We start from the raw sequence: 144,179 nt of genomic DNA, 5'->3' as shown, positions 1-144,179 counted from the left end.
CTTTAGTCATTCTAGCCACATGACCCAGAAAACTGTCTGTGGACAAACAACAGTTTCCTCGTCTTGTAAGCAGAGATGAGCGTCACACCCTATTTTCGAATTTGAGTGGACTTAACTGTCCTGGAGTCCTTTAACTTTACTTTTTTAGTACAATATGTAATAACTGAAAAATGAAATATTCTCCTTACTTGTGTATTCACTCATGTATTCCATTCTATTTTTATAGTGGGGAATGTGATGTTACATTCAATGGCTAAAACATCAAGGGCTCATTAAAACATAGGAAGAACAAGGTGATTTGACTGAACATTAAACTGGATTGTATGGCCATATTTCTCCCCATAATGTATTGTATTAGGTAGTACTTTTATGGACATTAGCACATATTTCCAGGCTATCACATGGTTCCTGCAAATGTTATGGTTGCCTCAACGTGTTTGGGTGAAAAATAAATTCAATTTTATTAGTAATACTGCATTGTGTGAAGCAAAGCTGGGTTGTTATTACTATTTTACAAAAACAAGCAAACTCTCATGCTTTTAGGGATCAGTGGGGGAAGCAAACCAGGAACTGGAACTATAGCCACTTAGACTGCAAAACCATCACTGTAGGTGTTAAGCTTGTACACACATGGAACTACGTTGAGGAAAGGAGTGGAAATTAAGGGTGAGACAAGGAACAGTTTAAAAGTGCTAAAGCGTGTTCTCACTAAAGGAGAGCACGTGTTGCGGATGGGGCCTAGCAAGACACCCTGTAGTTGCCAGGCAGGATAAGATAGAGAGGCCTGGGAAGGATTGGCTGTTTGAGTTGCTGGGATAAAATTGATGTTGCCAATTTGGGGGTGGGAACAGGTTATTTAAACAAGGTTCACAGCAAGCTGCTTTCTCTTTCAATGTGGGAACCGGATCACCCGCCCGCCCTCCCTTTTGGGCTTGTGCTTTGACCTTGCTATGCCTGTCATGGGGTCGTCCGCCTTGGTGCGGGGGCCTGGTAGGAATTTTTCCATTTGGTTGATTAGTGTGTGCCATTTGGTTTTTGCCTACTGCATAGCAAATCGTCACAACTTGTAAGGTTGGCGGTTAAGCATTGGTTTAAATTGGTTGGTGGAGGGGTATGGTTTGGCTGTGCCTGCCCCTCCAATGCTGCTGCTGCTGCACGGGAATTCCGTTAAAGGAATTCAGGGGCTTACTATTCTTTCATCCAAACCCCTGGAATCGGGTGCGGGCCGCGTAAGCCCCTGGGAGCATGCGGGGAGAAGCTGAGGGTCTGTGTCGCAGCTCCAGTTATCCCTGATGTTGTTCCTCCACACTGGCTTTCGCTGGAATCCGGGAGTCAGTGCTGTCCCCCAAGGCGGGGGGGACAGATAGTCATAACCAATGCCTAAGCAACCACTCACAATTTGAATGTTTAATAAAGTTGTGGCCAAAATTATGCCAAAAACCTTAAACAAAAATTTATGAGTGATGTGTGAGTTATTGGGGTAGGGGTGTTTTGGGGGACCTCAGCACGCAAACACGCTGCATATCATTCAGTTTGGAAGTCGAAAATGTGGGAAGAAACACCAGTGAGTCTCATCTGGAAACTCTCTCTAACACTGGGGGATCAAGCATTAAGATGTTTAACTCCTAAATGAAGAAATTACATATTTGCATACTGTCTAGATATGCTCCATAGGGCTTCTCCTCCACAAACAAGGACACAGGAACATAAGAAAAGCCTTCGGGATCAGGCCAGTTGCCTTTCTTATCCATCGTCTGGTTCTCACAGTGACCAGCCTGATGCCTGTAGGAAACCCAGAAGCAGGACCCAAGCAGAAGACTACTCTACCGCCCACTGTGGTTTCCAGCAAATGGTACAAGGAAGCATTCCTGCTGCTGAGCATGGAGGCATATCCATCATGGCTAGTAGCCACTGATGGCCCTCTCCTTTAATTTGTCAAGGCTCTTAAAGCAATCCAAGTTGGAGGAAATCTCTGTCTCCTAAGGCAGAAACATCCATAATTTAGCTATGCACTGTGCTCAGAACTGCCTTCTTTTATCTGTCCTGAATTTCCTAATATTCAGCTTCATTGGATGTCCACAGGCTTTAGTTCACAAACCTTTATGGAAAGTTTGTTCTTTCCATAGGTCAGGGAAAGAATAGGCAGAATCGGATGACCTGGCTTCCTTTTTCTCCTGCTGAACTGAAAGGTCTGCTTCACCTTCCTTGACACTTTTTTAGTTGGCGCTGAGACACATCATAAGCCAGGGCTCCCTCTAGCTCAGAGTGGGCTGCTGTGCTAGATGGCTCTAGATGCAAAGGTTCACAGACACACAGATTCATAGACACTACCAAATCTCTTTGGAAATATGGAAAGCACATAACATTCCATAGCTGGACGCATAAACTGCCATTGTCCACATAGTACTCATTAATTGCATTAGCATAATGTGCCCATTATTCTTCCTTGTATTGGGCTGTGAAGTACAGACATTCTTCTTGTATCTGTATGCTGAAACTCTCACCTTCATGATCAGATATCCACCCTTTGGGGCATACAATGCAATCATAGCAGCAGAAGGGCTCCCCCTCCTTGCTTTTCTTCATATAACCGGTTGGGCACTTGGGATTACACAAAGCAACAGGCTGTGTCTATCAAGAAATGAAAGGGGGAGATGTTGATCTTCGGGAGAGTCATCTTGGAATCTCATTGTACTTTCTGGCCATTTTCTCCTTACACAGTCCTTTCTTTAGTCCTTTAGTCATATGCCCTTCCCTTCCCTCCACTTTAACTTCTGCTTATTGTCATGCGTCCAAGTTCCTGGCTTGATAACACAGTAAGCATTGTCAATTAAAAAGGAGATACAGATAGCTCCAGACAGCTGTAACATCGCCTCCAGCATCAACAATCAGGATAAACCTTCTGAAGACTGTTTCCGGTTTCTACAGAAGATAAGAAATTTTTGAACCTTGCATCTCTTGTTTTATTTCTCATCTAACAGCCCTCCCTTTAGCTGACTCTTAGAACAGATTGAATCAGCTCCAACCTCTTCCCAGTCTGACATACTACTTCCGTTCCTTTTCTTGCCCGATTGCACTTCCTGAGAGTTTTGGTTGGGTACCAGCCCGCTCTCTGTCATTCCCTTATCAACTGGCATTCCTAGGGAGTTAGCTCTCTCTGCTGCTCACCCTGCATGAAAGTTAACCCTCTGTGTTCCTGGCTGCTTTCTTCAGTTCACTGCAAACCTTCACTGGGAGCTGGCTCATTCCTGACACTTATAACACATAAACATCAATTCTCATAATTTGGTTTTTCCATATCCATACTGCATCTGTAACACCTTCATGTTGAGTGATTGTCTCAATGTCAGTTTCTCTTAGGCATGCCATCTGTGGGGGGCCGGAGAGGTCAAGGAACCTTAAAAAAAACCAATCATGGGGTGGGCCCCCTCAATATTCTGGAGCCAGGCAGGTGCCATCAGGCTCTGCTGCAGCTGCAACAGGCTCTTTGGTTCTCTGTTGGGCCCTCCTGTCACTGCAATAGTCTCTGAATGGCCTTTTAGAGGGTGTGACAGGCCATGTTGGGTGTAACTGCAGCTGTGGCAAACCCATGCTGTGCATGTGATATCACACTTGCTCCCCCACCCCCCAATGTTGAGTGAAACCTGGTGTGCCTGATTTTACTCCATTTCTCTTTCTTTTCTGTGTAAAATTTAGTTATCCAGAATTGTATATGCATTAAAAAAAAAAAATTCTCCATGAAAATTCGTGAGCCTTTTAGTTTGAATTTCTCCTCATTTAGCGGTGCTTGTATGCAATCAGGTGTCAGGAGTGCTCACCGTCCTGGACTTCCGGTTGAGCCACGGACCTGACGCAAGCGGGAATTATTCCGAGAGGGAAATTCCAGGTTTTCGGGGGGAAATGGGGGTGTTACAGGGTGCAGTAGCCCCCCAAAACGCCTCTGGAGGGAAGCCAGAGAGTCAGGATCCCAGCGGAGCCGATTGCAGACTGCCTAGCCGTCAGGTAGCTCCGTAAAAGGAGTGAAGAGAACGGCGGGCGGAGAAGCAGGCACCGGGAAGCCATTGTCTACCCCCTGAGAGCGCAGCCCCAGGCTTGCTGGGCGAGTGACCGATTCTCAATCAAGAAGAAATTCGAACTAGAATTGGATTTACAATTGGATTTTTACAAAATAAAGGTTTCGGGAAAAAAGGAGTGAAAATGGAGGTCAGTTTCATCTGAGATCAGGCGGAAACGCAGGACTGTGAGTGGAGTTTGGAGCGAGAGGTTGGTGATACAGCAAGCGGCTTGAACTTCTTCCTCTGAGAAAAGTGTGTTAAAAGTAACATATTGTTGCAAAAAGTTGCTGAGTAAAAGAGGAGGCAGAGGGTGGCTATTTTCTGTCTCTGGAAGGGTCTAAGATGTAACGATTGGTTTGACAGAAGTAAAGAGCAAAAGACGCTTCTCTGTACTTTCGGTTTAAAAAAGAACTGTGCAATAAAATAGAGCCTTTGCTTCTCTATTTTAGCTGGAATTTAACGCAAACCAGCAACAAAAAAATGAAGGAGAAAAGAGACAAAAAGCGGGCTGAATGATTTATTTGAATATAATTTGACAACATATCTTTATCTTAATTTTCAGTTTTGTTTTTTCCTATAATGGGAAGGTGACTGAGTCTGAGTGACGGATTTACATGCTAACCCCCTTCTTTTTAATTCCAAGTGTCCAAGGAGGAGAATGAACTGTTTTTCTTACAATCTGACTGTACCAGTTTGGGGGGGGGGGGAATTGACTTTTATTTGGAGGATCTCTTGTATGTACATTTGGATCTAATTTTCTCATCTCTGCATTATTAGACTTTGGGTTTCTTTTTTAGTCTCTTCTTTTTTGTGAAACTTTTGGTTTAAGGAGGAGAAGGAACGGTTTTTCTTACAATCTGACTGCACCAGTTTAACAATTTGGTGGCATTGTTGTACTGCGATATTTGGAAGATATTTTGACTTTTATTTAGAGGATCTCGTGCATGTATACTTGGATCTAATTTTCTCATCTCTGCATTATTAGACTTTGGGCTACCTCTTCATTCTCTCTTCTTTTTTGTGATACTGTTGGTCATCTCTACTTCACTTTGCAAATTAAACATCGGAATTAAAGAACTCACATAGGGATGAATGGAATATAACTGATTTGGAAAACATTAACAAATTGGTATATTATTGGACCTTCAAAGTTGGTTTTTGACAGTGGATTGGATTGGATTTAGCCTAAGTGGTGGCAAGAAGAAGGAAGAAGTTCTGTTTTGTGTTTCTTTTTTTCTTTCTTTTTGAAGATTGTCTGGCCTTACAATTATAATTGGAGAATATTAATGGAATTTGGGTTTTGACAGTTATATAAGTAGTGGGAGGATTTGTCTTTGAAATGTTTTGAACTACAAACTGAACATATAAACTGAACATACAACTTAATTGAAATACAAAGATAACCTCTAACATTTATATTGTTATTTGGGGGGGTGCATGATTATTTTTTTTGTTCCCCTCTCTCGGAATAGTGATTTTAATGTATTTGATTCTGATTGCATATTTCAAGGGAAAGTGTTAAGATTTGTGGGGGAGATTGAATACAATGTCGCATTCACAGAAAAAGGCAAGTGAAGGTGGAATGCCGGTGGATAGAAGAGGATCCAAACAGAAATCAGACTTTAGAGGAGAAATCTTGAAAATGTTTGCAGAAATCAAAAGTGATATAAAGCAAAGTGAAAAGAATTTAGAAACAAAATTAGAACAAATGGACAAAACAATGGGCCAGATGGATAAGAAAATTGATGCAACAGTTAATGAACTGAAAGGGCAATTAAAGGAGGTGAGCAAGAGGACGCAGACTTTGGAAGAGGGGATGAAAAGGACAAAATTGGAGATGAAGGAGGTGAGAAAAGAGGAAGAGAAAATTAGAACAGGCATGTCAGAAATTAACAAATCACAGGAAGAGGTTTGGGATGCGATTGCCATGGATGAACTCAGGCAGCGAGAAGTTAATTTAAGGTTCAGACTTGTACCAGAAGTGCAAGGAGAAAATATTAAAGAGAAATTAATAACAGAGATAGCACAATGGATGGAGCTGCAGACAGAAGAGCTTGCAAAAACCGTGCAAAATGCATTTCAAATGAAGGCAAGAACAGCCAGGGCAAGGAAGTTTCCAGGGGACTGTTTAATTACATTTAAAGATAAAGAGATGAGAAATTTGATACTACAGAAGAACAGAGAAAAGAGATTGAATATTGAAGGAAATTATATAATTATTTTTAAAGACATCCCAATTAGGCTGTTAAAACGGAGAGACCCATATAAACCAACGGTGCAAATTCTTAAGAAAAACAAGATAGAATTTAGATGGGAATACCCGGAAGGGATCTCCTTTTTCTACAAAAGTAAAAGGCACAGACTTACAAATCTGGAGGAAACAAGTAAATTTTTAAGAAGGTACAAAGAGCTACGAAGTGAAGATGAAGAAGCAAGAGGTGCAGAATCAGGAATGGAGGCCACAGGAGGAGCGGACTTGGATGAGATAGAAGAAGAAGAGGAAAGGAAGAAGATAGGAGGAGGAGGAGGAGGAGGAGGAGGAGGAGGAGATAGATTATAAAATTTGTAACAAAAACTTTAATATGGCTAAAATGGCGTTGAAATTATGGACTTGGAATATTAATCGGATTAACGATTAAAAAAAACAGAATAAAATTGAACAACATCTAAAAAAGAAAAATTTGGACATTATTTGTTTACAAGAAACTCATGTGGCAAGAAGACATAAAAAAGTTTTGATCAATAAAAGATTAGGAAATGAATTTATATCCTCGGACAAGGTTAAAAAGAGAGGGGTAGTACTGTATATTAGAAAAAAAAATTGAAACTCAGCAAATTTTTAAGGATGCTGAAGGCAGAGTCATTGCAGTCCAGATCAAGTGGCAAGGAGAAAAAATAATAATCGTAGGGATCTATGCACCTAATGGTAACAAGACGGACTTTTACAAAAACTTAGAAGAAAAACTATTTGAATATATGGACCAAAAGATTATAATAATGGGAGACCTGAATGGAGTGGTGTCAATGGAGATGGATAGATTGAGAACAACAGGGGCAAGTAAAGATGGAAAATTACCTGTCTTTTTTTTTCAATGACAAAGAACTGTAATTTGATTGATATTTGGAGGCTTAGACACCCGTTGGAGAAACAATTTACATTCTACTCGGAGTCAAACTAATCCATGTCAATAATAGATCAAGTATGGGTCTCGGACATCGAAATTCAACTAAGAGTGATTTCGGATCATAGTGCAATAAAATTTGAATTAAAAGGTTATGAAGAAAAAACCTTTAGATGGAGAATTAATGACTACCTTCTAGATGATCAAAAAGTTATAGATAGTGCACAAAAGCATTTGTCTGACTATTTTGTAAATAATTGCAACAAGGGGACAAAAATGAATATGGTATGGGACGCCAGCAAAGCAGTGATGAAAGGTTTCTTTATCCAGCAAAATGCTTTGAAAAATAAAAATAGAGAGAAAGAAAAGAAGGAAATTTTGAGGCAAATAATGGAGAATGAACAAAAATTGATAAAAAAACCTAACAATGTGAAGATAAGACAGAACATAAAGACTTTACAAACACAATTTGCAATGATAATAAACAGGGAAGTAGAAGGGAATATAAAAAGAATGAGACAAAGGAATTTTGAATTTGCTAATAAATCAGGAAAATGGCTGGCGTGGCAGATAAAGAAAAGAAAGGAACAGAATACAGTGAATAAAATCATCATCGAAGGTACAGAAATAGATAATCCGAAAGAGATTAGAAAAGGATTCTTGGACTTTTATAGATATTTGTACAAAAATAAAGAAAAGAATAATATGAGGAAAATAGAAAGATTTCTAAAGGAAAAAGAGGTGCAGAAAATCCCGACGGAAAAAAAGATAACCTGAACGCCCTACTTGAGATCGAAGAGATAAAAGAGGCAATAAAAGAATTGAAAAAAGGAAAGGAAAAAAGGAAAGACACGTCCTACTTGTACCAATGAAATAAGTCATGAATAATATTATGAGAAATAGAGAAATTCCGGAAACGTGGAAAGAGGTGTTTATTACATTTATCCCAAAACAAGATTCGGATTTAACGCAAGTTAAAAATTACAGGCCTATTTCCTGTAACTAAAGGTACAAGACAAGGATGTCCTCTATCACCATTATTATTCATTTTGGGGCTGGAAGTCTTATTAAAATCAGTAAGGAAAAATGAAGAAATAAAAGGGGTATCTGTAGGTAAAAATGAATATAAAGTTAAAGCTTTTGCGGACGATCTGGTTATAACGGTAGAGGAACCATTGGGAAGTGTCAAAAAAATATTAGAAGAAATAGATCAATTCGGTCAAGTTGCAGGATTTTATTTAAATAAAAAAAAAGACTAAAATTATTGCAAAAAACATGAATCAAGAATTAACAGAGGTAATGCAACAACAGACAGGGATAGAAGTGGTGAATAAAGTGAGTTATTTAGGAATTTGGTTAACCCCCAGAAATATCGATTTGTTTCAAAATAATTACTTACCAGTGTGGAATGGAATAAAAAGGGATCTGGAGGTGTGGGGAAGGTTGAAGTTATCTTTTTGGGGGAGAATATCAACGATAAAGATGAGTGTGCTACTAAAGATGTTATTTTTATTCCAATCACTCCCGATAATCAAGGGGGCATCAATATTTAAAGAATGGCAAAAGATAATTTCAAGGTATATCTGGCAGGGCAAGAAGCCAAGGATTTAAGTTTAAGTTTAAGTTACTAACAGATGCGAAAGAAAGAGGTGGCTTCGCTCTGCCAGACTTGAAATTATACTACGAAGCATCATGCCTTTGTTGGTTAAAGGAGTGGATTAAACTAGAAAATGGAGAACTGTTGGATTTAGAAGGATTTGATAATAGATTTGGTTGGCATGCATACTTATGGTATGAAAAGAAGAAAATCCATAAAGGGTTTGAAAACCACATCTTCCGAAGATCACTTATAGATGTATGGGACAGGTATAAAAACCTGCTGGAACCAAGACTTCCCCACTGGATTTCACCACTAGAAGTGATGAGTGTGAAAAAGATTAACATGAGGGGGAGATGGATAACATATGGAGAATTGATAGTAAAAGAGGGAGGGAAATGGAAAATGAAATCTTATGAAGAAGTAAAATAATTTGTTTATGATTGGTTGCATTACTATCAGGTTAATGAGATGTTTAAAAAAGATTGTAAAGAGTGTGGATATGGAGAAAAAGATTCAAAATTTCAAACAGAGGTATTGAATAATGAGTATAAAATTTTGTCAAAAATGTATAAAATGTTGCTGGAGTGGTACACAAAAGATGAAGAGGTCAAATCGGTAATGATACGTTGGGCCAGAGATTTTGGTTATAATATACAATATGATGACAGGTTAAAATTATGGAATGAAAGGTTAAAATTTACGGCATGTACTGCGTTAAAGGAAAATGTAATGAAAATGGTATACAGATGGTATATAATGCCAGTAAAACTGGCCAAAATGTATAAAACATGTAATAAGTGTTGGAAATGTAAAGAAAAAGAAGGAACATTCTACCGCATGTGATGGGAGTGTAAAAAGGTGAGGGGTTTCTGGGAAATGATATATAATGAATTGAAAAAGTTGTTGAAATAGACGTTTGTTAAGAAACCGGGTGCCTTTCTATTGGGATTGGTAGGAAATGAGATAAAAAAGAAAGACTGTAAGCTTTTCCAATACGCAGTAACAGCAGCGAAAATACCTCTGGTCCAAAAATGGAAACAGGAAGAAATACCAACGGTGGAAGAATGGAGATCGAAATTGACTGAGTATGCAGAACTGGATAAATTAACAGGGAAGATTTGATATCAGCGAGACCAAAAGTTCATCGAGGACTGGGGAAGATTTACAGATTATCTGAAAAGGATATGTGACGAAAAGATAACGCTTGTTGGTTTTCAAGAGACTCTGTGAAAAATTGAGGAATATTGTAAAAAGGAGAGTAAGATGGGGGAGGAGACTTTTAAAGGCAATACTAAGTTTAGAAATGCGTAACAATATAAATTTAAGTGTAAGATTGGCAGAGAAACTGAGGGAAGTCAAAAAGATGAATGTGTGATAAAATGTGATATGGTTGCATAAAATTGTCTTTTGAAAATGAATAATTTTATTTTTTTTAAAGGAGTGCTCACCGTCCTAACAAGTACAGATAGCACTTGGCTAAGCTGACACTTACAAAACCCAAATACCCATTGTTGATGGCTCAGTTGCAGCAACAGGGGGCCTTACCACATTCACCAGCTTCTGTAACTTTCATTTACGGGCTGCATATGCACAGCTGGAGACGACACTTGCATGGTAAATGTTTCTGCTCTTCCAGCTTCAATTCTCTCCTGGTTCTGGGAGACAGTGATACAGGAGAGGGTAGGGAAGCACCTGGCTCTTTACTTCCCTGACCTGCTTCTTCCTCCACTTCCTCCAGTCCTTCACCCTCCAGCTCTGCAATTTCCTCGAACTCGTACCTCCTGGCTTCCTCTTCTTCCCAGTCAGACTCCAGCCCCACTTCCCCTGGTGCACACTCATCAGTGTCCTGAAACTCCCCGACATCAGCGTAATATAGACATTTTTGCAAAGCAGTTTCTGTCATTCTAATGCCTTTTATAAAATATAAACATTTTGAAGCACACACCAGGCCCTCTTACTCACTGGAATAAGTCTGCATAGGGCTGCTTTTTATTTTTGCTTAAATAAGAGTATAATTTTCATACAATGGGGAGCGCTTCATGAAATCTCTCCTCCTTTTCTCCTTTCTGCTCTTGCTCCTTCAATTCTCTCCTAGTTCTGGGAAACTGTGATACAGAAGAGGGTAGGGAAGCACCTGGCTCTTTACTTTCCTGACCTGCTTCTTCTTCCACTTCCTCCAGTCCTTCACCATCCAGCTCTGCAGCTTCTTCTGCCTCTTGCCTCTTAGCTGCCCTTCCTTCCCAATCAGACTCCAGTCCCACTTTCTCCACTGCACATTCATCAGTGCCTGAAACTCCCTGACACTCCCCCCACCATTTATTATTTGTACCCCGCCCATCTGGCTGGCTTCCAACAAAGATTAAAAATACATTAAAATGCCACACATTAAAAACTTTCTAAAACAGGGCTGCATTCAGATGTCTTCTAAATGTCAGGTAGTTGTTTATCTCTTTGACATCTGATGGGAGGGCATTCAACAGGGTGGGTGCCACTACCGAGAAGGCCCTCTGCCTGGTTCCCTATAGCTTTGCTTCTCTCAGTGAGGGAACTGCCAGAAGGCCCTCGGAAATGGACCTCAGTGTCTGGGCAGAATGACTGGGGTGGAGACGCTCTTTCAGGTATACTGGGCCGAGGCATAATATAGACATTTTTGCAAAGTCCTTTCTGTCAAAAATTACAAAGCCCTATACAGCCTGTATATTTCTGTTACAAATATAAACATTCTAAAGCACACACTATGCCCTCTGACTCACTGGAATAAGTCTGCATAGGGCTGCTTTTTATTTTTGATTGAATAAGAGTAAAATTTTCATGCATGAAATCTCTCCTCAGAGGGTTGGCATGGTTGGAGAATGAGCAACGGGCAAGGACAAAATTGTGCAGAGGGTTGGGCTTTGAACAAAAGACTCACCCTCATTGAGAACTGGGACACTTCCCCAAATATCTGCATTGAAGTCCTACCTGATTAAACCAGCTGTGCCACACTATGGCATCCTCACTTATGCTCATGAGTTTGTCAGGAGGAGCTCGGGGATCCATCCTTCCAACTTTCACTCTCTTGAAAGATTGGTTTGGATATGTGACCAAATTGATAATGTCATATTTTTGAATGAGCTCCCCATTCTGGTCAAAGGAAACCTTCTCCTCAACACTGTTGTTAAATGACACAGCTTTCAAAAAATGGTAGAGCTGGAACAAAAACAGAATAGGGAGCTATTTAAGAGAATGGTTCAGCCAACCCAAAAGAAACCCCCCAAAACCTTTCAATAAAGGCCACTGTGGTGGATAATGCCCTCTTGATGGAGATAATGTTACTAAAGGTAGATTCATGTCAGACTTTTATTATTTATGGCCAAAAGCTTTTGAAAAAGTTCAAACAGGCTTAGAGGTATAAACCAATTACAATGACAAAAACAAAGACTAGAATTATTATTATTATTATTATTATTATTATTATTATTATTATTATTAAATTAATTTATACCCAGCCTTTTTCCATGAGGGGCTCAAGGAAGCTATGTAGTAGTAGTAGGGGTAGGAGTAGTAAATTTTATTTATATCCTGCCCTTCCCGGCCAGAACCGGGCTTAAGACGGCTAAAATCAGGATACATGTAACATTAAAACAAAAGAACAAACAATCAGTTGAAATACAGAGTAAAATCAGAATAAAATCAGATGGCAACCCACAAATTATAACTATATGTGCTGGAAACATTAAGTGCTCACCAGGCCCAGCTATTTGTGTTGGTCTTATATGACCCCGTGAGAAGAGTTAGAGAAGCCACTTTCATACAGGGTCTTGTAAAAAAGAGGGGGGATTGTCAGAATGTGCCCCGACTAAAGGCCTGGTGGAACAGCTCTGCGGAAAGATGTCAAGTCCTACAGGGCCATGGTCTCTTGTGACAGAGCATTCCACCAGGCTGGGACCAGGGCCAAAAAGGTAGAGGCCAGTCTAACCTCCAAAAAGGTAGAGGCCAGGACCTCCAAGGTGTTATTGTTTTGCAGACCGTAAGGTTCTCCGTGGAGCATACCAGGGGAGGCGGTCCCTTAGGTACGAGGGTCCTAGGCTGTATAGGTACCAGCTGCTTAGCAAGACTGAGGTGGGAATATGCTGCCTTTCCTGTAGCTGCAACCTGTGCCTCAATAGAGAGTTGGAGACGTCAAAGGTTACACCCAGACTCTTGACAGAAGGTATTGGCACTAATTACGCCCGTGCAAGAGATGGGAGTTGGGCCCCCAACCCCGTGTCACCTGACCCAGCCAAAGGACCTCTATCTTCGAAGGATTTAACTTCAACCAGCTCCCACGCAACCATCTAGCCACAGATTCCAAATATCTGGTCAGTGTGTCTGGGGCGAGTCAGGATGGCCGTCCATCAACAGATAAAGTTGGGTGTCATCAGCGCATTGATGACAGTCCAGCCCGAAGCTCCGAACAAGCTGGGCAAGAGGGCGCATGTATACAATAATATGTATACAATGCAAAACTATGTAAACTATGTATACAAATAAGACCATAGGATAAGAATACGAAGCGATAGGTAAAAAAGGAATAAAGTAAATATCAAATCAGGACATCATATCAGTGTACAGCTAGATTTGAAACAGTGGTAGAGCAGGGAGAGGACTATATATATATTTAAAAATAATAACAGAAAATTAATAAAAACTGAAGAAAGGAACAGAAATAAAAATAAAAATAAAGCGCCGTTAATACTTTCATAGATAGGTCACACCATATACCGTATTTTTCACCCTATAGGACACACTTTTTCCCCTCCAAAAATGAAGGGGAAATGTGTGTGCGTCCTATGGGGCGAATGCAGGCTTTCGCTGAAGCCTGGAGAGCAAGAGGGGTCGGTGCGCACCGACCCCTCTCGCTCTCCAGGCTTCAGGAAGCTTTCCGCAAGCCATGGGAGAGCTGCACGAATTCGCGCAGCTCTCCCACGGCTTGTGGAGAGCTGCCTGTTCTGGAGGCTGGGGTCGGGGGAAGCTCCGGCTTCCCCCACCCCAGCCCCGTGCCTGGGAGTGAATAATTTTTTTTTCTCTATTCCCCCCCCCAAAAATCTAGGTGCGTCCGAAAAAACGGTATATATATATAACGTGTGTGTGTGTGTGTGTGTGTGTGTGTGTGTATGTGTATGTATATATATATATATATATATATATATATATATATATATATATAATCACATACACCCTTTTATTTCATTTCTTCCATCTCTCCGTTTCTTTTTCACACAGCCCACAAATAAAAATAAAGCGCCGTTAATACTCTCATAGATAGGTCGCACAATATATATATTTCACATACACCCTTTTATTTCTTCCATCTCTCCATTTCTTTATCACACAGCCCATATACAGACATTTCTCTCTCTCTCTCCCTATCTCTCTGGCCAAATATATGTTGCTAGCAAAGACAACACTTGATCTCACAAAAAAACATTAAGAAAAATTGCCCAGCCTTGTACCTCTTAACTATAGGGAATGAAGGCAACGCAGAAGTGGACAATTGCACAGGATCGATCTAAAAAGTGTCTCCAGCTGATGAATCATTCTTCCTGCAAACTTGACCTGGAGATGTAATATTGCTGTTCTTGGACTTGGAGAACTACAGTGCCGAAGTTTTGGTGAGACTAGGGCTCCCCCTCTCCATTATAGTACGAAGCTGAGGGACACAGCTGGGTCTCCTTAATTAAAGCAGCACCTCACAATGTGGGTGAGACCAACAATTCAGATGAAGCTGTTGCTACTATAAAAGACGTATTCTCCTAATATTTCTTGCTAATGCAACATTAGAACTCTGCTTGAGTTTGAAAACACACACCATGTACATCCCTCAAACATCCCACTCTTTCTCATGTGCGCTTTCTCATCCCCCTCTCTTCATTCCTCTTTCACAAACCAATATGCCTTCACATATACAGTTAAATGTCAATGGAATTAATAATAAAAGAAGAACAACCAGTCCCTGATTCACGTTTGGATTCTCTTACGTGCCAGGGTTGATGATAGTGAAGGTTCCTTCTTTCTCTCTTCATTCCTGCATTGCTTCTGGATCTGGATGAAATCATGGCATGTAAGGCATGAGCCACAATATAGACACTATTGTAAAAGCTGTAGCTGTGGCCTGTTACACTCTTTGGGAAGACGTGCTCAGGAAGGCTCTCTAGTTTCTCCTCTCCAGTGCAGGGAGAAGAATAAGCTCTCCCAGAATAATTACCCAGTACAAAACGGGCCAGAACCGTATCCTGAGATATACAGTGAAATTGATCTATCCAGAAATCTTTAATAAAAGTATCTCCTTTAGAGTTAGAAGGGTTTCTGTTCTGAATAAAGTGTTGGAATCCTTGTAGCTCATTAGACTGAAGTGCAAATGATAAAGCACCAGAGAAATCTTGTATATCAAAGATATGTTTGAAGAGGTAGGTTTTCAATTCCATCCCAATAGTCAGAATGAAGACTTTTCCTTTTGGATTTTGCATTCGGGGCTTGATTCCTTTTCGTAGAAAATATCTCAAACAGATCATATTTGTAACCTCTCCATGGAAGACCAGGACATTGGATTTGCTGTTCATGATCTTATCAGACAAATACATTGCACTTCGGTCAAAATATCCTTTCTCAACATCATATTCCAAACTGGTGAATGAGTCAAGGAATGCAAAACAAATGCTATGATTGGAAAATTGTGGAACCATCTTCTGTATGAACCATTGTAAAGTCATTCCATCTGCAACAAACAATCCAATCCATCTCCAATGGAAATAGTCAAGTAATTTCAGAATCCCCGTGAACTGATCAAGTCTCTTTGGAAACATTTTGTAGAAGGAAGGGACTTCAGGGTTCTCCAGTATGATCGAAGCAGAATCATATATGAGCTAAACATATATTGCAGATTTGGAAACATTTTTTATTTAGTTTACATTGGTGGTGCTTTGGCGCTGTATACCAGAAGGAGCATCTCCACCCCCATTGTCCGGATACTGAAATCCAGCTCCAAGGGCCTTCTAGTGGCTCCCTCATTGTGAACCAGGGAGGGCCTCCTTGGTAGTGGCTCCGCCCTGTGTAACACTCTCCTGTCAATTATCTGACTTTTAGAATACATCTGAAGGTAGCCCTCTATAAGGAATGCTTCTATGTGAGGCATTTTACTGTGGTTTTAAAATTTGCTGGAATCTGCACAGAGTAGCTGGGCCAAACCAGTCAGATGGCCAGCATAAAAATTATTATAATTATTATTATTTATGAGGTGGGGCAGAATACATGAAGAAAAACAAGCATGGGAAGGAAAGTCTTGTGAAAACTCTAAGACCTATCCTGATTGCTGGGTGTGTCTTTCAGGAAAAGGTAGGAGCACACTGTGCCCACTCTCCTTCCTTCCAGCACTAGGAAGGATTTGCCTCTCTGTGTAGCACCAATCCCGTCTTCTGCTTGGGATTCTGGTAAAAGAACAGAAGAAGAAGAAGAAGAAGAGTTTGGATTTGATATCCCGCCTTTCACTCCCTTTACGGTGTCTCAAAGCAGCTAACATTCTCCTTTCCCTTCCTCCCCCACAACAAACACTCTGTGAGGTGAGTGGGGCTGAGAGACTTCAAAGAAGTGTGACTGGCCCAAGGTCACCCAGCAGCTGCATGTGGAGGAGCGGAGATGCGAACCCGGTTCCCCAGATTACGAGACTACCGCTCTTAACCACTACACCACACTGGCTCTCCCCACAGAATTAGCCCTCCTTTTGATCAACAGGGGGAGGAATGAGAAAGTCACCTTCCTCTTCCCCCCTCCGAGAAGTATGTTTAATAAGGGTTGAAAAAACACCCTGATAAAACATCAGTCCTATTATTTTGAATGAATGTGGTTGATAAATTGGGTCAGGACATTTGAATACTTTAATCAGCTTCCCCTTGCATAATAGAGTCTATCTTTTTGTAATTCTGTGTTTTTTTAGCCATTATGCCTATTCTATTAAAAGCTCTATCAACTACCTTCCATGTCTTCAAATTCCTGATTTGGTTTATTTTATGTCTGCTTTGTTGATCAGTCATCTATAATTGTAAATGGATTACTCATACTGTCATCACACCTTGTTTGATAACTCTGTATACATTATGCATAATGTTCCTTTTTCCATTTGAAATGAAATGTAATAAAAATATATTTTCAAAAAACCAATTTGGGATGGATCCAAAACCACTTCTGAAGTGGAAGGCAGTATTTAAATTGTGTATATTTCGTCTGTTTCCTTACACACATGCACTCTTACCTGAGGAATCTTGTAGATACCAAATACTTGTGGTATGGGAAAGTAGGAATTAGTAACATCCGCAGTGATTGTCAATAAATGTTCATGGACACCACACATAAAGTTGGGGAGAAGTCTGTCCTTTGGTGAAATAAATTGTATCGCAGCAGGAGATGTCCACCTCGATTCCAAAGTGTTATCATAAATGTTGAATCCCAGTGAAATATTGGATAAAATCTGGGGATTTTCATTAACCTCCTTTACAGCAAAAGCCAAAGCCAGAAGATGCTGATAGTTCTCTGTCACTCCACTAAAAAGAGAGTTGCATATTATACCAGAAGAAAATAACAAGTGCAGACAACTGCTGGAAATGTGTGAGTTAAAATGCGAACTTAGTACATATGTTGATTAACTGCAAGATAATAAGCTCATTTTGGTGCGAGGAGAGGATATTTAAAGCAAGAGTAATAATTTTTATTTATTTATTTAGGGGAACTTAATTTAATTCTAAGTTACATTCCGGAAATGTGGGCGATTTCAATGGGTCAAAAATAATGGCTGTACCATGCTATATTAGAAGCAAAAAAACTTGTTTTGATGAATTGGAAGAGCTGCAAAAAGATTCAGTTGAGCACATGGACTGATAATATGGACAGATTTGCTACATACGAACGAATTGTATGTCAATGCAAAATAAAAATAAGAATGGATAAATATGAAGAAATCTGGAATGAATATTTAAGTGGATAGTGGTGAGAAGTAGGGGGAGGAGTGAGAGATGGGAAAATATTGTTTAAAAGTTGTAGTCATAGGTATATTAGTGTATTCAAATCTGAATTGTCAAAATGTGTTATTGTTATTATTATTATGGTTTTTGATATATGTGTCTTTTGCGGTTGATTGTATAAAAATGATTAAATAATATATATTTCTTTTTTTAAAAAAGAGAGAGTTGCATATTGTGTCACAAGTATATTCCGCTCTTTCTAAAGCTGTTATTTTCCAAAGTGGCAATCCTATAGCAAGATCCTTGGCTGAGGTGGCTGAGTTGAAGCTGGCTGAGGGTCACTGAACTGAAGCTGGAAAAATGGTTGTTCCAGAGGAATGGGAGGGCAGGACCACAGTGGGGGTGAGTTACAATATTTCACTAACACACATTACCTGGCAAGCCAGCATACAAAAATATGTTAAAATAGAATATGTTCCCACTACCAGACCAGAGGCAGAATTGAGGCAGCTCAACCGGTTCGCTTGTACTGCACATGGAGCCACAGGGTGTGCCACAACTATGATGTATGAAGGTGAGAGGCAGAGGGCACCCATGAAATCTGAGACTCCCAAAATCCACCACTGGTCAGGTTTAGGCAAAGGAGCAGTAGCAGCATTGCTGCTGAATGTGGCTTGGATGTGGTGTATCTTTACCTCAGCTTAATTCACACAGGTTTGCTTTAATGCAGTTTATTGTGCGTATGAGTGTTCCTCATTTTTTTTAGTTATTGTTCTTCATTACTATACATTACTATATATTATGTGCTTACACACATACAAGAGTGGGGGAAAGCTACAATATCAACACCACCACCATCATTTTATGTGTATGCCTTTCTACAGTTGAAACCATGCTCAAGGCAGCTTACAACATATTCCTAGAAGATTAGGAAGGAACCTCATGTGTATTCTACCCTGCAGGCATATCTGGTTGGCCTCAAACCACCAGCATTCTGATTAAAAGCCTGAAAACACTCGCCCGTTGCACTGCCTTAGGCACAAGACATGACAATATGTATATAATCACAAACATGAGAAAAGTCATAATGAACAAATAAAACACATCGAAAAGAAAACATCGAAACTGAAATAATTTCCACAAAAATCAGAATAAGATATGATTCATAATCAGTTCTAAAAATGAAAATAAAAAGGAATAAATAACAACAATGAAACACCCTAACAAGAGATGTGAAACTAGACCCCAGCCCAAGAGTCAGTTCAGCACCTTTTGTAGCTGAAGTCAATCACTCAGTCATGGCACTGCCCTCCCAGGCCTGATGGGTAAAAGGCGTCCATGGAAGCAAGCAGATCATCCAGGACTCACATGCAAGATGGTCTCCAGGCAGTGACCTATTGAATTCCTATACTGAGTAATTACAAACATACCCAGTGAGATATATTAATGTTTGAGAGCTGGGGAGAGGGATGCTCCTTGCCTTATACATGGTCCTGAAGTTCAGCTGTTTAGATCCTTTATTTGGTGGGAACAGTAGCTTGGTTTGTGAAGCAGAATTCAATATCATAACTAAACTGGGTACTGCTTTCCATCACTCTTCCACAGCATGAGAATCCTGCTTTGGAAGACAATATGGTGATGGAGAGAGATACAAATGGAAAGAAGATGGAAATGCACATAAGTCAAGTAAACAATGCTTCAAAAGTCAGGTGACATTCCAAAGCCCCAGTACATATTAAGTGGCTATTTGTATATGGGGAGGTGGGATACAAAATTCCTATAATTAATTAACTGATTCTCCTACTGAAAAAACAAACATGTCATTGTCTGGAGGCTGAAAAGTTAAGATTCCTGTGGACTTTCCACGAGCTCTCCCTAGTCTAGTGTGTTCAAAGTTTCTGTTTTAGAATCAGGATTGCAAAGAACTAAAGTTCAATCTCTTTAATTTCTGCTGCGGAATGTAATATAGACAGAGACAAAGTAGGGAGGAAAAATGATTCCTTATACAAACATTTTAGGTACTTGTTCCCAATCAGGATGTCTGTTCAAGGTAATTGGAGACAGAGAAACGGAACTCTGATAAACGATGGCTCCATAGGTGAAATCTCCACGTTGATAAAACCTGGGATGAATCGGTCTGGAACGCCACTTTCTACACTGAACATCTTGAGCCTTGCATGCTATGTGAGGCAGCAGCAGCAGCAACAAAATTACTAGTATCACCATTTTCAATGCACATCTACCTTCAGCAGATTTTTTTATATCTAGAAAATTAATAATGTCACCATTCTGCGTACAAATTAAACTGCAGCACACATATCCCTCTCTTTCTATCTACCGCTGTATGTTTAGAATCTCTATGATAGCAACAGCCTGACTTTAATGAATAATTTGCAAATCTACCCAAGCCCAACAACCAAAAAACATGAATTGATAGAAACCAGTCTAACATAGGTTTGGTCTCTATTCCCAAGTCCTTGGTAATTGCAGGTACTCTATTTTGTATCCTCTGAGCATTTCTTGAAAAATACGTACTTGTTATATCTTAAGAGAAATAATACCTGCATGTGATTTGGATAATAAGGGCCAAAAGCAAGAGCAATAATTAAAGAGGCTTGTCTAGAGCGTGGCAGAAAATTTATCCTAGGAAGTCTGATGTCTGATAATACAATGCAATTTCTCCATTTCTGCCATTCTAGGAAAGAAAACATATTTTTGGCACAAGCACCTTTTAGTGTGTCCCCCCTAAGTTTAAAGTTAATAGGATCCAAATGTGAAATGGGACTGCTATGATCAAGCAACAACTCCCAAATATGCAGCCCATTATCAAATATCAAAGTCAATGAGTAGGCATTGGAGATATTCCTATGGACCATTGACTTGATTCATCTGCTGAGTCCTCTTAAGATTTCTTTGCATATCTCTAATTGATCTTTACTCTAAACAATTTTTTCAAAAAACCCTTTAAGAGAGGGATGATAAGAAATAGACAAACATTTGGCAAAAGGGGAAATACAAGGACATTCTATGGGAAGGAGACGACGGCAAAGGGGGAACAGCTCAACTCCTACTTGGTCTCCATCTTTTTCTGACTTAGGTTTGGAAGCAAAAACTGTTGAAATGATAAAAGGAAATGTTTTCGGTCCAATAAATGTTAAGAAGTGATATGGGAGCACATAGCCACTTAATGAAAGGTAAATTTTGAACAGATTGGACCATTTCAATTTGCCAAATGCCTTTGTGGCACCAAGTGACACCAGTGACAATTAAATACCCTTTGGTTTAGTGTGCCCACAATTGCGTTGCTGTCAGAGCTGCCCGAGGTCCCAGCTCACAAAGGACCAACGCCGCTTCGTTGTTAAGTACGAAAGTCTTTATTGAAGTTCAGTTTCACTTTCACAGCTGCAGCGTGCAGCCCTACGTCTCAAACTCTAGACCGCTGAAGCTCCGTCTGAATCTCCTCCCCCCAGACACCAGTTTAAGACTCTAGCCTTGCTCCACCTCTTCCTTTGCTCTTTCCTCCTCTGGTTCCGCCTGTCCGTCGGGGTCTCGCCCTTCCTAGACTCTTCTGACGCTGAGTCCCCTGAATCTTCCCCCTCCCTCCGGTGGGCTTTAGGACCTGGTTCCCAATCCGGGTTTCCTGCTGTCCCGCGCGCCTGTACATTTGAACTTGGCGCGCGCCCAGCCTGCAACCTTCCTCCTGACCGTTGCACTGCTGCTGTCACTGCTCCCCCCTTCGGGGAGGCTAGCTGGAACTGACCTCCCCTCCGTTACTCCACTTTCCGATGGAGGCGTGGTCAGCCCTGACTCATCTTCTCTCCCCGCTGGAGGAGACGCTGGTCCTGACACATGTGACTCTTCCCCCCCACTACGCTCTGGTGGGGAAGCTGGTCCTGATCCCCCGCTGCTGCTTTGGGAGTCCCCGCTGGCCCCTTGTTTCTGGTGCGTCCCCCCTGGGACCCCCCTTGCCCTGACCATAGGCGCCCCCTTCTGAGAATCTTCTGATTCGCTGGAGAAGCTCATGGAATCTCTCGGGTCACTGTCATACTCCCCTACGCTGCCCTCGGATTCCTCCCCTTCGCTCTCCATTTCCTCTCTCCCCTGTGCTTCTGCTCCTGAGCCCCTGACAGTTGCGCTGCCACTTTTATAGGCCCCGAGAATCACGCCGCTCACCCTAATTGGCCAAAACAGCCTGGCACGTTCCCAGGGCTGAACAGTTAAGGTTTGGGCCACACCTATCAACAACTCACCTGTACTTTTTGATTCTCTGTCCTTTTGTCCTTTTACTGTATTTATTTTTACCAATTTCAACTATAAAGTGATTTTCTTGAGTCAAAATGAGAGTACCCCTAAACATTTTAAAGAGAAAAAGCACTACCCGTCCCTGATAAAACCATTGATATTGGGAGTCTTTCTTACCTTTCAGGCTTTATTAACTTCTTCTACTTTTTCAAGGGAAATGGGTATTTAGAAATATTCAATATGATTTTATTCTAGGTTTTTATTCTAGGTTGTTCTTATAGCATTGTACTCAAATGAAGGAGACTCCCCTTAAAAGAAAATTAAGCTCATTTGCTATCATTAAACATAACATACTTAACAGTGTTGCTGAGAAGATAACATGGAGAGAAAAACCAATGAATTATGAACATTCACAATTATGTCATTTTAAGATGTTCTTTGTACAATGAAATCTAATTCTTATTTATACTTAAGTCAGAAAAGGTTTGAATGAATTATAAATAAAAATTATTATTATTATTATTATTATTATTATTATTATTATTAGCAGAAGCAGCAGAAGCAGCTTTTGAGGATTATAATCTTCTTCAGTGTTTTCATCTCCTAATTAACTGCTCCCTTTTGTTCAGCTCAGGCCTCAACAAGATAATGTAGCATTTGGGGAAGAAGATGCAAGTCAGCAACCCAGCACTGGAGGCCAAGATGGAGAAGATCTCCACAGCCACCATATATTTCCCTTTGGTGCTCAAGTAAGTTGGAACAAAGGACATCCAAACACTGCAAAACACCAACATGCTGAAAGTGATGAACTTGGCTTCATTGAAACTGTCAGGCAAATTCCGGGCAAAGAAAGCTACAATGAAGCTAGCCATGGCTAGCAAGCCCATGTAGCTCAGGACACAGTAAAACATGATTGGGGATGACTCGTTACATTGCAGTACAATCTCCTCAGTCATTGTCTGGGCATCAGTATCTGGGAATGGAGGAGAGGTGGAAAGCCACACCAGGCAGATGCCCACTTGGAGAATGGAGCAAGAAAGGACAATGGAGTTGGCCAGGGTTTTTCCCACCCACTTCTTCATCCTGGATCCAGGCTGTGTAGCCATGAAAACAAGAACCACAGTGATGGTTTTGGCCAGCACAGAAGACACAGCCATTGTGAACACAAGGCCAAAGGCAGTTTGGCGCAGAAAACATGTCAACTTGTCAGGTCTGCCGATAAATAGGAGTGCAGAAAGGAAGCAGAGTAGGAGGGAGATGAGGAGAGTGTAGGTCAGGTCCCTGTTGTTGGCCTTAACTATGGCAGTAAACTGAGACCAGTGACAATTAAATACCCTTTGGTTTAGTGTGTCCCCAATTGCATTGCACTGCCACTTTTATAGGCCCCAAGAATCACGCTGCTCACCCTAATTGGCCAAAACAGCCTTGCACATTCCCAGGGCCTAACAGTTAAGGTTTGGGCCACACCTATCAACAAACCACCCTGGTTGGGTTGATTCTCTGTACTTTTTGATTCTCTGTCCTTTTGTCCTTTTACTGTATTTATTTTTACCAATTTCAACTATAAAATGGTGATTTTTTTGAGTCAAAATGAGAGTACCCCTAAACATTTTAAAGAGAAAAGGTACTACCCGTCCCTGATAAAACCATTGATATTGGGAGTCTTTCTTACTTTTCAGGCTTTATTAACTTCTTCTGCTTTTTCAAGGGAAATGGGTATTTAGAAATATTCAATATGATTTTATTCTAGGTTTTTCTAAACTTCTGCCTTTGTTAAAAAATAATAATAATTTGGGGGGAAGAATATGAATTTGAATTAAAAGATTATTTTCCAATATTTCATAATTTTTCACACTTGCTGAGTTTATTGAAAATACTTTATTTCTCCTTAAAGTGAGTATGTTATTGTTCTTATAGCATTGTACGCAAAGCATTGTATCATTCAACATAACATACTTAACAGTGTTGCTGAGAAGATAACATGGAGAGAGAAATCAATGAATTATGAACAGTCACAATTATGTCATTTTAAGATGTTCTTTGTACAATGAAATCTAATCCTTACTTATGCTTAAGTCAGAAAAGGTTTGAACGAATTATAAATAAAAATGTATTATTATTATTATTATTATTATTATTATTATCAGAAGCAGCTTTTGAGGATTATAGTCTTATTCAGTGTTTTCCTCTCCTGGTTAACTGCTCCCTTTTGTTCAGCTCAGGCCTCAACAAGATAATGTAGCATTTGGGGAAGAAGATGCAAGTCAGCAACCCAGCACTGGAGGCCAAGATGGAGAAGATCTCCACAGCCACCATGTATTTCCCTTTGGTGCTCAAGTAAGTTGGAACAAAGGACAACCAAACACTGCAAAACACCAACATGCTGAAAGTGATGAACTTGGCTTCATTGAAACTGTCAGGCAAATTCCGGGCAAAGAAAGCTACAGTGAAGCTGGCCATGGCTAGCAAGCCCATGTAGCTCAGGACACAGTAAAACAGGATTGGGGATGACTCATTACATTGCAGTACAATCTCCTCAGTCATTGACTGGGCATCAGTATCTGGGAATGGAGGAGAGGTGGAAAGCCACACCAGGCAGATGCCCGCTTGGAGAATGGAGCAAGAAAGGACAATGGAGCTGGCCAGGCTTTTGCCCACCCACTTCTTCATCCTGGATCCAGGCTGTGTGGCCTTGAAAACAAGAACCACAGTGATGGTTTTGGCCAGCACAGAAGACACAGCCATTGTGAACACAAGGCCAAAGGCAGTTTGGCGCAGAAAACATGTCACTTTGTCAGGTCTGCCGATAAATAGGAGTGCAGAAAGGAAGCAGAGTAGGAGGGAGATGAGGAGAGTGTAGGTCAGGTCCCTGTTGTTGGCTTTAACTATGGCAATATCATGGTGCTTCAAAAATACTCTTAGCATCAAAACTGTGATAATGGAAAATGAGACAGCAGAAACTGTTAAACTGATACCCAAAGGTTCTTCATAAGATAAGTAGGTTAAAGTCTTGGGAATACATGCATTCTGGCCCTTGTTTGCATATTGATCATCTGGACATTTTGAACACACAGGCATATCTGAAATGGAAAACACACAAAAATACCAGGTTAGAATTATTTTTAACCCTTGTGTGAATAAGTAACACAAACTAGCTATAGCTGTTACTCTCAGTCAGCTACACTGCCGGTGGCACTGTGGTCTAAACCAACGAGCCACTCTTAATCTGCAGTTTTAATCTGCAGAACTGGGTGAGCTCCCATTGCTAACTCCTGCCAACCTAGCAGTTCCAAACCATGCCAGCATGAGTAAAAAATAAAATGTAAATGTGAGCGATGTGTTTGCTGCCAAGCTGGTTGGAGGATAAAATTCCAGGCACCGAGCCACTTCTGTCCGGTAGATTAATTGCTGCAAATTCCAAGCCAGCACAGGACCTCAAACAAACACGTCTGTGTTGCTTACTCAGTTGACGCTTCTGAATCTTTGTGACGATTTCTTGACCAGCATGCCCAGCGAGACAGGGCACGCCTCTTATTTCCTCTCTTCTGAATATAGCTAGTTCCAGGGACAGAATGGCCCATCCCTTATTCAGTCTCCGATTCAGAAGACAGACTGGAAAAGGGCTCTTTAGGCTCTTGGTAAGTGCTTCCATGCCCCCCCCCCTTCTCTGGCTCCGTCCGTTTCCCTGACAGTAAAGCACTCATGGTTGGTTAAGTCTAGTCAAAGGTGACTATCAGGTTGCTGTGCTCATCTCGCTTTCAGGCTGAGGGAGCCAGTGTTTGTCTACAGACAGCTTTCCAGGTCATATGGCTAGCATCACTAAACCACTTCTGGTGCAATGGAACACTGTGACAGAAGCAACAGCGCACAGAAACGCCGTTCACCTTCCAACTGCAGCAGTACCTATTTTTCTACTTGTACTGGCGTGCTTTTGACCTGCTAGGTTGGCAGAAGCAGGGAGGGAGCAATGGGAACTCACCCCATTGTGGGCATTTGAACCACCGACCTTCCAATCAGCAAGCCCAAGAGGCTCAGTGGTTTAGACAACAGCGCCACGCACGTCCCATCAGATAAATGGGTAACGCTGTAGCGGGAAGGTAAATGGTGTTTCTATGCTCTCTGGCCTCCATCACAGTGTCCCGTTGCACCAAAAGCACTTTAGTCATTCTAGCCACATGACCCAGAAAACTGTCTGTGGACAAACACCAGTTTCCTCGTCCTGTAAGCAGAGATGAGCACCGCACCCTATAGTCGAATTTGAGTGGACTTAACTGTCCCGGAGTCCTTTACATTTACTTTTTTAGTACAATATGTAATAACTGAAAAATGAAATATTCTCCTTGCTTGTGTATTCACTCATGTATTTTATTCTGTTTTTATGATGGGAAATGTGGTGTTACATTCAATGGCTAAAAAATCAAGGGCTCATTAAAACATAGGAAGAACAAGGTGATTTGACAGAACATTAAACTGGATTATATGTTCATATTTCTCCCTATAATGTATTGTATTATGTATTTCTTGTATGGACATTAGAACATTGTATTTCCAGGCTATCACATAGTTGCCACAAATGTTATGGGTGCCTCAACGCGGTAGGAGAAAACAAAATTCATATTTATTAGTAATACTGCATTGTGTGAAGCAAATGTTGATTGTTCTTATTTTACAAAAACAAACTCTCATGCTTTTAGGGATCAGTAGGGAAAACAAACAAGGAACTGGAACTATAGCCACTTCACAGAAGTTCAAAAACCTCACTGTGCTAAAGAAAAGCCTTATAGATCAGGCCAGTTGCCCTTCTTGTGCATTGTCTGGTTCTCACAGTGACCAGCCTGATGCCTGTAGGAAACCCATAAGCAGGACCCAAACAGAAGACTACTCTACCGCCCACTGTGGTTTCCAGCAAATGGTTTTAGGAAGCATTCCTGCTGCTGAGCATGGAGGCATATCCATCATGGCTTGTAGCCACTGATGGCCCTCTCCTCCTTTAATTTGTCCAATGCTCTTAAAGCAATTAAAGTTGCAGGAAATCTCTGTCTCCTATGGCAGCAAGTTCCATCATTTAGCTATGCACTGTGCATAGAACTGCCTTTTTTTAACTGTACTGAATTTGCTAATATTCAGCTTGATTAGATGTCCACAAGCTCAAGTCCACAAACTTTTATTGAACTTTTTTTTTTAATATGACAAGGAAAGAATAGGCAGAATGGCCTCATTCTGTTGCTGAACTGACAGGTCTGCTTCACTTTCCTTGACATTTTTTTCAGTTGGTGCTGAGACATATCATCAGCCAGGGCTCCCTCTAGCTCAAAGAGTGTGCTGCTGTGATAGATGGCGCTCGATGCAAAGGTTTACATTTTCATATGTTCATAGATACTACAAAATCTCATTTGAAACATGGAAGGCACATAACATTCCATAGCTGGACACATAAAATGGCATTGCCCACATAGTACTCATTAACTGCATTCGCATAATGTGCCCATTATTCTTCCTTATATTTGGCTGTGAAGTATAGATATTTTTCTTGCATCTGTATGCTGAAACTCTCACCTTCATGATCAGATATCCACCCTTTGGGGCATACAATGCAATCATAGCAGCAGAAGGACTCCCCCTCCTTGCTTTTCTTCCTATAACCAGTTGGGCACTTGGGATTACACAAAGCAACAGGCTGTGTCTATCAACAAATGAAAGGGGGAGATGTTAATTATCAGGAGAATCATCTTGGAATCATGAAGGTTCAGGAAAGAATATACTAAACAGTAGTCTAGCTTCCTAAGCAACATAAACAACATTTTTAATTGTTTACCTGAAGTCCTGAAGGCCCAGTCTAACAAGTGCAGATGGCACTTGTCTAAGCTGACACTTACAATACCATAATACCCCTTGTTGATGGCTCAATTACAGCAACAGGGAGCCTCACACCCTTCACCAGCTTGTGTAACTTCCATTTATGGACTGCATACACACAGCTGGAGACTACCGTACACTTGCATGGTAGCTGTTTCTGCTCTTCCTGCTTCAATTCTCTTGTGGTTCTGGGAGACAGTGATGCAGGAGAGGGGAGGGAAGCACCTGGCTCTTCACTTCACTGACCTGCTTCTTCCCCCATTTCCTTGAATCCTTCACCCTCCAACTCTGCAGCTTCAGCTGCCTCATGCTTCCTTGCTGCCCATCCTTCCCAATCAGACTCCAGCCCCACTTCCCCCACTGCACATTCACCAGTGTCCTGAAACTCCCTGACACCAGCATAATATTGAAATTTATGCAAAGTAATTTCTGTCAATATAAACATTTTGAAGCACACACTATGCCCTCTTATTCACTGGGATAAGTCTGCATAGGACTGCTTTTCATTTTTGCTTGAATGAAAGTAACATTTTCATGTAATGGGGAACCCTCCATGAAATCTCTCCTCAGAAGGTTGGGGTGGTTGGAGAATGAGCATAGGCAAGGACAAAATTGTGCAGAGGGTTGGGCTTTGAACAAAAGACTCACCCTCATTGAGAACTGGGACACTTTCCCAAATATCTGCATTGAGGTCCTACCTGATTAAACCAGCTGTGCCAAACTATGGCATCCTCGTTGATGCTCAGGAGTTCGTCAGGAGGAGCTTGGGGATCCATCCTTCCAACTTTCACTTTATTGAAAGAATGGTTTGGATATGTGACCAAATTAATAATGTCATACTTTTGAATGAGCTCCCCATTCTGGTCAAAGGAAACCTTCTCCTTAACACTGTTGTTAAATGACACAGCTTTCAAAAAATGGTAGAGCTGGAACAAAAACAGAAAAAGGAGCTATTTAAGAAAATGGTCCAGCCAGACCAAAAAACACACAACCGCCCCCCCCCTTGCATGAAGGCCACTGTGGTGGACAATGCCCTCTTGATGGAGATAATGTTAATAAAGCAAGATCTAGGTCAGATGTTTATTATTTATGGCCAAAAGCTTCTGAAAATAATCAAACATGCCTAAATGTATATAGTACTGTATATATATATATTATAAAGTATATAATGTACTCAAACAGGGCATCATGTCTGTGTACAGCTCGATTTGAAACCGTGGTAGAGCAGGGAGAGGGATATTTGTTTTAAAAAATGATCAGAAAATTAATAAAAACTGAAGAAACGATCAAAAATTAAAAGTGTCGTTAATACTCTCATAGATAAGTCACCTCATATCCATATTTTATATTTCCCTTTCTCCATTACTCTTTCACACACACTACGTGTACACTTTTCTCACTGTCTCTCTCTTTCTCTGCTTAATGGCTTAATGAATATTGAATATGAATATTGAGCAATCACACGAACAAAGATCTCACAAACATTAAGAAACATTATGAAAAGTTGCCCAGCCTTGTACCTCTTAACTATAGGGAATGAAGGCAACAGAGAAGCAGAAGGTTGCACAGGACCAATCTAAAAAGTGTCTCCATCAGATGAATCACTGCTGCTTCTAACTTGACCTGGAGTTGTAATATTCCTGTTCTTGGACTTGGAGGACTACAGTGCCAAAGGTTTGGACAGACCAGGGCTCCCCCTCTCCATCATAGTATAAAGCTAAGGGACATAGCTGGGTCTCCTTAATTAAAGCAGCATCTCACAATGTGGGTAAGACCAACAATTCAGATGAAGCGGATGCTACTATATAGGACTTATTCTCCTTATGTTTCTTGCTAATGCAACGTTAGAGCTCTGCCTGACTCTGAAAACACACACCATGTACATTTCTCAAACATACCACTCTTTCTCATATACTGTACCCTTTTACATTTCCCTCTCTTCATTTCTCTTTCACACACCACACTTCCACCTAACTGTCTGTCTCTGCCCAAATGATTTCCATCCAATGCACATGAACATGCTCACACCAACACACACACAAAGACCATTCAAACAACACCACAAAGAGCATTCAAAAAACCAGTCAGAAAAAGTTGCTGAATGGATGAAAACATGCTGGCCAACAGCTCCAAATATGATATGTAAAAAATAGCTGTGTGGATGGAATGGTTACCATCATTCCCCCTTCCCGAAAATATGGGAGGAAACTCTCTACACAGAGCAAAGCTTGTTCCCATCAACATCACCACATGAGAAGTGGGCAACAAAGAAACAAAGAGACTGGGTGCTTATGTCAGCAAAGAGGGAATCCTTGAAACTAAGACAGAAAACAAAAACACACACCATGTACATCTCTCAAACATACCACTCTTTCTCATGTGCCCTTTCACATATCCCTCTCTTCATTTCTCTTTCACAAACCAATTTGCATTCAGATGTACAGTTAAATGTTACTGGAATTGATAATAAAAGTAGAACAACCAGCCCCTGATTCAAGTTTGGACTCTTGTCACCTGCCATGGCTCATGATTATGAAGGCTCCATCTTTCTCTCTTCATCCCTGCTTTGCTTCTGGATCTGGATGATATCATGGCATGTAAGGCATGAGCCACAACATAGACACTATTGTAAAAGCTGTAGCTGTGGCCTGTTACACTCCTTGGGAAGACATGCTCAGGTAGGCTCTCTAGTTTCTCCTCTCCAGTGCAGGGAGATGAATAAGCTCTCCCAGAGTAATTACCCAATACAAAAGGGTCTAGAACAATATCCTGGGATATACAGCGAAATTGATCTGTCCAGAAATCTTTAATAAATGTATCTCCTTTAGCATTAGAAGGGTTTCTGTTCTGAATAAAGTGTTGGAATCCTTGAAGTTCATTAGACTGAAGTGCAAATGATAAAGCACCAGAGAAATCTTGTATATCAAAGATACGATTGAAGAGGTAGGTTTTTAACTCCATCCCGATTGTCAGAATGAAGACTTTTCCTTTTGGATTTTGCATTTTGGGCTTGATTCTTTGTTGTAGAAGACATCTCAAACAGATCATATTTGTAACCTCTCCATGGAAGACCAGGACATTGGATTTGCTGTTCATGATCTTATCAGACAAAAACATAGCACTTCTGTCATAATTTCCTTTCTCAATATCATATTCAAAACTGGTGAATGAGTCAAGGAATGCAAAACAAATGCTATAATTGGAAAATTCTGGAACCATCTTCTGTATGAACCATTGTAAAGTCATTCCATCTGTAGCAAATAATCCAATCCACCTCCATTGGAAAAAGTCAAGTAATTTGAGAATCCCCTTGAACTGATCAAGTCTCTTTGGGACCATTTTGTAGAAAGAAAGGAGGTCAGTGTTCTCCAGTATGACTGAAGCAGAATCATATATGAGCTAAACATATTTTGAGGGTGTGGAAATATTTTAGTTTAGTTTACATTGGTGGTGCTTCTATGTTTGGGGGCGGGGTGGAACTGCAAACACATTTGTACAGTGCTGTATTTCTTAATAAAACATCATGTATATATCTCAATCATTGTTCGTACTTTGTACTTTTTTTTGAAGATTTTCAAGGTCTCACTAAATTTTACATCAAACATAATTTTAAATCTTACATGTTATCCAGAAAATCTCAAATCACACCACTGTCTTATTAATTGAAATCACATTAGAAGCAACCTTGCAAATTAAGTTGGATTGAGATAATTATGATTCTGATGAAAAACATTGTGAATATAAAAATATATTTTTAAAAACTAATTTGTGATGGATCCAAAACCACTTCTAAAATAGAAAGCAGTATTTAAATTGTATATATTTCTTCTGTTTCCATACACACATAAACTCTTACCTGAGGAATCTTGTAGATAGCAAAAATTTGTGGTATGGGAAAGTAAGAAAAAGTAACATCCTCAGTAATAGTCAATAAATTTTCATGGATACCACACATAAAGTTGGGGAGAAGTCTGTCCTTTGGTGAAATAAATTGCATTGCAGCAGGAGAGGTCCACCTAGCTTGCAAAGTGTTATCATATATATTGAATCCCAGTGAAATATTGGGTAAAATCTGGGGATTTTCATTAACCTCCTTTACCGCAAAAGCCAAAGCCAAAAGATGCTGATAGTTCTCTGTCACTCCACTACAAAGAGAGTTGCATATTGTGTCACAAGTATATTCTGCTCTTTTTGAAGCTGTTATTTTCTAAAATAGCAATCCTTTTGCAAGATCCCCTTGGATGAGCATCTTAGAATACAGCAGATCTGTGAGTCAGAGGGCTGCTTCCTGTCTCAGCTGGCTCATCCTAGCTGAGCCTTGGCTGAGGTGGCTGAGTTGAAGCTGGCTGAGCTGAGGGTCGCTGAGCTGAAGCTGAAAAAATTGTCATTCTAGAGGTATGAGGGCAGAATCAAAGTGGGGGCTAGTTAGGATAGTCCACTAAGAGACATTACCTGGGAAGCCTAGAGGCAGATTTGGGGCATCTCAACAGGTTCAGTTGTACTGCACATGGAGCCGGAGTGTGTGCTGCAACAATGAAGTATAATGGAAGGTGAGAGGTTGAGGGTGCCCATGAAATCTGAGACCCCAAAATCCACCACAGACCAGGCTTAGTCCAAGAAGCAGCAGCAGCTCTGCTGCTGAACGTGGCTTGGATGTGGTGTATCTTTACCTCAGCTTAATTCACACTGCCCTGCTCTCATCCAGTTTATTGTGCACATGAGTGGTCCCCCCCCAAAAAAAATTAGTTATTGTGCTTCATTACTATATATTATGTTCTTACACAAGAGTAAGGCAAAGCTACCATATCAATATCACCACCATCATTTTATGTGTATGCCTTTCTCTAGTTAAAACCATGCTCAAGGCAGCTTACAGTACAGAATCCTACAGAAACCTCATGTGTAATCTACACCACAGGCATCTCTGGGTGGGCTCAAAGCAGCAGCATTCTGGTTAAGTCATGATGAACAAATAAAATACATCAAAAAGTACAAGGCCAAACTGAAATAATTTCCAAATAAATCAGACAAAAATCTGATTCATAAGCAGATCGAAAGGTGAAAATTCAAAATAAATAAATAAGATGAATAAATAAAAGAAACAGCCCAACAAAAAATGCTAAACAAGACCCCAGCCCAAGAGTATGTTCAGCAGCTTTTGTAGCTGAGGTCAGTCAGTCACTCAGTCAGGGCACTGCCCTCCCAGGCCTGATGGGTACAAGGCCTGTATGGAAGGGAGCAGATCATCCAGGACTTACAAGCAAGATTGTCTCCGGGCAAGGACATATTTAATTCCTATATTGAATAACTACAAACATACCCAATGAGATATAGTAATGTTTTGGGAGCTGATGAGAGGAATGCTCCTCACTCTATACATGGTGCTAAAACTCAGCTGTTTAGACCCTTTATTTGGTGGGAATAGTAGCTTGGTTTGTGAAGCAGAATTCAATATCATGACTTAACTGGGTACTGCTGTCCATCACTCTTCCACAGCATGAGAATCCTGCTTTGGAAGACAACATGGTGATGGAGAGAGATAAAAATGAAAAGAGGATGGAAATGCTATAAAAGTCAGGTGACATTTCCAAAGCCCCAGTACATATTCAGTGGTTATTTGTATGTGGGGAGGTGGAAAATAAAATGCCTTTAATTTATTAATTGATTTTCCTATTGCACAAAGTAACATGTCATTGTCTGGAGGCTGAAAACTTAAGATTCCTGTGGACCTTCCACCACCTCTCCCTAGTCTGTTCAAAGTTTCTCTTTTAGAATCAGGGTTGCAAAGAACCAAAGCTCAGTCTCTTTATTTTCTGCTGCAGAATGTAACATAACAGAGACAAGTAGGAAGGAGAAATGATTCCTTATACAAACACTTTAGGTACTTGTTCCCAATCAGGATGTCTGTTCAAGGTAATTGGAGACAGAGAAACGGCACTCTGAAAAATGATGGCTCCATAGGTGAAATCTCCACGTTGATAAAACCTGGGATGAATCAGTCTGGAACGCCACTTTCTACACTGAACATCTTGAGCCTTGCATGCTATGTGAGGCAGCAGTAGCAGCAACACAATTATGAATATCAGCATTATCAATGCAAATCTAAATTCAGTTGATCTATTTATATCTCCAAAATTACTAATGTCACCATTCTGTGTGCAAATCTAACTTCAGCACAGGCTTAGAATCTCTGTGATTGCAAGAGCCTGATTCTAATGACTAATTTGCAGATCTGCCCACAGCCAAAAAGAACAACAAAAAAATGAGTTGGCAGAAATCAGTCTAACATAGACTTGTTGTTCTCTACTCCCTAGTCCTGGTGTTGAATAAGTGGCATATTTATGGCATCCTTCACAATGCACGTGATTTATTTTTTTATTGGCCACTGGAATTCCTAGGAGAATTTTCCCATTACAGTCCTCTGGCTAATTGCAGGTACTCTATTGTGTATCCTCTGAGCAATTCTTGAAGAACACGTACTTGTTATATCTTAAGAGAAATAATACCTGCATGTGATTTGGATAATTAAGGCCAATTTGCAAATCTACCCAAGCCCAACAACCAAAAAACATGAATTGATAGAAACCAGTCTAACATAGGTTTGGTCTCTATTCCCTAGTCCTTGGTAATTGCAGGTACTCTATTTTGTATCCTCTGAGCATTTCTTGAAAACTATGTACTTGTTATATCTTAAGAGAAATAATACCTGCATGTGATTTGGATAATAAGGGCCAAAAGCAAGAGCAACAATTAAAGAGGCTTGTCTAGAGCCTGGCAGAATATGGGTTTCATTCATCCTAGGAATTGTCATGTCTGATAATATAATGTAATTTCCCCACTTCTGCCATTCTAGGAAAGAAAACATATTTTTGGCACAAGCACCTTTCAGTATGTGTCCCCTAAGTTTAAAGTTAATAGGATCCAAATGTGAAATGGGACTGCTATGATCAAGCAAGAACTCACAAATATGCAGCCCATTATCAAATATCAAGGTCAATGAGTAGGCATTGGAAATTTATAAACCATGGTATCACCAAGACAATGTACAGCTAGATTTGAGAACTGGATTAAAAAGGGAAAGGAGGATCTTTAATCAATAGATTTAGCAGGAGAAAAAGAAGCTTGTTGAAGCTGCATGAGAACTCTGCCTGAGCCTGTCAACACACACCGCTACATTTCTCACATGCCACACATTCACACCCTTTCTCCTTCTCGTTCACCACTTCTCTCTGTGTGTGATTCACACATCACATTGACATGTCTATCTCTGTATTTTTTTTATTATTATTATTATTATTATTATTATTATTATTATTATTGCCATTAATTTATGAACCACCAACTAAACCACCATCTCATGGCAATTTACACATAATGTAATTAAATACAGTTAAAAGCAGGAAAGCAAAATATGCAAAATATGGGCCTTCATGGTAGAGACCCATTTATCCAGCTGGGGGGAAAGTGCACACGCACCACGCATTGAGTACGCAAACATATTCAAAATAGCTACTCTGTGGGTGAAAAAGTGCTTTCCACCAACTTCACATGCTACTGGGCAACAACTAGCTGGGGGGGGGGCAAGGTGATCTCCCTCACTTCCCCACTCCTGTAGACATCCTTCCAAACCAACAATTCACAATCTGCGTAATATCATGGCCTGTGACACTGTCTTGGAAAGAATTAATACAAATAAAACAATCCATGCAAGCCAGCTGTCACAAACTCATGCTTGCTGCTGACATCAGGCACCAGATAATATAGGAACCAGTCCCCAGATTAAACTGTGGACTACGGCTTATATAAAACATAATAAAACATCAGACAGTAAAACCTTCCCTAACAGGGCAGCCTTCAGGTGTCTTGTAAAAGTCAGATAGTTGCTTATTTCCTTGACATCTGACGGGAGGGCATTCCACAGGGCGGGTGCCTCTTCCGAGAAGGCCCTCTGCCTGGTTCCCTGTAACCTCACTTATCACAGTGAGGGAACCACCAGAAGGCCCTCGGAGCTGGACCTCAGTGTCCGGGATGAACAATGGGAGTAGAGATGCTCCTTCAGGAATACTGGGACGAGGCCATTTAGGTCAGCACCAACACTTTAAATTGTGCTCGGAAATGTATCGGGAGCCAATGTAGTTCTTTCAGGACCTGTGTTATATGGTCAAGTGATACAGTGGTACCTCGGGTTACATACGCTTCAGGTTACATATGCTTCAGGTTACATACGCTTCAGGTTACAGACTCCGCTAACCCAGAAATAATGCTTCAGGTTAAGAACTTTGCTTCAGGATGAGAACAGAAATTGTGCTCTGGCGGCCCGGCTGCAGCAGGAGGCCCCATTAGCTAAAGTGGTGCTTCAGGTTAAGAACAGTTTCAGGTTAAGAACGGACCTCCGGAACAAATTAAGTACTTAACCTGAGGTACCACTGTATTTCAAAATGTCAAAATTTATTAAGTAGCCATTTATTAAGTAGCCAGTCCTGCTAAAAGGTTCAATTCTTTACAGTGATCTCCTAAATATAATATAAAATTTCCCCATACTTTATTGAAATTTTGGTCTTCCTGACAATGTTATGGAATTAAAAATTAGGCCACAACTTTATTAAACTTCCGAATGTAGGAAGACCTTGGCTTAGGCCTTGGGTGTGTACCCCTCCCAGCCCCTCAGCTGGGGGAACTGGGGAACATCAGGGTAAATGGGATATGGGGTGCACTGCAAGGCGTATGTGTAGCAGGCAGCCCAGCCCATATCCCCACACAAAGGGTAGTTCACTGACAGCCTTTCGGTTTATGGCCAGTGACACCCATTATATAACCCCTTTAAGAGGGGGACCCTGGAATCGCCGCTGCAGGGGGGGGTGAGTCACCACTTCACACACACACACACACACACACACACACACACACACACCATATAGGAAATAAAAGACTAACAGATTCCGCCCAAGGCCATAATCGCCAAAGTTGTGACGAATTGCTACCAATGCAGGAAAATTTATTCCTGGTCCTTCAACAGCAACCAGTCAAAGACCATAGCAGCACCCGCTAAACAGGAAAAAAAAGTTAACCTGCAAACAAGAAAACGTTAAACAAAGGGAGGGTAGGGAGGGTGAATCTCCAGAGCCAACTGCCTGGCTATTCTCGGCTCCACCCCCTATTTATAAATGGGCTGGGCCCGCCTCCCAGCAAGAAACTTGATTACTGAGGCTGGGCATGAACCTCCAAATAATAACACTGAGAGGCAAGCCAGCCCCCTCTATACTAGTAAGTTCCCTGGGAACTGTAGCACCGTGCGCGATCCCGCAAAGGGCACCCACATTATAAAGTGTGAATGCTCGTTATTTTAATATGGGCCTGGTGTTTCAAGAGATCACAGACAATTAGCATTTTCTTTTCTTTTTTTAATAAATTTTATTTTCAAGTTTTTATATTTACAATTTCCCAAATATTCAATGCATTTCCAACATACCAAATGCAATGTGGACTTCCCCCCACCCCCATTCTGAATTCCAATTTTCTCCTTTTTTTACTTGCATTTTATCATTTAATTTTCAACATCTTTAACACCTAGCATTTTCTCACCTAAAAGACCAGCATTTATTTATTATCCATTTATTAAATTTATATATTGCTCTTCATTCAAGGATCACAGGGTGGTTTACAGTAGAAAACACAAAAATACATAACACATACACCCATACACACACAGTTTAAAAGTCCATAGATTATTTAATTAGCCAAAGGCATGGGAGAAGAAGAATTTTTTGCGTGCTCAGACTCAGAAACCTCCCCCCTAAATAAATTCACACTTGACTCAAATTTTGGTTTTGGTTTTTGGCAGAATTTGGGCCACAACTTTATTGATTACAGAAAGTGACTGGTTGCATAGACTCTGGTTCGAATAGCTCCCTGCCATGCAGGTAGCGCTGACCCAGGTTTCCAGCATAGGTCAGCCAAGGGTGAACACCTGGATAAGTGGAAAGCCAGGAACACGTATCTCCACCACCCAAATGTCCCGCTGGACTCAGGCACGGGCACAACCCCCTCTCAGGGGTTGACCAAACCATTGAGTCCCTGGATTCCTTTAATGGAATACCCTTCACATAGGGATGGCAAGAGCATTCTCCTATCCCTATCACCTGAACCAGAGCCTATCCACAACCTTACAAGTTGTGACGATTTGCTATGTGGCAGGCAAAACCAAAATGGCAACAGCCAATCAGCCAAGTGGGTTAAATTCTTGCCGTGCCCCTGTCCCAATGACAGACAACACACGATGGCATAGCAAGGTCAAGCGCAAAGCCCTAAAAGTAGGGAGAGGTGGGCGGGTGTTCCGAATGCATGCGCCGAAAGAGGAAGCTCTGGGTCACGTGCATGGGTATGTAAAGGTCCCTTGATCCATTTGGACTGCACCCCATTGGCCAGATTTCACCCAGCTTCAAGGGACCTACCAATTGGGTGTTGTGGCTGACCAATCATACCCACCCACAACACAAGGTGTTGGTTTTTCAGGTCTTACCACAATACGTGCCCTCTTTAAGACACTTAAATATACGCAATTAAGATTCCAGGTGAGCCTCCCTGAGGAGAACATTCCTCAAATGTGGAGCCAACACAGAAATGGCCCATTCTCAGGTTGCCACCCTCCAGACATCTCATGGAGGGGCACAAGAAGAAGGGCTTCAGATGATGAAAATCAGTTTACTCCAAGAGTGCCTGGATCTCATCCATGGCCAGAGTCAACAGCCTGAGAGGGTGATGGCGACATGCCATGTCTTACATCACGCATGATATCGATGGCCCTCATTGCTTGCTAGTACAGTCCTACAAACTGAAATTGAGCAATTGACTGTTTTCTTGATATGGTGTGTGAAAGAGACAAAATTTCATCTGCAACCATTCCTCATATCATGGCAACATGTCTAGTATTCAAGTAATAGGTTTGCAAACCAACTGTGATACCATGTATTTGGGATAATTAACTTTATAGGAACCTTCCATAATAGTAATTAATGGGAAATTTGAAGCCCCTTTGATTTTGTTAGGGTTAAGAAATTGTTCTACACCACTGAAACATCTCATTTTTTAAAAAAGTAATATTTATTGAAGTTTTAAGGTTATAAAAAGAAAAAAGAAAAAACACCAAATTAAACAAAAACAAGGTAACACATCACAATAAAAAAACAGAAAAATAGAAACAATTAAAAAAAAACAAATCGAACCTTCCCATAACTTATCTTTCATTTGCTTGTTTCCTTTACCTCCTCACACCTCCCTTTTTTGTATTCTAGTTCAGTTAGCTATTTCAGCAAATCCTTCCCATCTTTTCCAATTTTTATCCTGTAATTTATCTTAATATTAATGTAGCTTTACTTTCCCTCCTTTCACCAATTAACAGTCTGTTTTTTCCTAAACCTTTGTAACATTTCTGCTAAAATCACATAAATTCATTCCAACATCATTCTAACATTCATTAATTTTACAGTGTTTCTGTAAGTAGTCTTTAAATTTCTTCCAATCTTCCTCCACCGACTCTTCTCCCTGGTCACAGATTCTGCCAGTCATTTCCGCCAGTTCCATGTAGTCCATCACCTTCATCTGCCATTCTTCCCGGGTGGGTAGATCTTGTGTCTTCCAGTACTTTGCAATAAGTATTCTTGCTGCTGTTGTGGCATACATAAAGAAAGTTCTGTCCTTCTTTGGCACCAATTGGCCGACCATGCCCAGGAGAAAGGCCTCTGGTTTCTTCAGAAAGGTAAATTTAAATACCTTTTTCATTTCATTATAGATCATCTCCCAGAAAGCCTTAATCCTTGGGCATGTCCACCAAAGGTGAAAGAATGTACCTTCAGTCTCTTTGCATTTCCAACATTTATTTTCGGGCAAATGATAAATTTTTGGAAACATCTCATTTTGAGTTCAAAATGAAGAAATACATTTTTGGAAAAAAATCCCCAATGGAATTATATTGTTTGATTTACTCAAAAGCCCATCTATTAAGAGGTTTTAATATGCCCCAGGGGCTTTATTTAAAATGACAGTATTTCCAAAATGCAAACTGACTAGTCACCAAGGGACTTGTTAAAAATGTAGGAGAATTTATGATATTATTTCTTGAAAGTTGACCATTTTTACCCGCACAGTATTTGGTCCATATCATGAGGAAACTGTCTTTCTGGAGGGCAGTTTAACTGAAATGGTTTGTTTGTTTGACTACAACCATTAAATGAGATCTTTTAGGATTCCCATGTGAGCAAACTAAATTATCAGAGTCATACCCTCTGGGATGTAAATTGGTACTACCCAGCTAATGTCTATAAAACTAATTATATTCATTTATGAAAAGTGAAGTTCTAATGCTTAAAGTGCAGCAGAATTGCTATTGACAAATGTGTAAAGTTGCAGATTGACATTGTACTGGTTTGCTGAATTTTAGCTATTATGGGAAAGGGCTGCAGTTCAGTGGTAAAGTGGAAGGTCTTAGGTTTAATCACTGGCATCTTCAGGTAGGGCTGGGAAGGATTCCTACCTGAAACCTTGGAGAGTCACTGCTAGTCAGTGAGCTAAACAGACTAATGGTCTCACTCAAGGTAAGGGAGCTTCCTGTTGCTGGAGTTTGGTAAACATATTGAAGCAGTGTGCAGAAAGAACTAGTCTGGTAAGACTGCTGGTTGAAAGAATAAAGAACACTTGAGGTTTATTACTCAAAGCAAACAAAGCCATTCTATAGTAAGTATAGATTTTACATGTCACCAAGATGGAGCTAACACTAGCACATGTTAACTCATACTGTACCTGGCTTGGACTCACTAAACTTGGAGAATAAGCAAGAAGGAAATAAAAGCATGAAATGAAGTAATCCACTTTACCAGCATTAGTTCCTAGAAGAGAAGGAATCAGTGAGAAGGAAGGTTTCATTTCTGTCTATAGGCCCCCATTGGTTAAGGTAACCTATTTCAAGTGTTGTTGCTTTACTCACAACACCTATGTTCCCAACTAATATATATATATCTATATATATATAATTTAAAGAAACCTAGACAATCTTAATTCAATCCTGACAATTAATTAGGACTAACCACTCATCACCTGACAGCAACAGACCTCAGAGTAGGTCCTATGTTTAGAGGTTCTTCTGACATTAAATATGTACTACATTGTGCTACATTAAATATACACTCAAGCAAATAGAAATATTGTGCAGAGAATTAAAATATGTGAAGGACAGGAAGAAAAAGTAGATCTGGGAAGTAGGTCAGGGCACATTTTGGAAAAAGAGCTGATGTGCCTCTATAAGTGGAAACAGGATCTTCCTTTTGAAATTAGCATAAATAGTCTTGAATAACCTACTGTAGGGGTCCCTGAGAAACAAAAGCAAAATAAAACAAAATGAAGTATGAATTATTCATTTTTTACAACTTCTTTTCCAACAAATATATTTACCGAGTTTACAGAGAAGCATGTTCTTCCCTCTCAACCTCCAGAGGGCATCTTTCACTTCCTTGTTCCTCAGACTATAGATCATAGGATTCAGCATGGGTGTAACAATGGAATAGAATAGAGCAACCAGCCTGTCTATGTCCTCAATGTGACTGGATTTGGGACGCAGGTACATGGCACTGGCAGAACCGTAGAACAAGGTAACTACTATGAGATGTGATGAGCAAGTAGAGAAGGCTTTGTGCCTACTTTCAGCTGATGGCATGTTCAGTACAGTGAAAAGGATTCGAATGTAGGAAACCAGCACCAGCAGGAACGGAGATAATGTGATTAGCACACTGAATGCAAGAATTGACATCTCATTCCTTGTGGTGTCAGTGCAAGCCATCTTCAGCACTGGTGGCACATCACAGAAGAAGTGGTTAATCTTATTGGGACCACAGTAGGGCAAGGTGAATATCCAAATTACATTGCCAAGAGGCATCACAATGCCACATAGCCAGGAGGCAACTGTCATCTGAGCACAAGCTTTTTGATTCATAATCAGTGGATAATGCAGTGGGGAACAGATGGCCATGTAGCGGTCATAGGCCATGGCAGCCAACAGATAGCACTCAACTGTTCCAAGCGAGAGAAGAAAATACATCTGAGCAGCACAACCAGCAAAGGAGATGCTCTTGGACTCAGACACAAAATTGACCACCATCTTGGGGAGGGTCACTGAGGTGTAGCAGATCTCTAAGAAGGACAAGTTCCTTAAGAAGAAATACATGGGTGTGTGAAGGGCTGAGTCAACCAGGGTGAGGGTGATAATAAGGCCATTTCCCAAAAGTGTCAGAGTATACATAGCAAGGAACCCAACACAGAATAACACTTGTGTTCCAGAGCTATTGGAGAATTCAAGGAAAATGAAATCAGGTGTCAGGGTATGATTTACCAGTTTATATTCCAGAATATAAGTCATCTAAAAAAAGGAAATGGAAAAACAAAAATTACTTTGCAGACAATTCAGTTCATTTATAATTATATGGATCACCTTAACACAAAGATGGGGAACTTGCAGTGGTCTGGATGTTGTTGTACTACTGCTTCCATCATCCCTGACCACTCACTATGTTGTTCGGGGCTGATGGGAATTGGAGTTCAACATCTGGGGGGACAAAAGTTCACTCATCCTTCTCTACTGGCAATCCCTACAGTTTTCCCCTCAGTTCTTATAAACTGTTCTGGGGATATCATTGAAATATATAGGATAAAGTTTTTTAAAATACTTGTGAAAGGCATGCTTTTTGGTCATTTGATCCAGGTGATCAAGTCAAGTACTCTTCATTCCTCCTATATCAGTGTGCTTTTGTCTTGTGAAAGAAACAACCACAATGAGGTTTAGTCAGCATTTCAAAAGAAAGACTTACCTCTGAGATGAGAACAAATATCTGTGCAGGTGCCTGAAGCAAATGCTTCTACTCATGAAACACCACTATATCACACAATGCATGGCGATTCTATGGAGGTTTCCCCTGCAGACTCTGGTGGTTAAGAAGAGATTAGTTATACATACGGGCAGACTGAAAGCATGCCAATGGGGACGAAGCACTCTACAGAACAGGCCACTGGTGAATTGTTTCTTGTCTATAGAGATAACAGTAGATGTGTTGGCAGTGTTGTTTTCTGTTGTATTTTATATGGGGAAGGCCCAGGGTTCAGTGCTTTGTGTGCAGAAGCCCCCAGGTACATTCCTTGCTGTCTCAAATGGGTGGGTTTGGGAAAGATTCATGTTTGAAAACCCAGAGAGCTGGTGTCAATTATGAACTAGATGGGCCAATTGTGTGACTCATTTAAGAGAATTGTTCTATGACTATAACTGTTTCTTTATAGATGCTAAGTTCTCATAAGGGGAATCTAATTTGAGCAGTTAATGTGCATAACAACTGAAAAGCCATAAAGATGACTCATGGGACCAAACTTTGGGATGAAGGTTATATTTTTTGAAATATAACAAAAATTGATGAAGTGCCAATAAATTAACCAAATTCAGAAAGTATAGACAGGGGAGGATATAATTTAACTCTGGCAGAGAAACAGCCCTCCAGGCCCCTGTGCATGCAGCAAATGTCCTAAAGGAAATGACTCCCTGCTTGCTATGGGAGCCTTGGATTAAAAACCCAACATATACACCCAGAACCCACTGTCCACCATTCACAATAAAGTTCTGACATATTCCTAAAAGGTGTCCTGAACCCAATAATACCCTAATATAGCTACAATTTTACTTTTCACTTCCTCACCTAGGCAAAGGCAGAGCTAGCTGCTCTGGCACCCAGAGCGGCGTGCACCCGGGGGGCAGGGCTAGCCACCCATGGGGGTGAGATGAACATCTTGGGGGGGTGAGTGTCCCAGGGGGGCAGGGCGAATGTCCCAGGGGGGTGGGGCGAGTGTCCCGGAGGTGTGTGCCGCCCACCGCGAGTGTCCCGAGTGGTGGGGCGGTGATGTCAACCCCCCTCAGGGATGACACCCGGGCTGGGCCGCACCCACCGCACCCACCTTGTTCCACTTTTGCACCTGGGTAAGAGTCAGTCACACTCCTTAAGTTGTCAATCAAAATAGTCCCAGTAGTGTGGAGTAGGTGGGAAAAGGAGGGAACCTTAGGACCAATTTGTTGGGATGTGGTTAAATGTTAGGAGAGTATATATTAGATATTATCCTTCCTTTCTCACATTTGTGAGTTCATCAGAGTGCCAACCCTTTGCAGCTTAAAGAGAAGCCTAGATAAGGCTAGTTTTAGGCTTTTAGTTTAAGACACTTCCCTCCATGTCCCTGTTATTTCATTCACTCCCCAGGTGTGCTGTCTTTGCAGAATAAAACACAACTGGCAGGTTTGGGTATACTTTATTTAAAAGTAATTTCTTTGAAATAAATAAGTCTCCTTTGCTACATTGAAAAAACAGTGTTATTGTAATTGAGCAGGTTTTCAATGTCACCCACCCAGCCACTACTGGTCTACTTGCCATCATCTCTTACTTATTAATATATAGTAACCATAAACAAAAATACGAACTACAAAATGAATCAGCAAACACTGTACACTTGCACAAGTTACAATGACAAGAGTTGGAAAACTGCTACTTCTTCTTCCTCTTCTTGATTATGGTATTTTGATTTAAATGTCTGGACTATGAAATGTTGCAGTTAAAGCAAGGGGACTACTCTAAATGACATATTTGTATCTTGCCGTTCCATTCAGGACACCAAAGCTGTGTACATTATCCTCTGTCTGCCACTTCTGTCATTGTAATGGGATTCACCAGTGGTTTTTTTCTGAGGGAATGCAGGGGTACACATACCATTAAGCATTTGTGAATCTTTGTACTTTTGTCCATTTACTGTATTTATTTTCCCCGATTTGAACTATAAAATGGTGATTTTCTTGAGTAAAAATGAGAAGTACCCCTAAACATTATTTTTCCTGAAAACAAAGTACTGGGATTCACCTTATTCCTGTAACTGTAATTTATTTTAAAAAACTGTTTTTAATCGCAATTTTTATGTTGTTCTAAAGGTAAAGGTAAAGGTAAAGGTACCCCTGCCCGTAAGGGCCAGTCTTGCCAGACTCTAGGGTTGTGCGCTCATCTCACTCTATAGGCCGGGAGCCAGCGCTGTCCGCAGACATTTCCAGGTCACGTGGCCAGATTGACAAGCTGCATCTGGCGAGCCAGCGCAGCACACGGAACGCCGTTTACCTTCCCACTGGTAAGCGGGCCCTATTTATCTACTTGCACCCGGGGGTGCTTTCGAACTGCTAGGTTGGCAGGCGCTGGGACCGAACGACGGGAGCGCACCCCGCCGCGGGGATTCGAACCGCCGACCATGCGATCGGCAAGTCCTAGGCGCTGAGGTTTTACCCACAGCGCCACCCGCGTCTAACCCATCCTTAAACCTGTGAGGTAGGCTAAATTAAGTTAATATAGGTTCATAAACTGCAGTTTCTGCTAATAGTTTGCCATGGTGTTGGAGACAATGTACCAGGGCCAGGAAATCCAGTTGGCATCCCTGTAGCAGGAGAGAAGAGAAGAAGGGTCACTCTATTGGCTTTGCTGAGAGACTAAGCTACCTCTGACTTTTCCTCTTCCTCAACTGACTATCATTCCATCAGGCTGCAGAAGAGGGAGTATTTGGTAGCAGAGCTACCACATTAGCTCTGATGAGGGACCAGCATCTTTTGGCTCCACCTCTCCCTAAACTGTTTCCATTCTAGCTGGTCCTTATAAGGACTGGACAACTTTAAGAACTGATGCTTGATGAGTTTGCTTTTCCATGCCCAACTTTTTTTTTGTTTTGTGTTGTATTTTTGTAATTATAAACCTGGCGACAGGTGCTATCGAAGAAGAAGAAGAAGAAGAAGAAGAAGAAGAAGAAGAAGAAGAAGAAGACTGCTCTGGGATTGTTTTGGGCTGAACAGTGGTGTAAAAGCTTAAATAGAAAAATGGGCAGATAAAACTGTAAAAGCATATGTACAAATTTGTTAGTTATGAAAGTTTCTGAGGACTTCAGCGCTCCTTTCATGAATCAAGGCTCTAATGCCCTAGCTGGGAATTAATTGGAATGTGTCAAGATGATTTGCTATTCAAATAAGCACACTGTTGCTTCCAGTTCTTTTATTTCTTCTATATATTGCTGGAAACAATCTAAGCAGGTTACAGAAATGAATTAACTACCATTCTAACCACCATTCTGTTTAGACTGCAGGAGCTTCCAGAATTCGCTTACAACATTCACATCATGTTTGGCTTTCCACAGGTAAGTGTGGAATTATTATTTCTAAAACTGCAACTTGTTGCCTGGATATCCACAACTATTAATTGCAATATTACTGATATAATATTTGGATGTAAGGGTGCCTTTTGGTTCACACAATGTCATGGGAAGTGTAAATTGGGTGGTTTTGCATTATAATAAGAGCTCAACCAATTTTTTTCTCCACCCCTATTTGGATGCTTGCAATGATAACTTTCTATTTGCATAATAGTTTTGGCCAGGCAAATATGTTCTTGTCATTCAAAGGCTAATACTTTGTAAACTTGTGATTTGTGCAGAGCAAACAGCTGTCAGAGACTATAACAGGCACAGGAACAAGCCAAGCTCAGACAACTAGCAAACCTATTAGGTTTTTTTATACTTTACAACTTAACGCTTTGGGCAATATACCCATCAAATCAGCCTGACTCTGTCACTTGGAAGTAACAGTGAAAGAGGTCTATTTCTCATCAATTGCTGCCCAGGCCTTTTAACTGGAAATGCCAGGTGATGAACCTTAAATTAGAATTAGCACAGTGTGCTAGATACAATTCATGATATATGACAGAATGCAAAACACTTTCTCTAAAAAAAGAAAAAAGGAACACAGTAAGTTGCCTTATAGTAAGTCAGATCAGTGCTTCATCTAGCTCAATATTATTTTTTCCCAGTCCTACCTGGCGATCCCAGGGATTGAATCTGAGAGCATCTTCATGGAAAGCCAATGCTCTGCTGCTGAATGATGGACCTTACAATCAATGTTCCAATGGTTTAATGAGAGAGATGTGCAACATAACTCTGTGCCTGCTCTTTTGGTACTAAAGCCAACAGTGTTTTAGCCAGTCATGTGATATATCTACTCAGAACTAAATTCTATTTAGTTCAATGGGAGTTCTTCCCAGGTATACAGAATTTTACTTTTATGTAAAATTGTTGAGAGAGAGAGAGAGAGAGAGAGAGAGAGAATTTGTTAACTTCCATGGACTCTAGCTTTTCTTTATACAGTTGGGTTAGAGGTAGACTAAAGCGCCAGACAATATAATGCATGCAAGTGAGGGTACTTCTGATCTCTCTTGCAAAGACTGAAAATATTCTGACCCTTCTATCCATGGCTTTCAGAGAATATATTTTCTATAAACGTCCTACACTTAATAGATAGATGGAACAGCCTTATTTGCAATCAGTTTCAGTTTTACATCTGTTCAGTGTGGATGGGGGAGTTATTCAGTTCAGATCTCATACAGTTACCTATCTAATTTGTCTTTCCAAGAACAATCTCAAACAAAAATGCTGGTATCTTTTGCATTCCTCTGAAATTTGAAAAATAATTCTGAAGCAAAAAATAATAAAAATGCATATCTTAGTGATGCTGAAATATTATTCCACTTCCATCAACCAGGGTGGTGGACCGATCAGGGGATTTTTTTGTGATATCCCCCAAAAAGATCAACAACTAAAAAATATTGATTTCAAATTTCTGGCACCCAAAAATAGGGGTCGTCTTATACATGGGGGTGTCTTCTACATGGAAAAATATGGTAGTCCCTTAGGCTATGGGAAAATGACCAATACAAGGTCACCCTGTTAGCTTCATGACCTACTTCTAGTCCAACATTTTAACCCCTATAGCTGTCTCTTTCTCTTTTGTCACAAAGGTGCAAAATAACCTGTTCCAAAACTAAGGGCGGGTTGAAACATTTTCCTTTGCATGTCCTAATATCAGAAATTGACATATCACAGTTGCTTTTTAAAAATCCTTGCAGGAGGAGCATACAGAAGAAACCACAAAAAGGAACGCAAGCACTTCCACATTTGAATTTGTGCTCCTGGGAATCTCACACAGATATGATTTACAGTCTGTGCTCTTTGCTGCCTTTCTGCTAATCTACCTGTTCATAATGATGGGGAACCTGCTGGTTTTTGCTGCCACTATATCAAATCGCACTCTGCATACACCCATGTACTTCTTCCTTAGACATTTGTCTCTTTTGGATATCTGCTATGCATCTGTGACTCTTCCTCAAATGCTGGTGAACCTAATGTCAGAGAAAAAAACTATCTCATTCTTTGGCTGTGCCATGCAGCTGTTCTTCTATGTTTTACTTGGAGCTGCTGTGTGTTACCTCCTGGCTATTATGGCATATGACCGCTACCTGGCCATCTGCCACCCTTTGCATTATATGAGGCTCATGACCAGGAGGGCTTGCTTTCTGTTGGTTTCTGGATGCTGGCTCAGTGGGTTGTCCATATCGCTTATGGAGACATGGTTGGTATTTTCCCTCCCCTTCTGTGGCCCAGGTATCATCAATCACTTCTTCTGTGATATCCGCCCATTAGTAAGATTGCACTGCCCAACTACCTACATAAACGAGGTGGAGAGAATTCTAACTGTCTTCCTGGTTCTCATCACACCATTCATATTTATCCTGGTCTCCTACATTCTCATATTTCTAGCTATTTTGAAAATCACTGCAGTAGATGGTAGGCAAAAAGCTCTTGGTACGTGCTCCTCACATTTGCTCTCCGTGGTCCTCTTCTTTGGCACAGCTATGTTCACATACTTGAGGCCAAGTTCTAGTTATTCAGCTCCTACAGACAAATTTCTCTCCCTCACCTATACTGTGGCTCCAGCCATGTTCAATCCTGTTATCTACAGCCTGAGGAACAGACAAATGAAACATGCCCTGAGCAGTTTGTTAGCCAAAAGCAGACAGTTTGTAGGCATGGGAAACATTCATTTTGGTGTCTGACTAATTAGACAATCAATCTCTTTGGAAATGGCTACACACCTCTTAAGGGCCAAATCTCTAGGTTATTCTTGTGACCCAATTGTCCTTTATCCCTTCAGAAATTGGTGATGCCAGAGCAGGGGTAGGGTATCTTTTGTCCTCTGGTTGCTGTTGGCCTCAGTGGTTAGAAGAAGAAGAAGAAGAAGAAGAAGAAGAAGAAGAAGAAGAAGAGGAGGAGGAGGAGGAGGAGGAGGAGGAGGAGGAGGAGTTTGGATTTGATACCCCGCCTTTCACTCCCCTTAAGGAGTCTCAAAGCGGCTAACATTCTCCTTTCCCTTCCTCCCCCACAACAAAACTCTGTGAGGTGAGTGAGGCTGAGAGACTTCAGAGAAGTGTGACTAGCCCAAGGTCACCCAGCAGCTGCATGCAGAGGAGTGGGTAATCGAACCCGGTTCACCAGATTACAAGTCTACCGCTCTTAACCACTACACCACACTCTCTCTCATTCTCTCTTAGGAATGATGGCAACTGCAGTCCAACAACATCCAAAGGACAACAGACTCTTCATCCCTGCACTAGGTTGAGACTGCATTTCTTAGTACAGAAAGTGTTGATCTAATGTGTAAAGATCTTTCCTATTCTAATTAGTTCAAGAGGGTTCTAGAAGCTTCTCTGTGTGAAAGAAACTTCATGATATTTGGGTTATTCCCTCAGAGAAGCTGAGTACAGCTGGTTTGAACTGGTTCTCTTCTCTCTTCTGTCAAGGTCATGCTGACTGTAAAACTAAGGCCCGAAGGAGCCTGGGTTTCACTTTCTCTTTCTATCTCTTTTCCTTCTGGTGTGGTGTTCTATACTGTACATAGTACAGTGGTACTTCGGGTTACAGACGCTTCAGGTTACAGACTCTGCTAAACTGGAAGCATTACCTCGTGTTAAGAACTTTGCTTCAGGATGAGAATAGAAATCACGTGGCGGCGGTGCGGCAGCAGCAGGAGGCCCCATTAGCTAAAGTGGTACCTCAGATTAAGAACAGTTTCAGGTTAAGAACGGACCTTCAGAATGAATTATGTTCTTAACCCGAGTTACCACTGTATGCTTAGTGTGTTAAGGTTTACATTTGTAAGTTATTGTAAGTTTAAGTTAAGTCTGCTGTAATTGGATTTCTTATGGACAGGGCCAATCCTGAATGTATTGGATTTGTGACCATTATGCTTATTTGCCTTCAGTAGCAGTAAAGCTCTGCAATTGCCTCTTGTCTATTTTTGGGGAAGCCTGCAACATGTTTAAGTTGTTAGTCTGCTAACTATACATTGGAATCTACTCTGGATCAATATTGAGTAGAATTACATGACAGAAACACACAGTTGCAGTTGGAGCTGACCTACACAGAAGCAGCAGTCATGCCACAAAAGTAACAAAAGGGCCTAAATAAAAGATCAAAATTGATATTTTAGTGTGGCAGCACCAACACTTTGGAACTTCCTGCCTGTTGACATGAGACAGGCACCTTGACTGTAATCTATTTTGTGCCTGCTAAGAAACATTTTTGTTTAGACAAGCCTACCCAAACATCTAGGGTGTTGATGTATGTCTTATCTGTTCTTAGTTTACTGCTGATTTCATTTTTTGAATATTTTCAATAGTTGATATTAACTGTTTTTCCTGATCGTTTTATTCTCTTTGTTAATGACTTTGAAGTTTGTCTTTACAATCAAGCAATGTATAACTTTTATTAAATAAATAAATTAAATCATAAAAAATACATCCTGTATTAAATTGCCTATAAAGTTTTTCTCTCCTTTTAGAAACATCAGCAGCTATTAATTAGGTCTGTGCATACGGCCCGCAAAGACCCACAATCCTGAACTGAATCAGGACAATCTGGGAAAGTGAATCAAGGCTTGTCCCAGGGACTGGTGGACTTCGGATTCCAAATTTCAGCAGCCAGCTCATGGGGGCCAAGGTCCCTTCAGCCTCCCCAATAAAATATTTGGGGCCCCCAAAAATGTTGATAGGTATTGCCATTTAAATGGTGTGTGTGCCATGCCATGTGATCAATGATGTGGGGCAGGATTTATCTCCCCCCCCCATATTTTATTCAAGTTGGTATCCTTGGCAGCACCTATGTGACAACCATAGGGTACAAGCATGGGGAATGTATATAGCAGTCCAGAATGAATACTCAGTAAATAGCTGATGTTGCCTAACCTGGCCACAAATTTTGTACAAAGAAGTCAGGATGAATGCTCCATAAACAGGTCATCTAGAAGTGACCTTACAAGCAAGCTGAACCACCTAAATCCTTACTTTCTTATTTCAAAATATTTCTTATAATCTCCATGTCTGGGAGATTATATGTGTGTGTATATAATGACTACATTGGTCATTATAACTCTTTGAAAGAGCAACAGGGAGTGATTTTCATGAATGACTTAGACCAGGCTTGGTTTCACCAATGACCAGGCTTGGTTTCACCAATGATTTCACATTGGCCCAATGTGATATATAAGGCAAAGTCAGTAAGAAGTACAATGGAAGCAGGGAAGAACTTTAATTCCCTTCCTTCCACAACTGCCAGTCTGGATAGGCCAGTCAGGCCAGAGCTATCAAGCAAGCTGTCACCACACCTGCTTAGCACCCTCTGCCCCCAGATAGGGGTGATTTTCCCCAGATAGGGAGGACCCAAGGTAGGTAATGAGCAGGGAAGACCTAACCTTCCAGGCTGTACTCTGAGCCCAATGTGGCTTTCTTTTCTTCATCATTCCCCAATTAAAACACTAATAGCATGACTCCGAAATGGTTTAGACACATTAGAAGAAAATTTCCTTTGAGTTTGGTCGAAATAGACAAAGGAGCTGAAAATAAGAAAAACAAAATATCGCTATGTGATATCAGGAAAGAAACACTCCTAACAATGGGATGGGTTCACATCCAAGTGCTGTTGCTGGCTTCCATTTTGTTTGTATGAATCACTCAAAGTGATATGCAAAAATTAAAAGCAAATATTATAAGTCAATATTAAGCAAAGGGGAAAAAAGAAACACTAACAGTGCACTTCAGTACATTTCTGCTCAGAAGTAAATTCCCTTGAGATCAAAAAGGCTCACGTTCAGGTAGGTGGATAAAGGATTGAAGCAAACAAATCATGCACTAAAGTGGTGACATGCAGCAAACCAGCAAATGTGTACAGAGACCTGTGCATGTCCATACAGTCATATGTCCCTTTGAGCAAAGGACTGTCACAATGGATACCTGAATAACCTTAATAACGCATGTAGCCACTCCAACCGTCATTCATTGTGATCTGTTTTGGAGCACAGCTCCCAGGGGGAAGAATATGGGAGAATAAAACATGGCCATTGTGGCTGGTGAAGAGGCAAATACATTGTAAGCAGCCTAAGATCCCTGCCTTCTATCAGTGTGGCTGAAAAATCACTAGTGCCACTGGTGAGTCAAGAGCAGAGAGCTGGGTGTGACCTTCCAGGTATTCCGTAAGTACGAGATTATTTTCTTTTGAAGGCTTTGGCATGTTTCACTCTTATTACACTCCTCATGATTATTTCTTGGACAATGATTATTTTTCAAGTTTGATGCATTTCTTAAGGAACAATCCTACCAAAGGTTGGCACTTATAATCCTATTTTTAATAAAGAAAATGATTATTATATCAATTGCCTTTTCAGTGAAATCGTTCAATGATAATTAAAATAAAACTTCCCCATATTAAGAAGACATGGAAGCTATAGGCATAATTTATTATAAGATCACTTCTAAATCCTATTGATTTCAGTTAAGTACTTTATTCTATTCCAGCACTGAAAACAATAAGGCTTAAAACTGATGTAGCTACATCACCTATTTATCATATAAAATTTACACAAGATAACAGTAGTTAAAAACAAGTCATCAACTTATATTCCACTCATTCTTCAAAGAGTTCATGAAAGCTTAAATATAATCCATAGAAGGTATAATATGAAGGTGTAAAGGGAATTGGGGTTGCTTGTGCCTGGCTAAACCTTTCCCTGGCTGGACAGCCCTTTCTCCATGGCTGTGTCAGTCGCTGGCAGAATCCATCAGTGGGCATTTTCTGAACTTCTTCCAACATAGAAGCTCTTTGACCCCAAGTCTCCTCCTAGCCTCCCTGCGCGGAAGTCTCCTGCGCAGAGTGGGCGTGCCCAACGGAGGTCCTGGGCTCTCCCCGCTGGTCTCTGTGGAAGAGTCTTGGAGCCCTCTCTCCACAGTTCCCCCTTGCTTCCTGGTGTCACTCCTATTTCCTTCCTCAAAGGAAGTTCTCTCTCTCTCCCTGCTGGTCCCTTCTCCTGCATCGTTGGGGAGCCTTACCTCCACTCTAGGCTCCGATGGCAGTTCCCTGACAGAAGGCAATGCTAGAACCAGACCTGAGTAACTTGTTTTAGAAATATGCTATGTGACTTTGGATCATTCCCTGATCTGCTAGGAACTCTTATAACAGAGTTCCACATATACATTATATAAAAATATTTTGGAGGACCAATCATAGCCTAAAATCATGTACATTATGTTCTTTTTCCAGGATGCAGAACAGAAAAGAACACATTCTACAAAACAGTACAGCACCAGCTAAATTCATCCTCCTGGGTCTTTCTGATGATCCAAACCTGCAAAGTGCATTATTCTTCACTTTCCTGACACTTTATATCATCACTCTGGCAGGAAACCTTCTCATCATTCTTCTGACATTGGTTGACTCTGCCCTCCACACTCCCATGTATTTCTTCCTAAGAAACCTGTCTTTTCTGGAGATCTGCTACACATCAGTCAATGTCCCTAAGATGCTGGCAAACCTCCATTCTGGAAATAAATCCATCTCCTTCATCGGATGTGCTCTGCAGACCTACTTTGATTTCTTCCTTGGTGGGTCAGAATGTTTCCTTTTGGCCTCAATGGCCTATGATCGATATGTTGCCATTTGTAAGCCCTTGCACTATCACGTCCTGATGAGCCAAAAAGTTTATACTACTTTAGCTGTGGCATCTTGGCTAAGTGGGTTTCTGATGTCCTTTGGTCACACCAGCATGGTGTTTACTGTCTCCTACTGTGGCTCCAATGTGATCAATCACTTTGTCTGTGACATCCCTCCTTTGCTGAAATTGGCTTGTGGGGACACCTCAAGGGTTGAAATTGCAGTCTTTGTGGTGGCTATGATTTTTGTGACTTTTCCTTTTATCCTGATCTTGATGTCTTATGCTGGCATTATAACCACCATTGTGAAGATCTCGTCCTCAGAGGGTCGGAAGAAGACCTTCTCCACCTGCTCTTCACACCTCATTGTGGTGACCTTGTTCTATGGTTCTGCTTGTATTACATATTTGAAGCCCAATTCCACTTACTCACCAAACACTGACAAATTTCTCTCCCTTTTCTATACTGTTATTGGTCCCATTTTGAACCCTCTCATATACAGCTTGAGGAATAAAGAGGTAAAGGGTGCCTTTAAAAGAATTTGGGATAGAAGACCCTTTCGGTGATAAAAATGAACTGACATATTGTGGGAGTTCCAAAATAGGTAGGGACTTGTACCTCCTAATTTCTGAAAGCATTAGCTTGGATCCAGAATGATTTAGTAGACCTGTGGTCCCCTTAAAATTAATGGGATTAAGTTAATTATGCTTTAATATATGATCCTTGATTTAAATGGGAATTTAATTCATTTGACCTTGCCTGTATCTCCCTAACAACTCAAACAGTGGGATAATTCATAGTAAATAAATTTGTGTGAGGAAAGATTGTGCTTCCCTCCTAGTGAAATCTCCAAAAGATATCTCAGTGAGGGTTGAAGATTCCTCCTAAACAATTTGTACAGTGGTACCTCGGGTTACATACTGTCAGCGCTGCCCAAGGTCCCAGCTCACACAAGACCAACGCTGCTTCTTGCTCAAGTTTAAAAGTCTTTATTGAAGTTCAGTCTCATTTCCAGACGTGCAGCGCGCAACGCTACATCTATCCGTCAGATCGTAGAAGTCCCATCTGAATCTCCGCCCCCCTGACACCAGCTTAAGATTCTAGCTTTACTCCACCTCTTCCTCTGTTCCTTCTTTCTCTGGGTCCTTCTGCTAGTCGGAGTCTCTGCCCTCCGAGATTCTTCTGACGCTGATTCTCCCGACTCCTCCCCCCCCCCTCTTTCGGGCTTTAGGACCTGGCTCCCAATCCGGGTCTTCTGCTGTCCCGCGCTCCTCCACATTTGAACTTGGCGCGCGCGCGCAGCCTCCCACTTTCCTTCTGACCGTTACACTTGTGTCACTGCTCCCCCTTTCGGGGAGGCTAGCTGGACCTGGCCTTCCCTCCTTCTCCCCACTCCCCGATGGAGGAGAAGATGGTCCTGACTCACGTGACTCTTCCCCCCCACTGTGCTCTGGTGGGGAAACTGGCCCTACTCCTCCGCTGCTCCTTTGGGACTCCCCTCTGGTTCCTTGTTTATGGATCGTCCCTCCTGGGATTCGCCTCGCCCTTACCATAGGCGCCCTCTCCTGGGAATCTTCTGATTCGCTGGAGAAGCTCATGGAATCTCTCGGTCCACTGTCATATTCCCCTACGCTCCCCTCTGATTCCTCTCCTCCGCTCTCTATCTGCTCTCTCCCCTGCTCTTCTGCTCCTGAGCCTCTGACACATACGCTTCAGGTTACATACACTTCAGGTTGCAGACTCCGCTAACCCAGAAATAGTACCTCAGGTTAAGAACTTGGCTTCAGCATGAGAACAGAAATCGTGCTCCAGCAGTGCGGCAGCAGCAGGAGGTCCCATTAGCTAAAGTGGTGCTTCAGGTTAAGAACAGTTTCAGGTTAAGTACAGACCTCCGGAACGAATTAAGTACTTAACCCGAGGTACCACTGTATTGGGGAATGGATGGAAAACTATTGGGGGAAGTGTGAATCATCCTCGATTAAGCTTGGAACCTAATATAACTTAATATGAAAGTCATTCTCTGTCAGAAAGTTTCCTGCCCCTTCATCCTCAACCATTGGAGCCGAAGGGTAAATCACAAGCTTTGTCTGCAAAAGGTCCCATGTTCAGTCCAGGCAGGGCTGGGAAAGATTTTTTCCTGAAACTCTGGGGAACTTCTCCCAAGCTGCATTCAGAGGTGGGGTTTATTGCATGAGTTTTTCCGGTTATGATGCTAGTGCAGCCTTGTATTGGGAAGGTTTTTTAAAATGTTTAATGTTTTATTATGTTTTTATATATATTCGAAGCCACACAGAGTGGAAGGGGCAACCCTGTCAGATGGGCAGGGGATTGATAATAACAATAACAATAACAATAATAATAGGGTGTCCTTGTTTTCATTGGAGACATGTTGGAGGGTCTGAAATCAATGCTGCTACTTTGCACAGAATTATACCCAAAGTCTGATTGTAGGTAGCTGCAGTGAGTTAGGTCCTGCAGGAGGTTGCACCAGTTGGCCCTCAGGGTCCCTTCCAACTCTACGATTCTATGATACTATGATAGCAAGGCATGGGGTAACCTGTGGGCTTATTTCTATTGTTATTGTTGAACTACCATTTGTCCTCTTACTATCTGCTTAGCTCTTAATAAACTTCATCCAAATAACTGTCTGGATTATCGTGTGTATTGTTGCAAGACCCAAATGGAATTTTTCACTTATGTGTCTACAACATTTTGGAGTCATTCTACATGTGTTAAGATTGGAGTCTGCCAAAGAAGAGAAAGCTACATTGGGCTCAGAAAAGATCCAAGAAGGCTAGGTGCCCTCTGCGTCTCCCCTCCTCATTTACCTGCTTTGCATCCTCCGAAATCACCCATTTGGCTGCAGAGGATATTAAGCAGATGGGGGAGGGGCAGCTAACTTGCTAGTTCTGGTATAACTGACCTACACCCAGACTGATAGTAGTGGAAGGAAGGGAACAAAATTTCTCCCCCCCCCTTTCACTGTACCTTTTACGAACTTTGTTTTGTACACCAAATTGTGGTAACTACAACCTTTATTGGTGAAACCAAGGCTGGTCTTAATCATTCAGGAAAATCACCCCTGTAGCCCTTTCAAAAACTTATAATTGTGGTGAAGAAATGGGCGGAATGACTGGCGCAGCTGTAACTTAAACAGCAAACCACGCCCCCGCCAAGCCGCCCGGTTGGGTGGCCGCCCGGGGGGGGCGTGGTGCGCCAGCCAGGTGACAGAGGGTGATGCTGGAATCGCGTCCCGTCCACAACACCTCCCCTCCGGAAGGAGGAGAGGCCTTGCCAAGGTAGAATATGTAAATCTATCAACGATCTATCTATCTCTCTATCTATCTATCATCTATCTGTCTAATCAAAAACATCTCGCTCTTGGAAGAAAAAGTAAGGATTTTAGTGGTCCAGTTTGCTAGTAAGGTCAGTTCTTGATGACCTGTTTATTTAGCATTTATGCTGATTTCTTGTTACAAAGTTTATGGCAAGGATAGGTGTCACCCACCCTTTCCAGAAATTGTCTGCAATTTAAAGCTTCTTTTCTTTTCTTTTCTTTTTTTTAAAGAATATTTATTAAGTTTTCCAATTTTAAGACAAAACAAACAAACAAAACAAACAGAAACATTAAACAAAAGCATTAGATTCATAAACCATACTTTTAAATAACAAATTTCTCAGACCTCCTCATACTTCTCCTTCTTGTATCCCAATTAAGATTATTTGTTCAGCAAATCCTTCATTTCAAGCATTACAGCTTGTAACATTACCTTATTTTACAAACCCTTTTCCCCCCCGTCTATGTTCTTATATATCATTGCAGCTAGAAACCTCTCAATTTCAATCCAACACCATCTAACTTTCTTAAATTTTACAATATTTCTGTAAATAGTCCTTGAATTTTTTCCAATCTTCTTCAGCCGACTCTTCTCCCTGGTCTCGGATTCTGCTCGTCAATTCTGCCAGTCCCAAAAAGCTTCTTTTCTGAATGCCTCCACATCACCTCCTCCAGAGCTTCCTCGTGAAACAACACTCTTTAAAGTTGAATGGGAGTGAATGTCAAACCTCAGAAAACCCAAATTGACATTTGCCCTGATTCTGCCTGGAAGAGTGGGTTTTCATGGGGAAAGCGCTGGCATGGGGGCGGGGAACCAAGGACACAGAGACTTAAAACCTGGATTTGTGCCTGGTAAATGCTACCACTATGTGGATTTGTAACTGGCTGACTGACCGAACCCAAAGGATGCTCATCAATGGTTCCTCTTCATCCTGGAGAAGAGTGACTAGTGGGGTGCCACAGGGTTCTGTCTTGGGCCCGGTCTTATTCAACATCTTTATCAACGACTTGGATGATGGACTCAAGGGCATCCTGATCAAATTTGCAGATGACACCAAACTGGGAGGGGTGGCTAACACCCCAGAGGACAGGATCACACTTCAAAACGACCTTGACAGATTGGAGAACTGGGCCAAAAAAAACAAGATGAATTTTAACAGGGAGAAATGTAAAGTATTGCACTTGGGCAAAAAAATTGAGAGGCACAAATACAAGATGGGTGACACCTGGCTTGAGAGCAGTACATGTGAAAAGGATCTAGGAGTCTTGGTTGACCACAAACTTGACATGAGCCAACAGTGTGACGCGGCAGCTAAAAAAGCCAATGCAATTCTGGGCTGCATCAATAGGAGTATAGCATCTAGATCAAGGGAAGTAATAGTGCCACTGTATTCTGCTCTGGTCAGACCTCACCTGGAGTACTGTGTCCAGTTCTGGGCACCACAGTTCAAGAAGGACACTGAGAAACTGGAACGTGTCCAGAGGAGGGCAACAAAAATGGTCAAAGGTCTGGAAATGATGCCTTATGAGGAACGGCTAAGGGAGCTGGGCATGTTTAGCCTGGAGAAGAGGAGGATAAGGGGTGATATGATAGCCATGTTCAAATATATAAAAGGATGTCACATAGAGGAGGGAGAAAGGTTGTTTTCTGCTGCTCCAGAGAAGCGGACACCGAGCAATGGATCCAAACTGCAGGAAAGAAGATTCCACCTAAACATTAGGAAGCACTTCCTGACAGTGAGAGCTGTTCGACAGTGGAATTTGCTGCCAAGGAGTGTGGTGGAGTCTCCTTCTTTGGAGGTCTTTAAGCAGAGGCTTGACAACCATATGTCAGGAGTGCTCTGATGGTGTTTCCTGCTTGGCAGGGGGTTGGACTCGATGGCCCTTGTGGTCTCTTCCAACTCTATGATTCTATGATTCTATGATTCTATGAAATGATGGGGAACTGAGCATTAATTCTTGTTTGTTTGCAGGAGGTTATACAATGTGGTCAAGAAAGTGTTTTCCCATTACTGTATATTTGTTGGAATCAATCTGTCTCAGAGGACAATCAAACCACTGAATTGGCAGAAATGAATGGATGTTCTGGGCTGCTCAGGTGACAAGACCCCCTTCTCAACCTCACTGTTGTGGTCGAGAAAAAGCACCAATACATTTGACACCACCTTAACTGCCAGAGTTGTCCCAGAAGACAGCTTCTGGGAACAACAGGTAACAGCTGAGTGAAGGGTAGGGACCAAAGGGAAACAAACTACGCAAGAACAATCATGTGTGTACCAACATAGGTACTACCCCTCCCCACCCCATTCACCCCATGCAAGGGGTTGGACTAGATGACTCTTATGTCCCTTCCAAATCTACAATTCTATAATTCTATGTGTGCACAGCCATATGGCCCATAGAACAAAGAATGAAGGGCTTTAAAGTCATCTTAATAGAAATATCACAATGGATAACTGAATAGCTACATAAATGCATCTGCCTGATCAGTGAATAATTCATTGTGATCTGTCTTGGAGCACAGCTCCCAGAGGGAAGAATCTGGCATAATAAAATTTAGTGAAGAGGCAAATACACTGAAAGCAGCCTAAGATCACTATGTTCTATAACTGTGGCTGAGAAATCTCTAGTGCAACTAGGGCATCAGGAACAGAGAGCTGGGTGTGACCTTCCAGTGTTCAGTAAGTACCAGATTGTTTTCTTTTGAAGCCTTTGACATGTTTCACTCTGAAGGAACACACTTTGTAAATTCTTTCTCTTGAATGATACTAAATTATTTTTGGACAATGTTTATTTTTCTAGTTTGATGCCTTTTAATAATGTTATTTAGGAACAATCCTACCAAAGGTTAGCACTTGCTATGTTTAATAAAGAAGATTATATAGATGGAAATGAATATATAGATGGAAATTTCAGAGAAATATCTTTTATGATTATTAAAAAATTCTTCCCCATATGAACAAGACACAGAAGCTGTAGGTATAATTTGGAATTTTTATTATAAGATCACTGCTAAATCCTATTGATTCTAATCAAGTTAAACACCTCAGTATGTGCCTTTGAATCATTCCCTGATCAGCTAGGCAGTCCTTGAACAGAGTTCCACATATAATCTATATAAAGAGATTTTGTATAGCCAAACAATCATATCCTAAATGGTAGTAATCAGTTCTTTATGTTCTCTTTCCAGGATGCAGAACAGAAAAGAACACATTTTACAAAACAGTACAACACCAGCTAAATTCATCCTCCTGGGTCTTTCTGATGATCCAAACCTGCAAAGTGCATTATTCTCCACTTTCCTGGTACTCTATATCATCACTCTGGCAGGAAACCTTCTCATCATTCTTCTAACATTGGTTGACCCTGCCCTCCACACCCCCATGTATTTCTTCCTAAGAAACCTGTCTTTTCTGGAGATCTGCTACACATCAGTCAATGTCCCTAAGATGCTGGCAAACCTCCTTTCTGGAAATAAATCCATCTCCTTCATCGGATGTGCTCTGCAGACCTACTTTATATTCTTCCTTGGTGGGTCAGAATGTTTCCTTTTGGCCGCAATGGCCTATGATCGATATGTTGCCATTTGTAAGCCCTTACACTACCACGTCCTGATGAACCAAAAGGTTTATACTACTTTAGCTGGAGCATCTTGGTTAAGTGGGTTTCTGATGTCCTTTGGTCACACCACCATGATGTTTACTCTCTCCTATTGTGGCTCCAATGTGATTAACCACTTCTTTTGTGACATCCCTCCTTTGCTGAAATTGGCTTGTGGGGACACCTCAAAGGTTGAGATTGCAGTCTTTGTGGCGACTATGATCTTTGGGACTTTGCCTTTTATCCTGATCTTGATGTCTTATGCTGGCATCATTACAACCATTTTGAAGATCTCATCCTCTGAAGGTCGGAAGAAAACCTTTTCCACCTGCTCTTCACACCTCGTTGTGGTGACCTTGTTCTATGGTTCTGCTTGTATTACATATTTGAAGCCCAATTCCACTTACTCACCAAACACTGACAAATTTCTCTCCCTTTTCTATACTGTTATCGGTCCCATTTTGAACCCCCTCATATACAGCTTGAGGAATAAAGAGGTAAAGGGTGCCTTTAAAAGAATTTGGAATAGAAGACCCTTTCGGTGATAAAAATGAACTGACATATTGTGGGAGTTCCAAAATAGGTAGGGACTTGTACCTATTAATTTCTGAAAGCATTAGCTTGGATCCATAATTTTTTATTAGAACTGTGGTCCCCTTAAAATTAACGGGATTACGTTAATTATGCTTTAATATATGACCCTTGATTTAAATGGGAATTTAATTCATCTAACCTTGCCTGAATCTACCTAACAACTTAAGCAGTGGGATAATTTATAGTAAATAAATTTGTGTGAGGAAAGATTGTGGTTCCCTCCTAGTGAAATCTCCAAAAATCCCCCAAAAGATATCTCAGCGAGGGTTGAGGATTCCTCCTAAACAATTTTTGTTGGGGAATGGATTGAAAACTATTGGAGGAAGCGGGAATAATCCTCGATTAAGCTTGGAACCTAATATAACTTAATATGAAGGTCATTCTCTGACACAAAATTTCCTGTCCCTTCATCCAATACCATCGGAGCCCAAGGGTAAATCACATGCTTTGTTTGCAAAAGGTCCCATGTTCAGTCCAGACAGGGCTGGGAAAGTTTTTTCCCCCTGAAATTCTGGGAAACTTCTGCCAAACTGCATTCAGAGGTGGGATTCATTGCATGAGTTTTTCCGTTCTGATGCTAGTGCTTCTGTCCCAATTTCTAACATCCCTTTTGCACTTCAATAGCAGCTGCATTCCAGAATTGTGTTTTTTTAAAAACAACAACAACAACAACTTGCTTCTCCACCATGCTGCATTAGATTTTAAATGGCAGGAAAGAATTACGTATATGCAGGGATACTGCACACATTTTGTCACATGAACTCACAATGCAATAATTCCCTCTCTTTGGACTTCTCCTAGCATGCTTCTGTTCCAGAGGTGTTTCCATTTCTCTGAATCAGCCAGTACAAAGAACCCCAAACCCATATTTTTTCTGTATTAATTTCCAAAATTTGCAGAGACTAAATTAGCACTGATTGGCATCCGCCTGGCTACTGACTGCCTTGTGATTGTCTGGGCAGTGCCAGATATCATGCAAGACCTACTTGGATCAAACCTCTTGGAAGTGAACTGTTGCCATATAGCCCATTGTCTCTCAACATCCCTCATATAACTTGACCATCACAGACCCTCCATGTTTTCCTCTTTTTTTACAAGGACAGTCCTGGACATACAGAAGCTGTCTCAGTTTCTGATTTGATCCCAGAATGCCCCACTTTTCGTTAGAATGTCCCTATTTTCACAGGAGAAATATTGCGTGTATGGAGATAGGCAACCCCCGAGCCAATTAGATAAGTAACTATAGAGTCTTTAGAATATATCTGACGATATCTGTACAGGGAAGTTTTTAAACATTTTATTCAGTTTTTATATATGTTGAAAGCTACCCAGAGTGGCTGGGGCAAGCCAGTCATATGGCCAGGAGATTTATAATGATAGCAGCAGCAGCAACAAGAACAACAAGAACACTAAAGATAATAATAATAATAATAATAATAATAATAATAATAATAATAATAGAAGATGTCCCTCTTTTCATTGGATAAATATTGGGGGGGTCTGCAATCAATGCTGCTACTTTGCACCGAATGAGACCTAAAGGCTGATTGTAAGTAGCTGCAGTAAGATAGGTACTACAGGAGGTTGAACCAGTTGACCCTCAGGGTCCCTTCCAAGTCTACGATTCTATGATACTATGATAGGCAGGTATGGGATAACCTGTGGGTGGATTTTTTTATATTTTATTTTTTGTTGAAGCAACTTTCTGTCTTCCATTTGTCCTCTTACTTTCTGCTTAGCTCTTAATAAACTTCATCAAAATAACTGTGTGGATTATTGTGTGTATTGCTGCTGGACCCAAAGGGAATTTTTCACTTATGTGTCTACAACATTTCAGAGTCATGCTACATGTGTGAAGATTGGAGTCTGCCAAAGAGGAGAAAGCTACATTGGGGTCAGAGAAGATCCAGGAAGGCTAGGTGCCCTCTGTGTCTCCCCTCCTCATTACCTGCTTTGCATCCTCTGAAATCACCCATTTGGGGGCAGAGCATGTTAAGCAGGTGGAGGGGAAGCTTACTTGCTAGTTCTGGCTTAGCTGGCCTGCACCCAGACTGACAGCGGTGGAAGGAAGGGAACAAAGGTTCTCCTCACTCTTTCCACTGTACCTTTTGCCTACCTTTTTTGTATGCCAAATGGTGGTAACTACAACTTTTATTGGTGAAACCAAGCCTGGTCTCAGTCATTCAGGACAATCACCCCTGTAGCCCTTTCAAAGACTTATAATTGCCAATGTAGAATATGTAAATCTGTCTGTCTGTCTATCTATATCTATCTATCTATATCTATCTATCATTTGTCGCAGGGACACGGGTGGTGCTGTGGTCCGAACCACTGAGACTCTTGGGTTTGCCGATCTGAAGGTTGGCGTTTCGAATCCCTGTGATGGGATGAGCTCCCCTTGCTCTGTCCCAGATCCTGCCAGCCTAGCAGTTCGAAAGCATACCAGCGTGAGTAGATAAATAGGTACTGCTAGTGCAGGAAGGTAAACAGTGTTTCTGCACGCTCTGGTTTCCATCTTGGTGCCCCTTGCAGCCGAAGCAGTTTAGTCATGCTGGCCACATGACTCAGAAAGCTGTCAGTAGATAAATGCCAGCTCCCTCGGCCTGAAAGCAAGATGAGCGCCACAACCCCATAGGCGCCTTTCACTGGACTTAACCATCCAGGGGTCTGTTACCTTTTACCTACCTACCTAACTATCATTTCTATCTATCCATCTATCTGTCTGTCTGTCCGTCTTTCTATCTATCGTCAGCTTCGTCCCAGAGCTGACAGAGACTGGGAATGAGAACAGACAAAGAGAGATAAGGACACTGGAATGTGAGCTGGAATGTGAGAGGGAGGAGGGACAGCCTAGCTGCATGGCTTCAGGGAACAGAGAGCAGGCAACAAATAGCAATGGTAACCTGATCCCTGAGCATAGTGAGCAAAGAAAGGGGAGCCAGAGCAGAGATACACAAAATAGCAGTCTGAGCTCAGAAAAAGAGGGAGGGAGGCCGGGAATAGCCAGCCCAAAAACTCAAAGGTGTGAAAAGGCCAGTGAAAGGAGGGGGAAAGAGCGAAAGCGAAAGGGCTTTTCCCCGTTGTAGGAAGAGGAAGGGGTGGACTTTAGACTCGGCAACTGCAAACTTGGAGTCAGAAACGGAGTGAAGGAGTTCCGGAGTGATTTACGTGTTTGAGCAATAAACCTGAGATAATTACTACCAGTGTCTCGCTTCTGTGGGAGAGCCAAGCCATTACTTTATCTATCTATTTTCATCTATCTATCATCTATCTATCTATCTATCTATCTATCTATCTATCTATCATCTATCTATCTATCATCTATCTATCAACAAACAAATCTCTCTCTTGGGGGGAAAAGGATGTTACTGGTCCAGCTTGATATTAAGGTCAGTTCGAGATGGCCTGTTTATTAAGCATTCATATTGATTTCTTTGTACAAAGTTTGTGGCAAGCTTAGGCATCTTCCACACTTATCCTTTCTCCACACTTTCCAGACAGGGTTGAAAGTTTAAAGCTTCCTTTCAGAATGCTTCCACATTACCTTCCCCAGAGCTTCCTTGTGAAAATCCACTCTTCAGAGTTGAATTGGAGCAAGTTTCAAACCTCGGAAAAACCAAATTGACATTTGCCCTGATTCTGCTGGGAAGAGTGGGTTTTCATGGTGAAAGCTCTGGCATAGGGGAAAAAATCCCACAAGGATGCAGAGATTTAAATCTCGGACCTGTGCCCGGAAAATGATGGGGAAAAGGTTAGTATAGATAAACCCTTAGACAACATCAGGTATTTACTGAGCATTAATACTTGTTTGTTTGCAGAAGGTTATACAACTTGGTCAAGAAAGTGTTTTCCCATTATATTTGTTGGCCTCAGTCTGCCTCAGGGGATAATCAAACCACTGAATTGGCAGAATTGAAGGGCCCTCCCCTGGACACAAGCCTGAGCAGTGTGTATTGATGTTCTGGGCTGCTCAGATGACAAGACCCCTTTCTCAACTTCACAGATGTGGTCGAGAGGAAAACAGCAATACATTTGGCACCAGCTTAACTGCAGGAGTTGTCCCAAAAGACAGCTTCTGGGAGCCACAGGTAACAGCTGAGTGGAGGGTGGGGACCAAAGGGGAACAAACTACACAAGAAGAATCATGTGTGTACCAACAGAGGCACTACCTGTCCCAAACCCATATGCCCCATGCAAGGGGTTGGACTAGATGACCCTTGGGTCCCTTCCAACTCTACAATTCTATAATTCTATGTCTGCATAGCCATATGCCCCATAGAACAAAGGATGAGGGGCTTTAAATTTAATATAATAGAAATATCACAATGGATAACTGAATAGCTACATTAAAGAATCTGCATGATCAGTGAATTATTTATTGTGATCTGTCTTGGAGCACAGCTCCCAGAGGGAAGAATCTGGCATAATAAAATTTAGTGAAGAGGCAAATACACTGAAAGCAGCCTAAGATCACTACCTTCTATAACTGTGCCTGAGAAATCTCTAGTGCTGCTAGGGTGTCAGGACAGACAGCTGGGTGTGACCTTCCAGGGTTCAGTAAGTACCAGATTGTTTTCTTTTGAAGCCTTTGACACATTTCACTCTGAAGGAATACACTTTGTACATTCTTTCTCGTGAATGATACTAAATAATTTCTGACAAAGTTTATTTTTCAAGTTTGATGCCTTTTAATGATGTTACTTAGGAACAATCCTACCAAAGGTTACACTTGCTATGTTTAATAAAGAAAATGATTATTATACAGCCTGGCAGTCATTGAACAGAGTCCATATATAATCTATATAAAAAGATTTTGTATAGCCAAACAATCATATCCTAAATTTATCAGTTCTTTATGTTCTTTTTCCAGGATGAAGAACAGAAAAGAACACATTATACAAAACAGTACAGCACCAGCTAAATTCATCCTCCTGGGTCTTTCTGATGATCCAAACCTGCAAAGTGCATTATTCTCCACTTTCCTGGTACTCTATATCATCACTCTGGCAGGAAACCTTCCCATCATTATTTTGACATTGGCTGACCCTGCCCTGCACACCCCCATGTATTTCTTCCTAAGAAACCTGTCTTTTCTGGAGATCTGCTACACATCAGTCAATGTCCCTAAGATGCTGGCAAACCTCCTTTCTGGAAATAAATCCATCTCCTTCATCGGATGTGCTCTGCAGACCTACTTTATATTCTTCCTTGGTGGGTCAGAATGTTTCCTTTTGGCCGCAATGGCCTATGATCGATATGTTGCCATTTGTAAGCCCTTACACTACCACGTCCTGATGAGCCAAAAAGTTTCTATTACTTTAGCTGTGGCATTTTGGCTAAGTGGGTTTCTGATGTCCTTTGGACTCACCAGCATGGTGTTTACTGTCTCCTATTGTGGCTCCAATGTGATCAACCACTTCTTTTGTGACATCCCTCCTTTGCTGAAATTGGCTTGTGGGGACACCTCAGGGGTTGAGATTTCAGTCTTTGTGGCAACTATGATTTTTGTGACTTTTCCTTTTATCCTGATCTTAATGTCTTATGCTGGCATCATTACAACCATTTTGAAGATCTCGTCCTCTGAAGGTCGGAAGAAGACTTTCTCCACCTGCTCTTCACACCTCGTTGTGGTGACCTTGTTCTATGGTTCTGCTTGTATTACTTATTTGAAGCCCAATTCCACTTACTCACCAAACACTGGTAAATTTCTCTCCCTTTTCTATACTGTTATTGGTCCCATTTTGAACCCTCTCATATACAGCTTGAGGAATAAAGAGGTAAAACATGCCTTTAAAAGAATCTGGAGTAGAAAGCCTTTTGGGTGATAAAAATGAACTGACATAACTGTATTGTGGGTGTTCCAAAATAGGTAGGGACTTGTACCTACTAATTTCTGAAAGCATTAGCTTGGATATGGAATGATTTAGTTGAACTCTAGTCCCCTTAAAATTAACGGGATTAAGTTAATTATGCTTTAATATTTGTCCCTTAATTTAAATGGGAATTTAATTCATATAACCTTGCCTGTATCTACCTAACAACTCAAACAGTGGGGTAATTTATAGTAAATAAATTTGTGTGAGGAAAGATTCTCGTTCCCTTCTAGTGAAATCACCAGAAATCCCCCAAAAGATATCTCTGTGAGAGTTGAGGATTTCTCCTAAACAATTTGTGTTGGGGAAGGATGGAAAACTATTGGGGGATTTACGGACAATTTGAAAAATAATTGTGAAGAACAGACGACGTTTGTAGGGTTGCAAGAAGTTTTGTGAGGAGAATTATTAGAAGTATTGTAAAAATGGACAAGGGGGAGGATGATTTGTTAAGAGATGTAAAGGCAATATAAAGTTAAGAAATGCATAAGAAGTGGTTAAAATGGTGGATCATCACAGGTGCTGATGGAAGTCTAAAAAGATTGTATAAGTGATAAGTTTTGTGGTACATTTTATGATTTATATGTTAAAATTAATAAAAAATATTATTAAAAAAAGGAAAACTATTGGGGAAGTGGGAATCATCCTTGATTAAGCTTGGAACCTAATATAACAATACCTCTGTCAGAATGTTTCCTGTCCCTTCATCCATTTCCATCGCAGCCCAAGGGTAGATCGCATGCTTTGTATGCAAAAGGTCCATGTTTAGTCCAGGCAGGGCTGAGAAAGAATTTTCCTAAAACTCTGGGGAATTTATGCCAAGCTGCATTCAGATGTGGGGTTTATTGCATGTGTATTTCCGGTTATGAAGCTAGTGCTTCTGTCCCAATTTCTAACATCCCTTTTGCACTTCAATAGCTGCTGCGTTCCAGAACTGTGGGTTTTTGTTTTTTAAAAAAAATGCTATTCTACCATGCTGCACTAGATTTTAAATGGCATGAAAGAATTATATGCAGGGGTACTGCCCACATTTTGTCACATGAACTAAAATGCGATAATTTCCTCTCTTTGGACTTTCCTAGCATGCTTCTGTTCCAGAGGTGTTTTCATTTGTCTGAATCAGCTAGTACAAAGAACCCTAAACCCACCTTTTTTCTGCATTAATTTCCAAAATTTGCAGAGACTAAATTAGCACTGATTGACATTCCCCTGGCTACTGACTGCCATGTGATTGTCTGGACAGTGCCAGATATCATGCAAGACCTACTTGGATCAAACCTCTTGGAAGTGAACTGTTGCCATATAGCCCATTGTCTCTCAACATCCCTCATATTACTTGACCATCATAGACCCTCCACATTTCCCTTTTTTACAGGGATAGTCCAGGATTTACTGAAGCTGTCTCAGTTTCTGATTTGATCCCAGAATGTTCCACTTTTCCTTAGGATGTCCCTATTTTCATTGGAGAATTGTTGGAGGGATGGAGTTAGGCCATCCCCGAGCCAATTAGATTAGTAACTATAGAGCCTTTAGAAGATATCTGAATGTTGCCCTGTATAGGGAATTTTTAAAACTTTTTATTCAGTTTTTATATATGTTGGAAGCCACCCAGAGTGGCTGGGGCAACCCAGTCATATGGGCAGGTGATTTATAATGATAGCAGCAGCAGCAACAACAACAACACTAATGATAATAATTAATTAATTAATTAATTAATTAATTAATAATAGTAATAATAATAATAATAATAATAATAATAATAATAATAGAAGATGTCCCTCTTTTCATTGGAGAAATGGCAAATGGCAGAAAACCATGGCTAAAAAGGCCACCTCTATTGGTCTGTCACCCCCCCAACTGTATTACCTGGGTTATGAAGGCACCCAAAAGATGTTAAAGCAAAGATTATGGGATAATGCACACAGTGACTTGCGATCTCGATCAAACGCAGTCTGTAGTCTGCTGGCAGTAGGAGTACAATATGGATATGTCTTTAAATTAACATCTTACATTAAAAACCTGACAGTACCAAACTATCGAAGGCTTTTCACCAAAGCCAGACTAAATGTCTTTCCTTCTGCAGTGTTGGATGGCAGGTTGAGAGGAATTCCCTACCAGGACAGACTTTGCTCGTGTCCTCAAGACATCGATTCCATAAATCATATTCTGTTTCATTGTGCGAAGGCCAGGGCTGGACTGATACTACCCTTGTTGGTACCTTTCCCGGGAAAATCAGAGGCTCACTATGTCAGGTTCCTATTGGAAGACCGGACGATTGCTAGAACATTAGCAGTGGCAAAGTTTTTATCGGTGGTTGCAAGAACAAATGAACCCTATATTCTGAACAAAATGCTTGTTCAACCTGGAGGTAGGCTTTATGAATTGTGTATTGCTTTGTAATTATTTGTTGGGTCTGTGGACCGTAATAAAGATTGATGATGATGAAATATTGGAGGGTCTGCAATTAATGCTGCTACTTTGCACGGAATGAGACCCAAAGGCTGATTGTAAGTAGCTACAGTAAGATACGTCCTGCAGGATGTTGAACCAGTTGACCTTCAGGGTCCCTTCCAAGTCTAAGATTCTACAATACTATGATAGGCAGGTATGGGATAACCTGTGGGTGGATTTTTTATTCTTTTATCTTGTTGAAGCAACTTCCTGTCTTCCATTTGCCCTCTTACTTTCTGCTTAGCTCTTAATAAACTTCATCAAAATAACTGTCTGGATTATCATGTGTATTGCTGCCAAACCCAAAGGGGATTTTTCACTTATGTGTCTACAACATTTTAGAGTCATGCTACATGTGATAAGATTGGAGTCTGCCAAAGAGGAGAAAGCTACATTGGGGTCAGAGAAGATCCAGGAAGGCTAGGTGCTCTCTGTGTCTCCCCTTCTCATTACCTGCCTTGGATCCTCTGAAATCACCCATTTGGGGGCAGAGCATGTTAAGGAGGGGGAGGGGAGGAGATTACTTGCTAGTTCTGGCTTAACTGGCCTACACCCAGACTGACAGCGGTGAAAAGAAAGGGACAAAGATTCTCCCCAATCCTACCACTGTACTTTGTATGCCACATGCTGCCAACTACAGCTTTTATTGGTGAAACCAAGCCTAGTCTCAGTCATTCATGAAAATCACCTCTGTAGCCCTTTCAAAGGCCAATGTAGAATTTCTTTCTTTCTTTCTTTCTTTCTTTCTTTCTTTCTTTCTTTCCTTCCTTCCTTCCTTCCTCCCTTCCTTCCTTCCTTCCTTCCTTCCTTCCTTCTTTCTTCTCTTTCTCTAACGGTCAATCATCTATCTATCTATCATCTATCTATCATCTATCTATCTATCATCTATCTATCTATCTGTCTATCTATCATCTATCTATCATCTATCTATCATCTATATACCTATCATCAAACACATCTCTCTGTTGGGGGGGAAAGAATTTTAGTGGTCCAACTTGCTACTAAAGTCAGTCCTAATTTACCTGTTTATTGAGCATTCATACAGATTTCTTTGTACAGTTTGTGGCAAGGTTATGCATCATCCACACTTACCTTTTCTCCACACTTTCCAGACATTGTCTGCAATTTAAAGCTTCTTTTCTGAATGCATCCACACCACCACCTCCAGAGCTTTCTCGTAAAAACACACTCTCTTTAAAGTTGAATTGGAGCAAATGTCAAACCTCAGAAAACCCAAATTTACATTTGCTCTGATTCTGCCTGGAAGAGTGGGTTTTCATGGAGAAAGCTCTGGCATGCGGGGTGGGGGGTGGTGGGGAGAGACCAAGGACACAATCTCAGATTTGTGTTTGGAAAATGATGGGGAACTGAGCATTAATTCTTGTTTGTTTGCAGGAGGTTATACAATGTGATCAAGAAAGTGTTTTTGCATTACAGTATATTTCTTGGCATCAGTTTGTCTCAGAGGACAATCAAACCACTGAATTGGCAGAAATGAATGGATATTCTGGCCTGCCCAGATGACAAGACCCCCTTCTCAACCTCACTGATGTAGTCAAGATGAAACAGCAATACATTCGGCACCAGCTGAACTGCAGGAGTTGTCCCAGAAGACAGCTTCTGGGAACCACAGGTAACAGCTGAGTGGAGGGTGGGGACCAAAGGAGAAGAAACTACTCCAGAAGAATCATGTCTGTACCAACAGAGGTACTAGCCCTCCCCAAACACCCCATACACCCCATGAAGGGGGTTGGAGTTGATGACACTTACGTCACTTCCAACTCTACAATTCTATAATTCTATTTCTGCACAGCCATATGCCCCATAGGACGAAGGATGAAGGGCTTTAAAATCATTTCAAAAGAAGTATCACAGTGGATAACTGATTAGCTACATTAATGAATCTGCCTGCTCAGTGAATAATTCATTGTGATCTGTCTTGGAGCACAGCTCCCAGAGGGAAGAATCTGGCAGAATAAAACATGGTGAAGAGGCAAATACACTGAAAGCAGCCTAAGATCACTATGTTCTATAACTGTGGCTGAGAAATCTCTAGTGCAACTAGGGCGTCGGGAACAGAGAGCTGGGTGTGACCTTCCGGGGCTTCAGTAAGTACCAGATTGTTTTCTTTTGAAGCCTTTGACATATTTCACTGTGAAAGAACACACTTTGTACATTCTTTCTCATGAATCATACTAAATAATTTCTTGGACAATCTTTATTTTTCAAGTTTGATGCCTTTTAATAATCTTATTTAGGAACAATTCTACCAAAGGTTAGCACGTGCTATGTTTAATAAAGAAAATGATTATTGTACAGCCTGGCAGTCATTGAACAGAGTTCCACATATAATCTATATAAAAAGATTGTGAGGACAAAAAATCTTACTCTATCTTCATCAGTTCTTTATGTTCTCTTTCCAGGATGCAGAACATAAAAGAACACATTCTACAAAACAGTACAGCACCAGCTAAATTCATCCTCCTGGGTCTTTCTGGTGATCCAAACCTGCAAAGTGCATTATTCTCCACTTTCCTGGCACTCTATATCATCACTCTGGCAGGAAACCTTCTCATCATTCTTCTGACATTGGTTGACCCTGCCCTCCACACCCCCATGTATTTCTTCCTAAGAAACCTGTCTTTTCTTGAGATCTGCTACACATCAGTAAATGTCCCTAAGATGCTGGCAAACCTCCTTTCTGGAAATAAATCCATCTCCTTCATCGGATGTGCTCTGCAGACCTACTTTGATTTCTTCTTTGGTGGATCAGAATGTTTTCTCTTGGCCTCAATGGCCTATGATCGATATGTTGCCATTTGTAAGCCCTTGCACTACCACGTCCTGATGAGCCAAAAAGTTTATATTACTTTAGCTGTGGCATCTTGGCTAAGTGGGTTTCTGATGTCCTTTGGACACACCAGCATGGTGTTTACTGTCTCCTACTGTGGCTCCAATGTGATCAACCACTTCTTTTGTGACATCCCTCCTTTGCTGAAATTGGCTTGTGGGGACACCTCAAGGGTTGAAATTGCAGTCTTTGTGGTGGCTATGATTTTTGTGACTTTGCCTTTTATCCTGATCCTGATGTCTTATGCTGGCATTATTTCAACAATTTTGAAGATCTCGTCCTCTGAAGGTCGGAAGAAGACCTTCTCCACCTGCTCTTCACACCTCGTTGTGGTGACCTTGTTCTATGGTTCTGCTTGTATTACATATTTGAAGCCCAATTCCACTTACTCACCAAACACTGGCAAATTTCTCTCCCTTTTCTATACTATTATTGGTCCCATTTTGAACCCTCTCATATACAGCTTGAGGAATAAAGAGGTAAAACATGCCTTTAAAAGATTCTGGGATAGAAAGCCTTTTGGGTGATAAAAATGAACTGACATAACTGTATTGTGGGAGTTAAAAACAGGTAGGGACTTGTACCTACTAATTTCTGAAAGCATTAGTTTGGATCCAGAATGATTTAGTAGACCTGTAGTCCCCTTAAAATTAATGGGATTAAGTTCATTATGCTTTAATATATGCCCCTTGATCTGAATGGGAATTTAATGCATATAACCTTGCCTGTATCTACCTAACAACTCAAACAGTGGGGTAATTTATAGTAAATAAATTTGTGTGAGGAAAGATTCATATTCCCTCCTAGTGAAATATCCAGAAATCCCCGAAATGATATCTCTGCGAGAGTTGAGGATTTCTCCTAAACAATTTGTGTTGGGGAATAGATGGAAAACTATTGGGGGAAGTGGGAAACATCCTCGATTAAACTTGGAACCTAATATAACAATATCTCTGTCAGAATGTTTCCTGTCCCTTCATCCATTCCCATCGCAGCCCAAGGGTAGATCGCATGCTTTGTAGGCAAAAGGTCCCATGTTCAGTCCAGGCAGGGCTGAGAAAGAATTTTCCTAAAACTCTGGGGAATTTATGCCAAGCTACATTCAGATGTGGGGTTTATTGCATGTGTGTTTCCGGTTATGAAGCTAGTGCTTCTGTCCCAATTTCTAACATCCCTTTTGCACTTCAATAGTTGCGCATTCCAGAACTGTGGGTTTTTGTTTTTTTAACAAAATGCTATTCCATCATGCTGCACTAGATTTTACATGACAGGGATACTGCCCACATTTTGTCACATGAACTAAAATGCAATAATTCCCTCTCTTTGGACTTCTCCTAGCATGCTTCTGTTCCAGAGGTGTTTTCATTTGTCTGAATCAGCTAGTACAAAGAACCCCAAACCCACATTTTTTCTGCATTAATTTCCAAAATTTGAAGAGTCTAAATTAGCATTGATTGGCATTCCCCTGGCTACTGACTGCCCTGTGATTGTCTGGACAATGCCAGATATCATTCAAGACCTACCTGGATCAAACTCTTAAAAGTGAACTGTTGTCATATAGTCCATTGTCTCTCAACATCCCTCATACAAGTAATATGACCATCATAGACCCTCCACATTTCCCTTTTTTACAGGGATAGTCCAGGATTAACTGAAGCTGTCTCAGTTTCTGATTCAAACGCAGAATATTCCGCTTTTCCTTAGGATGTCCCTATTTTCATTGGAGAAATGTTGGAGGTATGGAGTTAGGCAACCCCCGAGCCAATTAGATAAGTAACTCTAGAGCCTTTAGAAGATATCTGAAGGTTGCCCTTTATAGAGTTTTTAAACATTTTATTCAGTTTTTATATATGTTGGAAGCCACCCAGAGTGACTGGGGCAATCCAGTCATATGGGCAGGAGATTTATAATGATAGCAGCAGCAGCAACAGCAGCAGCAGCAGCAACAGCAACAACAACACTAAAGATAGTAATAATAAATAATAATAATAATAGAAGAAGATGTCCCTCTTTTCATTGATGAAATATTGGAGGGTCTGCAATCAATGCTGCTACTTTGCACAGAATGAGACCCAAAGGCTGATTGTAAGTAGCTGCAGTAAGATAGGTACTACAGGAGGTTGAACCAGTTGACCCTCAGGGTCCGTTCCAAGTCTAAGATTCTACAATACTATGATAGGCAGGTATGGGATAACCTGTGGGTGGATTTTTTATTCTTTTATCTTGTTGAAGCAACTTCCTGTCTTCCATTTGCCCTCTTACTTTCTGCTTAGCTCTTAATAAACTTCATCCAAATAACTGTCTGGATTATCGTGTGTATTGTTGCCAGACCCAAAGGGAATTTTTCACTTGTGTGTCTACAACATTTCAGAGTCATGCTACATGTGATAAGATTGGAGTCTGCCATGGAGGAGAAAGCTACATTGGGCTCAGGGAAGATCCAGGAAGGCTAGGTGCTCTCTGTGTCTCCCCTTCTCATTACCTGCCTTGGATCCTCTGAAATCACCCATTTAGGGGCAGAGCATGTTAAACAGTTGGGGGGGGGGACTTACGTGCTAGTTCCGGCTTAACTGGCCTACACCAAGACTGACAGCGGTGGAAAGAATGGGACAAAGGTTCTCCCCACTCCTTCCACTGTACCTTTTACCACTGTACTCTGTATGCCACATGCTGCCAACTAAAATTTTTATTGGTGAAACCAAGCCTAGTCTCAGTCATTCATGAAAATCACCCCTGTAGCCCTTTCAAAGGCCAATGTAGAATTTCTTTCTTTCTTTCTTTCCTCCTTCCTTCCTTCCTTCCTTCCTTCCTTCCTTCCTTTATCTATCTATCATCAATCTATCTATTATCATCTAACATCAAACACATCTCTCTGTTGGGGGAAAAAAGAATTTTAGTGATCTAGCTGGTTACTAAAGTCAGTTCTAAATTACCTATTTATTGAGCATTCATACAGATTTCTTTGTAGTTTGTGGCAAGGTTAGGCATCATCCACACTTATCTTTTCTCCACAATTTCCAGACATTGACTGCAATTTAAAGCTTCTTTTCTGAATGCTTCCAAACCAGCACCTCCAGAGCTTTCTCATAAAAACACACACTTGAAAGTTGAATTGGAGTAAATGTCAAACCTCAGAAAACCCAAATTTACATTTGCTCTGATTCTGCTTGGAAGAGTGGGTTTTCATGGAGAAAACTCTGGCATGCGGGGGTGGGGGTAGGGAGGAGAGACCAAGGACACAATCTCGGATTTGTGTTTTGAAAATGATGGGGAACTGAGCATTAATTCTTGTTTGTTTGCAGGAGGTTATACAATGTGGTCAAGAAAGTGTTTTCCCATTACAGTATATTTGTTGGCATCAGTCTGTCTCAGAGGACAATCAAACCACTGAATTGGCAGAAATGAATGGATATTCTGGGATGCCCAGATGACCAGACCCCCTTCTCAACCTCACTGATGTAGTCGAGATGAAACAGCAATACATTTGGCACCAGCTTAACTCCAGGAGTTGTCCCAGAAGACAGCTTATGGGAGCCACAGGTAACAGCTGAGTGGAGGGTAAAGACCAAAGGGGAAGAAACTACCCCAGAAGAATCATGTCTGTACCAACAGAGGTACTAGCCCTCCCCAAACACCCCATACACCCCATGCAGGGGGTTGGAGTTGATGACACTTAGGTCACTTCCAACTCTACAATTCTATAATTCTATTTCTGCACAGCCATATGCCCCATAGGACGAAGGATGAAGGGCTTTAAAATCATTTCAAAAGAAGTATCACAGTGGATAACTGATTAGCTACATTAATGAATCTGCCTGCTCAGTGAATATTTTATTGTGATCTGTCTTGGAGCACAGCTCCCAGAGGGAAGAATCTGGCAGAATAAAACATGGTGAAGAGGCAAATACACTGAAAGCAGTGTATACCTTCTATAACTGTGGCCAAGAAATCTCTAGTGCAACTAGGGCGTCAGGAACAGAGAGCTGGGTGCGACCTTCCAGGGCTTCAGTAAGTATCAGATTGTTTTCTTTTGTAGCTATTGACATATTTCACTGTGAAAGAACACACTTTGTACATTCCTTCTCATGAATGATACTAAATTTTTTCTTGGACAATGTTTATTTTTCAAGTTTGATGCCTTTTAATAATCTTATTTAGGAACAATTCTACCAAAGGTTAGCACGTGCTATGTTTAATAAAGAAAATGATTATTATATAGTCTGGCAGTCAATGAACTTAGTCCCACATATAATCTATATAAAAAGATTGTGTATAGCCGAACAACCTTACTCTAACTTCATTAGTTCTTTATGTTCTCTTTCCAGGATGAAGAACAGAAAAGAATACATTCTACAAAACAGTACAGCACCAGCTAAATTCATCCTCCTGGGTCTTTCTGATGATCCAAACCTGCAAAGTACATTGTTCTCCGCTTTCCTGGTACTCTATATCATCACTCTGGCAGGAAACCTTCTCATCATTCTTCTGACATTGGCTGATCCTGCCCTGCACACCCCCATGTATTTCTTCCTAAGAAACCTGTCTTTTCTGGAGATCTGCTACACATCGGTGAATGTCCCTAAGATGCTGGCAAATCTCCTTTCTGGAAATAAATCCATCTCCTTCATTGGATGTGCTCTGCAGACCTACTTTGTATTCTTCCTTGGTGGGTCAGAATGTTTCCTCTTGGCCTCAATGGCCTATGATCGATATGTTGCCATTTGTAAGCCCTTACACTACCACGTCCTGATGAGCCAAAAAGTTTATATTACTTTAGCTGTGGCATCTTGGCTCAGTGGGTTTCTGATGTCCTTTGGACACACCAGCATGGTGTTTACTGTCTCCTACTGTGGCTCCAATGTGATCAACCACTTCTTTTGTGACATTCCTCCTTTGCTGAAATTGGCTTGTGGGGACACCTCAAAGGTTGAGATTGCAGTCTTTGTGGTGGCTATGATTTTTGTGACTTTGCCTTTTATCCTGATCTTGATGTCTTATGCTGGCATTATAACAGCCATTTTGAAGATCTCATCCTCTGAAGGTCGGAAGAAGACCTTCTCCACCTGCTCTTCACACCTCATTGTGGTGACCTTGTTCTATGGTTCTGCTTGTATTACATATTTGAAGCCCAATTCCACTTACTCACCAAACACTGACAAATATCTATCACTCTTCTATACTGTTATTGGTCCCATTTTGAACCCCCTCATATACAGCTTGAGGAATAAAGAGGTAAAACATTCCTTTAAAAGAATCTGGGGTAGAAGACCTTTTGGGTGATAAAAATTAACTGACGTATTGTGGGAGTTCCAAAACAGGTAGGGACTTGTACCTACTAATTTCTGAATGCATTAGCTTGGATCCAGAATGATTTAGGAGAACTGTGGTCCCCTTAAAATTAATTGGATTAAGTTAATTGTGATTTAATATATGACCCTTGATTTAAATGGCATTTTTCATCATCTAACCTTGCCTTTATATACTGGTACCTAACAGCTCAAACAGTTGGATAATTTATAGTAAATAAATTTGTGTGAGGAAAGATTGTGGTTCCCTCCTAGTGAAATCTCCAAAAATCCCCCAAAAGATATCTCTGTGAGAATTGAGTATTCCTCCTAAACAATTTGTGTTGGAGAATGGATGAAAACTATTGGGGGAAGTGGGAATCATCCTCAATTAAGCTTGGAACCTAATATAACTTAATATGAAAGTCATTCTCTGACAGAAAGTTTCCTGTCCCTTCATCCAATACCATCGGAGCCGAAGGGTAAACTGCATGCTTTATATGCAAAAGGTCCCATGTTCAGTCCAGGCAGGGCTGGGAAAGATTTTTTCCTGAAACTCTGGGGAGCTTCTGCCAAGCTGCATTCAGATGTGGGGTTTATTGCATGTGTTTTTCTGATTATGATGCTATGATATGATGCTTCTGTCCCAATTTAGAACATCCCTTTTGCACTGCAATAGCAGCTGCATTCCAGAACTGTGGTTTTTTTGTTTTATGTTTTTTTAAAAAATCCGTTCCCACCATGCTGCACTAGATTTTAAATGGCAAGAAAGAATTATATGCAGGGCTACTCTCACATTTTGTCGCATGATCTCACAATGCAATAATTAGCATGCTTCTGTTCCAGAGGTGTTTCCATTTGTCTGAATCAGCCAGTACAAAGAACCACAAACCCACCTTTTTCCTGCATTAACTTCCAAAATTTGCAGAGAGTAAAATTAGCACTGATTGACATTCCCCTGGCTACTGACTGCCTTGTGATTGTCTGGACAATGCCAGATATCATTCAAGACTTACCTGGATCAAACCTCTTGGAAGTGAACTGTTGCCATATAGCCCATTGTCTCTCAACATCCCTCATATTACTTGACCATCATGGACCCTACACACTTCCCTTTTTTAAGATTTACAGAAGCTGTCTCAGTTTCTGATTTAATCCCACAATGTCCCACTTTTTCTTAGGGTGTACCTATTTTCACTGGCGAAATATTGGGGGTATGGAGTTAGGCAACCCCCGAGCCAATTAGATAAGTAACTGTAGAGCCTTTAGAAGATATCTGAAGGTTGCCCTGTATAGGGAAGTTTTTATTCATTGTTTATATATTTTTACATTTTATTCAGGTTTTATATATGTTGGAAGCTACCCAGAGTGGCTGGGGCAACCCAGTCATATGGGCAGCGGATGTATAATGATAGCAGCAGCAGCAGCAACCACAACAAGAAAGACCAACGCTAAGAAATAATAATAGATGTCTCTCTTTCATTGGATAGATATTGGAGGGTCTGTAATGAATTCTGCAACTTTGCACAGAATGAGACCCAAAGGCTGATTGTGAATAGCTGCAGTAAGATAGGTACTACAGGAGGTTGAACCAGTTAACCCTCAGTGTCCCTTCCAACTCTACGATTCTATAATACTATAATAGGCAGGCATGGGATAACCTGTGGGTGGATTTTTTATTCTTTAATCTTGTTGAAGCAACTTCCTGTCTTCCATTTGCCCTCTTACTTTCTGCTTAGCTCTTAATAAACTTCATCAAAATAACTGTCTGGATTATCGCGTGTATTGTTGCCAGACCCAAAGGGCGTTTTTCACTTGTGTGTCTACAACATTTCAGAGTCATGCTACATGTGATAAGATTGGAGTCTGCCAAAGAGGAGAAAGCTACATTGGGGTCAGAGAAGATCCAGGAAGGCTAGGTGCTCTCTGTGTCTCTCCTTCTCATCACCTGCCTTGGATTCTCTGAAACCACCCATTTGGGGGCAGAGCATGTTAAGCAGTTGGGGGGAGGACTTACTTGCTAGTTTTGGCTTAACTGGCCTACACTCAGACTAACAGCGATGGAAAGAAAGGGACAAAGGATCTCCCCACTCCTACCACTGTATCTTTTACCACTGTACTCTGTATGCCACATGCTGCCAACTACAATTTTTATTGGTGAAACCAAGCCTAGTCTCAGTCATTCATGAAAATCACCCCTGTAGCCCTTTCGAAGGCCAGTGTAAAATATCTTTCTTCTTTCTTTCTTTCTTTCTTTCTTTCTCTCTCTCTCTCTCTCTCTCTCTCTCTCTCTCTCTCTCTCATCTTTCTATCTATCTCTCTATCTATCATCTATCTGTCTATCATCATCTATCATCAAGCACATCTCTCTCTTGGGGAAAAAATAAAGAATTTTAGTGGTCCAACTTGCTACTAAAGTCAGTTCTAAATTACGTGTTTATTGAGCATTCATACAGATTTCTTTGTACAGTTTGTGGCAAGGTAAAGCATCATCCATATTTACCTTTTCTCCACGCTTTCCAGACATTGTCTGCAATTTATAGCTTCTTTTCTGAATGCATCCACACCAACACCTCCAGAGCTTTCTCGTAAAAACACACTCTTGAAAGTTGAATTGGAGCAAATGTCAAACCTCAGAAAACCTGAATTGACATTTGCTCTGATTCTGCCTGAAAGAGTGGGTTTTCATGGAGAAAGCTCTGGCATGCGGCGGGGGGGGGGGAGGGACCAAGGAAACAATCTCGGATTTGTGACTGGAAAATGATGGGGAAGTGAGCATTAATTCTTGTTTGTTTGCAGGAGGTTATACAATATGGTCAAGAAAGTGTTTACCCATTACAGTATATTTGTTGGCATCAGTTTCTCTCAGAGGACAATCAAACCACTGAATTGGCAGAAATGAATGGATGTTCTGGGCTGCTCAGATGACAAGACCCCTTTCTCAACCTCACTGATGTGGTTGAGAGGAAAACAGCAATACATTTGGCACCAGCTTTACTGTAGGAGTTGTCCCAGAAGACAGCTTCTGACAGCCACCAGTGACAGCTGATTGGTGGGTGGGGAGCAAAGGGGAACAAACTACCCCAGAGGAATCATGTGTGTACCAACAGAGGTACTACCTCTCCCCAAACACCCCATACAGCCCATGCAGGGGTTGGACTTGATGACCCTTACATCCCTTCCAACTCTACAATTCTATAATTCTATGTCTGCACAGCCATATGCCCCATAGAACAAAGAATGAAGGGCTTTAAAGTTATTTTAAAAGAAATATCACAATGGATAACTGAATAGCTACATTAATGCATCTGCCTGATCAGTGAGTTATTCATTGTGATCTGTATTGAAGCACAGCACCCAGTGGGAAGAATCTGGCAGAATAAAACATGGTGAAGAGGCAAATACACTGAAAGCAGTGTATACCTTCTATAACTGTGGCCGAGAAATCTCTAGTGCAACTAGGGCGTCAGGAACAGAGATCTGGCTATGACCTTCCAGGGCTTCAGTAAGTACCAGATTATTTTCTTTTGAAGACTTTGATATGTTTCACTCTGAAGGAACACACTTTGTACATTCCTTTTCATGAATGATACTAAATTATTTCTTGGACAATGATTATTTTTCAGGCTTGATGCCTTGATGCCTATTAATAATGTTAGCTAGGAACAATCCTACCAATGGTTAGCACTTGTTTAATAAAGGTTAGCCATGTTTAATAAGGAAAATGATGATTATATAGATGGAAAGTTCAGCAAAATCTCTTTAATGATTATTAAAACTATACCTCCCCATATGAACAAGGCACAGAAGCTATAATTTAGGTATAATTTAGAATTTTTATTATAAGATCACCTCTAAGTCCTATTGATTCCAATCAAGTAAAACACTGCAGTATGTGCCTTTGGATCGTTCCCTGATCAGCCTGGCAGTCCTTGAACAAATAATCCCACATATAATCTATATAAAAAGATTGTGTACAGCCAAGCAATAATATCCTAAATTTATCAGTTCTGTATGTTCTTTTTCCAGGATGCAGAACAGAAAAGAACATATTATACAAAACAGTACAGCACCAGCTAAATTCATCCTCCTGGGTCTTTCTGGTGATCCAAACCTGCAAAGTGCATTATTCTCCACTTTCCTGGTACTCTATATCATCACTCTGGCAGGAAACCTTCTCATCATTCTTCTGACATTGGCTGACCCTGCCCTGCACACCCCCATGTATTTCTTCCTAAGAAACCTGTCTTTTCTGGAGATCTGCTACACATCAGTCAATGTCCCTAAGATGCTGGCAAACCTCCTTTCTGGAAATAAATCCATCTCCTTCATCGGATGTGCTGTGCAGACCTACTTTATATTCTTCCTTGGTGGGTCAGAATGTTTCCTTTTGGCCTCAATGGCCTATGATCGATATGTTGCCATTTGTAAGCCCTTACACTATCACGTCCTGATAAGCCAAAAAGTTTATACTACTTTAGCTGTGGCATCTTGGCTAAGTGGGTTTCTGATGTCCTTTGGACACACTAGCATGTTATTTACTGTCTCCTACTGTGGCTCCAATGTGATCAACCACTTCTTTTGTGACATCCCTCCTTTGCTGAAATTGGCTTGTGGGGACACTTCTAGGGTTGAAATTGGAGTCTTTGTGGGGGCTATGATTTTTGGGACTTTGCCTTTTATCCTGATCTTGATGTCTTACGCTGGCATTATAACCACTATTTTGAAGATCTCATCCTCTAAAGGTCGGAAGAAGACCTTCTCCACCTGCTCTTCACACCTGATTGTGGTGACCTTGTTCTATGGTTCTGCTTGTATTACATATTTGAAGCCCAATTCCACTTACTCACCAAACACTGGCAAATATCTCTCCCTTTTCTATACTGTTATAGGTCCCATTTTGAACCCCCTCATATACAGCTTGCGGAATAAAGAGGTAAAACGTGCCTTTAAAAGAATCTGGAATAGAAAGCCTTTTGGGTGATAAAAATGAACCAACACATTATGGGAGATCCAAAATAGGTAGGAACTTGTAACTTCTAACTTCTGAAAACATTAGCTTGGATCCAGAATGATTTAGTTGAACTGTTTTCCCTTTAAAATTAATGGGATTAGGTTAATTATGCTTTAATCTAAATCCCATTGATTTAAAAGAGAAACTAATTCATCTAACCTTGCCTGGATCTCACCTAACACACTGGCTAGGACAACCCAGTCAGAGGAATGGGTACAAATAATAATAATAATTAGAGAGTAGAAAAGTTTTTATTGAAAAAAATTGTTTGAGGGAGGATTATGTGAGGTCCTCTACTGCTGTAACCACCAGAAATCCCACAAAGATCTCTCTGACTTAGAAATCTTCCTACGCAATGTGCATTCTGGAATGGATGGAAAACAATGTAAAAGGTCCCACGTTCAGTCCAGGAAAGGCTGGAATAGATTCTTGCCTGAAACCCTGGAGATCTACTGCTAGCCTGCATTCAAAAGTGGGGTTTATTGCATGAGTTTTTGTTGTTTTGTCCCACTTTCTAGCATCCCTTCCATACAGCTATAACTGTTACATTCCAGAACTGTGTCTTTTTGATTACTATCCCACCATGTTGCACTATATTTTTAATGGCCGGGGGGGGGCAGAATACTGTCCCAAATTTTGTCATATGAAATTGCAATGCAAAGCTGTCATTATTTTCTGAGTCAATGCCAGTGTGGTGTAGTGGTTAAGAGCAGTGGACTCGTAATCTGGTGAACAAGGTTACCCAGCATGCAGCTGCTGGGTAACCTTGGGCTAGTCACACTTCTCTGAAGTCTCTCAGCCTCACTCACCTCACAGAGTGTTTGTTGTGGGGGAGGAAGGGAAAGGAGATTGTTAGCCACTTTGGGACTCCTTAGGGTAGTGATAAAGCTTGATATCAAATCCAAACTACTACTTCTCCTCCTTCTCCTTCTCCTTCTCCTTCTCCTTCTCCTTCTCCTTCTCCTTCTCCTTCTCCTCCCCCTCACCTTCTTCTTCTTCTATGGGGCTACAAGCATTCCCCCCTGGAAACAATTAACAAGGAAGTGTTCACTAACATTTCACTAGATTTCCAGAAGTGCTTCTCGTGTTGTGTGAAATATATAACGTGAAAATTAAAAAGTCAGTAAATGCTGGGAAGGTGCAATAAAGTGGCATCTGAATACAGCTCTTGTACAGCTCTAGACCACACTGAGATAGATGGACCAATATCAGAATCAGTTTCTAGACCCCTGCCCACCATCCTGCATTGTTAAGGACAGCCCCATGACCTTCCAAATAAGGTGTTTAATGTGTCACATGTGGCTACTGCAGTAAGGAAGGAACCAGAAGCATCCCTTCCAAGGACTTTCTTAAGGGAACCTCACTTAAATTCCGAGCTTAAAAAAAAAAAATCTATTGACAACAGAAAATTGACCCAATTGCCTCAACAAGTGTGCCTGTTCTGAATTTTGCAATAATATACTTAAACTCTTCCATAGAGGAAGTTGATGGTTTCACAATATAACAAGAGATGCATTGTGTATGTTTCCTGATATATATTGTTAATACTGCATTTTGTTTAATGGCCCTGGTAACACAAATTGGGGGTTGAAGAATAAATTTTGTAAATAGAAACATGTATTCATAGCATGTTGTTGTTATCAGCTTGAAGCTGATTCTGTACTTTGCATGTTCATCACTGTAGTGTCGGTCTGTATACTACAAAATACTGTGTGCAATCTATTGAGCTTGCATGGCAAATGACACTCTAGAAGGAAGAACCAGATAGTTATCTGGACCGTATGTAACTAGCTTAGCCTAGTTATTGAACATCTGCATTCTGGGTTAACTTGAAAGTGCCACGCCTTAGAGTCTTGTTCTCTCAGAGATAAGTTGGTCACCTATACCAATGCAAGGCATTATGATGCCTGTGGTTCAAATGGCATCCCCTGGTTCCACACTGTACAAATTCTTTTTGGCTCATTCAAACTGCTGATCCATCTCCATCCATTTTTTTCTCTCTCTCCCTCTCCCCCCCCTCTCTCTCTCTCCCCCCCCCCTGTTTTCACCTGCTCTGTAGTGACCTGAGAGTTGGCAAAATCATATAGTGGTAGGAGTTATATAAATAGGTCAATGTGATGTGGAATAATTTACCAAGTAGGTTAACGTTAGGTCAGCACCCTTAGGCACCTTGGAGTTCTGAGACCTGCCATAGAAACCCTCTCAGGCCAATTACAATATTTCAACCACCCACCCAAAAAAACCATGAAAATGTTTGGGTTAGGGGGGTAGTTTTGTGAAATCCCCCACCTACCAGTTTGATTTGCTGATTCATCAGTGCATTAACATGGGAGTAAGAACCATTAAACTCAGTGTGATTTACTTCTGAGAACAAATCAGAACTGCATTATTAATATCAGATTTGCCCCCTCTTAAAGAAAAACCAAAAGCAAAATACACCACAGTGGGACACCTTTTAAAGCTTTGGGTCTACTTTCAGATTTGGACTTCCTCTCAGTGTTCCCCTGGAACATTCTTATTTTAAATGTGGGGTTTTTTTCCAGTTCAGACTTTCCTAGGATTGAAAACTTCTGCATTTCAAGGGGGAAAGGTCCAGGTCAATTCTGGGATGGGGAAGATGTCATGTGAACACCTGCCCACTAACAGGGGCACAGTTCAGTGCATGTCCAGTTTTTGTTCCACCATGTACAAGTGGGTCCTGGAGGACCTGTTCCCTATCCTGAAGGCCTTTGTCCACCAGGCCTGGGAGGGCAGGGCCCTGACTGACTCCAACTACAAAAGCTGAGGCTGCTGAACAGAATCTTGGACAGGGGTTTTGTTCGGGGGTGGGGGTGCTGTTACTGATATTAATGTTTTGTATCTTTATATAAGATCTTATTACTATTTATGTGGATATTGTTCAAATTGGTTGTGTATTTTTTGATGTTTTGATTTACTGTCAATGACTACTGTTGTTACGTTGTGATTATGTATTTTTTTCATGCTGTAAGCCACCTTCAGCATAGTTTAAACTATGGAAAGGCAGCATACAAATAAATTATGTATGTTCTTTATGTATATATATTATGTATATATTTCCCTGAGTGGGAAAGAAAGCAGCTATTTTTAATGCAACAACCATTTTGCATTCTTCGGATTTCAAAAAAGCGCCTCAGAACAATGTTTTCTGGCTTGGGGGTACATTGCGGTTGCCCCAATTCACTTTCCCTTTGAAAGAATGTTACCTCAATCCCAAAATCCAGACGGGTGCATAGAGAAAGGGGAGCATGAGCACTGCTTAAAATAATGTAATATGGACCCTGCTGGGACAGACCAAATACTTCCTGCTCTCACAGTGGCCAACAGTGATGGGCAACTATGTCTATTTCAGTTTCTCTGAGTTTCTCATTTTACCTGTCTTAAGTACAGTTCACCATGTTTCCACTTCAGTTTCTGGTGTGTGTGTGTGTGTGTGTGTGTGTATTTATGAAACTTTGTCACCATTTTAGTGCATGTTTATCCTACAATACACATATTCATATGCAATTTTGCCTGATATACACAGCCCAGCAAGCAAAGTCTTAGAATATAATTCCTTTTCTGTGTATTTTTTTCACTAATATATACCTTTAAAACTTTATATATTTTATTAGATTTATACCCACTTTTCTTTCATCTGGGAAACTAAGGTAACATGCATGTAGCTCTCAACCAGTTAGCCATCCAGAAATTGACCAGACACAGACCTATTCAGGTTCAGCAATGCAATGGCAATGTGGCCCTTTATAGCACAGTTTGAGACTATGGACACCTTACCCTAATATACATTTTTTTTTGTATACACTTTTTTGGGGGAGGGAGGAAGTTGGATAAGTGCAAATTTCAAGGATTGGCTGTGTTATGGTTTGCATAATGTTATGAGCAGAGCAAATGAGGACAACTTGCATCAGACTGAAAATCCTCCCCAACCCTTTGGGTACCCCATTTCTTACATTCCTCCATTGTGAGAATTTCACATTTATTTCTATTTTCTGTTTTCTGTTCTTTAACCAATTACACAAGAGAACCTCTTCTCATATCTCAGGACAAACAAACGTACTCAGGAGCTTGTGCTGAAGGACATTGTTGAAAAGTTTTTGAAGTACACATTGTCTCTTCAGTCACTCCAGCCCACGGAGTGGGTACCTATGTTCTATGGACAGGCTCAAACAGAGGGCAAGTCTTCTTCAACAAGACATTCTTATACATGTTTAAATCATTTGATCTTTACTTTCCACCACTTCTCCTGGAATAAATGTTCATCAGCCTGTAATTTCCTGGATTCCCCCAGGATACATTTAAAAATGGTGCTACATTAGCCACTTCCTTTGGGTTTGGAGGGGTGGGTTACATAGAGGAAGGTTGCATATTGAATTGGAAGAAGGGGTGGGCCGGGTTTAAAACTGTGCCAGAGATCATGGAGAGTAAAAAAAAATGGGATAATGGAATAGATGGAATTATAGTTAGAACTGCATAATTTAAAGTCACTTTGACATCCACCCTATTTCTAACCTCCCTTTGTCTTTTACTTGACTATTCTCTTCAGCATTCCTTAAAATAAAAATTAAAAAATTATTTTACTTCGGATTCTGGATTAATCAAATATTTGCACTTTTTCACAGTTTCATACCTGAGCATTATGTATGTGACAGATCTTCAAGACTCTGCACTCAATAAGCATGAAATTTCTTCCAGTAGTGCAGGGGTCAGCACCTTTTTCAGCCGTGGGTGGGTCCACCATCCCTCATACCTTGTGGGGGGCCAGACTATATTTTTTTTTTGGGGGGGGATGAACAAATTCCTATGCCCCACAAATAACCCAGAGATGCATTTTAAATAAAAGCACACATTCTACTCATGTAAAAACACCAGACAGGCCCCACAAATAACCCAGAGATGCATTTTAAATAAAAGGACACATTCTATTCATGTAAAAACACGCTGATTCCTGGACCGTCCATGGGCCAGATTGAGAAGACGATTGGGCTGCATCCGGTCCCCAGGCCTTAGGTTGTATACCTCAGTAGTGTATACCTCACAGCAGAGAATAAGATTTGTAACAAATACAAGATCCATCCATCCTAGAGATGTGCAGAGCCTCTACCAGCATCCTTCCCATCCACCTGATTTGTTAATCTCTCTGCTTTTATGCATCAATTTCTTCAGGGCTTGCACCACATCTTTATTTCTCAGACTGTATATGAAGGGGTTGAGTGCAGGGGTAATGACTATGTAAAACACAGATGCTATTTTGACATGCTCCTTGGATGCACTGGATTTTGGTCTCAGGTATATTGAAAGGACGGATCCAAAAAAGAGTGTGACCACAGTCAAGTGTGAGGAGCAAGTGGAGATGGCCTTTCGCGTCCCCATACCAAAATGGCTACCAAGGATGGTGTAGAGTATGCGAGTATAAGACACAAGTATTAACAAAAGAGGTAATATCAAGGTGAACAAACAGGAAATAAACATGCACACCTTGGCTTGGTGTGTCCCCCCATAAGCTATACTGACTAAGGCTGGCATTTCACAGAGAAAATGGTCTATCTTGTTATGGTCTCCAAAGGATTGTTTCAAAGTGAATGCAGTGTTGATGGCAGAAAAGAAGAAACCACCCACCCAAGAAGTAGTAGCCATTGCAATACAGGTCCGCTTGGTCATCATGAGGCTATAGTGCAGTGGAAAGCAAATGGCAACATGACGGTCATATGACATGACGGTGAGAAGAAAACATTCTGTAATGCCAAATGAAAGGAAGAAATACAGTTGCACAGCACACTGGATCAGTGGGATGCTCTTTTTCTCAGCCAGAAGGTGAGATAGCATCTGGGGCACCACTGTTGAAGTGTAGCAAACCTCCAAGATGGAGAAGTTAGATAAGAAGAAATACATCGGTGTGTGGAGGCGAGAATCTGCTTTGACCAAGACGACTATGAGCAGGTTGCCAATCACAGCTGTTATGTAAATCACATTGAACACAGCAAAAAGTGCAACTTTGATTGTAGCATTGTCTGTAAGCCCCATTAAGATAAATTCCTTCGGCAAAGTGGTCTGATTGCTTTCTTTCATTATATCTAAAAGAAAGATTACCATGGTTGCAATTAGCTATGGTCCAACACAGGTTTAGAGATACCATGAGGCTGCCATCTCCTGTAGCAGCCTACTTGAGAGTAAGCCCCATTTAACTCAGTGGAACACGCTTCTGAGTAGACCTGCTCCAGTTTGCTCTATAAATGCCCATTATTTTCTGTTGGACTGTGGCCACCATCTTCATACTGACATATAATACCAACATTATAATGATTTACTGTTTCCTGAACAATTTCCACCCCCAGTTCAAAGTGCTATGCATTTAAATATTTATTATTTAAGCATTTAAAGCTCTGAATGCTTTGGGAGCTGGATACCTAAAGGACCCACCTTTATTCACAGGTATTTCTCTGTGTGCTTCAGTCTTCAGAGGACTCTCTGCTCTAAGTTTCACCTCCATATGAGATGCTGCTGTTGACCATGAGGAAGGGGGCCATCTTGTTGATGATGTCCAGGCTTTGGAATGGCCTCTTATCTTTAGATGTCAGCCAAAAATTATATTGCTGAGACATACTTTTCACAGACCCTCCAAGTGTCCCTATTTTCCAGGGACAGTCCTGGATTTACAGTAGCTGTCCCGGTTTCTGCTTTGATCCCGGAATATCCTACTTTTCCTTAGGATGTCCCTATTTGCATTGGAGAAATATTGGAGGGTATGGAGTTATCTGACCTGCAAGCCATCTGAAGGCAAAACTGTATAAGGAAGTTGTTTAATGCTTAATGTTTAATTGTGTGTTTGTATATGTTGGAAGCCACCCAGGGGCAACCCAATCAGTTGGGTGGGGTATAAATAGTTAATAATAATAATAATAATAATAATAATAATAATAATAATAATGGTATGTTGAAGGGTATGCATTCAGTAGGCCACTTTTGGACAATCTGATTTTTGCAATGTTGTTTTAGATGCAGCTTCTTTTACTTCTGTTTTTCATTGTTTTTAAAAATCGATTGTTGTTTTAAATTATTGTTAGGAGCATAGGAAGCTGTGTTACACCAGGCAGACCAAATTCCTACACCAATACATCCATCCAGTCCTGACTTTTCTGTTGTCCTGCTTTGCCCTCAACATCAACCAGATAAGATGCAGCCATGTCAGTGCACCTTGGGTTACAAAGGAATGATTAACAATGCAATCCTAAACATGTCTACTCAGAAGTTAACCTCTTTTAGTTCAGTGGGACTTGCTCTCCCATGTAAGTATCCAGGATTTAAGTGTAAACATAGCAATAAAGGGGTGCTGCTGTGGACATAGCCTGGATGTGATTGTTTAGCCAAAGCTGTACTAATCTTTATATTCCCTCTGATCAATACAAATGCAATTCATTCAAATGCAAAGGAAATACAATGCAAATGTGAGGGTGTCATTAATTACATATCACTTGAGGATTGAAAACAAGAATAGCAAATACTGAATGTATTCTCTAACCTGATTTCTCTTCCAGTCATCAGATAATTAAATGAACATCAGAAACTTTCAATTATTATTTTTAATCAGAATTTTCCAAAAGCCATAGTTCTCACTGACATTCTGAGACCCAATGATAAGTAATCTATGGCTAATTAGCCATTACTTGCCATTCTTCTCCTTAAAGCATCAAGTGTCTTAGAAATACAGCAACTGGTACCTGCAACCCATAAACATTCCTGATTCCATACATGGAAATTGGTACACTTTAGACTATGTAGTTCTCAATTTTTAGCACAGTATTTTAACTCTAATATTCATCTAGCCTCAAGTTGTGCGTTTGTTTAAAATGAATTACTATGTGTCTTATTTCTTTCCCTCTTCCCTCCACTTTCCATTGCTGTATTGAATATTAGAGAGTATAAATTACTGTTAATCCATGCTCTTAGATGCTCTTAGAAGATAGTGTCCCTGCCAAATAGCAATGTTTTTTGATGCATGTGAAACAGAGAAAGCAAATGCTTTATATAAAACAATGTCCCTCGCTTGGGATTTGTTTAACACATGAATAATACACACAGGGATAACTTGTAAGGATTTGCTGGGAGGAGATTCACATGAGACATACAACTCTGTCCTGAATTTCTTTGGAAATCACAGTACAATTATTTTGGTGTGTCCTGAGGATTTAAGGTTACTTGTGATTCAAGACGATATCTGCACATCCATCCATTTATGTATGCTGAAGTAGCAATCAATATTGGGTCTCTCCCAATTATTACCTGCATGTTAACAATTTTGCATGGAGTTCTCTTAGGTGTCCTAAGGAACACTTGTAGGTTTGGGTGTTGTCAGGGACTGGGCAGAGGAGGAATGGTGGAGACTGCCTCCCCAGCCTGACCCTTCCAGAGAAGAAGACAGTTCAGAATTACAACCACTTTGAACATTCATAGCTTCCCTCAAAAAATTCCTGGAAACTGTACTTTGTCAAGGATGCTGGAAGTTACTAGGAAACTCCCTTTCTCCCACAGAGCTGTAATCGTTGAGGGATTTATTTTTAAATCATTCTGCCATTCTGCTTCATGGAGCCTTGGAAACAATTTCCAGGCCCTCGTGAAGCACTGGAAGTCACGTCCCAAGGTCTCGTGGGACCTCGGAGGTGGCGTCTGTGGTCTTGCGGGGCCTCCAATGTGACTTTCAGGACCTTATGAACCACTGGACGTTGCATCTGACATCTTGTGGGGCCTTGGGGGTGGTGCCCAAGGCCTCAGAGGTTGAGTCCAAGACTTTGTGGGGCCTCGGACATGACTTCCGGTGCTCCCAGGCACTGATGTGGCATGCACGCCGTAACATGATGTCATTACATCACATTATGTTGTGCGCGCCGCTGAGCACCCGCAACCTAGGGCCCAAGTCGGTGCCCCTGCTCAGTACTCTTAACAAATTATAGTTGCCATAATTCTTTCAGTGAAACCATGCCTACTTAAAGTGCTTTACATGTATAGTGCTGATGGGACCTAAGAGTGCTTTAAATTTATGGTGTAAATGTGATATTAAAATACATGCATTCATATCCACAATTCAATGTGGAGCTAAATTGCAAAAAGCCACCACAATTAACTAGTTGTTTATACTGTAAATCCTAGGAGAATTACACTTAGAATTCCTCTGGTGCAACTGTAGGAGATTTAGGTTGAATCTTTATGGTGGAGCAGAACAAAAGCAGTGTTATGCTTTTAGCTGGTGTTATCTGAGTACTCTAAGGGCAGCTTAGAAAGGTAAAGTTATCCTCAAAAAAGCAAAAGTTGGGTTTATTAAAGATGGATCAGAGCCATCTTATGAACCGTGTTCTGCAAGGTAAAACTGTAACGCATTGGTGTATTTTCTTTTAAGAATTCCAGTGGAATAATATTCTTGCACATACTCAGCAGAGTTGAAGCATGGAACAACCACCATTAGGGGCTGTGAGCCTATAGTGAGAAAGGGGTATTATTTTACTCAGAGCAAGCCCTGAAATTCCTTGAAGCGGGACTTCTAAATTTCATTTTTGTTGTGGAGTTATTGGCACTGGCAACCATTTTAAGAAGACTGCTGAGGAACTAAGGTGAGTGAATAGACAATTTCCTCCTTTGTGGCCAGTAAGACAAAGCTTCCAAAAAGAGGTTTTGGTACTGAGAGTAGCAGCCTAAGATAGAATACTGTTATTGTTTGATGTTTGAGAGTTATAAGCTATATATCTCTGTATCATTCCTTTCTTTCCAGTCCCTCCAGAGACCCTGGGGGAGGAAGGGACTTGGCAAATCCACACTGTGATCAACTCTCGCCTGGAAACCAATGTCCCCACTGTTGAAGGATGTGTGGGTCCAGAATTGGCCTCCACAGTCACTTACGGACTCATCGTTAAAACCATGTTTATGGAAGACAAACTTACTCGGCTATGAGTGATTGCCAAAGAAAGAAAAAGAGCAGTGGCTTCAGGCAGTGTTACAGACAGGGATCATTCCTGGCCCTTGCTGGAGATGCTGGGAAAAAGAAATAACTGAGGAGCACATCTAAAGAAGTGAGATTTGGTCCTGGAATTTTAAAGGACATTTTAAAGTGTAAGAAAGAAGATGAGGGGGATAGGTTTAGTTATAGAGTGAAGGCATAGGCTGACCTGAAAAACATTTGCACAAGGTAGGAAATGGGAGAGTTGTCAAAGATCAATCTACTTAATTAAAATGTGTTTGTGTGTGCGTCAGAGAGAACGGGAGACAGAGAAGCATCCAGTACCCTTATGATATTTTTTAAAGTGTGCATTTAAAAACAAACTTGTGATTGTTGTTTCATTTTGACTTAGTACCCACCCCTCACTCCAAGGTCATAGGGCCAAATCACAACAGTTAAAGATTAAAAAACAGTCGCTCACTTGAGTTTTCTTTTTTAGTATGTTTTGTATGTGTACTGTGTGCATGCAATTATTTGTGTGCAGAACTGACTGAGTACAAATGGACAAAGGTGGCTGAACAGGCCTACAGACTTAAGCCCCAGTAAAATGTCACTGATGTAATTAATCTTCAATTCCTTCATTTTCTTACTATTGTTTTACATAATGCAGAGCCCCTCCTTACAGGGACAGAAATGTCAAGAAATGTTGTTGTTGTTGTTGTTGTTGTTGTTGTTGTTGTTGTTGTTGTTGTTTTTCTCTTCAGATGAGAGCACTCTGGTGATACCATAAGAATGAATGCAACTTCCACCAGCTATTTCATGTTCCTTGGATTTCCCAGCCATCTGGAGGTGCAGATTCCCATGCTTCTTCTACTTTCTGCTGTCTACGTGGTCACTGTAACTGGGAACTCTTTCATCATTGCCATCACTTGTGCAGACACAAACCTTCATTCCCCAATGTATTTTTTTCTGAGAGTGCTATCGCTCCTGGAGATTTGCTACACCACTGTCACCCTCCCCAAGATGCTGCATGACCTTGTTTCAAGAGACAAGTCCATCTCGTTCAGCGGCTGTGCTCTCCAGATGTATTTTCTTTTATTCCTAGGAACAGTAGAGTGCTTCCTCTTGGCTGTGATGTCTTACGATCGGTACCTTGCAATATGCCTCCCCTTGCACTATATGGTTTTGATGTCCAAAGGTGTTTGTGTCCGCCTAACTTTGGCTTCATGGCTGTGTGGCATTCTTCTTCCACTGGTGAATACAAGCTGGGCATTCAGCTTGCCATACTGTGGCTCTAATGAGATCAACCATTTCTTCTGTGACTTCCCACCAGTTTTGAAGCTAGCCTGTGCTGATACATCTCTGAATGAAGCAGTGATGCTAGTGAGCAGTTTGATCATCACTCTGAGACCTTTCATCTTCATACTCATATCCTATGCCTGCATCCTTGGCACCATATTAAGGGTGCCTTCAGCTACAGGTAGGCAGAAGTTGTTCTCCACCTGTTCTTCACACCTCATCATGGTGACACTTTTCTATGGCACAGCCAGCTTTATGTACTTGCAGCCCAAATCCAGTTACTCTTTAGAACGAGATAAATTCCTCTCCCTTTTTTACACTGTTATAACACCAATGCTAAACCCCATCATTTATACCTTGAGGAACACAGAGGTGAAAAAGGCAATAAAGAGAATGACAAAGAGGAAAATATTGTTCTAATTTTTATTTTTTATTTTTAGTGGCTGCTGTGTACTTATTAATCACCCTAAATTTGGGGTCTTCTTAAAGTTGTGAGCTTTGTTGTATATACTACATTGGTATATCATGCAATGAAAATCATAAATGCATAGAATTGTAGTTTTGGAAGGGAACCTGGTGGGCATCTAGTCTGACCCCTCCCGCAGTGCAGGAATCTCAACACATAGTCCTCATCCAGCCTGAAACCATACCAGACCCTAGGGAAAGGGGTGGTACACACAGCTACTTTGTATTCAGTGAGCTTAACCAGGGGTGGCAGCACCCTTGATTGTGACTGTGAGCACAAGGATACACCCAAAGAAAGCAAAGCCTTCCTAATAAAATACGGTAATGAGAAACTTCAAGGAACAAAGCTCTACTATTTGTGTTGGCTAAGAGCAATGGATACTGGATTTTATAATGATTGTATTTTTCTTGAACTTATTACCCATCCTTTACCCAAAGGTCTCAGGAGAGAGAGATATTTTTTACTATGGTCTGTCTTACACACCTAAAACATTGACTGGCTTTAAATTAACTTCAAAGTAAAAATAATTCTGCATTTTTTTTCTCCTCAACTCTGTCACTGACAGAAAACTTGATTCTGTGTATGAATATATGGAGCTGCCTTGTACTAAGTCAGGTGATTTGCCCATCTTGTCTAGTGTAGTCTAATACAGGAGTACCTAATGTGGAATCCTCTTAATGATGTTTGACTAAAATTCCCATCATCCTGGACCACTAGCATCATGAGCTGAGGTTGATGAAGCAAAATACCTAGCGGGTTGGTTACCCCTAGTCTTATCTGACTAGCAGTGGGTTTGTGAGTTTTCAGGGAGAAACCCTTTCTATCATCTGCTCCATGATCCTTCTGACTGCAGAAGTGAGGGATTGAACCAGGGACTGTTTTCATGCAACTTACTTACTTACTTAGCATATTGTTATATAACACCCACAATCTCTACAGCAGTGTGATATTCCAGGGAACTCCCTGTAATCTCACATTGTTGTAGAGATTGGGGATGACTTGTAACACAGGGTCTGTGTTTCCTTTTGGAAATGCTGCCTTGAGAAAGGCAAGGAGTGATGCCCAGTGGGTGTGTCAATAACTATTGGCTGAAGTTGTGTCAACTCATTCAACTTGCTGCTGACAGCAGCAACATTTGAAAAATGTATGAAGGCACGAAGACAACATTGGAAGAGCTGGACGTCCACAAGATGATCATGTCCTTCCACAAAAATATGTCTGGCACATCCAGTGTGATGCTTTCCCTATAAAGAGTGGTGAAACAGGGCTGTGTTCTTGTCCCAACTCTCTTTGGCATATTCTTCTCCTTGTTGTTCTCATATGCTTTCAGCTTCACTGAAGACAGTCTGTATTTCCATTCCATCCCATTTAAGGAGCGATGGGGTCTGTTCAACCTGGCATGTCTCTGCGCCAAGACCGGCAAACTCTAAAGAAGCTCTACAGAGACTCATTGACCATTTTGCCCAAACCTGCAGGAGTTTGTCCTCTCTATCAACCTGACAAAGAACAACACCCTAGGTCAGGACATCGTCACCAGTACTCCAGGCAGATGGTAGGCGATTTTGTCTACTTGGCCTCCAGAATAACCACCAACTTTTCTATTGATGCTGTGTATTGGCAAGTGTATTGGCAATACAGCAATAGCTCGCCTCTCCAAAAGGGTATGGGAGAATATGATGCTAACGTCCAATACAAAGGTGAAATACAAAGGTGAAATACAAAGGCCTGCATGTTGAGCACACTGCTTTATGGAAGTGAATCATAGGCAACTTCAACCAGCAGTGGCACCTCAATATACATGGTGTCAGGAAGATTTTGGACATCACATGGCAGGAGTGAGTCTTAAACAAAGATATGCTCTCCCCACCCAGCATTCCCAGCATGTTTGCACTTCTGTCTCAGTGACATTTGCACTATTGGTCATGTCCACAGAATGGAAGATGGCATGATCCCCAAGGACATGCTCTACAGGGAGCTTGCTTCAGATACTAGACCTGTTGGAAGACCAATTGTGCATTACAAAGATGTCTGCAAAAATGACATGAATGCTGGCAGCATTAATCCTGCCATGTGGGAATCCCTTGCAGATGGTCACAGTGCCTGGAAACAGTCAGGTCATGGATCCACAGAAATGACCAAAGGAGGAATGAAGGCTGGGAGGGGCACAGAAAGAAAAAGTGGCATGGTGCACTTGCAGCAGCAAAACCAGAAGCCTTAATTTGTTCCATCTGCAATAAAACATGTCTCCCTCATATTGGTCAATGATCTCTACAATCACAGTATGCACTGTAACTCTCCAATGGTTTAACTTTAGTCAACACTGGCTATTTAATGAGCAGTGATTCTGATTTGTTTGCAGAGAGCGTAGCTGATGTTGCATCAAAACGTCTGCTATCTCACACAATTCTCTTTTTTTTTTATAATATTTTTTTATTGAACAATTTTTATATTAACACAAACAAAACATACATAAACAAGCAACAAACAATAACAGAACAAAAAACAAGTACCATTTCATGTCCTAATTTCTTAAACCTTACTTCCTCGACTTCCTCTTGCTTCCCGTTTCTGTATTCCAAGTTCTTACAGTTATTCAGCGAATCTTCCCTTATTTTACTATAAATTTATGTTAATCATCCTTATTCTCTTTGTCTTAACCATTACTAATAGTAACCATTTATTTTAAACCCAACATCATTCTAGCTGTCATTAATTTTATAGTATTTCTTTAAGTAGTCCTTAAACTTCTTCCATTCCTCTTCCGCCGCTTCTCTTCCCTGGTTTCGGATTCTGCTCGTCATTTCTGCCAAACCCATGTAGTCCATCACCTTCATCTGCCATTCTTCCAGTGTGGGTAGATCCTGTGTCTTCCAGTACTTTGCAATAAGTATTCTAGCTGCTGTTGTAGCATACATAAAAAAAATTGTATCTGTCTTTAACACCCCCTGGCCGACAATACCCAAGAGAAAGGCCTCTGGTTTCTTGGGGAAAGTATATTTAAATACCTTTTTCAGTTCATTGTAAATCATTTCCCAGAATGCCTTAATCTTCGGGCACGTCCACCAGAGGTGAAAGAATGTACCTTCCTTTTCTTTACATTTCCAACATTTATTATCAGGCAAGTGGTAGATCTTTGCAAGCTTGACTGGGGTTATGTACCACCTATAAATCATTTTCATTATATTTTCTCTTAAGGCGTTACACGCCGTAAACTTCAACCCGGTGGTCCACAACTTTTCCCAATCAGCAAACATGATGTTATGACCAATGTCCTGAGCCCATTTAATCATACTTGATTTTACCATTTCATCTTGTGTATTCCATTTCAGCAGCAGATCATACATTTTTGACAAATTCTTAGTACTGGATTCTAACAGTTCAGTCTCTAATTTTGATTTTTCCACCTGGAAGCCTATTTTACTGTCTAATTTAAACACTTCATTTATTTGATGATAATGTAACCAATCTCTCACCTTCCCTTTTAGTTTTTCAAAACTCTGCAATCTCAATTTGTCCCCTTGCTTTTCCAAGATTTCCCAATATCTTGGCCATTTCGACTCCATATTTAGCTTTTTAACTGCCTTAGCTTCCATTGGTGATAGCCATCTTGGAGTCTTATTTTCCAGCAGGTCCTTATATCTAACCCAGACATTTAATAGTGCTTTCCTGACAATATGATTTTTGAAACTTTTATGCGCTTTAACCTTGTCGTACCATAAATATGCATGCCACCCAAAAATATTGTTAAATCCTTCCAAATCCAAAATGTCTGTGTTTTCAAGAAGCAGCCATTCTATCTCACACAATTCTCGATCACTTCCATTATTGCAAAAACTCTAATCTTTTATGGGCATTTTTTTTTTTTGCACAAAACTTCCAAAACAATTATAATGAACACTCACACTTCATAATGTCGGTGCCCTTTGCGGGATCACGCACGGGACTACAGTTCCCAGGGAGCTTAGTGGTAAAAGGGGGCTGGCTTGCTTCTCAGTGTTATTATTCAGAGGCTTATGCCCAGCCTCAGTAATCAAGTTTCTTGCTGGGAAGTGGGGCCAACCCCATTTATAAATAGGGGGTGGAGCCGACAATAGGCAGGCAATCGGCTCTGGAGATTCACCCTCTCTACCATACCTTTGTTTAATGTTTCTTGTTTGCAGGTTAACTTTTTCTTCCTGTCTAGCAGGCGCTGCTACGATCTATGGCTGGTTGCTGTTGAAGGACAGGAATAAATTTTCCTGCATTGGCAGGTTTTGTCTTCCCCGTAGCAATTTGTCACAACTTTGGCAGTTATGGCCTTGGGTGGCATCCTATAGTCTTTTCTTCCCTATATGGGGGGGGGGGTGAAGTGGTGACTCACCCCCCTGCATCAGTGATTCCAGTGTCCCCCTCTTAAAGGGGTTATATAATGGGTGTCACTGGCCATACACTGAAAGGTCATCAGTGAACTACCTTGCATGTGGGGATATGGGCTGGGCTGCCTGCTACACTTACATCTCGCAGAATACCCCCATATCCCATTTACCCTGATGTGCCCCAGTTCTCCCCAGCTGGGGGGTGGGAGGGATACATGCCCAAGGCCTAAGCCAAGGTCTTCCTACATTTGGAAATTTAATAAAGTTGTGGCCTAACTTCAATTCCATATAAAGTTTTCAGAGTCTTTATTCCTTCCTTATTATCCCTGGGGGCTGGGGCTGTCGCCGCCTGGTCACACAATGATGTCCATTCAATAACTGGCATAGTTTGCTCCCTTTTATTTTCATCCCATTGTCTCCAATGAGAAGGAGACTTCCTTTAAAATCCTCCACTAAATATCAGGAAAGGTGCTTTCATTTTCATCTTTGCAGCAAGAGTCCAGAAGAATATTGGATAAGGTAGACAGGCTCCACCCTTTCCCTCATACTTGGATTGCAACCTAAGAAAGTCAACATTTTCAGAAGAGTTTGCTGCTAATGTTTTGTTCCATCCCACACAAATCATTGTAGAATGTCAAGCCCGCTAATCGTATTTGGTGAAAAGCTCCCCACCCCCTTCGCTACTCACAAATAGTAGGAATAACTTCAAGATACCCTTTTTCCTCAACCCTACTTTGATGATCAGAGATGGAATTTTTGCAGGACCTCAAACACAATACTTTCTAAAGAAGTTATTTTACTGCAAGCCATGGTTTGTTGCATAATGGTGTGTTATCGAGTGATGTGTACAGGTGCTTTATGTTTGAGAATCATTACGTTAGGGCACGCATCCCAAATATTGTGCTGTCATTGTTCTTTTGGAAGATATTGAAGATCCAGAATTCCTCAGATTTTGTATCTGAATGTAAAGTGTGCATGTGTGTTCAACTTTCAGTCAACCCTTAGGTTGGTTTGCTTAATGTGTGCCAGTTGCTGTGGCTTTCAACACTGAAGGGAGTGCTTGCAGGTTTCAGCCAAGGGAGCTTCATGTATTTTTTAATGAAAAGACAAAACATTTATTTATTTAGACTGAAATCCTATTTTTAAAAAATAAATGGGAATAAGTCATAGACTCAAAGAACTACAGAGTTGGAAAGGACCATGAGAGTCATCCAGTTCAACCCCTTGCAATGTAGGAATCTTTTGCCTGATGTGGGACTTGAACCTACCACAATCCTGAGATTAAGAGTCTCATGCTCTATCAACATGACTATGCACAGGACTCTAAAGTCTGCTGACTCTAATGAGTTCTACTTCTAAGCAGATATGCTTTGTATGGTAAAATTGCAAAGGATTACAGCTGAAGAATGGCTGCATGGAAAACACAGAACATTACTGTTTTACAGTGACACTGAAAGTTTAAGCACATTGAACTTAATACATTATAATTTGACTCATCTTAGAGGTGGGAATCGCTTTCTCTGTCAAGAGTGACATTTCTTCAGGGGTAATCTGTCATAGCCCCCCCCCAATATGTTGGAGCCCCCACTTGTTTCTGGAATCTTCTCCTTCAATATCTGTAATCTCTCCTTGCCATTGAAATGTATTTGGTGTAAGAAGGCAATGCTACTATTTTGTAGTATCACATTTTTCTACCCAGCAATTTTCTCAGGGACACTTTCACTTCCCTGTTTCTCAGGCTATATATGATTGGGTTACACATAGGAACTAAAATGGTATAGAACAAGGAAAGCAACTTATTAATGTCTTCTGTCTCCTTTGACCTAGGACTCAAATATACAATAGTTGCTGAGCCATAAAAGAGAGATACGACAATAAGGTGTGAGGAGCAAGTGGAGAACACTTTCTTCCGACCGTCTGCTGAAGGCATCTTCAGAATAGCAGAAATTATTTTCACATAAGAAGCAAAGATAAGGGAAAAAGGGATGATCAAGAAAACTACGGCAGCTGCAAACACAATTAACTGGTTAACATTGGTGTCACCGCAGGCCAGATCAAGCAGTGGGGGTACATCACAGAATAAGTTATTAATTTCATGAGAGTCACAAAAGGGCAAGGTGAACACTAGATATATTTGTCCTGCATGTATGGACATGTTGACAACCAATGATCCAGTGATGAGTACCAAACAGAATTGCTTGTTCATGATGAGCTTATAATACAAGGGGTTACATATGGCTACATATCGGTCATAAGCCATGGCAGTCAATAGGAAGCACTCTGTGCCTCCTAGTATAAGTAGGAAGTAGATCTGGGCAGCACAGCCAATGAAAGAAATGTTGCTCTTTTCTGCCACTAAATTGGCCGCCATATTCGGCACAGTGACTGAGGTGTAGCAGATCTCCAGGAAAGACAGGTTCCTCAAAAAGAAATACATAGGAGTGTGAAGGGCAGGGTCGGATATTGTAACATAAATGACTAGTCCATTTCCAATTAGAATGCCTGAATATGTGATCAGGAACACAGAAAAGAGCAAACCTTGGAGATCTGGGAGATTTGAGTATCCAAGGAGAATGAAGTCAGAAAACGCAGTGTGATTATCTCGTGCCATATTTGGATCCCTTTAGTCTGAAGAGATGATAATGACAGAAAAAAGAATCAGTCAACCCAAACAAAATTGTTTTACAGTTCCCCTTATCAAAACCTCAGCTACTACAAAGTCCATATTTATCAATCATTGTGACATGTAAGCCCAGAAACAAAATTCATGCCCACACTCAAGTATTTGCTGAAGTGCCCATTCTCTGCATCCTGACATAGGTGCATGCTAGGTTAACCCGCAGTGGTAAAAATGCTTCTTTCTGTAAGCCCCAGTTGTTCATTCCATCTTCCCTATTTTTAGCTCTCATCCCCATGCCACATGAAAATAATTTTGTTCCTGGTGGCTTTCCATTAAGTTTAGGACATTCGGCTGATTGTGTTTTAGTTACCTGCCATGCTTTTGTGGCTGTTGGTATGGTTGTATGTATTTAACTGCTTTACTGTTGATTGTTTTACTGTGTCTTGAATGTTATTAGTTCATCTGAGGATTGTGTTGTTAAGTAGAAAGTTTAGATCTAAAGCATCTGAATAAATAATCCTGTACTAAAAATTCTGACATATCATGCTTTATCTAATTATTTGATCACAAAACTGAGGATTTTTTTATGCTGAGGTCTTGTAAGCTTCATGGGTTGTACAGATTCAATCTTTCTATGTGCACATTCTGTACATTGGCTTCCACACAATCCCATTTTATCAGTCTTGGGAATCCATATTCTAACACAGAAAAAAGTTCCATTCTCCAGAACAGAACAAAATTTCACATAGACAGAGCTAAGATAAATTGCTCAATTATGAATTTACAAAATGAACATTATTAATATTGCATTCCTCTTTATATAATTAAATATTTCAAATATTTATTTTAATTGGCATTTGACCTAAGAATAGAATATATGCCTTAGATTATTCATTGCTATTCTGTCACTTGCCATCCAAAACAGTGTCTGGAGGTCTATAGATGCTGTACAGATTTATTCATTTTTCTGTTGTTCCCACTGTCACTCCTACACTACTTTCCAATTTCTTCTTCTCTTGTGCATGCAAGTATTTCCTGCACCCTTAAAAATAAAAGGGGCAACATGCAACAATAAATGTTACAAGACCAGCCTTAGGTCACAATCCAAACTTCAGATGCTTCTTGGTTGGGCTTTACATGATGGCAGGAATTAATGGAGCCACAGCTGCAGCTGCAGCCCTGACAAGAGTTGCTGCAGGAGTTGGATCCAAACTGGGCCTGTGTCAGGGGCTGGTCTGAATCAGAAGATGGGGGAATGCAATCACAGGAAGATCAGCTTCTAACAGAAGAGGAGGGGAAATATTCACTTCCACTGCTTATGCTGTCCACCACATTGGTATGGCATTGTTACATATATTTCCTAAGGAAGTATGGTTTAGAAATATCTAAATAACTGAAGTGGCAGCCTGGATGGAGGTAGCTAAAAATTCAAAATTAGAGAAAGTGTAAACAATTGATGCTTGGTCAAATAGATAAAACAATAGCAAAGAAATTGTTTTTTACACTGAAACTAGTCAAAGGAAAATCTAAGCTACTGGACTTTCATGTGGTCTGGCGTCCACTTAGGGCTTATATCCCAATGTGTGAACAACAGCTGAATATGTCACAAGCTTTCCTTCAACTATGGAATGAACCATGATGTTTCCTTGCTTGCTTTGACATATAAAAGACTCATTTTTCTACCCATATCCAGATTGGTAAAATAGACAAGTGAAGTATAATTACACTAAGTGATTCATTTAGAATGAGGGAATAGTGGCAGGGTGTTTCTTATCCCTGTTTGTATTATTCTGCTGTTCTTTCTACCCCAATCTATGTATTTTAGAAATATTTTTTATAATAAAGTCAAAATAAATAAACCATCATGACAACTAGTTTTTGAATCAACTGCTTCAATCTGCTGAACTGGCATTGTTACAGGTGTTACAAAATACAAATTGTTTTAACTACTTTTAAAAAGGGAATATCATGCTTTTGGCTATGTTCGGTCTTAGTTATAGTTCTGGTTTAATTCTGAACTGGATGTTTCTTTCTTTTAATATTTGCTGGAAGACTGTATTATTTATTTGTTTCTGATTGTGTGTCATATTGGCATTCTATGGAAGATGCCTTAAGAGAGTCTTTTCACTTAAGGGCAGCATATAAATGTTTTGAATAGATAGATGATAGATAGATAGATGATAGATAGATATAGATGATAGATAGATAGATAGATAGATGATAGATAGATAGATGATAGATAGATAGATAGATAGATAGATAGATGATAGATGATGATGATGATGATAGATAGATAGATGATAGATAGATAGATAGATAGATGATAGATGATAGATAGATAGATATAGATAGATGATAGATAGATCTATAGTAGATAGATGATAGATGATAGATGATAGATAGATAGATGATAGATAGATAGATGATAGATAGATAGATAGATAGATGATAGATGATAGATGATAGATAGATAGATATTTAGTTCTGTGAGCTCTATGCCCAGAGAAATGTGCATAGGTTTGGAAACTTGAAGAACACAACAGGAGGAATCTACTTGTCTATAAGGTATGTGAAATGGAAAATAAAAGAAAAAGACTCAGTGATTGAAAACACTTCTGAAATCCTGGTGCAAATATACAGTTAAGCAGAACAAAAGTACCATCCTACCTGTGTTGTGAGTAAAGAGTTTCATTTCAACATTTTATTTCCTTGAGGGTCCATAAGAATGCATCATTTTGCTCAAAGAGAAAAGCAACTCATTCTGAATGTACATGTTACAAACCAACCATTTAGATATTTTAAATACATTTGACAGTTATGTTAATCCAAAGGGATAAGTTTGAGAAAGACACTTAAAAATGATATGCAATTAAATATTTGTATACATACACATATGTAGAAATGCAATTGTGGGTGTTATCTAGGGAAATTGTCTCAACTGTAATGGACTTTCATTAGAAAACGTCTAATTAAATTTTGGCAATAGGAAGCAGTTTCTTTAGGCAACTTTTCCTGAAAAATCTAACTCTGATGTGAGAAATCTAGGAGCCTTGATATAGGTTACCCAGAAGTAAGGGTACACATTAGCTTGTAATCATGTCAATTTTCAAAGCAAATTAAATAGCCTTAAAAGAAATGTGCTTCACCTATTCAAACATCCTCCCATAAACTTCCCATGGGAATAATTCCAGGAGAAAGAGAGAGGCAGACAATGACCACCTCAGAGCTTCTTCCAGCTAAACTGCCCTCCCTCTACAACACACAGGACCATGTACCATCAACTGTCCAGTGAGAATTATTCCAGGAGGCAAAAGGCCACCCCAGAGATTGCTTCAGTGGAACTTCCTTCTCCCCCCCCCCAGTCTATTTCTATAAAATGTTGATTTCCTTGAGTCAAAATGAGAGTACCCCTAAACATTTTTTTAATATACAGTGGTACCTCGGGTTACATACGCTTCAGGTTACATACGCTTCAGGTTACAGACTCCGCTAACCCAGAAATAGTGCTTCAGGTTAAGAACTTTGCTTCAGGATAAGAACAGAAATTGTGCTCTGACGGCGCAGCGGCAGCAGGAGACCCCATTAGCTAAAGTGGTGCTTCAGTTTAAGAACAGTTTCAGGTTAAGAACAGACCTCCGGAACGAATTAAGTACTTAACCCGAGGTACCACTGTATAGAAAAAAAGCACTGAGAAAATCCATCCATCAATCTCCCCCAAATGTCTCCACGAAGGAGGTATTTGGTGAACCATCACAGGAGATGAATGATAAAACTGAAAGGGCCCTTTCTGTCCACATCAAAGTCTGTTTTATTGCAATTCCTCTTTATATTTTAATCAGCAACAATTTTATTTGTTATTGTTCTTTGCTGCCTTAGGAACCCTTGGTGGAAAGACAAGCCATTGAGTTGTGTAGCTTACTGAGAAACAATGGGTATGGAAAGGTCACAAATCATATTGCCAGAAGCAGGGAAGTGGTAGAGGCATTGAATGCAAGGGATAAGGGAGTGAAAAACAGTTGCTAAAGTCCCCAACAAGTTTAATTGTTGCCTGCCACTTTTGGGGGGGAGGGGGGAAGCAGAAGTATAAATTTCAGGTAGGGTTGCCATATTTTTAAGAGCAAAAAAGAGGACACATTTGATGACTTCTACTTTTAACTATGGATCGCTATGAAGACTCTACCCATGAAAAAGAGGATGTGGCCTGGAAAAAAGAGGACATGGCAACTCTAATCTTCCTAATTATCATTCTGAAAAAAATACACCATTATGGCTTTCTAAAATTTAGGATACTATTATACTGCCCCAGATGATGAAAATTTTATTTTCTGAAACTGTTTTGGTTATAACAAAATATTTTGAGTACATTCAAAACATTGTATCACATTTTTTTGCTCAGCAATTTCACCAGGGAAGCCTTCACTTCCCTGTTTCTCAGGCTATATATGATTGGGTTACACATAGGAACTAAAATGGTATACAACAAGGAAAGCAACTTATTAATGTCTTCTGTCTCCTTTGACCTAGGACTCAAATATACAATAGTTGCTGAGCCATAAAAGAGAGATACCACAATGATGTGTGAGGAACAAGTAGAAAACACTTTCTTCCGGCTTTCCGCTGAAGGCATCTTCAGAATAGCAGAGATTATTTTGACATAAGAGGCAAGGATTAGGAAAAAGGGCATGATTATCAAAAGCATGGCAGCTACAAACACACTCACTTTATTAATGTTGGTGTCAGCACAGGCCAACTCAAGCAATGGGGGGATATCGCAGAATAAACTGTTGATTTCACGAGAGTCACAAAAGGGCAGAATGAACACTAGATAGGTCTGTCCTACGTGTATTGGCATATTGACAGCCAATGCTCCAGCAATGAGACCTAAACAGAATTGCTTGCTCATAATGAGTTTATAATGTAAAGGGTTACAGATGGCCACATATCGGTCGTAAGCCATGGCAGCGAGAAGCAAGCACTCAGTGCCTCCTAGTAAAAGCAAGAAATAGATCTGGGCAGCACAGCCATGGAATGAAATTCTCTTGTTTTCCACAATGAAATTGACCAGCATCTTTGGAAGGGTGACTGAGGTGTAGCAGATCTCCAGAAAAGACAGGTTCTTCAAGAAGAAATACATAGGGGTGTGAAGGGCAAGGTCAGTTTCAGTAACGCAGATGATTAGTCCATTTCCTATCAGAATTTCTGTATAGCTGAATAGGAACACCAGAAAGAGCAAACCTTGGAGATCTGGGAGATCTGAGTATCCAAGGAGAATGAAGTCAGAAAATGCAGTGTGATTTTCTTGTGCCATATTTGGTCTAAAGAGATAGTCATGACAGAGAAGACACATTAACCAGTGCAAGCAAAATTTCTATATATTTCCCCTACTCACAAATTGTCTTCTTCAAAGCTGCTAGCATAGGGATGCAGAACCTGTGGCTCTTCAGATGTTGTTGTACTCCAGGTCCTATCAGCATGAACCGCTATGAGCAAATGTCAAGGAAGATGGGAACTGGAGTCCAACAGCATCAAGAGTATGTGTGTGCCGCTTTCCCATTCCTTTGCTAGAGTGTGCAGACTTATTTATTATTTTATGATGTAGGCCTATATAGAAAATCCATGCCCACATCCTAAAATCTGGTGAAGAGGCTCTTCTCCCCATCCTAATGTAAGTGGGTGCTGGATTGTTTTGGAGCCACGAGAAGAACTTTTCTGTAGCTACTCCCTGGTTTTTCAGCTCTTCCTCGCCGCTGCCCTATCTATATTTTTACCTTCTATTACCCAGCTAAGTGAAGAGAATGCAGTTCAGGTTGGCTTTTCATTAAGTTTGGTATTTTATGCTGATTCTGTTTTAGTTATCTGCTTGGCTGTTTATGTTTTGGGGAATTTAACTGATCCATTTATAATTGTTTTACTGTATGTCTGAATTTTGTTACCCACCTTGATCACCATGGTGGTAAGAGGCTTTTCTGTAGCCCAATAATGAATGTTGGAAACATTATGCTTTTATCTGTTAGTGGTCATACCTAGAGGTTGGCTAGGCTGGCCACTCCCAAGGGTGCAGGCCTGGTGTGTGTGCCAAAATCAAAGTATCACAGAACTATAGAATTATCACAGTCAGGAGTGACCTTGGAAGGTCATTTGTTTCAACCTTCTGCTCAGTGCAGGAGGTACAATGTAGAATGCACAATGAAGGATACAAGTGCAGAATCCCTGAGAGATGGTTGTCCAGCCTCTGCTTAAAATGATGACAAAGCTAGGTGAAAATGAAATACATGAGCAAAGACCCAAGAATGCAGTCTGGGAGATGAGGTGCACCAGGACCCACATCCCAGTTCTTAAACCTGAGAGTCTGGAGAAGCAAAGTCCAATCAAGTATTGGAAATGGAGCAGGGAAGGAAATGTTGTTGTAGATATGAGAACAGCTTTGACCCTTTTAGAAATATTCCAGACCCTCTCCCTGAATGTTTAGCTTTAATTTGTAAAATCATGTCTCTGGCCCTTTTACTTTTGGAGATTTAAGGGAAAGCATGTGGACAGGCAATTACTCGTTAAGAAATTAACTTATTCCTCCCTTCAGGTGTACTGGCCAACGCATGCAAAATGTTCAGGTGGCCACTCACAAAGTTGCTGGCCAGACCTGCCTTGCTTCAGCAAGGTGGTGGACTCATGTGGCTTCACATCATATCCCAAGAGCATAAGCACTTACATATATACTTTGTAAAAAGCTATTTTCCTCCCCCCAAAAGTGATCTAGTGAAATTACTTTAAACTTCTTAAACTACATGGATGTTGTGTTCAAAGCTTACTTGTTCCGTCTCTCTTGAGTCTCCAATCTCCACTGACCCGTCTCACCACAAGCATTTCCTGTTACAGACTACCCAGGAAGGATCAAAAGTAGCTCTGCTCAAATTGAAGGGAGCAGAAAGTTAGTCAGAGCCGGGGCTTTCCTACTCTGGAGTGGAAGCGAGGCAAGAGAGCAAACAGAGAATCAGTTTATCTTTGTTCTCATTATATTCATGTTTACTTGATCAAATGGGAGGTGCCAATTAGAAGGAGAAGGGAGTATATCTCTGTTGGTTACGTCACTTCTTTCTGTGCTGTGCAATCACCACATCATGCACCAATGTCTACCTAGTCAAAAACTCAATGACATTCCTTCTAGAATGCTAGTTACTATATGATTCACTTACATAGGAACATATGAAGCTGCATCACACCACGTTGGAACATTGGGCCCTTTAGCTCACTACAGCCTACACAGACTACACAGGGTCTCAGATAGAAGTCTTTCCTCAGCCCTACCTGGAGATGCTGTGGTTTGAACCTAGGAGCTCTTGCCTGCATAGCATGGGCACTGAGAAACAGTCCTTAAGTAGCATAGTCTAATATTGCAGACTAGGTTCTACTGTGGGAACATAGCCAATCCTACTCACTCTCTCACACACATGTGCGCACACACACATGAGGGAGAGGTAGGGGGCATACATGGACATAGTCTCTGCTTCACAAGATGATCCATGCAAATCAACTGAGAAGGAAGATCTATTGCCTGCACTCCACTAATCAAATTATTTTACTACCACCACCACCACCAAATTGGTGGAGTCTTGTGAGACATTTAACAAAATAATGTTTGAGCACCCCAAATGTGCATTACAACCTCTGGACTATAAAATCATAGTAAAGGAAGTGATCCCCAAGTGTTGTTGTTTACAAAGAATTGTGTGGTATGGCAGGTCTTCCCTGGTCTTCATTCTCACAATCAACCACTGTATCATTAAGAACAGCTCTGTGACCACCTGAAAGTGGTCATAATGTGCCGTGACTTCCTGGGGATTTGTATGGGGGGGCAGTGGCAATGGCTGCTGACATGTAGCCAGGCATCTCCCCCCCCCCATACAATGACACTATATACACAGTGATGCGTCCATCCCAAACTGTAATATCCCATCCCCTCATGTAATCAAAGAAAACGACTCTTTTTTATTATACATATTTATCCACATTGTAATTTAAAATTGTTGCAAGCTGCCCTTGTATAGAAACAAAATGGTTGGGCTACTAATCTGCATGTAAAACAGGTAAGGCTATCCCATGGCCCATATTTGGCCACCAGGAGGCTTTCATGACCCACAGAGACTAAACTCCCCCCCCCCATTCTGCATACTTTACAGCAGCCACTAAAGCAGCAGTGGCGTATTTAGGGAAGTGGGACCAGTTCTACTGCACTGTGCGCCAAGCCTAGGGGGCACCACAGACTGTTGTAACTATGTTGAAGTGAAGTGAGCAGAACAGAAGGCGAGAGGTGAAAGAGGGGCGGGACCAAATTTTAACTTCACACAGGGTGCCACTGAATTTGAAAGACCAAAGTCCGCCCTTGACAGCAGCAGGTTCAAGCAGTTTTTGCAAAACAAGCCTTGCCGTTTTTAACTTCCACATTGTTTCCGAGAACCCTTGAGTGTCTTGCTGCTATTTGGGGGTGATTTCCCCCAAGATCCTTTGGGTTATTTCCCTCCAAAATCAGTGTGCATGACCCTTAATGGCACTGTTTATTTTCATGTTCAAAGGCCTCCCATTGCCCTTTGTGAACTGTCATTGTTTGTCTTCAGCCACTAACAAAGCTCCATAGTTAGGTGTGGTGCTTCAGCTGTCAAAGAGAGGTGCACTTAAACATGAGATACCAAATGCATCACTGGGGTGTTCTTGGGACAAAGCAAAATATTGTATCCTGCAGGTGATGCCAACTGAAATGCACTTAGTAGTGAGCAAAGTGCTCTGTGATATAATTGAGGATCAGTGTTAGAGGAAATGAATGCAGAGGGGAAATGAGAGTTATTAAGGATTTGGAAAGGCAATGTAAATGGACTGAGTTGACTTCCACATTGAGTGGGCTTCTGGATTTCTCAGGAATGCTCCTTGCTTTTAAGTAAGAGTAGCTGAAACATAAATTATTGTCTTTTTTTCTCCCCCCCCCTTTGAGTGCTTGTCTTTTCTATAGCTGCGTGTCCCTGCATGTCCCTTTGTGTGTGAGAGAGGGCTGTTGCTTTTCCTGCACTCCCCCCTTGTAAATTGTTCCAATCTTTGACATTCCTCCATTTCAAGAAAGCCCAGGCCCTGTGCAGGTGGAAAGGGCAGGCAAGACAGTGATGGCAAAGAGCAACCCCACTAGACACTTACAGCAAGCAATTAATTCCAGCTAGTCATAGGTTTGAGTTTTGTTTGTGTCTGAATGCAATTTCTGTTCTCCTTAATTGATGGAGAATGGTAAAAGGGTGGATTTTTTTGTTGCACCACTGCAAACCCCTCAAAAACACTACTTGCTTACCACAAGATTTGTAGGGCTGACACATCAGAACTCTGCTAATGATTGACAGGCCATTCCCTCTTCCAGAGGACCATGGGGATTTCTAGTTCAGTGAGAAGAAATGAAATTTCTAGTAGAAAAGTTCTCTGTGGCTTTCTCACCAAACTGCAGTTCCTGTGATTCTTTATGGAAGTCATGACAGAAATTACTTTTTTATTTTGTCTAGTCATTCATCCACCTCTTCCGCTCAGCCTCAATCAGCATAGCTAATGGTCATGGATGGTGGCAGTTATTCGTCATCTGAAGGGTCGTAGTTTCTTAACCAATGTTCTTGTTCAAAATCCTTTATTAGGCATATCACACCTCACATTAACAAACAAACATCATATACAGACTGTATAAAATACGGGCTCGGCGAACACAATTTATCCCAGTCCTATTCTTAACTCCAAGAAATAAATCGATGTACATAAATAATATAATACAACACAGCAACATCACCTACCATTAAAAACCACTAAGTCTCTTTATCATGGCCCATTCTTTCTTCATGGACTTAGCCTGCCTATTATTGTTTTAAGGGCTCCTTTCACTTCCTTATTTCTCAGGGTATAGATAATAGGGTTTAACATTGGGGTCACCACTGCATAGAGAAGGATGATTAATTTATTATTCCTACTTCCCATTTCTGATGAGGAAGAAGTGTTCCCTAAATACATTGCACTACATGTTTCATAGAACAGAGAGACCACTATGATGTGGAACAAGCAAGTGGAGAATGCTTTGCTCCTGCCCTCAGCAGAAGGCATTGCGAGAATAGCAGAAATTATATGAATATATGAAATAAGGATCAGTAAGAAAAGGATCATCACCACAGAAGTAGCAACCACCAAAAGTTCAATCTCATTCACAGAGGTGTCCCCACAGGCCAGCTTGATTAACGGCACAATGTCACAGAAGAAGTGGTCAATTGTGTTGGAATGACAGAAAGTTAACCTGAGCATCAACATGGCCTGTATGAAAGCTACGATGGTCCCACCAAGCCATGAACCAGCTACTAGTCCTATACACACTCTCTGGCTCATTATTAGGAAGTAACGTAAGGGGTAACATATTGCTACATAGCGACAATATGCCATGGCTGTCAAAAGGAAGGACTCAGCAGTTCCTGAAAGAGCAAAGAAGTACATCTGCAGAAGGCATCCAGGGTAGGAGATGCTTCTGGTGTCCAACATAAAGTTAGCCAACATCTTGCGCACAGTGACTGAAGTGTAGCAGACCTCTAGGAAGGACAGGTTTCTGAGAAGAAAATACATAGGGGTGTGTAATGTTGGACAGGCTCCTATTAGAGTAAAGATAAGACCATTTCCCATTATAGATACTAAGTAGAAGGTCAATATTACAGCAATGAGCAAAGTCAGATTCCAATTTTCTCCCCATCTTCAGTCCTTAAGTTTTATGAAGATGTGAGAAGAAAAGAAGAAAAGATGTGGGAAGAAAAGAAGTATACTGCAAAATGAATATTATTATTCTATAGCTTCTAGAAGGAAAAAATGAAACAAGGTGTGTTTTTGTATCCCTTATCATTTGCTGATATCAAAATCTGCCACTGGAGATTCATTTGTTTAGTTCCAAATTCCTGCACACTTTGTTGTCACATGGGAACTGGATGCAAAAATGCAGAGGTGTGAACAGAGAGAGAGCAGCAAAACAAAAACACCATATTGGGAGGCATAGGTTATTCTGGATACTTCAAAGGTGCACATGCATTTGAAGGTTGCTGTTTTTACAATCAAGCAGCATATAAACTTTGTGAAATAAATACATGTTTACTTTTTTATTTTATTAATTAAATTTGTATACTGCCCTTCATCCAAAGATCTCAGGGTGGTTCACAGCATAAAAATACAGACTAAAACTACAAAGTATATACTAAAAACAAGAGCAGAAACAAAGCAAAATAATGCCCCCTTTCCTAAACATATTTAAAAGGACATACTCTGTTAATCAGCCCAAGACCTGATGGAAGAGAAACATTTTTGCTTGGTGCCTAAAGATGTATAATAAAGGTGCCAGCTGAACCTCCCTGGGGAGAGTGTTCTGCAAATGGGGAGCCACCGCAGAAAAGGTTCATTCTCGTGTTGCCATTCCCTGGACCACAAATGGAGCAGGCACATGGAGAAGGGCTTCAGACGATGACTGGGTTGGTTTACATGAGAGACTGTCTGTGAAGTCTTGCAGTTCTGAGCCATTTAAGGCTTTATGGGTCTAAACCAGCACTTTGAATTGGACCCCGAAACTAAATGGCAGCCACTGCAGTTAGGGCAGGATTGGTGTCCTATGCTCAAACCAAGTCGTTCCAGAGAGCAACCTGGTCACTGAATTCTGCACCAACTGAAGTTCCCATACCATCCTCAGAAACAGATGAGTGAAGTTGTTGTAGCAAGAGAGTTGTATATTTCATTTAGAGCACACTCCAGGTAAAGCAAATCAAGTTTATGTCTCATTAATTTAAATGACGTAACAAAAAAAACCAAAAAAAAACCAAGGACCAGTGTAACTCTCTGGCTGAAATCAATTTTTATATTTTAAAAACTTTCTCCACCTGGATTCTGTCATTGTTTTCAGTGTTGTTTTGTTTGTTTGTTTCATCCTTTCCTTTTACAATGTGTATAATTCTGTATACATACAGATACTAATGACCTGCAGTACTTAGGTATGACATAGAATAGTAAAGAAAAGGTAGAATTAACTTTACAATCTAGAAAAAATATTTTTTCTGACCATCAGCCTCTTCAGGTAATCTTTCACTTCTTTGTTCCTGAGGCTATAGATTAAAGGGTTCATCATAGGGCAAACAACAGTGTAAAAAAATGAGAGCACTCTGCCAGTTTCCACTGAATAATCAGATTTAGGTCTTAAATATGCTAAAACTCCAGCTCCATAGAACAGAGTTACCACTGTGATGTGAGAAGAACAAGTGGAGAAGGCTTTGCTTCTGCTGGTGGCAGAGGACATCTTCATGATAGTATGGGTGTAGGAGATGAGAATAAGCATAAAGGAAAGAAAGAGGGGGGTTTGCCCTGCCGGACTTAAAACTTTACTATGAAGCAGCAGCCTTTTGCTGGCTGAAAGACTGGCTACTTCTTGAGAACACAGACATTTTGGACCTAGAAGGGTTCAATAATAGATTTGGTTGGCATGCATATATATGGTATGACAAGGTAAAAATTCATAAAAGCTTCAAAAACCATATTGTTAGGAAAGCATTATATAATGTTTGGATTCGTTATAAAGATTTGTTGGAAAATAAAACCCCTAGGTGGCTGTCACCAATGGAGGCTAAGGAAGTTAAAAAACTTAATATGGAATCTAAATGGCCAAAATATTGGGAAATTGTAGAACAAGAAGATGGAAATGTGAAATTACAGAGTTATGAGAAAATGAAGTTTAAAGTAAGAGATTGGCTACATTATTACCAGATAAATGAAGTCTTCAAACAGGACAGGAAAATTGGCTTCCAGGTGGAGAAGTCAAAGTTAGAAACAGAATTGTTAGAACCCAATACGAAGAACCTGTCTAGAATGTATAACTTGCTGCTGAAATGGAATACACAGGATGAAATGGTTAAATCAGCTATGATTAAATGGGCACAGGACATTGGTCATGACATTGTGTTTGCTGACTGGGAACAGTTATGGACCACCGGTATAAAATTTACGGCATGTAATGCCTTAAGAGAGAATATTATGAAAATGATTTATAGGTGGTACATGACCCCAGTCAAGCTTGCAAAAATTTATCATTTGCCCAATAATAAATGTTGGAAATGTAATGAAACTGAAGGTACTTTCTATCACCTTTGGTGGACGTGCCCAAGGATTAAGGCCTTCTGGGAAATGATATATAACGAAATTAAGAAGGTGCTTAAGGGTACCTTTCACAAAAAACCAGAGGCTTTTCTCCTGGGCATGGTAGGCCAATTGGTGTTAAAGAAAGATAGGATGTTTTTTATGTATGCTACAACAGCAGCAAGAGTTCTACTAGCAAAGTATTGGAAGACACAAGAACTACCCACACTGGAAGAGTGGCAGACGAAGGTGATCGAGTATATGGGACTAGCAGAGATGACGAGCAGAATCCGTGACCAAGGGAAAGAGACGGTGGAAGAAGATTGGAAGAAATTTAAACTTTATCTTAAAAATTCTTGTAAAATTATTGAGTGTTAAAATGTCAGGGGTAAAGCATAACAGATTTGCAGCGATAAATGATTGGAGAGGAAAGAAAGAGGTTATAGAAAGGAACTAATAAGTAATTGGGACCAGGGGTTGCTGGAAAAAATTCAAAACAGGGATGCAGAAAAGGGAGGCATGGGGAAGTCGCTGAAACTGGGTATATGAAAAAATTTATGAAATTATACATGTTTATATGTTTGTTTGTTTGTGTTTGTCTTTTGTATTGTTTTATATTATATGTTGAAAAACCAATACAAATTTTACAAAAAAAAAAAGAGAATAAGCATAAAGGGTAGCATTATGAAGACTACAGTGACAGTGAACATTATGATCTCATTCTTAAAAGTGTCTGAACAGGCAAGACTCAGAAGTGGTGGAAGGTCACAGAAGAAGTGGTTGATCCTGTTGGGCCCACAGAAAGGTAGAGTGAATATGAATGTTACTGGTACCAAAACCACCAGCACTCCAGTGAGCCAGCAGGCCACAGAAATCTTCAGACAAATGGTCTTGTTCATAATGACTGTGTAATGCAAAGGGTGACATATTGCCACGTAGCGATCATACGCCATGGCGGCCAACAAGCAACATTCTGCTATTCCGAGGGAACCAAAGAAATACATTTGTGTGGCACAGCCAATGAATGAGATGCTCATGTCTTCCGACAGAAGATTTGAGAGCCATTTGGGGATTATTGTCGAGGTGTAACCAATCTCCAAGACAGATAAATTCCGAAGGAAGAAATACATGGGGGAATGAAGAGCAGAATTGGTTAAAGTAGCAATGATGATGAAAGTGTTTCCCATCAAGATCATAAGGTACAAAGTCAGCACCAGCAGGAATAGGATGATCTTTATAGAATGTACATCAGTTAACGGCTCAAAAATGAATTGAGACACAGACGACTGGTTCCTACCATCCATGTTTATAGTTCAAAGCATTATCATCAAGATCTTTTCCCTCATTCAGAAAAACTCTTTTTCCCCCACAGCAGGTTGCATCTAATTAAAATAAGAAAAAAATGTAAATATATGGTACCCAAATGCATGTTGATAGTGAATAATGACAGTAAACATTGTGCCTGCAGCAGCACTTGGGAGGGGGCTGAAAAATGAAGCAAAGTTAGGTGTTTGATGGCACTTTACTCCTCTTCAAATTGAAGTCTGATGCCAATAAAGTCAGATCAGGTCTCCCACAAAGTTTCACATCACTTTGCTTTGTTTTGTTTTGTTTCTGTTTTATTTTGCTCCTTTTAGCTCTTTCCCCCTATGTCCATGGGCTTTGGCAAAGGCAATATTCTGTGTAAGCTCTCCTTACCAGTTCTAATGGAAGACTTTCCTTCACTCCAGACACAGACAAGCACAAGAAAGCTAACCTGGTCATGTGAAGCAGCTAATGTTTTAGAAATGCGCAAGCAAGAATACATACCACTTGGTGCTTCCTAATTATTTTAAGCTAAGAAGAACAAGATACAAACCCCTGCTCCCCATTTAGAAAATACGAAAGTAATGTGATTTTTGGAGTTTCAATTGAATCATCATTATTTACATTTCTTAGTTGCTTTTTGCCATGACAACTCAAAGGAATTTACAATATTTTAGGCAACCCCCCCCCCATGCATACTGTCACATGCTACCCCAATCTCTGAAAGGCGCAAGATTCCAGGAGTTTGAGGCACTTACCCAGGGTTCGGTTTCCTTGGAATGAGGGACAGCGGAGACAGTGGTGGCTGCATGATCTATGGTTTACACATATATAAAACCTGAGCCTAAGCACCCCAAAAGGTCATGCTTCTCCCATATTCACAGCCTTTTGATCAAACAGGAAACAAACATGGCTCTCACTCTCTGGCTTTTGTCTGCTTCTAGTCCAGCTCATACATACGCAACTGCCCTGGTCTTTGTTTTTCCTCACTACCAGCAAGGTACTCTCTAGCACAAAGCCACTTCGTTTGTTATACTGATGACCATACTTGTGGCCATTAACTCAACAAGAATATTGCCTGGCTGATTCAACAGTGCAATTCTCCATTGGATTTTTAACACTTGCAGGTCCCAGGACCCCAGAAATTAGAAGGGACTCAGGCACCATGCAGGCTAACCCTCCAAGTTCACAACAATACATACATTTAAACCAGCATGTGTCATGTGTCTCATGTCCATAACTCTCCCAGGAAGACTCACCTGGCTATTTAAATAATCTATGGCATTTTAAATGGGGGATATTTTTTGTTTGATGCTATGGTATATATTTTGTGTTCTTATATTGTAAATCACCCTGTGAACCTCAGATGAAGGGCAGTATAGAATTTTGATAAATAATAATAAATAAATACATAAATAAATAACCAATATTAGTTATTTCACTACCTGACATCATGATGATTGTAATCATGATGATTAGAAAATACTTACCACAGTGTAAATCCACCAAGAGTGATTAGGCAGAGGAGTGAAGGACAAAATGCTCACAGTTCAGTCAAATGTGTTCCGAAGCAGAAACCACTATGCATTCTAGTGTCAGAAATGCTGGCTATTTCCAGGAACTATGTAGATGTGCATTCAATCTCAGAAATACATAATCCATATAATTTATATCAAGGCTTGAGGGACTAACTAACACTGAAATCCTATGTTTATCTATGCTCACAGGTAAGAGGGTATCAGACTACAGCATTAGCCTATGTCCAAGCCATACAGTCTCCTGCAGTACTCCTGTGTTACCATTTCCCACTAGTATGCTAGTGGATGTTCCTAGTGGATGTTCCAAGATGAGCTGTGGGAGAAACACAAATATTAAGATACTTGTGTTTCTTAATATTTAATAGCCAGTGTGGTGTAGTGGTTAGCCATGGTAGTCTCGTAATCTGGGGAACCGGGTTCGCGTCTCCGCTCCTCCACATGCAGCTGCTGGGCGACCTTGGGCCAGTCACACTTCTTTGAAGTCTCTTAGCCCCACTCACCTCACAGAGTGTTTGTTGTGGGGGAGGAAGGGAAAGGAGAATGTTAGCCGCTTTGAGACTCCTTAAAGGGAGTGAAAGGCGGGATATCAAATCCAAACTCTTCTTCTTCTTCTTCTTCTTCTTCTTCTTCTTCTTCTTCTTCTTCTTCTACTTGACTTAATTATTTTGGGATTAGTGACATATGAAGAATGAAACAAATGGTGTATTTTTCATTCTAAATAGATAGTTGGGTAGGACACTAAAATAATCTGCCTTTACAGACATTTTCTTAAAAGTCTATGCTACAAAACTGAAGTCATTGCAGTAGAATATCCTATGTCATCTACAATCCAAAATTAATACCCCATGTTGTCTACAAAATAACACCTTTATAAATGCACAAAGCTTTCTGTGCTCCATCTGTTCCTCACTATTCAAAAATCAATGATATCTGTGGTACAACACCAAGGCAAAAGTGGTCAGGAAACCTATTACTAAAAATCTAGAAGGGTATGGTTATTTAAAATACACCCTAGTGTGAGGATTTCTACCTTTTATTTATCAGGGAAAGCAGGCTGTTTGGAAGAATCACCACCATATCCTTCCCCATAGTCACTTTTCAACCTTTCTTGCATCTGTTGAGATTGGCCCTCTAGAGAGATAACTGATTAATTGTTTAGGATCTCCAAGAAAAATCATACATATATATTCCTTTGATGGGTTGAAAAAAATCATTAATCATCTGCCACATTCAAATCTTCAAATGGCTACAATGGACACTAGAGGCTCCATCCTGTTCTTTTAGTTGCTTACAACTATTCACCATAATTGTTAAACAACTAAGTATTATTAGTATTGTTTACAGCAGATATTACTTAATATTTATTCATGTAGGATCAAACAGTTGCTTGTTCTGTTCATTGATATAGACACTACTGGGGCCTACCACCCTTGCTCGCATTGCTTGCCAACCTGGTCAGCCCCCACCATCATCAAAACCCCTTTCTTTACACCTTGCCAAAATACACCATCCCCTCACTGATCAGGTGGCGCTGTGGTCTAAAACACTGAGCTGCTTGGGCTTGCCAATCAGAAGGTTGGCAGTTCAAATCCCTGCAACGGATTCAGCTCCCATTGCTCTGTCCCAGCTTCTGCCAACCTAGCAGTTCAAAAGCATGCCAGTGCAAGTAGATAAATAGATACTGCTGCAGCAGGAAGGTGAACAGTGTTTCCGTGCCCTCTGGTTTCCATCATAATGTTCTGTTGTGCCAGAAGCGGTTTAGTCATGCTGACCACATGACCTGTAAAGCTGTCTGTGGACAAACACTGGCTCCTTCGCCCTGAAAGCTGCACCCCATAGTTGCCTTTGACTGGACTTAACCGCCATGGGGTCCTTTACTTTTTTTTTTACCTTCAACCACCATCCCCTCACAACTCTGTCAACTCTCCAATACCCTTGCAGTTCCATCAATCCCCACCTCTTGCCAGTGGCGTAGCGTGGGGGGTGCAGGGGGGCCGGCCGCACCGGGCGCAACATCTGGGGGTTAGGGTTTTACTTTATGAAAACATATATTGCTGTAACGGTTCTCCAATGTTTATTTTAATTGTAAAGAAACTGTAATTCCAATTCTCAGTCTTTAATAAACATCTACACCAACTCCCCAATTGGAAACATGATCTAATTAAAGGGACTAATAGCAGATTGCTCGAAGGCATAGTTAATGAAGTCCTAGAGTTATACTCCCCCAATACATACACCCATTCTCATATTTTATATCTACAGGGCCAAAGTTTGTGTGTAAGGCGGACACATATTATTGGGACCCAGATATCCAGGGTGTGGGGCAGTCCAGGTTTCAATCCCATTACTATGAAAGAAAGAAAAAGAATCAATATTGTATATTATGCTCGATATTTATGGGAACTTACTTATCTATGTATTTCTTGTCCAGTTCTTCAAATATTGCCATAGGATTACTCCATTGGTCTATATTTGTAAAGTGTTAGGTCCAAATGTAGCTGTGCTTAGAACAGACCCACATAAATGATGATTAACTTAAATATCATTAAATTTAGTGGATCTGTTGTAAGCATTACTAAGTTTGGATACAACCCAAAATGTTTCCTGCCATGTTAGACCTTTTGGTGCTTCAGATAGCATTTTATGTAAATGGGCTTGAGATGGTTGGTTTTTGACCAAGCAGTATACAAGTCTTGTTAAATAAAACCACATTTAAAAAATGAGGAAATCATGTATTAAGACCAACTGAAAATTTGCAAAATATTAAGCTGTGTAGAATTTGAGAAAAGATGGGGGAATCTAATGGAATCATCACCATCATCATCTATCATCCAGTATGGGTTAGGGAAGAAATTTCATGTTCGTTCAGTTTCCCATTTGCCAGTCTTCATTTCTCTCCATTTCTGAATCACTCTGTGACTGCTTTATTATTTTCTAAAGTTGTTATAAAACTTCATTTTGGAAAATAAAAAAAGAAGTGCAGTGGAGTCCTACAGTCTTTGCCAATGTTTCATGTGAACTTTCTTTAATCTCATCACCAGTAAGTGAGAAGTAAAGTTACACCTTTTTGATGTCAGCATGGTATTGGGATTAGGTGAGGCAGGGGCAAAGGCTGGGCAACTCTAGATTGGTGACATACCTATAGGATGTTACTGCAAAGCTGGAGTTCCCCTAATTTCTCCACCACACAACTCCATCCCCATCCTGGAGAAATCATTGCCACTGCACTGCCAGAACAGTAGCACCACCACTCTGCCCTGCCCACCCCATGTTATGGATTCATGAGATTGTTTCAGCCACATCTTGAAAAAAGATATGGGAAACATATATTCCTTCCATCATTTATTTATTTTCATGTGTACATTTGAATGCAACCTTCCTTTGATTAAGTCTCTCAGGGCCTCTTTCACCTTTTCATTTCTCAGGGTGTAGATAAAAGGGTTGAGGACAGGGGTTATCACCGCTGTTAAGATGCTCACCACTTTCTTGAGATCCAGGGATGATCCCTTTGATTGCCTCAGATACATGAATATGGCACTTCCATAGTAGATGGAAGCTACAGTGATGTGGGCACCACAAGTGGAAAAGGCCTTCTTCTTCCCAGTAGCTGATGGGATTCTCAGCACCGCAGTGATGATAGAAATGTAGGACACTGTTGTTAATACCAAAGATCCCAGAAGTACAATTATAGCAATTATGAAACCTAGAAACTCAATATGGTGTGTACTGGAGCAAGAGAGAGCAAGGAGTGGTTCAATATCACAAAAGAAATGATTGATGATGTTAGAGCCACAGAATGATAGTTTTGATATAGCAGAAACAGGCCAAATCACAAAAATGAATCCTGCCAACCAACAAAAAACAAGCCATGAGCAGAGCCTGAAGCTCATGACTGAAGCATAGCGTAGTGGATCGCATATTGCTACATAGCGATCAAAGGACATGACAGCCAGGAGCACAAACTCTGCCACTTCGAGGAAGAAATAGAGGAAGCACTGAGTTATGCAGCCATAAAATGATATTGTTTTTGTTTTTGAGAGGAGGTTAGAAAGTGTGACTGGGGTGATGGATAATGTAAATGCTATCTCCAGGATGGACAAGTTTAAGAGGAAGAAGTACATTGGCCTATGAACTAAAACCAGAACCGCAATGGTCAAGTTCCCCAACAATGACAATGCAAATGTCAGTAAAAGCAGATAGAAGAAGATTATCACTAAGTGATTGGGAACTGGGATGCCCAGAAGAACAAACTCATCAAATGTGCTGTAATTTTCTGGATGCATTTAGGTGCAAACTGCAAATAAGAAAGGATCAAAATGTCATGAAACAAAGGCAATTGATGAATTAATACTTTAAAAATAGAAAGTCCCACATCTTATCAGCTCTCTCACAGAATTGACCTGTGCCTTCCTGGACAGCTATGAGTCCAAAATGACTCCCAGGCTGAGCACCTGGTCCTTAAGGGGCACATTTGCCCCATTCATTATTATTTTTTTATAGACATCTTTATTGGTTTTTCAATTAGTTTACAGCCATCCTTTTCATACACATCAATATTCACAATAAAATTGGACACTATGAACATTCCAATGTTTAACATGTATGCATAAATAAAGAGAAATTTAATATTATGTTACTTATCTACTTATTTTGTTGCTACTTTGTTTGCACCAGATTTCCTTCCACCTCTTACTTGGGTCCTTGGAATTCTATGTTATATGCCTTTCCAATTGTATCTAAGATTCTATTTAAGCATGAAGAATCAAGCATAAACTTCTAGCACTATTTAAGAATTGTGGCAGCAACTAAATAAAGAAGTTTGAAAATAGTATGTTACAGTATGTTCTTTTAGGAAGAAGGTAAATGCTCATGAACCTAATAATTAGATACTGAGCAATTTTACTGCCTACACATTATTTTAACTGAAGTGAAGGAATTAAGAGTAGTGCATTAAACTTTAGCTTTGACTTTCCCACCCTCATTTAATAGTTTACAAACCAAGATATTTAGCTGATTTTCATCCTTCCTACAAGAATCTGGGAATGAAAATTTCCTTAGAAGCATTTTACCCTTCTGAAATTAAAAGCAAAGTTCTGTGTTCTGTCAGTTCATGGCTCAGAAACATCTCCACCTGATGAAACAGAACATGACCTCAGTGACTTTATCTTTTTATGTTTCAAAACTCAAACATCTAAGCAGGTTTCATCCCAGAGGGAGTAATCAGGCAATTTCACCCTAGGCAAAAAGTTGATTCAATTCCAAAGTGAATGCCAACTTTATCTTTTCAAAATTATTATTCTTTTGATTAATCCACTGAGTTGTGACTACAGAAAGACATTGTACTTCTATGGAGCTGTTTCCTGAAACAATCAGATGGGATTCTGGAATTAAAGGGATTCATACTTGTTCAGTGATTCATAAAATAAGTTTATTTGCAGATATGGAAAGGTGTCTGGTTTACAGTTAATTTTGCAAAACCAGATATTTTGCCAGTAAAAACTGAGAGTCAGAATGGACTATTAAAGTCCAATTTGGTTATGGATAGTTAGGGAATAGCAGAAACATCTGGGGGTTATATTTTAGTTAATATAAATATATTAATCAAATTTATACATATTAATGAAATATTACTAAAACAGTATAAAACTATATGAATTAATTGGAAACGTAAGTTTGTCATTAAATTCTACTCATAGTAGTCCTACTGAAATGGATGGACCAGTTGTCATGTCTGTTAATTTCAATGGGCCTACGTATGACTAAGATTAGATGCAATCCTTTAACATTATTTGTACATTATAAGTGAAGAAAACTCTTTGTTCTAGGTCTCAACAATTCTAAGATACATTTTAAAAAAGAATCTGAGAAATAGGCATATTCCTCTCACAAATGGACAAGCAGATACACAGCTTAGAGCTACTCCTGGATCTAGTGCGACTCCTGGATCTATGTCGCTTGAGGTGGCCTTGGTGGTGCAGAATGCCTTCCATCAGCTTTGGCTGGTGGCCCAGCTGCACCCCTATCTGTACAGGGATAGCCTAACTTCTATTGCCTATGCTCTGGTAACCAATTAGGTTAGGTTACTGCAATGTAACATAGGGCTGCTTCTGAAGATGGTTTGGAAACTTCATCTGGTGCAGAATTTAGTAGCCAGGTAGCTCACCAGGGCAAGACAGTTTGAGCATAATACACCAATCTTGAGGACCCAACTGCACTGGTTGCCAATTAGTTTCCAGGCCCAGTTCAAAGTGCTGGTTTAGACCTATAAAACCTTAAATGGCTTGGGACTGCAATACCTTAAGGACCACCTCTCCTTGTATGAACAAACTTGGACCCTGAGACCATCACCTGACACCTATTTTCATGTGTCTACTGCACAGGACGTCCAGAGGGTGGCAGCACAAAATAGGTCTTTTCTGCAGTGGCTTCTCTTTTGTGTTATGCTCTCTTCAGGGATGTTTGCCTGCAACCTTCATTACATATCTTCAGGAGCCAGGCAAAAATGTTTCTCTTTAACCAAGCATTTGGCTTTGTCTGATTAACATTCTATGTCCTTTTAAATGTGTTTTTGGGAGGGGGGGTTATTAGTTTGTTGCTGTTTTTGTCCTTTGTTTTGTCTTCTCCTTTTTTATTTTTTATACCCTGAACCACCTGTGATCTTCAGATGAAGGGTGGTATGCAAATTTAATAAATAAATATGCATAATTATAAATAAATAAACTACATTTGACAGCTATCCCCCAGAATTAATATTTGCACTTAACATGTTTTTAGGAGATAAAATGAAATTGTTCCCCAGCTTCTGGAAGTTTAATAGATGGCAGACAAGCCAATTTCACAGGCGCTGTCTCATTTCTGTATAAACCTCTGGTTTCATGCCACAGGGATAAGCAATCTTTATAAGTAATTAAATGGACCAAGGAAGTGGAGAAAGCAAGCAATCAGTGATATAGAAAAAGGTCTGGAATTCGCCTTTTCTTTATTAACTTTCCACCAATAACAGGAAAACATTTTTTTTAATGTAAAGACAAAATGGTATCATTCACTGGCAAAATGTATTATATTAACAAGTTAAGCTTCAAAATGTACTGTATTCGCCTCCACACAAAAAGGGTTCCTTCGCACCCATATTCCCGGCGGAAAATGTTGGGCTGAATTCTTTGGTCCTGCTTGATATGTGTGGTTTTTTACATTAAATAACCAGGTATAACAACCAGCTGCAAATGTTCCTATATAGATCAGAACTGGCCCCGTATTGATGGGTGGTCCCCCTCACAATTCTAATGCACCTCATTAGTCTCATAGGAACATGTACAGATCTCATTGATACATACTTTCCAAATCTCACAGCAGAACATTTTATCCCAAGAAACAAAAGCAAAACATTAAATATGAGAGATCATCACAGCCACATCTAATTTATCAACTAAATTGTTGCAGTTTTCCAAACTGGATTCTCAAAGGCATTGGGCAAGGTGGGCATCTTCCAAGGATTTTCCCCAAAGCTTCATTTACATCTTTGTTCCTTAGGCTGTATATGAGGGGGTTGACCATTGGCGTGAGGACAGTGTAAAAGAGAGAAAACACTTTGTCAAGATGCCTTAGGATGCTGACTCTTGGGAGCATATAGACCATTATGAGTGTTCCATAGAACAGGCTGACCACCAACAGGTGAGAGGAGCAGGTGGAAAATGTCTTTTTCCTTCCAGTAGTGGATGAGATTCTTAGGATTGTGGCTATGATATAAATGTATGAGGTCATGGTGAGCAGGAAAGGAGGCAAAGTGAATGTGCAGGCAAAAACAAAATTTGTGAGCTCCATCCAATAGGTGTCACTGCAGGAGAGCTTTAGCATGGGTTTTAAGTCACATATATAATGATCTATTTCATTGGGGCCACAGAAGAACAACCATGACATTGAAATGGTTGTAATGGTGCTGACCAAAAACCCACATACCCAAGACCCAGCTGAGAGCTGGAAGCACAACTGGCCATTCATGAGGACTGCATAACGCAGTGGTTTACAAATGGCTAAGTACCTGTCATAAGACATTGCAGAAAGGAGATAACATTCAGTTCCTGCTAGGCAAGCAAATACATAATACTGCACAAAACAGCCTGCAAATGAAATCTCTTTCAAGCCGGTCAAGAAACTAGTCAGCATTCTTGGGAGAACAGCTGAACTATAGCAGATCTCCAAGCAAGACAGATTCCCCAAGAAGAAGTACATTGGAGTGTGAAGGCGTCGGTCAATCACAATGAGCACGGTGATGAGAAGGTTCCCACACACGGTCACCAAGTAAATAATCAGAAATACCAGGAAAAAAAGACCTTGCAGTTTAGGGAGATCCTCAAATCCTAGCAGGATAAATTCTGTGACAGTTGTTTGATTTCTCCATCCTGCTCTTCCCATAGGTTTCTTTCTGTGGGAGGATGAAATAAACCATCAGATCTCTTTGAGGAGGAGCAACAATTTAGTCAACAAAGCTAAGACAATGGAAGCTCAATTTCATCAGTCTCCTTCAACTGCTGCAGAAAGTGCAGAGAGAGATTTGCCTCACAGTAGGATATGTCTCTGCCTAACAATGCTTTTGTTTCATTTTGTTTTTAAACACAGTCCTAGTGCCCATATCTGTCCCCTTAACCAGGGACAGTGGGCCTTTCCTGTGGGCTTTATGGTCAACCTTTCAGTGCCCTCATACCATGTGGGACCCAGTCCCTAAAAAAAGAACCAGTTCACTAAAAAGAGAAAAGAGAAGCACTTTACCTTAATTACAAGTGTTTAATAAAAGCTGCTATGCTGTCAAAATCCCTGTACTGCTGTTTTCTGGAAAACTAGTGGTTGACATGCAGCTTGGTTTTCATGTAGGATGTTCTCTTTTAAATCACCCTTAATCTACTCAATCTGCTGCCTGCAGTTCCCATTGAAACCAAGCAACTTAAGGGTGACACTGTCTCTGGATGTGCTACAATATGCTCTAATGTTGGAAACGAACTACTTAAATAAATGAGCCCATTCCGATCTACAACAAGCAGAATGAAGAAACTCCCTTTACAATACTTCTACAGTGTAATTAGCAGAAGCACTGTAATGATCACTGCTAATTATAGAGATAGAAAAATATTACACCTGTTGTTAAATGGCGTTTCTGTTGCAAATTTATTAAAGAAAGAAAAGCAGCAAAAGCACAGCAAAAGAAAAAAAATACAAGGAATAAGGGGGGGGGTGTCAACTTATATTAACAACACAAGAAGCATCAAGTCATCCATCTTAATTTACACATACAGATTGATGCATGCCGTCCAAATGTCTCAACAGGAATCCAAACAAAGTTGGTGTTTAAACAAAGTACATTCAAATATAGTAAGGGTGTTCAGTTCTTCAGACCATTGCATAATAGAGGGTGAGTATTTATCCTTCTGGGTTCAGAGTACAAGCCTGAGGTACTAAGGTTACTATAGGAATATAATTTAAAAATTCATGAACATCCACAAATACTGATGATTTCACCAATACAAAACTGATATGGACAACAATCACAAAGGAATTATTATTATTAATTTTTTCTCCAAGGAACATGAAGTGGCATACATCATTTCCCAACTCCACATTTAGTACCCACAAAAACCCTGTGAAATAGGTTACGCTGAGAGACGGGGATTGGCCCAAGGGCACCCAATGAGCTTTATGACTGCGTGGGGATTCAAATCTTGTTTTCCTAGGTCATAAGCCTCAATGAGGTATTTCCAGCATTACAACTCCAGCATCTATCTGAGTTAGACAATACCTTCTTGTAGGGGCATTATGGAGTCCAGTATAGACGACCCGTTTTAGGTTGCCAGAGTAGATGTGGAACAAGGGTGGCATAGAGCAGGGTGTTTCAATTGCATGCAATTACACACAAGCACACGATTACCTGGAAAACAATCCCCACACAAAATTGGGAGTTGCCTGTACACCCAAAATATTTTTATTTTTATTTTTTTGCTGAATCAGTCTCAATTTTAGAACTGAAGAAACATTTTATATAGATTCTAAAGTGAATTCCAATTGTTTAGGATGTTCATTGTAAACAAATGCAAAATGGTGCATGTTTGGGCAATTTATTTTCTTAATTTCACATAAACACTTCCTGAAATTCTTTTAAGTGGACATGCCAGGGATAGAACATGGATGCAGTGCTTGATTTATGTATAGGCTAAGTAGGCTGAAGCCTAGGGCCTCTAAATCTAGGGGGTCTCACCAGCCTACCCACTCCCCAGCGCGCAGTCCTCCCTCTCCCAAAATTGCAAACCCAAGACTTCATGCAAGGGCAGGTCAGCTCGGGCCTCTAAATCTAGGGGGCCTCACCAGCCTGCCCTCTCCCCAGTGCCACAGTCTCCCCTCTCCCAAAATTGCAAACCCAAGACTTCATGCAAGGGCAGGGCAACTCAAGCCCAGCAACTATGAGACTCAGGGCTAGCCAGTGGGGCTCAATTTGAAGCAGTGGGGCACAGCGCAACTTGCTGGAATTAACAAATAAGAAAGTTTTCAGAATTTAAATTCTAGATTAAAATTGATTACTTCATTGAGAAGGGGATTGTAAGAAAAACACTGGGGGCTACTTTGAATAGTAGTGTGCCCGGTATCTGGTGGGCAATCTCATGCTTTATTTCCACACTGTGGGTGCAGAACAAATCACCTGTCAGGAGAGTTATGGCATTCAGGTGAGGGTCAGATGCCTTGTCAATCCCAGCAGGAATATAAAAGGATGACTGCCCTGGCCAGGCCTTCGCCTGTGGTTTTTTTAAGAATAGCATTTTGTTGTTGTTTAGTCGTTTAGTCGTGTCCGACTCTTCGTGACCCCATGGACCAGAGCACGCCAGGCACCTCTGTCCTCCACTACCTCCCGCAGTTTGGTCAAACTCATGCTGGTAACCTCGAAAAGACTATCCAACCATCTCATCCTTTGTCGCCCCCTTCTCCTTGTGCCCTCCATCTTTCCCAGCATCAGTGTCTTCTCCAGGGAGTCTTCTCTTCTCATGAGGTGGCCAAAGTACTGGAGCCTCAGCTTCACGATCTGTCCTTCCAGTGAGCACTCAGGGCTGATTTCATTAAGAATGGATGCATTTGATCTTCTTGCAGTCCATGGGACTCTCAAGAGTCTTCTCCAGCACCATAATTCAAAAGCATCAATTCTTCGGCGATCAGCCTTCTTTATGGTCCAGCTCTCACTTCCATACATCACTACTGGGAAAACCATGGCTTTAACTATACGGACCTTTGTTGGCAAGGTGACGTCTCTACTTCTCAAGATGCTGTCTAGGCCTGTCATTGCCCTTCTCCCAAGAAGCAGGCATTACAACTTCATTTTCCGAAAAAATAATGCTTATTCCACAAAAGGTTTACAACGTTCAATTCTTGCAAAAGCTTTTCAGTGTTAATTTTATGCACTTTTTAAAAATCACCATGGTATTTACCAGTAATATCTTATGTTGTTTAGAGGAGAAATTCTGAATTTTTTAATGTTCAAGTTATGATTCCTTTCTTAAATTACTCCCATTGTGTAAAGAATAGTTTTAGGACACATTATTAAAGCTAAGCATTCCTAAGCATTACTAGAATTCCTGCATACATAGTGGTCCCATGAGTGCTACACGTGGGGAAGGTTACTTCCACTGTCCCTATTTTGTGGGCACATTTCAATCACATAACAGCAATTTAAAATTGTACAATTAAAGCAAAGTTGGTGTTCCTTTATCTTCCTTCCTTCCCTCCTTCCTTTATTTATTTGACTTGTTAATTTCTTGTTACCCAAAGGTCTCCAAGTACACATACAAGCATTTTAAATACACACACTGTATCAAATTTGAGGTGGATTTTTAAGTAGAACAAAATGATGGCTTACACATTCAGTTTACCGCTGTTCAAAATGATGCACATTCATTTGACAACTATTTTCATTTATTCTGATCGTTAAAAGACTGGATCTGTCATGAAGCTGGTGAACTTCCTAAAACCTTTCCACATGGCTTCCTTCACTTCCTTATTTCTCAGGCTGTATATGAGGGGATTGACCATGGGTGTCAGGACTGTATAGAAAAGAGAGAAGATTTTCTTCACATATCTGAGATCCCTGGACCGTGGGAGCATATAGACAAGCATCAGCGTTCCATAAAAGAGAGCCACCACAGTGAGGTGGGATGAGCAAGTGGAGAAGGCCTTTTGCCTCCCAGTAGCGGAAGGGATTCGTAGGATTGTGACGATGATGAAAATGTAAGATGTTAATGTGAGTAGAAATGGAGGCAGTGTGAAGGCACAGGCAAAGATGAATGCGGTCATTTCTACAACATATGTGTCGCTGCATGAAATTTCTTTGATGACTGGGGACAAATCACAGAGGTAATGATCAATTTCATTAGGGCCACAGAAGGACAATGAAGACACTGAAAGGGTTGTACTTGTGCTCACCAAAACTCCACTTGCCCAAGACACGGCTGCCAGCTGTAGACATAATCTACCATTCATGAGACTGGCATAGTGCAATGGTTTACATACAGCTAGGTACCTATCATAAGACATTACAGACAGGAAGTAGCATTCAGCACCTCCGAGGCAAGCAAATATATAAAACTGCACAAAGCAGGCTTTTATGGATATACTTTTTTCCCCAGTCAAGAGACTTGATAATATTCTAGGCAGGATTGCTGAGCTGTAGCAACATTCCAAGAAAGAGAGGTTCCCTAGAAAGAAATACATGGGGGTGTGAAGATGTCGATCAGTCACAACCAACAAAACAATGAGGAGATTCCCAGCCATGGTCACCAAGTAGATCACTAGGAAGAGTAAGAAAAGAAGAAATTCCAATTTATTAAGGTCTCCAAATCCTAAGAGTATGAACTCAGCAATAGTTGTTTGATTTTGCTTCTCTCTCTTTGCCAATGGCATCATCTGGAGAAAATCGAACACAAAATATTTAACATTATTTCATTATACCAGACTCATTCTCATATCCTTAAACTCTGAAGCTATTATCTCTCCAAAGGTTGAACATCAAGACCTTTTCTTTACTCAGTAGTAACATGTTAATGACAAGTCACTGTGAACTTTCAGTATTTCGCAAACTAAAGTTTTGATTGATTGATTGATTGATTGATTGTCTTCTGCTATCTGCTGCCTGTGACATGTCCCGTGAAACCTCACTACAGATGCGAGAAAATCCAACTTTGCTGATATTAGCAGGGATCTTACAGTGGGACGTATGAATATAGAAGAGAACCAGGCTCTTTGTTTTCATTACATCAGTCTTTATCATCAAATAGATTATCTCTTCAAGAGCACAGGGAACTGCTGCCTGGGGATGCTTGACAAATGCAACTTTTGTGAATTCTGATTAAAAAAAACTAAGCAGATCCACACAGCCCAGACTAATTTATTTGCTGGGGTTTAGTAATCCACTTGGTTTCATACTTCCTGAATGTTCAACTCATTTGAAAAGTTTGTCAACATCTATTTTAAATATGTATTTATAGAGAAAACACATTTGAAAATACATATTAAATGCAATTTTCATGTGGCTATTAATATAGGAGAGCACATGTAAAACTGACAGAGACCAAATGTAGACTTATTTATCCAGCTATATCCCTGCTGCTGCTAGAGACACAGAAAGCAATGGATATTGCATGTGCAATTCTGCCAACAAATTTCCCTTTGTAGGCTTCCAGTCCAAGAAGCCTGGAATACACCATCAAATCAGTGTTGTGAATGGTCCGTTCAGTTTGGGGAAATATTAGAAATCAAAGTGACTATGAAACAAAATGCTGCAGTGCTGTTTTCATATATAGTTGGATGGTTGGTTGGAATGCTGCACTCCTCCAAGTTATTTCATTTCCATCTCGCTCCCCCATGGTGTCCTATTTCTGGACTACTAACCATCCTTGGGGGTTTTGTTTTTTGGTCTGTTTAAGGTCTTCTCATTCAGGGTCTCCACTCCCTTCCTACAGCGTTGTTTTGTATTTCTGCGAATCTTCAGACTTTTACAAGCCTGCTGATCCCTCCCTCTGCATAAGTGAAACCAGGTTGACTAAATAAGGACCTGAACTCAGAAATCACTCTATTGTGGTGTGTAACACCACAACAGCTACAACAGCTAGAATAATAATGTATAAATCTATGATACAGTCATTGTAAGGAAAACTGCAAAGTTCTGGTTTAGTTATCTAATTGGGATTAGTGTGGAGGTATAGAAAAACTGTGAATGGTACAGAGAAATAAATAGACAGAATATTTCCCCACTTTATCTCTAATTTGTTTAATGATATTTTTTAATTCCATGTTTTTAAGTGAACCAAGCTGATTGGCACTTTTTGGACTAATGAACAGTTTAGAACTCAGTTATTTGTCAGTTTTCACAATTCTCTGAATTTTGTGATACACATCTTGGCTCAAAAATGCATACAATCTAAAATTAAAATATGTACAAAATATGTCTTTTAGGATACAGTGTGTTCAGAAATGCATTTTTTATGGGAAATACTTTAAAATGTGAAATTTTATGCAGTTGACAACTGCACATTGATATGGAAACAGGATGGAATGGATGCATGACTGAACACATGCAAAACTAATGCGGAGAGAAAATAGTTTGATTCTTCCATCTATATGTATATAACATTAAAATTCAGGGTCATCTAATTAAATTGATTAGCAGTACATTCATGGCAGACAAAAAAAAAGCTCCACTGCAGAAAACAAATTATTAATTCATGGAATATGCTGCTACAATGTATGCTGATGGCCACTTACTTAGGCTGCTTTAAAAAGACATCAAGCAAATTCTTATAGAACAAGGAAGGGGAACCTCTTTCAGCCTGGTCACATTTTCTCCACGTGTCACATACAAATGGCAAAAGTAGGAAGGACAGCAGATGTGTCTTTTTTCTTTGTACAACTGGTTTTACTCTAAGCTATGTACAGCCTAGTGAGAGATGGTATGGCTTGAAGCAAGGCTAAGGGCTAGGTGGAAATCTCTGGAAGGCTGCATTTAGCCTCCAGGCTTGAGGTTTCCCTACTGAGATAGTTAGTCAGGGAAAGTGTAAGAGAAGTACCCACATATGAAACTTTTTTTTTTTACCTTAATGTTGAATTTATATCATGACAGAAGGATTTATTCTGTAACTCAAGGCTGCATTGTATTCTTCTGTTCTCTATAGAAACACTCATGACTTGGTTGATCTTACTCGAAATTAATCTTCATTGATTCAGTGTAACTTACTTCCAGGACTGCAGTCATTATCTCTCATATCACCGCAGTATATGAGCCCAATAATACTGTATATAAATTGATTCTGATATAGTTCTTAACATTCCTTCCCCCTTCTGTCTTCCCACACTATTCTGCAGAGTTTTGCTTTGGTAGCTGTGATGTCTATGTAGTGTCACAATATGTTGAATGTCTCCATTGGGTGGTTATTTATCAACCACACAGAAAAAGAATATCCCTTGACTATTCTGTTAATAGGTATATCAGTCTACAGAGGATAATATTTTCAGAAGGAAATTTTGCATTATCTGACGCAGAGATACATGTGTAATATATGTGATACTCTAAAACACTGTAGAAACAAATGGGGACTCAACAGCTGTAAACAAAAGAAAAGAAAAAGAAAAGAAAAACCATAAAGAGCTGTTCAGGAAAAAATGGAATATTTTATCCCCCCCCCCCCCCCGTTTCCATTATATAATTATTCTCAGCTGATGTGATCTCCTTCGGTAGTTTTCAGTGGTTTGAGACAGGGCCCTTTGGATGCTTGCTTAATTTAAATAATGCATCTAACTATGAAGAAAGGCTTCAGTTCATTGGTCTGCCCACCTATATTGAGGTAAGAGAACAGCTAATGTGGAATTTAGAGTGAAACTGTCCTCATGGATCTGGTGTTACTTTTGGCATCAAAGCTAGCCTGGTGTCTTATTTATCAGTTTTGTTTGATACGTGAGCTAGAATCCTTTTTTTAAAGAGGGGAGCATGCACCTACTTAAGTAACCTCTGGCTCCAAGTGGATGCTGTGGCCCACCTCTTAGGTGGCGTGAAATGTGGGAATATATACAACTAATTGTATGCAGCCACACAGGATACCAAATGATTCTAAGAACAGTTCAACATGCCCGTTTTTGAACTACAAAATCACCTTTGACCTGCAGTGAAGAGACTATCTCACCCTGGAGCACTCTGTCTATATTAAACTATGAAGATAATGAAGAGAAATATTAACCCTTGGGCCACTTCCCCATAAATAAATCCATCAATAAAAGAGCAAATAAGGTTTTCATTTTAGTCATAAATTTTAATAGATGATTGCAGTTGGGGGAAGACAAGCAGGAAATAAATGTGTCTGCATGTTGCAGAAATCAATTGCAGGGATATCAAATATGAAAAAGTGGAAACATCTATCCAACGGATACAATTTATTCACACCGTAATTGATTCTCCAGTTCCATTACAACTTAAAACATGGTGTTCTAAAAAGTTGAATAGGCTGTGAACTTCCTAATAACTCTTTGTAATGCCTCCTTCACCTCTTTGTTTCTCAAGCTGTATATCAAGGGATTGACCATGGGAGTTAGGACAGTATAGAAGAGAGAAAATATTTTCTTCGTGTATCTGAGTTTCCTTGATCCTGGGAGCATATAAACTAGCATCAGCGTTCCATAAAAGAGGGCCACCACCGTGAGGTGAGATGAGCAGGTGGAGAAGGCCTTTTGTCTTCCAGTGGTAGATGGGATTTTGAGGATTGTAGCAATGATGTAAGCATAGGAGGCCATTGTGAGAACAAAGGGTGGCAGGGTGAAAATGCAAACAAATATGAAGGCAGACAATTCTACTAAGTATGTGTCAGTGCAAGAAATCTGTTTTATGTCTGGTATGACATCACAGAAGTAATGATCAATGATGTTGGGGCCACAGAAGGATAACTGTGATACCCTAACAGTTATGCCTGTGCCAACCACGAGTCCACTTGCCCAAGACCCAGCTGCCAACTGCAGGCACAGCCTACTGTTCATGAGAGTGGCATAATGTAATGGTCTGCACACTGCTAAGTACCTGTCATAAGACATCACAGACAAGAGGTAGCATTCAGAACCTCCCAAGCAAGAAAATATAAAAAATTGTGTGAAGCAGGCTTTTATAGATATAGTTCTTTCACCGGTCAGAAGTACAGTCAACATCTTGGGCAGAATTGTTGAGCTGTAGCAGGATTCGAGAAAGGAGAGGTTCCCTAGGAAGAAGTACATGGGAGTGTGGAGATGTTGGGCAGCCATAACCAAAAAAACAATGAGGAGATTCCCAGCCATGGTGGCCAAGTAGATCGTTAAGAAGAGCATGAAGAGAACAACCTGCAGGTTGAGGAGATCTCCAAATCCCAAGAGTATGAATTCAGAAACAGTTGTTTGATTTTGTCCCTCTCTGCTTGCCACGGGCTGCATCTGGAGAAAACAGAATGCACCACTTACAACTGCAAGTTGGTGTGTTGTCTTGCAAATCAACATTTTAAACCAGAGGAAACTCTCCACAACACTGTTCACTCATCCTTTTAGTGGAAGTGGTTTTGCACTTCCTTGCCTCATTTTGGGCAAAGGAAGATGGGAATACATGGAGCTAGCCTCCTGACGCTCTGGAAACTTGACCAATAGGGAAGGCCAGGATGAATGCCTTTAAAATGCCTGTCACCACATAGCTTATTTCAGGCCACCACAGCATCCCTCCCAGCTACCCTTTCATATGCAGCCACCTTTCTTAGGGTTGAGTAGAAAATGTTTGGCTGTTCTCCAACTGGCTTTGAGTTAATCTCTACTTTTCTGCATAATGAGTATGACAAATTTGTGTTTTGACTTATCGATTGTGTTAATTTCTTGTTCGCAACATGGAGATAGTGCGAGGGTTGCATACACTGCATATATTTAAAGTACACGCAGACCCATGGAAACATCTGGAGAGACTTATTGGACTAGATACTTTAATATATATCATGAATTTGTTCTTATTATTTCTGACTTTAAGTCGCTGTTGTACCATTTCCTAAGAAATGACAGGCCAACTGCTATAGTTGCTTACTGCATTTTAAATTATGTTTATTGCATGTGGTGAAAAAATATGATATTTTTGAAGCACAAACACTCAAAGGAATCCTCGGAACACAGCTACAATTCCCAGCACCCTTGACAAGCAGTTTCCAGTTTTTGTGTTTTGAGGGGGTGATGGGCTCTAAATGAATGCAGTCTTAGACTTTAACCGAGGAGCCAAGATAAAGTCTGTAGGTAACAAAAGTGGTTGAAAACAATGATAATTAATTATGCATTCTATTGGTTTTTAATGGAAAGTAGAAAGAAAATTAAGGCCACAATCCACACCCACTTACCTGAGACTAAGGCCCATATACTTTAGAGTTAACATGGTTAGAATTGCAGCTTTATTGCATGCAGGTGGCATCTAGCCACAAAACCTTACACAAAATCAACAAACACTTTAGAAAAAAGCAAAGTGATGAGGCCCCTATCAGAACACTGGGAATTACACATCAGTGTCTTTCTAAACAATGCACATTGCAAAGTAATTTATTAATCTATTTACATATACTGTGTTCATGTAATCTCCCCCTTTTTTGTTACAGATAACTAAGGCAAAAAGCATTCATAGCAAGAAGAAAATCCACTTAATATCAACTTTTCAGTTGATTCCTCTGACTTACTTAGTTATAAGATCTTACAGGTATATGGCATGATGACCGTCCTAGAAAACAGCTATTGCATTCTGGGATTGCACAAAATTTTGGAATAACTTACTCTATGTCCTGTCTCTAGCCCTCTATTAGAAACCTTCTTACCCTGCTGCTTCTTTCAAATAGTCCTGCCTTGTTGCTTGCAAATTCATCAGTCCATTATGAGATGATCTCTATAGAATTATTATTTATAATTTACCCAGCAAGGTAGAAAAAGTCCCTTGGCAGTTCTGATAACAAGTGATATCAATGCATGGATAAAGCAAAGGAACAAAAGGAATCAAGAGTTTCAGAGAAGAGTAAACCCATGTTCCCTCGACAACAGAAACCTCCATGATTCTCGTTAGTGGCACCCAGGGGTGGAGGAAGGGATGCAGTGGAGGCGGGCCGCCCTGGGTGTCACCACTGAGAGGGGTGACAAAATGCCGGGCGGCACTCACTGCGAGGCCAGCAGTGTGCCCAAGCCACGTGTCTCTCCTGGGAGTGACGTGATGGCTTGGGTGCCAGCAGGCTCCGTGCTGCCCCAGACGGTCCACTCAGTGCCTCCCCCCCCACCAGCTGTACAGTGGCTGAGTGGGAGGAGGCAGGTAGACTCCTCAGAGGCCCCACAGAGCATCCTGCCCCAGCTCGCCCCGCCCTGTGGGTGGCTGGCTCCGCCCCTGGGCACGCATGCTGCCCCAGGCGCCCGATCGGCTTGCTCCACTGCTGGTGGCACCCTTCCTCTTCAGATGTCAAGGAAATAACTACATAACTTTCAGAAGACGTACGACGGCAGCCCTGTATCGAGAAGTTTTTAATGTTTGATGTTTTACACTATGTTATATATATGCTGTAAACCGCCCAGAGTGGCTGGGGAAACCCAGCCAGATGGGTGGGGTATAAATAATGATGATGATGATGATGTCACAAAGACAAGTTTGAAAGGGGTGGTTATAATTCAGTTCTTGTTTCTGTGTATTTCAATTAATTCTGCCCATTTATTAACTATACTTATATATCTTTACTCTTTTCAATGAAATCCACTTAGATACCCAAGGTTAATGCTGACAATTTGGTATACTATATATTGGATTAAAAGTACATTTCATTTTCCTTCTGAGCGTGGACAAAAATATCTTATAGCACAGTAGACAATACTATTAAAATAATTGTTCTGCAGCTTTAAAATGCCCTGTCAAAAGAAAGGAACTTGGTGACATGTTTCTGCCACACATGTTAAAATTGACATATGGGGCGGCGGGGGGGGGGGCTTTTGCACCCACTGCATTCAATGTAGCTTCTGAGCAAAAGCCCAACAAGTATAATGTGTTTGTGCATTGGTCCATTTGCACAGCTGGGCACTTGTCACACTTATGGAGCCTAAATCTAATGAATGTAGGTTGTTCCAGAAATTATGCTGAATGCATGTGATGGAATAAATGATAATGGGTGATTAACCATTACATGTAGTCCTCATAACATTTGGAAAGGGCCATTAGACGATAGCAAAATAACCATCGTTTCACAAGACTAATTGTTTTTAGTCTGGAGCTTGGAGCTGAGTGTTGTTGAACCTTTGCTGTTGAATCTCACGATAAAGAAAGGCTTCAGTTCATTGGCCTGCCCACCTATATAGAGTTAAGAGAAAAGCTAATGTGGAATTAAAAGTGAGAAACTAATGAAAGTTGATACTGCTTCTTAGAGTTGCTAGAAAATACAGAATACATACAGAAAACACCAGGACTTAGACAGACACCTTTTATTACAGAACACACACACACACACACACACACACACACACAAACCTTTCCTCTTCAAAACCTCAAAGTTGGAAACATGACTATCTCATAAGAAGAGCCTGTGAGATCATGCCAGCGGTCCATCTAGCCCATCTAATCAGATGCCTGTGGGAAACCCACAAGCAGACCCAAGTACAACAGCTCTCGCCCCTCCTGCAGTTTCCAGCAACTGGTGTTCAGAAGCATAATGTCTCCTGCCATGGAGATCGAGCATAGACATTGAAAGCCTTGTCCTCCATGAATTTGTTCAGTCCTCTTCTATAGCCATCCAAGCTGATAACCATCGCTGCCTCCTGCAGGAATGAGTTCCATAGTTTAACTAGGGGTTGACTAAAGAAGCACTGTATTTTATCTATCCTAAGTCTTCCAACATTCAGCTTTATTGGATGGCAATGAGTTCTAGTGTTACGAGTGGGGGGGGGGGTAAAAAAACAAATTATCTATCCACTTTCTCCATGTTATGCATAGTTTTATAAATGTCTATCATGTCACCTCTTACCTTTTATCAAAACTAAACACTCCCAAATGTTTCAACCATTCTTAATAGGGGAGTTGATCTAGCCCCTTGATCATTTTGCTTGCCCATTTTTCTGAACCGTTTCCAACTCTACAATACCTTTTGCAAGGCGAGGCCACCAGAACTATGCATCATATTCCAAATGCAGTCACACTTTTGATTTGTGTAAAGGCATTATGATTCTGGCAGTTTTATTTTAAATCCTTACTCCTAAGAATCACTAGCCATTATATATCCATTTCCTAAGCAAAAATCCATTCGATAAAGGAATGCGTTATGTGTAAAACAATTGGGAAAGAGCAAGAAATAATTCTCATAATTGTCTCATAATTTAATTTAGTGAGCATATGCGTAAAGTGTGTGTGTGTGTGTGTCAGTGTCACGCTGTAATGTAGAATAGAACCTTCCTGAAGCCCATTTTCAGGGACTTCTTCACTTCCACGTTTCTCAGGCTGTATATGAGGGGATTGATCATGGGGGTGAAGACTGTGTAGAAGAGAGAGAAGACTTTCTTCATATGTATTAAATCCTTTGACCGAGGGAGCATATAGACAAGCATGAGACTTCCATAATACAAGGCAACCACTGTGAGGTGAGAGGAACAGGTGGAGAAGGCCTTTGTCCTTCCAGTGGTGGATGGGATTCTGAGGATGGTGGCTATGATGGAAATATAGGAGGTTAGGGTGAGGAGGAAAGGAGGTAGGGTGAAAATACAGGTAAATATGAAACCTGATAGTTCAAATAAATGAGTGTCACTACAAGAAATATGTCGTATGCTAGAGCTAACATCACAAAAATAATCATCAATTTCCTTGGGACCACAAAAGGATAACCATGAGAGTGATAAGGTTAAGCTTGTGCTAACCAGAACTCCACTCGCCCAAGACACAACGGATAACTGGAGGCTCACTCTGCCATTCATTAGAGTAGCATAGTGGAGTGGCTTACAAATTGCCAAGTACCTGTCATAAGACATCATAGCAAGAAGGTAGCATTCAGCACCACCCAGGCAAGAAAAGACAAAAAACTGCAAGAAGCAGGCTTGGACAGATATACTTTCCCCCCCAGTCAGCAGGCATGATAACATTTTAGGCAGGATGGTTGAGCTGCTGCAAGATTCCAAGAAGGAGAGGTTCCCTAGGAAGAAGTACATGGGGGTGTGAAGATGTCGATCAGTCACAACCAGCGCAACAATGAGGAGGTTCCCAGCCATGGTCACCAAATAACACAATAAGAAGAGCAGGAAGAGAAGAATTTGCAGTTTAAGTTGATCTCCAAATCCCAAGAGTATGAATTCAGAAATAGTTGTTTGATTTTCCCATACTTTCTTTGCCATGTGTGCTGCATCTGGAGAAAATAGCATGGAGAGTAAAGTTAATGGCTTCACTGTTTTAAAGTAAACTTAAAAGAGTCTCACATTTAAGTAAGTTGCCTATATAATGAATAGGTTTTTTTATTTGGCCATTTCCTAGTTGGACATTATTATTATTATTATTATTATTATTATTATTATTACTACTACTACTACTACTACTATTATGTCTTATCCACACATCTCATTCACACTTCACACAACTAATGTTGCTTAGAAGGGAAAAATACATAAAACACACTGCAGTACCATTGCTAAAGAAATAAAGGTTCCTTACTAACAATAACTGCATATTCATAAGGGTGGTTTTGGATTCACAAGGATGGCTTCATATTTTGCTTAGATCTATCTGTAATGGGATCTATTTTGCTTTATCTTATCAAAGTAAAGTTTTCCACTGTTTTTAAAAAGAACTATTTTATATCAATCTACAAAAAGCTTTGAAATACATGTTCCTGCTTCATCTCCCCCCCCTCCCCAGCATTTAGAATTTCTTCTAACAGAAATTTTCTTACCTCTCTCTGACCCATCGAAAGAGTTCTGTTTTTGTTTTACTGATGCCAAGGCCTACATTAATCCACAATAAGGTGACTATCTCTATAGAATTGTTTATACTGTATTCCGCATCATGAAGTTGAAAGTGTCCCCAGACATTTATGATAATGAGCCTTTTACATGTGGGTAGAAGAAATGCACTTAAAGAAGCAAGTTTTTCCAAGTGGAGTAGAGCCCTTTTCCCTCAACCACTTCCTTTGGGATATGAGCACATAGGGGAGACACAAGGACAATTATTATTGTTGTTGTTGAAAAAGATGGTTCCACTTAATTTTAGGTTCCATATCTGATTTCTCTTTATCATGCATATAACTTGCTCTCACAGGAGGCAGGGATGACCACCAGCTTGGATGGCTGAAAAGAGGATTAGACAAATTCAAGGATGAAAAGGCTATTGAGGCTACCAGACATGATGGCTATGCCTCACCACCACAGCTGGAGACAGCAATGCTCTGAATATCAGTTGCTGGAACCTGCAGGAGGTGAGAGTGTTCTTGCGATTGGGTCCTCATTGCAGGTTTAAGTAGCAAACAGAGCTGTGCACAGCCCCCCCCCAGTCTAACACTGGACCACAGAATGTGTTGACCCAGCAAGGGCCAAACCAGGGACCACCAGCCCAACCCCAGATATGTCCCTGGAGACAACTGTGGTGTGGCTAATGCTTAGTGAGGGTTTGAAAGCCCTAATTACACATACAGTCGAGAGATGCAACATATCCTTCATCTATCCCAGCAGAGATCGCAGGGCCTGGATGCAGGGAAGGCTTTTGCAAAGCAGTACCCACAGCATGAAACACCCCCTGCTCTTGCTCAGGAAAGAAAGTAGCGTTTCCCGTCCCTCCTTCAGTCTTTTCAAGTGTTGCTTTCCAATAGCCTTCCTCTGATTTACCTTGAGAAGCAAAACCCTGAAGTCCACAGAATTGAATCCTCCACTCAACAGCTGTGGAGAAGACTGCTGCAGTCTTGATCTGATTCAGCCCTAGTCCAGATTACCCCCCCCCCAAAAAAAAAAATATTATTGCCCAATTTGGTCAGGATGCAGACTTCAGACAAATGTAGTGCACGGCTGTAGCAATAAGGATTAGGGTTCTTTTTAGGCCTAAAGTGGTTCTTTCCTATTGTTATAGAATGCTAAATACAGGAAGAAGGGAGAGGGTGACATGATGGAAATTTAAGAACGTGTTCCATTGCTGGTGAATTTCCACAGAGCCTCTCCATGCTCTTGGATGTTTGTTTTTTTGCAGGTTTATTGGCAACATGGCATTGATTCAATATTAGTGTGGTATTTGTGGATTAACAATGGGTTGTACACATCATTTTTCTTTATTAGTCATTCTTCTCCAATGCTAGCGTATTATTGATGTTCTGGAAGGGCACTTTTGAAATATAATTCAACAAAAGTGGGACAAAAATAAATAAACCCTGCCCTGGAACACACATTCTATGAAAAGTTACAGGATTTTTTCAGAAGGCTATGGGACATAAATGGATTCGAAACAAGGCATTTATATTGAGCCCAAACCAGTGTTGAATATAACTGCAGATTTGAGTATTACATATAACTGCCCCAATGTGATCATGAGCAGAAAACAACATGAATGCACAGATAAAAGGATGTCTAAATGCAGAGTAGTCGGTGAAGAGAGATGTATCTCTGAAGTTAGTGTTGTGTACAGAGATGGACAAATACCAAATTACGAAATGGATGTATTGAAATAGAGAAAGAAAGAAGATAGGTTAACGACACCACTTCAGGTTTCAATGGTGAGGTCAGGTTCCACATCAAAGTTCACAGGCTTGCACTTTGATATATTCAATATTAAACTGCAAATAAGTGCATGTCTCTGAAATCATCAGTCAGACAGGGTTAGGGATGTAATTTGTATTATTCTCCAGGTTTGTTAACTTTTTTTCTAGGGAGTCCTAGAAAGAAAGGAAGTCCATCTCACTTCACAGCCATTTCTGTTTCATAAACAAATAGCCCTTGTGCTGTGGCATGCTTCACTTTTGGATGATTTTATAATTGCTTCTGCAGTGTTTTGTTTGTGCAGAATGTCTGCCTGATGAACTCTTTCTCCCCCCCCCCCAAACCTACAGTGTGAGCGTGTGTAAGAGAGAGGGCGGGAGATGGAGGGAAAGAAACTAAGGTGTCTTCTGCTGTCATAATCGCCATGCTGGTTATGCCACTGACTACTGCTTCACGTATCTACTTCTTGGGAGGGTATGCAGAGAGAAATAAGCCCAGATGGAACCAGGACTCAAGGTTCTGGGGTCGGGGGTCAGGATAGTCACAGCACAATTCATTCAGAGAATAAACTCAACTGCATTTTTAAAAAACAAAACAGGACAATCAATTGATTCTTAATGGAGTAACTTCTGTTGCAATCCTAAGGCAAGGCTGCTAAAAAGAACACACACACACACACACACACACACACACACACACACTGCATATATTTCTTTTCAAATTATTTGGAAAATAAGAGCAGGATATTTAAAAAAAATGTTGTTGCATTAAGGTGTTCACTTTGTAGTACATATGTTACTACAGAAATGACACAAATGGAAAACTAGGAAATCTAATCCTTACTGCATTATGTGCACTGCTAAAGGTTACGAAGCTGGAAATTAAACTGCTCACAATCCTGTGGAAAAAAATCAATGCATGGAGGGGGACAGTGGTATCATACTTACTGTCCCTACTGCAAACATCACATGTCCCAGATTTTGTTTGTATAGGCGAGTGAAAGAGTGTCAAAAGTCAGATACCAGATACAGATGTACAGAACTGTATTAAAGTGGTACTTTATAGGCATATTATTTTATACAGGTCAAACATCTTAGGCAAGTTAGTAGAATGACATCAGGATTCCTAAGAAGAATACAAGAGTCAGGGACAGACTTTGGTCTTTCAAATTTCAGTGGAATTCTGTGCAAGGCCAAAATCTGGCACCCCACCTCTTACCTTCCATTCTGCTCAATTTGACTACATCATAGTCAATGCCTGTCTCACTGTCCTAAATCTTCCTCTGTGAGAGTCCATGTTCTTCTTCCATAAAATGACAAACTTCTAAGCAAAAATATGCTCTAAAAGGGACTCAAAACCCCAGAGACATATAGTAAGGAACAATAAATATTTCAGTATATTTATGAATACTGTAAATTGTCAAGTCATTTAATCTACTGTGCAGATTTATATTATCATGGTGTGATGTAGAATATAAACCCTCTGAAACCCCTTTTCATGGCCTCTTTCACTTCTGTGTTTCTCAGGCTATATATGAGGGGATTGATCATGGGGGTCAAGACAGTATAGAAGAGAGAGAAGACCTTCTTCATGTGTTTTAAGTCTTTTGACCGAGGGAGCATATAGACAAGCATCAGAGTTCCATAATACAAGGCAACCACTGTGAGGTGAGAGGAACAGGTGGAGAAGGCCTTTTGTCTCCCAGTTGTGGATGGGATTCTGAGGATGGTGGCTATGATGAAGCCATAGGATGATATGGTGAGGAGAAAGGGAGGTAATGTGAACACACAAGTAAATACAAAGGCTGATAGTTCAAAGAAAGTTGTGTCACTACAAGAAATATACCTTACATTAGAGCTAACATCACAAAAATAGTCATCAATTTCATTGGGGCCGCAGAAAGATAGCCATGATGCTGATGAAGTTAAAATTGTGCCAACAAAAAATCCACTAGCCCAAGACACAACAGATAATTGGAAGCTCACTCTGCCATTCATAAGAACAACATAATCAAGT

General features: G+C 40.6%; 16 protein-coding genes and 1 pseudogene across 16 annotated transcripts; 7 read left to right on the top strand and 10 right to left on the bottom strand.

The window, feature by feature from the left end:
• Positions 1-41,252: 41,252 nt before the first annotated feature.
• Positions 41,253-42,215, bottom strand: LOC128400374 (olfactory receptor 10A7-like). Its single transcript, XM_053362554.1, has one exon. The coding sequence runs from the start codon at positions 42,132-42,134 to the stop codon at positions 41,253-41,255; it is 882 nt and encodes a 293-aa protein (XP_053218529.1). The 5' UTR covers positions 42,135-42,215.
• An 11,148-nt stretch (positions 42,216-53,363) lies between these two features.
• Positions 53,364-56,549, top strand: LOC128400372 (olfactory receptor 10A7-like). Its single transcript, XM_053362553.1, has 2 exons — positions 53,364-54,302; positions 56,517-56,549. Exons 1-2 carry the CDS (start codon positions 53,364-53,366, stop codon positions 56,547-56,549), a joined length of 972 nt encoding a protein of 323 aa, XP_053218528.1.
• Positions 56,550-60,279: 3,730 nt separating this feature from the next.
• On the top strand, positions 60,280-61,247 carry LOC128400371 (olfactory receptor 10A2-like; annotated as a pseudogene).
• Positions 61,248-66,153: 4,906 nt separating this feature from the next.
• Positions 66,154-67,107, top strand: LOC128399645 (olfactory receptor 10A7-like). Its single transcript, XM_053361285.1, has one exon. The coding sequence runs from the start codon at positions 66,154-66,156 to the stop codon at positions 67,105-67,107; it is 954 nt and encodes a 317-aa protein (XP_053217260.1).
• Positions 67,108-72,030: 4,923 nt separating this feature from the next.
• On the top strand, positions 72,031-72,984 carry LOC128399544 (olfactory receptor 10A7-like). The gene has a single exon (XM_053361111.1). The coding sequence runs from the start codon at positions 72,031-72,033 to the stop codon at positions 72,982-72,984; it is 954 nt and encodes a 317-aa protein (XP_053217086.1).
• A 3,799-nt stretch (positions 72,985-76,783) lies between these two features.
• On the top strand, positions 76,784-77,737 carry LOC128399530 (olfactory receptor 10A2-like). The gene has a single exon (XM_053361089.1). It carries the CDS (start codon positions 76,784-76,786, stop codon positions 77,735-77,737), a length of 954 nt encoding a protein of 317 aa, XP_053217064.1.
• Positions 77,738-81,772: 4,035 nt separating this feature from the next.
• LOC128399651 (olfactory receptor 10A2-like) lies at positions 81,773-82,726 on the top strand. The gene has a single exon (XM_053361295.1). It carries the CDS (start codon positions 81,773-81,775, stop codon positions 82,724-82,726), a length of 954 nt encoding a protein of 317 aa, XP_053217270.1.
• Positions 82,727-87,874: 5,148 nt separating this feature from the next.
• LOC128400370 (olfactory receptor 2D2-like) lies at positions 87,875-88,843 on the bottom strand. The gene has a single exon (XM_053362552.1). It carries the CDS (start codon positions 88,841-88,843, stop codon positions 87,875-87,877), a length of 969 nt encoding a protein of 322 aa, XP_053218527.1.
• A 3,249-nt stretch (positions 88,844-92,092) lies between these two features.
• Positions 92,093-94,418, top strand: LOC128400369 (olfactory receptor 10A7-like). The gene is made up of 3 exons (XM_053362551.1): positions 92,093-92,129; positions 93,244-93,301; positions 93,491-94,418. The coding sequence occupies exons 1-3, from the start codon at positions 92,093-92,095 to the stop codon at positions 94,416-94,418; spliced, it is 1,023 nt and encodes a 340-aa protein (XP_053218526.1).
• A 6,082-nt stretch (positions 94,419-100,500) lies between these two features.
• Positions 100,501-101,430, bottom strand: LOC128400144 (olfactory receptor 10AG1-like). The gene has a single exon (XM_053362183.1). The coding sequence runs from the start codon at positions 101,428-101,430 to the stop codon at positions 100,501-100,503; it is 930 nt and encodes a 309-aa protein (XP_053218158.1).
• Positions 101,431-105,817: 4,387 nt separating this feature from the next.
• LOC128400130 (olfactory receptor 10AG1-like) lies at positions 105,818-106,756 on the bottom strand. Its single transcript, XM_053362160.1, has one exon. It carries the CDS (start codon positions 106,745-106,747, stop codon positions 105,818-105,820), a length of 930 nt encoding a protein of 309 aa, XP_053218135.1. The 5' UTR covers positions 106,748-106,756.
• A 4,535-nt stretch (positions 106,757-111,291) lies between these two features.
• LOC128400350 (olfactory receptor 1-like) lies at positions 111,292-111,993 on the bottom strand. Its single transcript, XM_053362500.1, has one exon. It carries the CDS (start codon positions 111,991-111,993, stop codon positions 111,292-111,294), a length of 702 nt encoding a protein of 233 aa, XP_053218475.1.
• Positions 111,994-113,497: 1,504 nt separating this feature from the next.
• LOC128399684 (olfactory receptor 10A4-like) lies at positions 113,498-115,898 on the bottom strand. The gene is made up of 2 exons (XM_053361349.1): positions 115,271-115,898; positions 113,498-113,805 (listed from the first exon to the last, which is right to left on the bottom strand). Exons 1-2 carry the CDS (start codon positions 115,896-115,898, stop codon positions 113,498-113,500), a joined length of 936 nt encoding a protein of 311 aa, XP_053217324.1.
• Positions 115,899-120,775: 4,877 nt separating this feature from the next.
• LOC128400349 (olfactory receptor 6M1-like) lies at positions 120,776-121,720 on the bottom strand. The gene has a single exon (XM_053362499.1). It carries the CDS (start codon positions 121,718-121,720, stop codon positions 120,776-120,778), a length of 945 nt encoding a protein of 314 aa, XP_053218474.1.
• Positions 121,721-123,691: 1,971 nt separating this feature from the next.
• Positions 123,692-125,849, bottom strand: LOC128400347 (olfactory receptor 1440-like; the record flags this gene model as incomplete). Its single annotated transcript, XM_053362498.1, has 2 exons — positions 124,919-125,849; positions 123,692-123,708 (listed from the first exon to the last, which is right to left on the bottom strand). Coding segments are annotated over exons 1-2 (948 nt in total), but the record flags the coding sequence as incomplete, so codon positions are not given.
• A 3,543-nt stretch (positions 125,850-129,392) lies between these two features.
• Positions 129,393-130,367, bottom strand: LOC128400346 (olfactory receptor 10A7-like). The gene has a single exon (XM_053362497.1). The coding sequence runs from the start codon at positions 130,365-130,367 to the stop codon at positions 129,393-129,395; it is 975 nt and encodes a 324-aa protein (XP_053218472.1).
• A 3,570-nt stretch (positions 130,368-133,937) lies between these two features.
• LOC128400345 (olfactory receptor 10A7-like) lies at positions 133,938-134,912 on the bottom strand. Its single transcript, XM_053362496.1, has one exon. The coding sequence runs from the start codon at positions 134,901-134,903 to the stop codon at positions 133,938-133,940; it is 966 nt and encodes a 321-aa protein (XP_053218471.1). The 5' UTR covers positions 134,904-134,912.
• Positions 134,913-144,179: the final 9,267 nt, after the last annotated feature.

The sequence above is a fragment of the Podarcis raffonei genome, chromosome 13, assembly GCF_027172205.1.
Source record: "Podarcis raffonei isolate rPodRaf1 chromosome 13, rPodRaf1.pri, whole genome shotgun sequence".
Lineage (NCBI taxonomy): Eukaryota > Metazoa > Chordata > Lepidosauria > Squamata > Lacertidae > Podarcis > Podarcis raffonei.
This window is presented reverse-complemented; position numbering and strand designations above follow the sequence as displayed.

Coding starts and splice junctions, on each gene's coding strand:
- LOC128400349 (XM_053362499.1), bottom strand. CDS start 121,720: ATGCATCCAGAAAATTACAGCACATTTGATGAGTTTGTTCTTCTGGGC.
- LOC128400350 (XM_053362500.1), bottom strand. CDS start 111,993: ATGTTGGCTAACTTTATGTTGGACACCAGAAGCATCTCCTACCCTGGA.
- LOC128400370 (XM_053362552.1), bottom strand. CDS start 88,843: ATGAAAGAAAGCAATCAGACCACTTTGCCGAAGGAATTTATCTTAATG.
- LOC128400374 (XM_053362554.1), bottom strand. CDS start 42,134: ATGTATACTCTGACACTTTTGGGAAATGGCCTTATTATCACCCTCACC.
- LOC128400130 (XM_053362160.1), bottom strand. CDS start 106,747: ATGGCACAAGAAAATCACACTGCATTTTCTGACTTCATTCTCCTTGGA.
- LOC128399651 (XM_053361295.1), top strand. CDS start 81,773: ATGCAGAACAGAAAAGAACATATTATACAAAACAGTACAGCACCAGCT.
- LOC128399530 (XM_053361089.1), top strand. CDS start 76,784: ATGAAGAACAGAAAAGAATACATTCTACAAAACAGTACAGCACCAGCT.
- LOC128399544 (XM_053361111.1), top strand. CDS start 72,031: ATGCAGAACATAAAAGAACACATTCTACAAAACAGTACAGCACCAGCT.
- LOC128399684 (XM_053361349.1), bottom strand. CDS start 115,898: ATGGATGGTAGGAACCAGTCGTCTGTGTCTCAATTCATTTTTGAGCCG. Junction 113,806..115,270: donor TGTAGTCTTCATAATGCTAC/CCTTTATGCTTA, acceptor CCCTCTTTCTTT/CCTTTATGCTTATTCTCATC.
- LOC128399645 (XM_053361285.1), top strand. CDS start 66,154: ATGAAGAACAGAAAAGAACACATTATACAAAACAGTACAGCACCAGCT.
- LOC128400369 (XM_053362551.1), top strand. CDS start 92,093: ATGGATCAGAGCCATCTTATGAACCGTGTTCTGCAAG. Junction 92,130..93,243: donor TATGAACCGTGTTCTGCAAG/GTAAAACTGTAA, acceptor ATTTGTGTGCAG/AACTGACTGAGTACAAATGG. Junction 93,302..93,490: donor GCCTACAGACTTAAGCCCCA/GTAAAATGTCAC, acceptor TGATACCATAAG/AATGAATGCAACTTCCACCA.
- LOC128400372 (XM_053362553.1), top strand. CDS start 53,364: ATGCAGAACAGAAAAGAACACATTCTACAAAACAGTACAGCACCAGCT. Junction 54,303..56,516: donor TTAAAAGAATTTGGGATAGA/AGACCCTTTCGG, acceptor GAAGAGAAAGCT/ACATTGGGCTCAGAAAAGAT.
- LOC128400346 (XM_053362497.1), bottom strand. CDS start 130,367: ATGATGCCATTGGCAAAGAGAGAGAAGCAAAATCAAACAACTATTGCT.
- LOC128400345 (XM_053362496.1), bottom strand. CDS start 134,903: ATGCAGCCCGTGGCAAGCAGAGAGGGACAAAATCAAACAACTGTTTCT.
- LOC128400144 (XM_053362183.1), bottom strand. CDS start 101,430: ATGGCACGAGATAATCACACTGCGTTTTCTGACTTCATTCTCCTTGGA.